Source organism: Cornus florida, unplaced genomic scaffold (genome assembly GCF_030987335.1).
Source record: "Cornus florida cultivar Cherokee Brave unplaced genomic scaffold, ASM3098733v1 CherokeeBrave_3.0.0_Hap2_Chr03, whole genome shotgun sequence".
In the NCBI taxonomy this organism is placed as follows: domain Eukaryota; kingdom Viridiplantae; phylum Streptophyta; class Magnoliopsida; order Cornales; family Cornaceae; genus Cornus; species Cornus florida.
In genome coordinates, this window is record NW_026775573.1 from 30,526,898 (window position 1) to 30,645,849 (window position 118,952).

General features: G+C 36.4%; 1 protein-coding gene across 2 annotated transcripts; it reads right to left on the bottom strand.

Annotated features, from left to right (window-relative positions):
* Positions 1-10,126: 10,126 nt before the first annotated feature.
* On the bottom strand, positions 10,127-91,189 carry LOC132300133 (serine/threonine-protein kinase TOR-like). Of its 2 annotated transcripts, none has more exons than XM_059797099.1 (57): positions 90,707-91,189; positions 87,339-87,677; positions 87,188-87,262; positions 86,342-86,514; positions 84,596-84,694; positions 83,132-83,291; positions 82,861-83,004; positions 82,551-82,720; positions 82,266-82,470; positions 81,995-82,189; positions 75,803-75,955; positions 72,927-73,048; positions 72,688-72,787; positions 72,520-72,615; positions 69,665-69,795; positions 67,326-67,428; positions 67,058-67,240; positions 66,898-66,990; positions 66,750-66,785; positions 66,240-66,338; positions 66,044-66,142; positions 65,755-65,917; positions 65,516-65,640; positions 65,360-65,412; positions 64,251-64,374; positions 63,968-64,153; positions 63,253-63,405; positions 63,028-63,180; positions 60,021-60,092; positions 59,779-59,913; positions 59,585-59,646; positions 59,309-59,406; positions 57,466-57,575; positions 57,218-57,391; positions 57,064-57,129; positions 49,921-49,989; positions 49,702-49,815; positions 36,628-36,768; positions 36,408-36,533; positions 36,134-36,293; positions 35,824-36,038; positions 21,005-21,211; positions 19,317-19,430; positions 19,008-19,211; positions 18,580-18,660; positions 17,639-17,713; positions 17,491-17,557; positions 17,232-17,392; positions 16,864-17,037; positions 16,650-16,778; positions 16,456-16,539; positions 15,705-15,766; positions 15,559-15,631; positions 15,316-15,450; positions 14,762-14,935; positions 14,424-14,686; positions 10,127-10,405 (listed from the first exon to the last, which is right to left on the bottom strand). In XM_059797099.1, exons 1-57 carry the CDS (start codon positions 90,821-90,823, stop codon positions 10,387-10,389), a joined length of 7,413 nt encoding a protein of 2,470 aa, XP_059653082.1. In that variant the 5' UTR covers positions 90,824-91,189; the 3' UTR covers positions 10,127-10,386. The 2 variants fall into 2 exon arrangements, with proteins under 2 accessions (XP_059653082.1, XP_059653080.1); XM_059797097.1 differs by having other exon boundaries at positions 72,688-72,790.
* Positions 91,190-118,952: the final 27,763 nt, after the last annotated feature.

A 118,952-nucleotide genomic window follows, 5' to 3' on the forward strand; every position in this document is an offset into this window, starting at 1 on the left:
AAAATTCCGCCCAAGATCTAGCATTTCCTGTGGAGGTGTTGTAAGCTAGCTCTTCTAGTTCGCAAATGTCTCATCGGTCATGGCCTTGCTGTTGAGGCTGTGTGCCCCCGTTGTGGTTTGGATAAGGAATCTATTGAGCATTTGTTTTTTCTGTGCCCCCAGTCCATTCAGATTTGGAAGGCTTCCCCATTTCGGTTTGTTTGGTTATTGATTGCCCTTTTTCCTATACTGCTTGGTGGTTAAGTTTGTTTCGTCAGTGGGGACGCCAGGAAAGGGGTGCGGATGTGTTGGGGTTTGTTACTTGCTGTTGTTGGTTTATTTGGAAGGCTCATGATAAGCTTTTTTTTAATGGAGAAGACTGGACTGCTCAACGGGTTGTTAATTTGACATGTTCTTATTTTTGGGAGTTCAAAGAGGCCTCAAGTTCTTTGCATTTGGGAATGCCTCATGGTTTGCTTGGGGCTAGCTCTAATTCATCGGTGTCTTCTTCCATGTCACGTTGGTTTCCTCCTTCACCAAGTATTGTTAAATGTAATGTAGACGCTTCCTTTTCTTTTTTGTTCCGTGTGGGGGGTAGGGGAGCGGTCTTTCGCGACTCTTGGGGAAAGATCTTGTAGGCGGTGGTTTTCAGTCCTTTCCCTGTATCCAGTGCGACATTGGTTGAAGCTATTTGTCTCCGTAAAGTTGTTTTGTGGGCTTTGTCTTTTCCTTTTGATCAAATTTGGTTTGAATGCGATTCTCTAGTTGTAGTTAAGGCTGTATCTGGAATTGATCCTGAGCCTATTGAAATTCATGGGATCTCTTTTGATATTAAAGTGGCGCTTCAGAGTTTTTCCTCATCTTCTTTTAGCCATGTTCATAGGCATGGCAATGAGGTTTTCCATGCTCTTGCAGCGCTGTCTCGAAGTCATATTCCAAAGGATGTTGCTCTTGTCCATATTCCGTTTGATATTTGTCGCTTAGCAGCCAAGGATTGTACGTCTTGATATGTTTGTGCTGCTTTGTTTGTTTATTTGCTAGGTTAAAATAAAAAAATAAAAAAAAATTAATCAATTTCATAAGAAATTTACTTGTACAAATAAAAAGTGCATGTGATTGAAAATTAAATGGATGATGCTACCATTCTCACTTATTTTTATAAGGATGGTGATGATAAATGATTTTATTTTTTCACCTTAACAAAGTATTGAATATTTATATTTTGACGGATCACATGTTCTTTTAATGAGAAAATTAAATTTTAGTGATTAAATCTAAATAATTTTTTTCTAAAATGACCACAAAATAAAGAAAATATGGATATTCACCAAATTTAAAATTTAAATGCCAACAAGTGACAATTTAATGGTTTATTAGGTAAATGTCCATTTAGTAATAAATTATTATATAGTTGGACAAATTCACCCAATACATTAAAGTACTAAATTAAACACTTGCTTCAAAATTACTTGTCATTTTTTTTTTTTTTTTTGGAGTGTTATTTGATTGTTTTCTACTTTCCTTAAATTTGATTTGATAGCTGTTTGATTAATCCTTTGTTAGAGCATCTGTAGCAGTTGTGTGTGTGTGTGTGTGTGTGTGTGTGTGTGTATATTTGTAAATCTCATGTGTCATAGTAGATTTACAGAAAAAAATAAAAAATAAAAAAAATTAAACTACTCATCTTTAGCTCCAGCCATTATTTTATATCTTTTATGTAAAAATGTATCTACAAATAACAACCAACCACGTGTCATGCGAGGACTCAAATAATTTTTACAAACTTACTTAATATATGGTTGATTTGTTAATGGAATGAGAAAAATGGAGGAAATATGTTGATGTGGCTATGTTAAAAAGTTGTATAAAATACACAACAATTTTATACATTGATGACGTGACAATATATCTTAACATATGCATGGAGATTAAAAAAAATAATACATTATACGTGGTAGAATATATTTTACACAAAAGAGTATTTTAACATACTGCTGGAGATGCTCTTATAACTAGGAGTGCCATGTACCCGTCACTTATTAGCATTTAAGTTTAAAATTTGGACTATTAATCTCTTTTCTTTATTTTGGGTCACTTTAGAGTGATTTTGTTTAGATTTGATCACTAAAATTTAAATTTTTCTAAAATATTTTGCTTAATCCATTAATTAGCACAAAAAATCACGTAAATAAGATCACAATGATTAAAAGAACCAAACGTAAAGGTATGCATTATTTTCTAATAAGTTTGAATCCATAAAGGGAAGAAGAAGAAGAAGAAAAAAAACTTTTACACACACACATAATTTTAAGAAAAATTGTTTACAAAATCTTACCTTTGCTAAATATATAATTGTCGAAAGAGGATTTACCTTTAAACAATAACATTCTATCTCAAAATTTGCAAGGCAAAAAGAGGACCTCAGCAGGTAGATTTCACCAAATAGAAAGAACAAATTAAAAGTGTAAATAAAATTTGAGCAAATTACGTTGACCTTTCTTGTGAGGTTTAGACAAATTACACATAGGTAGAGCGTTTGGCTTTTATTATTTTGACCTCTCTTAAGATTTGACTACTGTACTCAACGACACCCCCTATCACTAATTAAAATGCAAAAAATGACTTAGTTTCCCTTTTCGTGCGTTAAAAAACATCAATAACTATATATTTTGACATAAAATGACGAAAATATCAAAGTATCAATTTTTATACCAATTTTATATTATTAAATTTTACAAAAACAATTTTTTTGTTAATGACATTTCATTAGTTGTCTTTTTAGGATTTGATTAGTGTTTTTTCTTTAAAAACAAAACGTTAGGTAGGTAGGGTAGGGTAATATAGTGTAAGATGAAAAAAAAAAAGAAAAAAAAAAAAAAAGGTTAATAGAGTATTTTGTTTAACAGATTTTTGTTATTAAACTATATTAAACAAGATAAGGGTATTAAATATATTTCATGTTTTTAGGGGAGGTTTAAATAACAAAAGCCAAACGCTCTATCTGCGCATAACTTATCCAAATCTCGGGGGCTCAGCCTGTGAATTTACCCATAAGTTTTTAAGTGCTCACATTTTACATATTGCAGAGTACTTATTATCAGATTGTATAAAAATCTGAAACCTGATGAATTCAATGAATGATGGATGAATTATAAAAACGGTGAAATCAAAAGAAAAATTTGACTAAAATACACTAATACTATGTTTGGGAGCATCAAATTTGCAACTTGAATTTGGAATCCGAAAAAATTTAGTTAAAACTTTCAACTAAATTTTCTCAAATTCTAAATCCATGGCACCAATTCAGTACTCCCAAATGCAATGTAAAAAAAAAAACAAACAAACAAAAATAAAAAATAAAAAAAAAATAAGGGAAGGTTTATATTATAATCTAATCAAATTCAAACATCCCTTAAAAGAAATAAGGTTTTGAATTGCAATATGATGCACATCAACCAAATATGAACTCTTCTCCGAAAAGGTTCGAAGTTGTCCTTGAAATACAAAAAAAAAAAAAAAAAAAAAAAAAAAAAAAAAAAAAAATCCAACTGATATGAATTATGATGTTGAAATTATAAATATATACAAGAAATATGTAAAGATATGAGTGAGAGCGAGAGAGAGAGAGAGAGAATGCTATTTTTCTTTCTATTTCTATATATCTTCATCTGTACACAAATAAGCCTATTTATAAGCAAGGTTTCGTGGGCACCACGTACAAAAAGCAGCTTATACCATAAGCCTCAAAACTTTTCAATCTACGTCATTGCATGTGGACCCCACATATGAAGATATATATATAACACTCCCCTTTGGGGTCCACTGCACCTATACTAAGAATATGCCTCGTTAAAACCTTGTTAAAGAAAATCTAGTGGGACAAAATCTTAGCGAAGGAAAAAGAGTACAATATTCTTATGTATCTGAAAATGGAATTGCATAAATTAAAACTGCCTCATTAAAAACCTTGCCAGGAAAACCCAGTTGGACAAAACCTGGACGAAGAAAAAAGAGTACAGCATGCCAATACCTCTTTGATCAATTGCTCCCCCTCATTAGTTTAACCCTGAAGATCTTTTAGTTGACGCATTCCAATGTTGTGCACCAACTTCTTGAATGTTGCAGTTGGAAGCGTTTTAGTGAATAAATCTGCTAAATTTTTATATGAACATATCTTCTGAATATCAATATCACCCCTTTTCTGGAGTTCATGTGCATAAAAGAATTTTGGTGAGATGTGCTTGGTCTGTCACTTTTAATATACCCTTTTTTCATCTGTGCAATGCATGCCGCATTATCTTCATATAATACTATTAGGCTTTCTTTTATTGATGAGAGACCACATGTTATTTGAATATGTTGGATCATTGATCTCAACCAAATGCATTCCCTGCTTGCCTTATGAATTGCGAGTATCTCAGAATGATTTGAAGAAGTTACAATCATTGTTTGTTTCATAGATCGCCATGATATAACAGTGCCGCCACAGGTAAACACATATCCTGTTTGTGAATAAGCTTTATGTGGGTCAAAGAGATAGCCGGCATCGTGCTAATAAATTGACTGGAAAAATTATATCATGTCTTGTGCAATTTGCAAGATATAAAAGAGCACCAATCGCACTGAGATAGGGCACTTCAGGACCAAGGAGTTCTTCATCATCCTCTCAAGGACGAAAATGATCTTTCTTGATGTCAAGTGATCGGACAATCATTAGAGAGCTCAATGGATAGGCTTTGTCCATATAAAAACGTCTCAGAATCTTTTCTGTATATGTTGATTGATGGATGAGAATACCGCTCGAAATATGTTCAACCTGCAACCTAAGGCAAAATTTTGTCTTTCCGAGATCTTTCATTTCGAATTTTTTCTTTAAATAAGTGGCCGTCTTTTTGATCTCGTCTAATGTTCCCACAAGATTCAGATCATCAACATATACTGCAACAATAACAAAACCAGATTTTGATTTGTTAATAAAAATGCATGGACAAATATGATTGTTCACATACACTTCTTTGAGTAAGTAATCACTAAGGCGATTGTACCACATTCGTCCAGATTGTTTCAATCCATATAAAGATCGTTGTAATTTTATCGAGTACATACTACGTGGTTTTGTTTCAGGCATTTTAAATCCTTCTGGGATTTTCATATAAATATTACTATCTAGTGATCCATATAAATATGTTGTAACCACGTCCATTAAATGCATATGCAATCTTTCTGTGAGTGCCAAATGTATTATGAATCTAAATGTAGGTGCATTAATCACAAGGGAGTATTTTTCCTCATAATCAATACCAGGTCTCTGTGAGAGACCTTGAGCTACCAGTCGAGCTTTGTATATCACAATTTCATTTTTCTTATTATGCTTTCGTACAAACACCCATTTGTATCCAACAGGATTGACACCCTCAGGTGTCTGGACTACTGGTCCAAATACTTCACGTTTAGCTAATGAATTTAGCTCTGTTTGTATCGCTTCTTTCCATTTTGGCCAATCATTTCTTCGTCGACATTCTTCGACGTTTTGAGGTTCTGGATCCTCATTATCAATATCAAGAGTAACGACATATGAGAATATGTTGTCGACAACAATTTTATTTCTATTCCATCTCATTTCATAATTTAGTGAGATCTTATCATTTTTAAGTACCTTTGCCTCATCAACGGCATGTGCCTCATCAAATGCCATACTATCATTTGTTGCCTTTGCCTCATCAATATTTATTATTTCATCAATTTTAGGTACCTGAGACTTATCAAGAGCCTTTGCCTTATCAAAGGCTATTATCTCAGATTGATCAATAATATCTGTTGCTCCTCTTGTGGCCTCTTCAGGAGTGCCAGCTTTTTTGTGTGATTTCCTCTTACGAGGAACAATATCTTTTACACCGACTGGTCTATCACGCTTCAGGCGTGTTTTAGATGCATTTGCTGCATTATTGACAGAAGGTTCCTTAGGGACAGCAATTCATGCTAGAATATTTGCAACTGGTATATGGGTTTTTATTACTTTCTTTGTATCAGTAAATGCATCTGGTAATTGGTTTGCAACATTTTGCAAGTAAATGATCCTCTGAACTTCTCGTTCACATTGATTTGTGCGAGGATAAAAATGAAACAATTCCAAGGTATTCCAAGTAATATCATGTTGCTGCTGTTCCTTTTCTCCCCCTAATGGTGGGAAAATAGCCTCATCAAAATGACAGTCAGCAAATCGTGTTTTAAAGACATCACCTGTCAGGGGTTCAAGATATCTAATAATAAATGGAGAATCAAAACCAACATAAATTCCAAGTCTACGTTGAGGACCCATTTTAGTGCATTGGGGTGGTGCAATTGGAACATATACAGCACAACCAAAAACTCGTATGTGAGAAATATTTGGTTGTTGACCAAAAACAACTTGCAATGATGAGTACTTATGATAAGCAGTTGGTCGTATACGAACTAATGATGCAGCATGTAATATGGCGTGACCCCAAGCAGAAATAGGTAATTTTGTTCGCATAAGTAAATGACGACCAATTAACTGAAGTCTTTTAATAAAAGATTCAGCCATACCATTTTGAGTATGAGTGTGTGCAACAGGATGTTCAACATTAATTCCAACTGACATGCAATAATTATCAAAAGCTTGAGAAGTAAATTCAGCGGCATTATCAAAACGGATCGTCTTAATTGGGTAATCAGGGAAGTTTGCCCATAATTTGATGATTTGAGCAAGAAATCTAGCAAATGCAACATTACGAGTAGAAAGCAGACAAACATGTGACCATCGTGTTGAGGCATCAATTAATACCATAAAATAGCGAAATGGTCCACAATGTGGATGAATCGGCCTACATATATCCCCGTAAATTCGTTGTAAAAATGGGGGAGATTCAACAATGACTTTTGAAGGGGATGGTATGATAATCAACTTACCTTGTGAGAAGGCGGTGCATAGATGATTATTTGGTAAGATGATTTTTTGATCCTTTAGTGGGTGTCCATGTGACTTTTCAATAATTCAACGTATCATTGTACTCCCCGGGTGACCAAGTCGATCATCCCAAAACATAAAAAGTTTTGGGTCACAAGATTTTTTATGTATCACAACATTGGACTCAATTGTCCTAATGGTTGTATAGTATAATCCAGAAGAGAAAATAGGGAGTTTTTCTAATATCTATTTTTTGCATGAGGTAATGAAAGTAATGTAGAGATATTACACATTTCTTTCATTTGCGGTCTCAATATGATCCCCATTACGCGCAAGTCTTTAAAACTCAACAGACTTCTCCGAGATCTTGTAGAATATAAGGCATCATTGATTTGTAATCTTGTTCCATGTGGTAAAATGATGTTGGCTCGTCCGGAGCCTTCAATCAAGTCGGTGGGACTTGATATTGTACTGACAGTAGCATCTGTCAGAGTTAGGTAAGAAAAATAATTTTGATCTTGAAGGATTGTATGTGTTGTTCCACTATCTGCAAGACATATATCTTCACTATTTATTTTGGAACTAGTCAGATCCATTCCTATTTATGCAAATTTCTTTATCAGAAAAGAAACATTTATAACAAAAGAAACTTTAATACAAACTAGAAGATAAAAACTTTAATACAAAGAAAACAAAAACATAGTAGACAGAACATAAAAGAAAATAGGATTAATTGGTGTGGACATTTCTATCACCAATCAGGAAGTCTATCTTTCCATCACGGTCCTCAAAAAAATTTGATACATCCAGATTTGTGATGTCAACTGGCTCATCATGATTAATGAAATTCATTTCAAGATTTGTGATGTCAAATGGCTCATCATGATCAAGAAAATTCATTTTCTTTTGTTTCCCCTTTTCTTTCATTGAGGCTTGGTAAAGTTCAGCTAGATGCTTAGGTGTAGACAAAAGCTTTGCCAATGCCCTGTCATGCCACACCGATAACAAGTATTATCATTTGCCTTGGGAGGTTGAGCCACATCCTTCCCTTTTACTTGTTTCATTTCATTATAATCCCTCCTTTGGGGATATGGTGTGGATCTCTGATTGCGAAAATGTGAGGATTGATATCTTTCACGGTAATAAGAATGATTTCTACCACGATCATATTCATTATTGTGGTAGTTATTTTTATCACGACCATATTCATTATTATAGCCATTTCTACCACCCCATTTATGTCCACGTCCACGTCCACGACCACGGGATGAGGCAACATAGGTTTCAAGGATCGGTGTCGATCCAGTTGGACGAGACTGGTGGTTTCTTAACAAAAGCTCATTATTTTGCTCTGCCACAAATAAACATGATACCAGCTATAAATATTTTTAAATCTACGTTCTCGATATTGTTGTTGTAAGAGCACATTCGAGGCGTGAAATGTGGTGAATGTTTTTTCCAGCAAAAGTTCATCAGTAATAGTATCACCACATAATTTCAATGTAGAGCTGATTTTAAATAAGGCAGAGTTATATTCAGCCATAGTTTAAAAATCTTGCAACCGTAGTTGTTGCCAATCAGCCCGGGCCTTTGGGAGGATAACTGTTTTTTGATAATCATATCTTTCTTTCAAATTGTTCCACAAACACAGTGGATCTCTTTCAATGAGGTATTCAGTTTTTAGCTCCTCACTAATATGGCGCTGAAGGAAAATCATGGCCTTCGCTTTATCTTGTAATGATGCATCATTCTCTTCTTTAATTGTGTTTCCAATGCCCATGGCATCTAAATGGATCTGAGCATTCAGAATCCAAGATAAATAATTTTTGCCAGAAATATTCAAGGCCACGAATTCCAGTTTTGTCAAGTTTGACATTTTCATAATAACTAGATGTAACAATATAAAAATATAATTTAGAATAGTATATAAATAAATAAAATGGCATTAAATAAAATAATAACATAATATGAATTATTTAAATAACAAAAGTGGTAAAACCAGCCATGGTGGATAAATTATTAAGTAATAAAGGAGGTAAAACCGGCCATAAATTATTAAATAATAAAGGTGGTAGAACCGACCATAGTGTGAGCACATATATCATTTAAGTGAACAAATTTATTTTATCAATAATAATCCATAATTAAAATATTCTTACCCTTTGGAGTCAGAAATACTATTTTCTTCGATAAAGCAAACCAACCCAATAATCTATCAAAATTAATATCACAAAATAAATATATAATTGAGATAGAAAGGGAGAGAGAGTTTTTTCTTCAAATCTCATATGGATAGAGCTCGTGCTAATAACGTGATATGAATTATGATGTTGAAACTATAAATAGATACAAGAAATATGTAAAGATATGAGAGAGAGAGAGAGAGAGAGAGAAGGCTATTTTTTTTTTCTATTTCTATATGTCTTCATCTGTACACAAATAAGCCTATTTATAGGCAAGGTTTCGTGGGCACCAAATACAAAAAGCAGCTAATACCATAAGCCTCAAAACTTTTCAATATATATCATTGCATGTGAACCCCACATATGAAGATATATGTATAACACCAACAATTTTTGGGGGGTACAGAAATTTTTGCAAAGTGCGATAGAACCACTACCCCTCCTCAGTTCCAACGCATTCATCTATTTCCCTGGCCCACCCACACACACATTACTGCTTTTATTTTTTCATTGTTTTTTCCCCCTCAATGTCTTCACTCCGCCAAGTGATGCTTAAACATGCAGTGAACATGGTTTTTGGTCGGTTTTTGGTTCTATTGGCATTAATTTCTCCATTACCCTTACTCGGGAGGCTTGAGTTTTCTCCTAACTTTGCACATTTCTGCTGAAGCAAGTTTAATTACACCATATTTCCGTGTTAATTGTTATCAAGGGTGTGTTAATTGTTATCAAGGGTATATTCAGTTGCATTGAATTTGCATTGAATTGGACTCTTGGAATTAGAATTGGTATAATTTGATAAAAACAAATAAGAAAATTGAACCAAAATTTTCTCAAATTCTTCAAATTCCAATTCCCCAACTCCATGCAGCACAACACACCCTAAGACGTTTTTTGATTCGGAATTCTATTTCGTTTAACAAGTTTGCTCCCAAAAATATAGTGCTCAATTCTCCAAGCCTCTTATCTAAATTATTTTTGTTGCTTTCCTAACCAAAACTTTCAAAAACGAACAATACGTTTTGAAAATTAGAAAGCATGAACAGCTAATAAAAGCGGTGTAACATTAAGGCATTAATATGAAGCGTCTCTGTACAATTTCCTAAATATGTTTTGTGAGAATACACAATTTTTCCATTAATGTGAAGTGTCTCTGTACATAAATAAATTACATAAACAAAAAACAGAGGGCAAACCTAGCTACTATATAATAAGAACAACAATAACCAAAAAAAAAAAAAGACAAATACTTTGCTGATATGTACATGATATCTACAATCTGTGGTAGTTCCCAAATTACCAAAAAGGACACCACCTGAAAGGAAGGAAAAAAAAAATAGTAGTTAGTTAATCCCAATAATAAAGAAATATGAAAATAAAGAAATAAAAAAAAATTGAATAGCAAGTTAAACCTAAGTGTTAAAGCAGGTTTAATTTACACAACCAGGTTTTATATTGAATCGAGCACACAATGTTACTGATCTGGACTCTGTTTAAAAGCCATGACGATACAATGACATGATCTACAAATAAAAAACTTGATAGTAAAACTAAAACTGTTATTTGACCTAAGTGACCTGGTGGTTTTATTATTTAGTAGAAATAAAACGGTATTAAGTGAAAGTGATGATCAGCCTCGTGAACAAAACACATGGACATTTCAAATAAAAGCCATTACGAAACCAAGGAATCCGACCCTATACAATGAACAAAGTATTTTTCCCCTTCCACATCTGACAGTTACCTAGAACTCCGATTTTAAGGACATAAATGCCAGTTGTGTTTTTTGTTTGGAAGGTAAAACAATCACACACACACCCACGCCTCCATGGAGGATCGAACCCCCGACCTATGCTTTGGGGAGGGGCTTGTACCAGCTGGGCTATTGCCCATTTGGTATCACCATGTTTGTTATCATGTCTAATATCTATCAAATTTGATCCAAATGATTTATTCCGTGCGGAACACATGTCGAACACCAAATCTTCATTATTTTGGATATTAAAACCGACTCCACAACATGAGTCTTATATAACTCGTTTAAGAAAAATTGACACTGTACATATATTCACCACAGGTCATCAAGCCAAGTATGCAATGACACTTCCAATAGAAGAAAGGATATAACTGTAAAGTAGGAGAGTAGCCACTTATATAAAATAGGGGCAAAGTGCAAACCCCACCCACTCCTATCCCCAAAACTATTTTCAAGTAAAACAATTTCAACTACAACGTTTTGTTGCAAAACCCCCTGTTGTCATAGGGCCGCTAATAATTTAACAGTAATAATGCACAAACAAGTCATGGGACCTAAATTAATTGGTAAGTGCAAAAATTACGAGAGACTTTCCAAATCCCGGGGGGTATTTTGACAAGTGGTACCCCTCCCAATCAAAGCTATTTGTTTATCTTGAAACTCTCCACTTCTCCATTTACCAAAGAAAATAGCGAGCTTCAATTGAGAGTGGTACCACTTGTCAAAGCCCATGTGGGTTATGATCTCTAACCAATTTACGAAGAATCTGAAAAAGAAGACCTACCTAATCTTGGAATTTGCCCAGTCTCATGGTGATTAGCAAGGCAACTTATGGATGAAGGATTCACACTTCAAAGAGCCTGGTAATAAAGCCGATTAAGATAGTGTGACATCTATGATCGGCCTTTCCCAAACATTTTTCGGTAAAACCTTTTCGCAAAAGTCTTTTAACGATGTTTTCAATTGTAGAATTTCTATAAAATTACCCCACGTGACCTCTATGGTAATCCCAATACAAACGGGGTCAAAATAACCTGGATTCATCTTTACTTCTATTTTTGTCTTCTATCATCATTTTCATCATCATCTTTGCCCTTTTTCCAAATGAAGGGGTCGGTCATATGAATTCTCTTCTTCCATTCAATTCTATTACACCATGTCTCCTCTAATATTTAATTTTTGGAGTCATTTTTAATTACTTCATTCCATGTTAGTTTTGGACGACCTCCCTGTCTCTTACCCTGTGTGCATCAACGAGTCTATATTCTATGCATCCATACCACCTAATTCCATTTTATCTTATTTGTCACCAATAGGCGTTATTCCTAACATCTTCTTCACACTTCGATTAGTAAATCTATCTTTTCTATTTACTCCTATTATCCACAACAACATCTGCAAATCAATTATATGAATGCGTTGTTCTTGTTTCTTTTTCAACGCCAACACTCTGGTTCGTACTCTCCTTTCAAAAGGAAAAGTGAAGGATTGATTAAGGCATTCTTAAGAGTATTTTGAAAGTTCTTTGCCACATATGTTGTAGACTCTAGTCTTTGTATCCGCATATATTCTTAATAATATACAAAAGATTTAAAGTGACTATTTCTATGTAAAGCATATACCAAATTATATCCCCTGTAACTATCATATATGTGTTTTAAGTCTTATGAAAACCATGTGCAAATCTGATTGTTACTTTACATTCTTCTATCAATTGCCTAAATAAATAAATAAATGGCCTCCATAGTAAATCTCCCTGGCATAAATCCAAATTGGTTTTCGGACATTGTGGTTTCATTTTTTAATCTTTGTCCCAAAATCATTTCCCAATATTTCCCTGTATGACTCATTAATTTAATTCTTCAATAATCTATAAGAAATTTATATATCACCTTTACATTTATATATTGGGATGATCGTACATTTTCTCCATTCATTATGCATCGTTCCTTCTTTTAGAATTTTATTGAATAAGTTCGTTAGCCAGTCAATTCCAATGTTTCCCAGAGAGTTCTCCAAGCTTCTATTAGTATATCTCAAGTGCCAACGCTTTATTATAACCCATCATTTCTAGTGCAACCTCTATTTCTCAATTATTGATAATATTTATTATTCCAATATTATGTTTCTACCGCATGTAATTTTTTCTTTAGAATGTTCCACATTTAAGAATTGTTGAAAATATTCTTTTCATCTATCTAATATATCCATCTCTACTTTTTGCTAACTCATAAATATCTTATTCACCCTCGATACCCATTTCTCACTCTTGTTTTTTTGCATCTTTCTATGTGGAGCGAATTGTCACTTGCATCATCTCTAAGCTCACCACTCACAGTGTGAAGCAAACAGAAAAGAACAGAAGTCTTCTTACAATAGTAAGGAAGTCTGGAAAAACTCTAATCACCGTTGGAGCCTAGATTTCTAAAGGGTAATCTGGGAAAAGCCTGAAGAACTGTTTAAAATCTGATAATAACTCAAATTATATTGCTTATGACTTGATTACAACAGATATAGAAGACTGTCCCTTTTATAATACTACTAAAAATGACACTTCAATTCTCTAGACTGACTTTTAGACTACCCAGAGTATTAATGACAGCTTTTACCATTCCCATGATGTTTTCAGATTTCTCATACCATAAATTAAACCTTTAATAGACTTTGAATAGACACTTTTCAAGACACTATTGACTGACGCAATCCTGACTAGAAACACTATTAATTATTTGCATCACGGTGATGCCAACATTTTCTTCTAGTACCAGTTACTTGGTAAAGATCTCGATGCTTTGATATTGGTGACCAATGATGATGATCATGAGCACATGATGCATGAGTACAACCACTTGAATAGAGCTTTGGCGAAACCAGCAACGCTGAGGCTATCGTTGTTCTTGGTGAGTCCATTGCAATAGACTTTGATTTTGTCCGAAAGAGTTTATTCCCATGGCCTGGCCTGGTCAGTACCTAACCAGGCCCTTTTGAAACCAGCAACGCTGAGGCTATCGTTGTTCTTGGTGAGTCCTTTGCAATAGACTTTGATTTTGTCCGAAAGAGTTTATTCCCATGGCCTGGCCTGGTCAGTACCTAACCAGGCCCTTTTTCCATTTTTATATTATATAAATGAGGCAAAATTGGGTCGGAAGCAGTTCGTGTGCGCTTTTGATTCTAGACCAACCAAGTCGTCTATGTCGTTGTCGATGGTGGCGCAATCTCTGAACCATGTAGATTTCTTGTTCATTTTAGTATAGGGTTTATTGATCTCTCTAGGGGCCATTAATTGTGAAGTCATAACTACAAATTTTCCTGATCGGTAATTTTTAATGCCTAGCATTTACTGTTGCAATTGTCTGGCTCATCAGGAGAATTTTTTTTTTTGCAATTTACCCTACAATATAATAGTCAACTCGTAAAATTATTAAAGTGATGAAGTAACCCTACAAGAATAAATTCAAAATGGAAAATCGGTATTGGCAAGTTGCTTTGGCAACACTTGGAACAAAATATGAAGCGCTCACGTGAAATAAACTTAATAGAAGATAAGGAGGAAAAAAAATCTGTTGTAAAATCATACCCGACGTAATTTTGGCACAAATTTTCATGTGATCTAGCTTGCAGAATCAGTTTTTGAACTTGTAGTTTAACAGATGAACCGTGATCAACTTCGCGAGTATCTCCAGATATCAAGGTACTGTGGTCTATTGCATGTTGGATGGAGCTGGTTGGAACTGAAGAAGTCGAAAAGTCACGTCCTGTAAGTTTATTACTCATCCGAGCCATGACTACCACAGCACGTTCATTCAACACCTCATTAGCATCACCTAGTTGATTGACAGCCTACATAAACACACGGAAACTGTTTAGCACAATTAACCAGCACAAATGCAAAAGTTTTATATGAATCCACAATACCTGAAGAAGTTCCCTCTCACGAGCACCCCGCTGAGGTTGAAAAAACTCCCTATTTTGAGCAGATTCTTCACCGTTCACTACTGGTGGGACGTGGGTGCTTGCAAAAGTTGACATTTGAGGGACTTCATTGAAGTTGAAAAGGCGCCAGTTTATGAGAGGATCATGAACAAAAGCCTGAAACCAAGTGGAACTAAAATTAGCCATATTTTACAAGGATAAATAGTTGCTTGATAATTTAAAATGGTCTTATCAAGAATGATATTCCAACACTAGTTCTCATATCAACACCACCTAAAGATTTCAGGCGCGCACAGATATTTTAAGAGGACCTTTTGATTGTTAGTCCTTCTCATCAGACACTTTGTTGTGACATGAGAAGCAGAACAATTATCTTAAAGTAACTGTTCTATTTCCTCATAGTCATAGCTCAATAAAAAAGTAGAATTGGAGAAACTTATCAAAACAACCATGCCTCGTAAATTTTTTTTGAAGTTATCAGACTGACAATAGCTCAGTGAAATAGAGATACAACATAGAAACTTTGGTGTGCATACCTCCATCATAGCCATGACACTATCTTTATTTGTACGCAGAACATCCATCACATTTTCGCATGTTGAACGGAAATTGCCTTCAATACCACTGACCTCCATAGCTTTCACAAGCATTCTAGTCAAGCGGAAGGGAACCTATACCAAGACTTTTACATTAGAGGACCTAATAAATCTATTCCATAGAAAACATACAAAATGTAGAAGTTTGTTGCAGGGTAGTATTCAGTATTTGAAACAGCGCACCTTTTCAGGGAACTTCTCCCTGTTCATTGAAGCTTCAAAGCAGTCTCCAAAATCAATGTGCAGAATCTTTCCACTGTAAAACAACATAATTGATATGAACGCTTTCACAATCTTAACCAAAAATCAATCTTACCCCTATGAAGTACCTGGAACGATGCAGCATAAGGTTACTTGGGTGTCGATCACCTAAGCCAAGAAGGTAACCAACCTGAAACATGTGCCATTAATATTTAAACACAATAATGAAACAAGAAGAAACAAAAGGAAATTCAGAGGCATTTTAAGTGACCAGTAGCAAGGGATAGCTAACATTACCGAAAAAGATAAGTAGAATGTCCAAATATAAATGATCAACTTACTTAAACGCATCGGGCTTTGAATATTTAGCACACATTGAAGTATTCTTATACATTACACAAATAAGTATATTAACTATACTTCTTGCCCTAAAGTAACTTCAAATTTCTTATAAACATATAACATGATGGGATCTACGTGAGATATTTAGAGAGAAGATCTCATCATTCTTACTCTAAATTTATGGCCTCCCATTTTCTGACAGTATACACTACACCAAAATTTGGGGGCATAATCACCCAACCTGTTAACATAGGGCCCAAACAGGCACCAAAGATCCATGTAGCGGAATTGTCATAAAATGATTTCATTTAAGGTATACAAACGCAATGGTTAGAAAGCACATCTCAGTCGATCATTGGTCTAACAAGCTACTTGGGGACCCTCTAACCACAGAAAGATAAGTACACAGATGATACTGAAACATCAGAAGTGCAGAAGTCTCACAAATATGCATAACAGCTAAATGAAAGTTGATTTGCTGGACCCCACCAAGTTTTAAGGAAGAGGCCCAAATATATATGAGAGGAAAATATATACCATGCTCATAACTGCCAAACTTCTAGTGTAATTTGTCCTCCTGTAGAGCCAGACCTCAGAAGTGCGACTTTTTAACCAAAGGACCTACAAAGAGCCAATCTAAGCAACTAGAGAAACAAATTCTCAGGAGAGAGAGAGAGAGAGAGAGAGAGAGAGAGAGAGAGAGAGAATGCACTCGAGTTCTAGAAGAATACCCTTGCCAAGTCATTTCCTTCAGTATTTTGCAGAGCATACTCAAATACCTCCACTTTAGCTATAAGTGGCAAATGGTCATAATCTGGAGCAAAACTAAGCATATATTTATGTTCCTGATTGAGAGTGATCTACAAACCAGAAGCATGCGTAAGAATAAAGTGAAAACTCTAGAGGTAGAGAGAGAAAGAAGCGTAAAAGGAACTCAAAAGCAACCTTTCTGGCATCTCTGTACTCCCGAATGAGTTGGTGTAGGGTGTCACAATTTGGGACCCAGCCTATTAATCCACTGTTTGGAGATAATGGAATGACAGAATATCGTTCAATAGAAAGGTCCTTTTCTGCAGTATTTCTAGAATTCTCCAGCAGAGTATTCACCAAACCAAAGAGCTGACCAAATATGTAAAATCTGGTTTAAATCGTGCTTGAAAAAGTGTTGAAAACAATATTAAAGAAATCTTAAGAGCAATATTATCCGAGGCACCACAAGCAAAATATGTCTCAGAATGCTAGCAACCAGAACAACAGCATCAGGCACTAGCATGCAATATAAGACGAATAGCCAAGTACAAGAGAGTGAAAACCTGCATGACACGTTCATCTTGGCGTAAATCCTCATGTCCTTTCAGCAAAAAGGCGTAATCTTCTCCATTGCTCCCATGAATTGTTAATTTCCGAGGTCTCTGTTTAGATGTTATGACAACAAGCTGGTGCGCGAATGATGCAATTGTCACCACTGGTAAGCCTGTCATAAGAAAGTGGGTGCACATATTATTTTGTTATAAAAAAAGAAACTGAGATTTAACTTAGAATAGATTCTTTTCAAGCTATGAGCCAGTTTACCAGCTCGGTAAGTCCCAGGAACAGCGAGTTCCAAATCGTGGCACTTTAACAATTCTGGGGAAACAGACTGGCAAAGCAAATATTGTTACAGGTTAGCATCACAGCAGACAAAGGTGTAAATCCAATATAAAAACAAAATGCTTCTTGCCTCTAGGTCCAGAGTCGTGAGACTTTGAAGCTGCTTATCTATCCGCCTGAATACATGATAATAGAGATCCCAAGCCTGGTCAAAAAATAATAATAATAATATATTAATTCCAGTTCATGACATCAACAGGTCAAAACTGAACAGTCCAGGTACATGGACTGGGGTCCTCTGGCCATGCATGCAAGTTCAAACACAAAACATTGACAGGAAACTCTGTTGTGGCATATCTCAGGTACTACAAGTGAAATTAGCACCTGGTATTTGTTTTGATTCAAATATATACTTAAATGAGTAAAATAACAACTTAAAGCACTGTGTAAGAGAAGGGGGGAGGAGAAGAATCTGATGAGCAAAGGATGAAGAGCATCTATTTAAATAACAATTTTTTTTTTCTCTATAAAGGTGCACCAAACAACAATTGGAATACCTAACAAGAATTTCCTAGAATATTGTTTTGAAAAGAGCTAAAAATTAGACAAAATAAGACAAAATTTAAAGATGAAGCGAAGGCTCCAAAATCAAAGGAATTCACCTACAAGCAGGTCAACTCCAACCACATTATCTGTCCAAGTGAGTGAAGTTTTTTATTGGACCAGCAAAACCACCACAATAAATGTTAAGGAAAATAAGTGACAAAGGAGTAAACACACATAGAAATAGTTTTATTGGAGGGAAAACGGTAACAAAATAGAGACACAGAACAGGTTGCGTACAGGTAAATTCAGCCTTTACAATAATTTCTGCAAGGCTTAAGGAAGGGATCCTAATAAGGCTAACAGAGTTCAAATAACTGAACAACAATAATAATGATGATCATGACCAGTAATAAAAGAAGAAACAGTGAGAAAAATATTCCAATTTCTTTGTGAAAGGAAATCGGAATAATTCAATTAAGATGAAGAACTGAACATTTACTCTTCAAGTAGAAATATTTCTTGTACCTGAGTAAGTTCAGCATCTTTTCCTGTTCTCTTATATTTCATGCAACATTCATGGGCCTCCAATAATTCTTTGCGGTACGCCTGAAGTTAACACAAAGGTGAATTACTAACATTATATCAAAATTGATAAAATTTTCAAATGAAGAACTTGAAGATAGAAAGATTTCAGGATTTGTTGAAAGACAGAAATTCATGATTGGGTGTTTAAGGGTATATGACCGACTATGGGGCTAAAAAAGGCAGTCACAACAGAAATAACTTATAAGACTGAATGTTCAGCCCCAATGAATCTAAAAGTGAGATTTTATAAATTCAGACTAATGCAATCCAAAAATGAAAGACGAAGAATGCAGGGCTGTAAATTCTGTTTTCTCACATTTAATCATACAGGAAAATATCTAGGCTTTTTTAGGAAAATTAAAAAGTACCTCAATAAAGTGTTTCTCCTTTATGGTAGTGTTGACTCTCATGGCTCCTTCCTCAAGCATTTCATGCAAAGGCTCCAACACCTTTAGCATCCCTTCAATGTTATGTTCACCGAAATATAAACGACTGGCTTCTTCCAATGCCTCATGCCACATTTCATGCCAAAGTATCGCGACCCTGATTAACTCCTTCGATACAAGTTGTGCCTTCTCAAGCAAAAGAAAATAATTAGATCAGCAAGAATACTGCAAAACTAACCATTACTACTATCATCGTCGTCATCATCACAATCATTGTTATTATTATTTCACCTCGTCCACTAGCATGCCACTATGCTGCCGAACTTTGTCAACCACTTCTTGAGCTGCAGCTCTACGTAAATTGCTTATTGATTTACATGCCACGAGTAGAGGGTACATAAGAGCCTGTGTGGAAATTAGATTATATCAATATATGTAAATCTTGAGACAATATATTTGGAGCAACCATATTAAAACAACATGCAACAGTAGAGCGTGCATCAACCAATATGTGTTATATTGTGTACAAAGGCTAAAAATTATGAACACAAAAATCTTCCACAGCTTGATTTAATAAATTCAGTTAAATGGTGCTTAAACATGAGTTACAAATCATTCGGTAATTGTTCAATAAAGATCAAGTTGTACTATCCTTCTTGTTGTATATGTTGATGATTATGTTATTGGGAGTGAAGTGACATGCACCAATGATCTTTTTATCAATATTGTTATTATTTTTTATATCCTGGTAAGAATCTCTTATACCCACATGCCCCGGTGGGGACTTGAACCCTAGAAGGTGAGGAAGTAGCGCAGTGCTACAGCACTCGGTGACAGGAACCAATGATCTTGCCGTTAACTTGAGTTAGCATTTTTATAAGAAAGACCTCGGTAAGTTGGGCACTTTGGGAAATAGAGGTTAACATGATTTGCAGAGGGGATCTCCCTTTCCCAGAGACTCATCTGCTGTTTCTGATATTCTAGGAGACAGGCCTTTTGGTGGCAAAACTAGTTGACAATCCTATGTCCTTTATTTGCAGTAGGAGTTGTCAGTTTAAGCAGAGACCAAGGCAACACTCATGAAGCAGTATGTCGTATTTCAAAACTCCTCAAAGGAGAATGAAGAAAAAGGTCCAATATTGTGGTTAATAATTCCGTGACATTGTATGCAATTTTGATGCAGACTGGGTTGGCTATTGAATGGATAGGGAATCAATTTATTGGGTACTGCATATTTAATTGATGAAAATTATTTGGAAGAGTAAAAAGAAGTGTAGCGGCAATATGAGGTGCCAACACATTTGCTAAATGCGTATATTGAGTCTTTGATGATTGAGTTGGGTGAACTGCATACTAAAGCATTAGGGGACATCCATTTTTTTTTATCTTTCTTGTGAAGATATTTAACAAGCTGTGAATGATGGAAATCTATGCTCCAGAATGAGGGATAGTGTTGAGAGTACTACTTATATTAAGGGTTATTTATTTAATTTTAGTTCCTTCATCAAATAATAATGTAATCGAGCAGTCAGACCCAGTTATGGTCGTCCAATCTCATCGTTTTCCCAACCTCTCTATCATTCTCACGCTTCTGCAAATATCACAGAACAATAGGAATGTACTAAAAACAAGGAACATTACTTCCTTTAGTGATTGATATTGACGTACTTAGATACTCTAAAGCTCTAATGGAATAAAATCTTCTAAAACCAAAACATCATTGATTAGTTGATTAATTTGCTCAAGATAATGGTTAGCCCAGTGCACGAGGCTCCAGCCATTACGGGGCCTAAGGAGGCTTAGATGTACACAGCCTTACCTCCGCGTGCAGAGAGGCTGTTTCCCATTTTGAACGTGTGACCTCCAGGTCACAATGAAACAACCATACCATTGCGCCAAGGTCCGCCCTCACTAAATTGCTTAAGAAAGCACAGCAAAATAATGATTCTGGAAATTAAAAAGAACCAAGTAAAGCAAACCTGTGGATGATTCTGCCCAATTCGGACTAAAAGTGACTGTATCAACTCTCTAACAGCATGATCATTTGAATGTATCCTGGCAATTATCTGAGGCAAAACAACCAACCATGTGTCGATATTAACATGTGCAAATCCTTTCTGTAGTGCCATTTGAACCTCCGCAGTAGCTCCATGGTTGAACCACAAAGTGAGAAGACGAAGTATATCCTGCAAGCCAAAAGCATAACCCAGAAAAGAATTAATGAAGTCGTGCAAGCCAAAAGCATCACCCAGGAAAGAATTAAGAGTAAAGATCAATACGAAATTGGGGTTACAACCGCTAGACCCAAAAAAGAGCATATAATATTACAGTTACACGTGTGTAGTCTAAGCACGAACCTTAACCTCCAACTTAATCCTAGTCTTTGTGAATACAACTCATATTCCACTATTCCATAATTAGGGGCATGATTATTCCTTTCAAATTTTACATATTAAGTATTTACCCAGACACACAATAGGACTAGATACACTCCGTGCAGTACACTCACCTACCACCTTCCTTGCACTCACTCACCTACCACTTTCCTAACCTATATAAAGCACCTTATGTACTCGATTATGATTCAATTTGCATACAATATACAGTTTTATTGTTTTAAAAGTGTTATCAGAGTTTCAAGGTTAAAGTTAGAGACCTAAAGTAAGCTTTTCATACAATATACAGTCTTCTTTTTTTTTCTTTTTCTTCTTCTCAATTTTTTTCTTTCTTTTATTGTATAGTCAACGTCTCTACTTTTGTGTTCCTTTCTCTCTGTCATTTAGACAGAAATGACCGAGAACCTTAGGTTCAAAAAAAAAAAAGTCTTGTTCTCTATAATTATGAAAGAGGTGACCTAAAAAAAAGGTCTCATTCTTCTTGATTTCATGCTTGAAACTTAGTACTCTAATTATCTCGTCTCTACTATCATGGGTGACAAATCAAAAAACAAAAACTCTTTTTCGGTTTTGTAGCTACTCTTCATGACGTAGCCGAGGGGGTCGCGGTCCTTCAAACCCTAGCCGAAGTGTTTGTGGTGGAAGGACATGTACACACTATGGCCGTACTAACCATTCTGTTGATCATTGTTGGGAATTTTACGGCAAGCCTGCATGGGCAAATCAGGTTGTGGTTGAGGGGGAGAACACTAATCATGCTACTGAGGAACAGGTTCTTATCTCCAAGGCCAAGTATGATTCAATTGTCAAGAGTGCTAATCCTCCATCCACTTCCACAACCATTTTTGTTGATTCAGGTAATACTTGTCTTCATTCTTCATTCATTACACCTTGGATAATTGATAAGGTCACAATAACGAATGGTAACAAGTCTCTTGTTCTCGTACCTCTAGTCCAACCTTCCCTTATGTCTTGTATCTACACCAATTTCCCTGTAATTTGCTATCAATTCTTAAACTTAACTCTGCCAGTCTGCCTTAAATTGCTCAATAACATTCTATCATTCTCAATTGTGTCTTTGAGGATCTAAAAACGAAGAGGATAATTGGTGGGGGGCTTTGAGAAGGATGAGCTCAGTTAGAGAGTTTATTATTATTTCTTTTATGCATTAAGGACACCATTGTAATTATATCTTCTTGACATATAAATAGGGTGAGAGGTGTGGGAAACCCTATTACAAACTGCCCACCTTTTACAAACACCTCTTCTATTCTTCCTCTGCTTCTCCTATAACTACATCCTCAAATTTAACTTGGTATCAGAGCCAAAGGTCTTGACTTCAAATCTCATCAAAAATAAATTTGAAAACCCGTGTTGGACCAAAAGAAGGCCACACGTTAGGGGAAGTATTGAAAGATATAAATATTAAAGTTGTACCCTCTCTAACAAACTCTTCTTCTTCAAGTTGTCTTATTCAACTATTTCATCTGCACTCCATACCTCTAATTCTCCGTAATAGTGGCTCTATCGACTTGAGCTCCTTCGTCTAAGAGTCTTCGGCATTTAGTGCCTTCCTTACCAAGTTTTTCTAGTTCTAATTGTGAGACATGTGAACTTAGCAAGTATCACAAGGTTTCTTTTAAACTTAGGACTGATGGACCTAGTTTCTGACCTTTTGAACTTGTTCACTTTGATTTGTTTGTCTTATTCAACTATTTCATCTGCACTCCATACCTCTAATTCTCCGTAACAGTGGCTCTACCGACTTGGGCTCCTTCGTCTAAGAGTCTTCGGCATTTAGTTCCTTCCTTACCTAGTTTTTCTAGTTTTAATTGTGAGACGTGAACTTAGCAAGCATCACAAGGTTTCTTTTAAACTTAGGACTGAGGGACCTAGTTCCTGACCTTTTGAACTTGTTCACTTTGATTTGTGGGGTCCAACCCAAACTACTGGATTGGCTGGTGCCTGTCATTTTGTTTCCTTTCTTTATTGATGACTATTCCTGTTTGACTTGGTTATATGTTCTTAAAGATTGATCTCAATTTTATATGTGCATCTTTTTATGCTGAGATCTGCTAAGTTACATATTCTCTCTTTCAGCAATTTCTTGAGTTCAGAGGGGTTACCCGTCAAACTACTTGCGTTGATACTCCCCAACAAAATGGGATTGCTGAAGAAAGAATGGACCCACTGTTGCTATTGCCCAGGCTTTAAAAATTCAAATGAATGCACCTAAACATTTTTTGGAAGAAGCAATTCTTACTACAGCATATCTATTGAATAAAATTTCATCTCGTGTCCTTAAAGAAAATTCACCTTTTCAGTTTATGTTTTTAGATAAAGACCCTTTCTCTTCCTCCAAAAGCGTTTGGGTGCGTTGTTTTGTATATAATTTAAATCCAATGGGATAAACATGATCCTCCAACTCACAAATGCAAATTTTTGGGCTATCCTCGCACTCAGAAAGGATATATGTGCTACAGCCATTCAGTGAGAACATTTTGTGTGTGTTGATGTAACATTTTTTGTGCCTGTTCCGTATTATTCTAAGGGTAGTCAAATAAAGGAACCTATTTTTCAAGACACTGTCTTACCATCTCCGGTTATTAATATTCCTCCCACACCTAGAGTTTAAACTCGGCAACGTCACAAGAATACCTCTCCTACTCTTGCCACTGCCCAGGATGAACCTTTTGTGCCACCTGCCCCAACAGTTTAACGAGTAGAGCCTTCCTTGCCTCCTCCACAATCTTCCTTGATGCCTACAGATCCGGTTGTTCATCCTTATGAGTAATCTTGATCTTCCTCTTTGCATTTTGTAAAGGTAGAAGGGTTTGTACTAATCATCCCATATCTCATATTGTTTCTTCTAATCATCTGTCACCTTCTTTTCGAGCTCTCTCTTTATCTTTGTTATCTGTTACTGTTCCTAAGTTACTCCTTCCCACCCTGGCTGATGGAAAGCTATGGAAGAGGAAGTGTATGCCATACAATTCAATCATACTTCAGATATACTTCCAAAGTATGCAGGTGATCATGTAGTTGGTTGTCGTTGGGTTTTTACAGTGAAATCCCAATGGCAGTGTTGATCGTTTAAAGGCTCGCCTTGTTGTTAAGGGTTTCACTCAGACCAATGGTATTGACAACAGTGATATGGCTAAGCTGAACTCTATTCGCATAATTATCTTTTTTACTGCCAATCTTAACCGGCCTCTACATCAGCTAATGTCAAAAATGCTTTTCTACATGCCAATCTTAGCGAGACAGTTTACATGGCTCAACCTCCTGGGTTTTAGTCCAAAGGGGGATTGTGTTTGTCAACTTAAGAAGTCTATTTATGGACTCAAACAGTCACCTCGTGCATGGTTTGATAAATTTAGCAAGTTAGTGGTTGCTCATGGTGACTAGAAGTCAAGCCGATCATTCGGTTTTTTTAAAAAGACAAAGTGTGGCATTGTGATTTTGGTGGTTTACATGGCTGATATCATCATTACTGGGAGTGACAAGAAGGGGATTCAGACGTTGATTCATCATTTTGGTTCCAATTTCCTCACTAAATACTTAGGCAAGATCCATTATTTTCTTGGTATAAGGTTGCGAGATCAAAGAAAGGCATCTGTTTATCTCAGAGAAAATATACTCCTGATATCTTAAAGGATACGGGTTAACTTGGCTCTAAACCTGCAGCAACACCCATGGAGACTAATCTGAAGTTATTGCCTGATGTTAGTGACTTGGTTGACGATTTATAGATGTGCATATGACTTGTAGGCAAGCTGATTTACCGAACCACTACTTGTCCAAATATTGCCTACGCAGTCGGTGTTGTGAGTCAATTTATGGCCAACCCAAGAATCTCTCACATAGACGCAATTATACGGATTCTGAAGTATGTCAAAGGAGCTCCATGTCGTGATCTTCTCTATCAGCCATCTGGACATCTGCGTATCGAGGGTTACACCTGATGCTGATTTGGCAGGTTCTCCTTCAGGCACTGATTGGGCAGGTTCTCCTTCAGATAGACGACTGTTACTCTACATTTATAGGAGGCAATCTAGTAACTTGAAAAAGTAAGAAGCATCGCTTGTGGCGCAGTTCAGTGCAGAAGCATCGGTTGTGGCGCAGTTCAGTGCTGAAGCGAGTACCATGTAATAGCTCATACTTCTTCTTCTTGTGAGTTAACTTGGTTAAGAACTTTGTTACAAGAATTTGGGTTTTCAGTTCAAGACCCACCTCTTTGCTATTGTGATGGTCAGGCAGCTATTCACATTGCTAGTAATCTGGTTTTCCATGAGTAAACCAAACATATTGAGCTTGATTGTCATTTCAATCATTCTAAGCTGACCGCCAAAGAAATTGTGACTTTGTTCATATCATCTCGTAACCAGTTCGCAGATATCTTCACTAAGGTTCTTCCAAAGTATGCCATCGATTCTATGTGCAACAAGCTAGGAGTTGTTGACATTTATTGTCCAGCTTAAGGGGTAGTGCCGTGAGTACAACTCATAGTCTACTACTCCTTAATTAGAGGTATGATTATCGCTTTCATATTTTACACATGATAGATTTACCTAGACATACAATAGAACTAGATACCTTCCTTGCACTGCACTCACCTACCACCTTCCTTGCACTACACTCCCCTACAATCTTCTTACCGTATATAAAGCGCCTTATGTACTCAATTATGATTCAATTTGAATACAATATAAAGTTCTATTACTTTTCACTAGTCAATTTTGATTTTTAAAGGGGTTGGGAGCAGTGTTGTTAAAGGCGCGCCCAGGCTCGCGCCTAAGCTGGAGGCTTAGGTTTAGCACCTGTTGTCATCCCAGACACACTGATGTGTACTAGGCACGCGCCTCGGTTGCGCCTCGTCCTGTTTGTGAGGCACGCCTTACTGATATTTGTTTAAAAAAATACAATTGTTCTATTTCTTAAGCCAAAAAGGGTACTTTTGGCGACTTAATAAACAAAAAAGAAAGCCCAACCATACGATAGAAGGAACTTTTGTACAAAAGAATAAAAAATAAGAAAGCCCATGAGTCAAAGTGTTAACCGAACAGTGATAGAATGAGATTGTAAAACGAAGACGAAGCCCTAGTTGCAGAGATGAACGACGAAGCCACGTCAGTTCTTTCTTTTCTTCTTTTTTCTCGCATCTCCTCTAGATCTCCCCTCTTCTTATCTTTGTTTACATCTCTCTCTTCGTCTAGTTCTCTTCTCTCTCTGTCTTTTTTTTTTTTTTGGCACTGTTTTTTCTTTTTCTTTTTTTTCTTGTTAACAATTTTTTTTTTTTGTTAACATGTTTATTTCTTTTTGTGCTTCGATTTGCAATTAAAAAAACACATTTTGCTCTGCCTTTCAAGAAAACAAATTTGTGCTATGTTTTATGGTTGTTGGATGCTTGTATAGTTGATAGATTTACTTTTTTAGATTTGATATTAATTTTTAGAATATTGATGTCTTATGAGATATGAATGTTATTATGGTAGTTTAAATTTTCAATTGTGCGCCTCACTTCACTTAGGCGCGCGCCTCGCGCCTAGGCTCCAAAGGACCTCTAGCGCCTCGATGTGCCTTGGGCCTTTAATAACACTAGTTGGGAGTACGAGGTAAAAGTTCAATTAAAAACTTAAGGCCGAACTTAAACCATCACTTATCAATCCCAATTAAATCTAAATGGATGCAATATTTTTTTAGAGGTTGTACCACAAAATCAAACTTAACCCTAGTCAGGTTCTAATTAAATGGGTTGGGAGAATGGGATCGAGGGTAATTAACAAATGAAGGGCTGAAATTAAAGCTATTATTATCATCACCCAACTAGATTAACTAATAGATTACTACTTACTAATGGTGTCACACCTTAAGTCTTGGTTTTTTATTAACTATATTATGACTTGATGGTGATTGTCTCACTAAAGTAAGAGTGAGATAGCCTACAAAGCACCGACACGTCAGTGAAGGCCCTCGTACCGGTGTCGGACACATGTTCGACACTCCTTTGAGCATATCCTATATTTTTTTATTTTTTTAATACATTGGATACGGCGTGACACGGCAGGAGGACGCACCAGAGAGGAACAAGATGAAGAGGGTCGAAACGGAGGAAACGCTGGAGAGGAAGAAGATGAAGAGGGATACTGACGTGCGATGAAGATCTGTGTAACAGTTGATGTGGGTGTCATGCATATGTCGAAATCATACATATATGATTATATATATCAATTAAAAGAGAAAAGAATGAAAAGAAATAGTAGGGATGAGAGAAGACTAGCGAAAGAAGGGAGTAGAGGGACATGAACCAGTAAGATGAAGAGATAGCGGAAGGACTAAAGTGGCGTGATGCAGAGGCATGGAGATAGCATCTTATCAGTGGACATACCAAGGCCAAAGAAGACACGCTTCTTTAGGATCTGTTTGGCAAAAAACAATGTGTTTTGTTGAATATATTTGTATGTTAATGTAATTTAGGCTGCGAATCTTTAAAAATATATATAATATGCGTACTTGAACTAATTTAAATGTGTTTAATTTATTACAAATACATAAGAAATTGAGTAAAACTTAAGTCTTTTAAAGATAATAAAAAATTATTATTATTATTATTATATTGCCGTATCCTTGCCGTGTCCATGTCCTATTTTTTAAAAATTTGTCATATCGCCGTATCCGTGTCATATCGTACACGTATCTCGTGTCCGTGCTTCCTAAGTGAGAGCAGTTGACATAAGGAATTAAGAAAAGAATAATACTCGGGTCCTGCCCTATCAGGACCAAATTGGTCTGATAGGTGATATGGACTAATGAAAGTCTTGACACCTATTTAAAAGTTAAAAAACCTTAAAGTTGCATTATACCCATCTCCTATGGGTTAACCAAACAGATCTTATTTTCTCACTCCCATATGATATCTGAAGAAAAAAAGGATAAAGTAATCCCTTATTTCATTCATTCTGAAAACCATAGGGTACAAAGAATTTATAGGAGAAAAATACAACTAACCTATAATTAAATCTCCTTAATTCTAGCAGCTTATTACAGGAAAGAAAATCAAATCTGATAACTAACAGATTTGAAAAATATATATATATATATATTTCAAGTAACCAAATCTCCTACTTTCTATATTCACAAATTCAACTTAACTAAAATAAAAATCTCTTCCCCAGAAAATAAGGATCTAAATCCGGAATTCAACACTCCCCCTCAAGCTGATGAATAGATGTCAATCATTCCCAGCTTGGTGATTAAAGCATCAAAATTAGTTCTTGGAAGCGCTTTAGTAAGGATGTCGGCAATTTGATGGCATGTAGGAGTGTACACCATCTAGATTATTCCTTCCTCGATCTTCTCTTTGATGAAGTGGCGATCAATCTCCACGCGCTTGGTTCTGTCGTGGTGAAATGGATTCTTAGCAATCCTTATTGCTGCCTGATTGTCACAAAACATCTTCATTGTCTTCTCAGTTGGAACTTTTAATTCTTCAAGTAATCTTTCAGCCACATTCCTTCACATATACCGTGAGCCATAGCCCTGAATTCAGCCTCAGCACTGCTTCTTGCAACTACAGGCTGCTTTTTACTTCGCCATGTAACAAGATTTCCCCAAACATAAGTGCAACAACCAGAAGTACACCTTTGGTCAGTTAAAGAACCTGCCCAATCAGCATCTGAGAAAATCTCAACTGCCTTATTTGTTCATTTTCGAAAGTATAAGCCTTTGCCTGGTGTCATTTTTAGGTACCTGAGGATCCGATATACAGCATCAAGATGTTCGTCAGTAGGATTATTCATGAATTGACTTACCACACTAACCGAGAAGCCAATGTCAGGTCTTGTATGAGAAAGATATATGAGTTTCCCAACAAGTCTTTGATACCTTCCTTTGTCACTGGAGAGCTTCTTTCTTTCATTCCCACTTTACAAGTTGAATCCATGGGAGTATCAACAGGCTTGCATCCTAGCATTCTTGTTTCCTTTAGTAAGTTACGCTGACAACTTCTGGTTCGAGCTACTTCCATGCCAAGGAAGTATTTGAGTGCTCCCAGGTCCTTTATTTCGAACTCCTTAGCAAGAATTGTCTTTAACCTGCTTATGTCCTCTTCATAATCTCCAGTTAGGATGATGTCATCCACATACACAATAAGAATCGTAGTTTTCCCTTGAGGTGAATGTTTGGGATACAAAGTATGATCTGATTGCTCTTTGAGACTATCCATGCCTCTTGATTGCCTTCGTGAATCTATCAAACTACGCACAAGGAGACTGCTAGAGACCATACAACGACTTCCGCAGTTTACAGACTTTGTTGGCATTGTTCTTCGTTTCAAACCCCGGAGGAATTTCTATGTAGACTTCATCTTCCAAGTCACCATTGAGGAAGGCGTTTTTGACATCGAACTGGTGAAGGGGTCAATCTAAATTGGCTGCCAGTGACAATAGAACTCGGACTGTATTAAGTTTAGCTACAGGAGCAAACGTCTCCTGATAGTCAATCCCATATGTCTGAGTGAACCCTTTAGCAACCAGCCTAGCTTTATACCGATCTACATTTCCATCAGCCTTATATTTGATATTAAAGATCCATTTGCATCCCACAGGCTGTTCCCTTTTGGTAAATCTGAGAGCGCCCAAGTACCACTCTTTTCCAGGGCATGAATTTCATCTCTAATAATAGCTGCTCTCCATTCTGGTTTTTTAATAGCTTCTTAGATACTCATTGGAATTTCTATATTGGAAAGATTAGTAACAAATGCATGGTAACTTGGGGAAAATCCTTCATAAGACACAAAATTAGAAATTGGGTGTTGAGTGCATGATCTAACACCTTTTCTCAGGGCAATAGGAGTACAAAGGGAAGTAACAGAACAAGTATCATTAACTGTATTACCTAAAAGTGACTCAGGATTGTCTGAACTCGGGTTGGAATCCTGGTTCTGCTCGGGAAGTGTATGATGCTCTATCTCCTTTTGAATTTTCTGCCTCGTTGAATAAACATAAAAGTCTTTATTATTTGCACACTGTGTGCCATTTTGAGAGTTAGTGTTTTGTGTGGGTTCAAATTGGGTATTCTGGGAATCTGTGATTTGAGTGGACTCTGGCTGGGTATTGTGTGAAGAAGGAATGGGTGAAATGGGCAATGTAACTGGTGAATTAGGTCTGACAATATAATATCCTCATGAAACCAAAACTGATATTCTTGTGTGTTTGAGTTCTCCCCCTGAATATGAGTTTTGGGGTAGAAAGGTTGATTTTCGAAAAAGGTTACATCCATAGAATGATAAAATTTCCTAGTGGCAGAAGAATAGCATTTCTAAGCTTTCTAATTGGGAGAATAACCTAGAAATACACATTTTATGGCCCTAGGATCAAGCTTGCTTCTGTCATGTTGGTGAACGTGAACAAATGTTGAACAACCAAATACTTTTAATGGCAAGGAAGAAATGATTCTTGTTTGAGGATGGATTCGGGTGAGGGTTTGGCAAGGGGTTTGAAATTTTAGAACTCTAGATGGCATCCTATTGATGAGATAGGCAACTGTAAGAACTGCTTCTCCCCAGAGATGTTTTGGAACATGAGTTGTAAACGTGAGAGACCTTGCAACTTCTAGAAGGTGTCCATTTTTTCTTTCGGCGACTCCATTTTGTTGTGGGGTGTCCACACAAGAACTTTGGTGAATAATGCCATTACTTATTCGGTAATCCCTGAGAATAGAATGACAATATTCTCTACCATTGTCTGCTCGAAAGGCTTGGATTTTGGCTTGAAATTGTATTTGGATCATGGTGTTAAAGTCTTGAAGATTAAACCAACTTCTGATTTTTCTTTCATAAGAAATATCCCAGTAGTTCGAGTGTGGTTATAAACAAAGGATACAAACCATCTAGCCCATTGACCTTAGAAGGCCCCAAATATCACTGTGAATGGTTGAAAATGGATGAGATGCTTTATAAGGTTGACTTGGAATAACATTTCGAACATGTTTAGATAATTGACAAATCTCACACTGAAAAAACTTTGAATTTTTATTAATCAATAATAAAGGAAATAGTTTTTCAAGATAAGAGAAACTAGGACGTCCTAATCGATAATGCCATGACTGAATTGCACTATCATCACAAGAGCTAACACCTGAAAGAAAGGATACCCAATTTGCACTTTGAGTTTGTTCTTCAAAAGAGTCATCAATTCTAAGAAGGTAGAGTCCCGCACACCCCTTAGCATTGCCAATCGTCCTCCCCGAACCCAACTCCAGAAATTCACAGCGTGTAGGGAAAAATTTAGTAATACAGTTAAGATCCCTGGTAATTTTACTAATGGACAGTAGGTTACAAGTCAAATTTGGGACCAACAGAACAGATTTTAACATCAGATTCTTTAAAATAACAATAGAACCTGTACCAGCCACCGTGGATACGGACCGATAAGCAATGCGGACCTTATAGTTCTCAGAACAAGGGTTGTCAGTGAGAAATAAAGAGGCATCTCCAGTCATATGGTCTGAACCACCTGAGTCCATTATCCAAGAACATGGTTTCTCGTTTTTGACATTTAAAGCACTCAAAAAATTACCTTTCTGTGCTATAGAACCAGTTCCAATGACAGAATTTGATCGAGATTGGCTGAATGTCTTTTGAAGAAGGTCCATTTGCTATTTGCTGAAAAGAGGAGTTGTTGAGTATTCTTTCTTTTTTCTCAATACATAGTGGAGACATGGATTTATCCGTGTATAGCTGGCACCCTAATCTTAGGGTGTAAACGCTAGCTGATTGTTTTTCCTATTTAATTTTGATTTGATTCTGATTCTTTCCGTGTGTAGACTTTCCTAGTTTAATTCCTATTTATTTGTTGCTTGTTTTATTCCCATCAGTTTAGGAAATTGAGTAGCTGGTCTGTAGCCTCCAAATTTTCCTATTTATGTATTGTTTCTGTACAATTTCTAAATATGCAATAAGAGAATTTCTTCTTCTCTTTCTCTCAGAGTATTCACCTATCATCATTAGTTGTTTCTGCAGGCGATTGCTCGTCGGTAAAGGCTGTAAAACCGCGGCCTTCACATTCATGAGGCGGCTACCATTTGTTCTTCGGTTTCCAATCAGCGGGCTTGCCATGTATCTTCCAGCAGGTATATCTGGTGTGTCCTGTTTTATGACAGCAGTCACACCGTGGTCTGTTCTTGTTATTCCGGTTGTCATTACCAGTAGAGTTCACTCCACGAGAAACAAGAGCTGAACTCTCAGTTGGGGCAGCGATGTTTTGATTTACCATCATCACTTTCTTACAGCTCTCTTCTCTTCGAACCTCAGAGAAGGCTTCACGGATGGATGGCAGAGGCTTCAGTCTGAGAATTCTTCCTCTCACCTCATTTTTTATCAAGACCAAACAAAAACTTGAAAATTCTATCTTTCTCAACAATCTTTTTGTATTTGATGTTATCTCCAGGGCAGTCCCATTCTAGTGCTTCAAACATATCCAGTTGTTGCCAATAACGAGTGAGAGTGTTAAAGTATTGAGTGACCGACATTTCCCCTTGTCGAAGATCATGAAGAAGACACTTTATCTCGAAGAGTTCTGCCGTATTTTCATTGTCAAAGTAGGTCTCTCTTGCTGCATCCCATATTTCTTTCGCTGTCCCATAGAATAAGAAATCCTCACCAATCTCATTTTTCAAGGAATTGATTAACCATGACATCACCATATTGTTTTCAGATTTCCACACCTTGAACATTGCATCTTCCTTCGGTGGAGCCTTTGCAGTGCCTGTGAGATAATCGTCTATCCCTTTTCCGCAGATAAACATCATAACGGACTGAGACCATTGAAGATAGTTCTGTCCGTTCAGTTTATGGACCTGCAATGGGAACAATAGAGCTTTCTAATACACCACCTTCGTTGCCGGGAAGGACTGTCTCTGGTTGAGAGTTACCATCTGAGATGGTACTGTTTTTCTCGCTGGCCATACCGTATTTGACCAAAAAAAAATTTCTATCGATTCAGAGGGTGCTTTGATACCATGAAGAAAAAAAAGGGTAAAGTAATCCCTTATTTCATTCATTCTGAAAACCGTAGGGTACAAAGAATTTATAGGAGAAAAATACAACTAACCTATAATTAAATCTCCTTAATTCTAGCAGCTAATTACTAGAAAGAAGATCAAATCTAATAACTAACAGATTTTTAAAAAAATAAAAAATCAAGTAACCAAATCTCCTACTTTCTATATTCACAAATTCAACTTAACTAAAATAAAAATCTCTTCCCAAGAAAATAGGGATCTAAATCCGGAATTCAACAATATCGTATTCTCTCTCTCTCTCTCTCTCTCTCTCTCTCTCTCTCTCTCTCCATAGCTCAGCTACCCAACCTCCATCCAAAACCCTAACCTTCATCCTTCTCTTCCGCTACCTGAGCACCAACTCCGCTGCTCCCCACCTCTTCCATTCCCAAACCCGCAATGTCAAATCACGTGTATTGCAATTCACAACCCTAAGAGGGACATGTTTCTCATATCGTACTGAGAAAAATAAATATACACAAGTTTATATAACACAAATCACATGTTATTATGTCAGAGAAAGTTCTGATCTTGTTCACAGTTCTCCTCTGCAAAATCTAGAGGTATATATGTTCTTAGTCTGTGTCTCTTGAAGCCATACAGTCTACGATTCTATATCTTGTTGGGGACAGCAAAGGAGATTGTGATTTTGCAGGGGAGAGAGAAAAGGGATTGTGATTTTGCTGGGAATTAGAGAAAGACGTGATTTTTGAAATGAGTTGAAACATAAGACCCAGTTTACCAATTAAAAACGGGTTTGAGCCATTTCTTAAATCATTTTTTAGATTTTGGACAGGTGTCGAACTTTCACTTGTCCACGTCACCTATAAGGACCAAGTTGGTCATAGGGCAGGACCCAAAGTATTGTCCGAAAAGAAAATAGTAGTGTAGACTTCTTTACCTAATAGGTGTACAAGCGGCCAATGGTGAGCAAGACAAGTAGAAGTAATTATGCATGGTAATAAAAAATAAAAAAACATCAAAAATATTTAAGAAATGTTCTTTCTAAATTCATGAGTTATCTTCTTCTAAATCCTTAGGTAAGCTGTGTAGTGCTAAACCTGAACAGTTACTGTGCCTCTTCCTCTACCTCCCCAACAACCATAATCTGCTTCTTCTAAAGATATGGCTTAACTCATCTCCAAAATAGAAGGCCCTCTTCTTTCAACTTCATTAGACCAAAACAAATCCCTCAATTTTCATCTAAAAATCAAGCAAAATGATCAGATATTGGTCCTGACAAGCAAGCTCACTTTATTGTCCTTCAGAAATTGTACAGATTGTAAGGACTTATCCCATGACCTAGTTTTTTTTTTTTTTTTACCCTAGCAATAAGAGAACAGCCATACAGCATCGAGACAACACATCCATAAAGGACAGTACAGATACAACAAAGGCAAGCCATAAAAGGCATACAAATCATGAAGCAAAAATAAGAAAAATGAAGACCAGGCTCCAGATTTGCTGAGAAAAACAACGGAAACCACCAAGAGAGACGAGCAGCAATGGGAGTGACACACAGGTCAGGCCATCATCAAGGCAACAGCTCCAAAGCTACATCCACAAGGTGCCTCCGACAGGTGGAAAAACCACCCAAATCCAGGACAAGTCGGGGATCACAAAAACCGACATAGATTTGAGATCTAGCCGGAGAAAAAGCAACAAATTCGCCCAGTCTAGCCGGAAACAAGCCAAACAAGAGCAGATCTAGCAAAACAAAAGCAAAAACGGCGTGAAAACCACCCACAGAGCGTACCTAGTATTACACGCCGCTTTTATTTAGCCTATGGGAGGCAAGAACATCACCTCCCCACTCCCATGGAAGGGAGCAGGGAGAAAACGAGATGAGGAAGACGAAGTGTGAGGCGGCTGGAAGGGTGGGTCGGTGGAGGTTTCTAGAGAGAGAGAGTGGCGTCTTTGCAAAAAAAAAAGATTATCTCATGATCTCGTTACAAGATATAAATGCGAGCAAAAAAGTCAATAAACGGAGAAGAACTAGTTCCAATGCCATACAACAAGAAGCAAAGCATTTTCCCAACTGGCTGCAGCATGCCACAACTACATATTATGCCATTCATTTTACATATGACCAACTTTTCAAATCACACTCTAAATTACAAAACCGCCTGTTAAAGAAACATACAAACACTCTAGCAAACAAGTGCTTGACATAAAAGAAAAAGGTGTTCATGTAGCTTATATGGCTTTCTAGTAGGTATGTTGGAAATAAAGAAAAATGGACTAAACCAATGAATAATAAGACAAGTTAGTAGCAAGTTTCGTGTACATATAAACTGAATTTTATAACGCACCATGCTCTTATGTCAAAGGATGTGATTTACCTGTAGACTGTCATCCACTCCTTTAGCATGAGCCGCACATGCTATGGAGTGGAAATATCCAGTGACTGCTGCAACAACAAACTGTGCTGCAACAGTAGGAAAACCTCTTAAAGTATAATGTGACATCACTGCTGTGTTAAAAAGGGCCCATGTGTGCCACGCCTTTCCCCACTCTGGTGCATAATGAGTGGCATTGCTGAATGCGTCAAGGATTTCTAAAAAGATTGACAACCACTCATCAGAAAAATCAGTAACACATCAAAAGAAATCAAAGGCTAAAGAGATTACAAACACACAATAGGCTGATAACCTTTAACAGAATCATCATCAAATCCAGGATAAAGTGCCCGCTGCCAAGTTCCAAGTCTAAGATATACTCGGGCAATGAGTGGAGCACTGGAGACACCCGTTAAGCCAGTTGGTGTAGCCAATTGAAGATTCGGTGTGCATGAAAGCTCAATGGCAAGCTCCTAAAAAGTAAAAATAGCAGCCATAAAGTATATGCACCAGAATATGGATAAGGGCCAGTACAGTGTGGTACCCATTATGTGTTTCAAACCCTAAATGGAAAATTTAATGCGTACCTGGAGTCTAGAAAAGGCTTCCTTCCGCTTATGGTCCTCCCCGAGTGACCATTGGTATTTCAAGTAAGCCAGCATTACTTGAGGAGGTGCATGATACCGTATATTTTGAGATGTTTCTGGGTCAAACTGAACAAATAAAGTTATATAAACACACAAATAAGGGGAAAAAAAATAACACTAAATTTAGCAACTTATCCACTCAGATGGACAGGTATCTCACCTGTAACAATTTAACTAATGTAGATCTAGCCCGACTGATCCTGCCACTTTTTCGGCAAAGAGAAGCAAACTTGAGCCAAGTTTCAGTGTCTTCTGAAGGTGGCAGAACCAAGGCCCTGACTAACAAAAGTGCTTGCCAAACCTGTGCAATCAAATTTTCAAGCATTATTAACGGGGTAGAAGCATATGAAACCTATAGTACATGATGCAATGGAAGTGTAGGACGAAGCTGAAAAGCCTGAATCCAGCACTTCTTCACACACACAAAAAAAAAGGCCTAGTTCAACTGCACTTCTATGGAACAAAAACTCTAGGAATCACAATGCCTAAATGTACAATATTCTTATAGAAAATTAAGTGTGTTTATGTGGCTAGAGTCCTTGTACAGATGCATAATAGTCATTCAAAGCTAATTAATGGTGAACTATTTCCACTAGCATAATAGTTCTTGTACAATTGCTACCACTTCATCACTATGGATGGTTAACAAAGTATAATATCCTAACAGATTTACAAGAATTCCCCCATATAAAATCACGCACAAACATTTCCTATTCCTAACGATTATTTTGACACAGATATTCAGTGCTTCTGCATTACAAAGTTGTTTTCGTCAACTTTCAGACACAAATGAATTAATTAGGATAGAGGGTGACTAATGTTTCTACAAGTTGAATGTTAAAGGCCCTTGTAAGCCACAAATTCTCATTAGCCATGCTCCTAATTTATACAGACTGAATATTATATAAGTGGAAAGTAAATCAAATCAATGATCCTATGCCTCTAATATGCACATGATGCAAATAATATCATATAAAATAAAATTAAGATCAAATCAAATCCAATCCTTAAAGATACTCCCAATACAGATCAAATCCCTATATTTTCTCCCAATACTCCCCTTAAAGCTAGAGCGAAGATATCAACTAAGCCCAGCTTGCCAATACCAGAGTGAAGAGCAGATTGTCCTACTGACTTTGTCAACATATCGGCAAGCTGATTAGTAGAAGAAAAGAAGGAAGTATGGATAACTCCACAATGCACTTTCTCCATGAGAAAGTGAATATCAACCTCAATATGCTTTGTCCTCTCATGAAAAACTACGACAGATGCAAGCATAATAGCAAATCGGTTATAACAGAAGAGAGTTGATGAACTAAAACAAGGAATCCTAGCTCAATCAATAGGGAACGAAGCCAGAGGATCTCACAAGTGCCCTGAGCCATGCCACAGTACTCTGCCTCTGCAAAAGAACAAGACACAAAGCTTTGTTTCTTACTTTTCCAAGTAATTAAATTGCCCTCGAGAAAAGTACAGAAACCTGAAGTAGAGCGACGGTCAGTCAGAGATCCAGCATAACCAGCATCGGTGTAGCACGAGATAAGAGGTTGTGGTGTGGATTTGTAGAATAGACCAAGTCCTGGGCAGGACTTGAGGTACCGACTGTATACGGCATCTAAGTGTGAGGTCCGAGGAGCATGCATGAACTGACTCACAATACTAACCGCAAATGTGAGATCAGGTCTAATGTTTGTTAGATAAATTAAGTGGCCAACAAGGCGCTGATAAGCAAAGGGATCTAGAAGAAGGTCTCCAGACTCCGCATGAAGCCGATGCGTCGAATCCATAGGAGAGGAAGCAGGACAACACCCAAGCATACTAGTGTCCTGAGAAGGTCTAATGCATACTTCCACTGATAGAGCAAAATACGATGCCTAGAGCGTGCAACCTCAATACCAAGAAAAAATCGAAGAGGACCTAAGTCTTTAACCTCAAAAGCCTGCCCAAGGTCTATTTCCTGTGACGATTATGTCATCAACATATACTAAGATAATGGCACAATGATTTTCTGGACTACGGCAGAAGAAGTATGTGTGATCTGAGTGACATCGAGTGAAACCAATAGAAATAACTACATCACCGAATCGGTGAAACCTTGCCCGAGGTGACTGCTTCAGTCCATATAAGGATTTTAGAAGGCGACATACTTTCCCAGAATACTCCCCCGAAGCTGAAAACTAGGAGTAGAATCCATATAAATTTCTTCTATCAAATCCCCATGAAGAAAGGCATTTTTCATATTTAACTAGTGAAGAGGCCAAGAGTAGCAAGCCGCTAAGGAAATAAGAAGGCGGATAGTAGTCAGCTTGGAGACCAAAGCAAAAGTGGCACTAAAGTCCTTCCCCGGAGTTCGTGTAAAGCCCTTCGCGACCATCCTAGCTTTATAGCGATCACTTTATATTTGATTGTAAATACCCATTTACAGCCAGCAGTCCTCTCTCCTTGTGGTAAAGTAACAAGCTCCCATGTCCTATTTTTCTCAAAAGACATCCATCTCAGCAGCCATGGATGCTATCCAATGTAGGCTTGTATCTCAAGGGATGGAAATAGCCGAGGTGGGAGCAAGGTAGGACAGTAATTGTGTGAAAGTCCCTGATAAGAAAATACGTGATTAGTCACACAAGTCCTTTAACCTTTACGGAGAGTAATAGGCAAATCAGAATCAAGAGCAGGCGATGCAGGATCTACAGTAGAAGTAGGCAAGGTAGGATTTGCAGTAAAATTGGGAATAGCAGGGTTAGGATTACCTATACCACAAGAGGACAGTGGCAAGGTAGCATGAGGGGGAATCTCGTGGGCGACGAGAGTATACGCGAAGCTCGGGCAAGCCACGGGAGGAGATGTTGAGGATAGAACTGGTAGGGGCCAAGCCAGGGATGAGAAAGTATGGAGTAAAAGAAGACGGAACCTGCAAAAAATATGTGCCAAAGATGGGAACAACTTTGAAAAAAGAAGACGAGTACTAGGGTCATAACAACGGTACCATTTCGACATAGTCGAATAACCCAAAAAAACGCAACGAATAACTTTATCACCATGCTTTGTACGTGTAGGACGTCGGTCCTAAACAAAACATGTACATCAAAAACACGAGGCGTAATAGGGAAAAGGGTGTTGTCTGGTTGCAAAATATGTAATGGAACCTTACCCCTTAAAGTTCGACTAGGGGTTTGATAAATCAAAAAAGCTACAGTGAGAACTGTCATATTTGAATAAGACTGAGGAACCTACATACCACGTAAAAGACACCGAACAACACTCATGAGATGACGGTTTTTACGTTCCGCCACTCCATTCTGTTCCGGTGTATAAGGGCATGTCATCTGATGAAGAATCCCCAATTTATTAAGATGAGACCGAAAATCATTAGAGATATATTTTTTTTTGTGATAAGTAATAATTGAATAAAAAGGCGTTCAAAAGGGGAATTTCCCTTATACAAAAGTGGAACCGAGATCTAAGGCCCCAAAGAATCTAAAAAAATAATTAAATCATCGGAGGAGGAGCAAGAACTCCTCTTCACATAACTAAAAAGAGAACGAATAATATGAAGTTTCAGCATTGCCATGGACGACTCCGTCCTCTCGAACATTCTGCTATTCCTCTCCTTCCAAATACACCACCACACGCAATGTGGAACAATCCTCCAGTAATCGCGTACATCACTTCTTACACGACATCCTCTCCATGCATGAATCAAATCCTTAGAAGATCGGGGCATTACCCAAAGCATGCCAAACAAACTGAGTATAAGATTCCAGCAGTCGTACGCCATAAGACAGTGCATGAGGATATGATCAACTGACTCACCATCTCATTTGCACAGGCAACACCAATTAACGATACAATTACCACTCTTCCTCAAATTGTCAATCGTCAGGATCTTACCCCATACAGCAGTCCATACAAAGAATTTCACTCTAGTTGGAGCTACAGAACGCCATATGGTCTTCCCTGGAAAATCAAGGCTATCAAAATTAGATAGGCATAAGAACAAGGTTCGTACTTCAAAACAACCATGAGAAGAGGAGATCCACATAATATCATCATTACCTCTGCCAACTGCTTCCTACCGATACAACAGATCCAAAAGAACGCATACCTCGTCCATCTCCCAATCCTGAAAAGAACGCCTAAAGTGAACATCCGACGTAATCCCAATACTATCAAGCCGATTACAGTTAGCTACGCAAGCATGTCTATCAACTGCAATACTGTATAATCTGGGAAATGTATAAGATAATGGATGGTCACCACACCAGAGATCCTCCCAAAATTGAACACATCTGCCATCACGAACTTTGAATCTGATGTGGGAAGAGAAGACATCCCAACCATTCCGAATGGATTTCCACACACCAACTCCTCCCATTATAGAAACCGGACGAGTAAACCAGCTGCCACTCTCTTCCCCAAAACGACATGAAACTAGCCTTCGCCAAGGGCAATGCCTTTCCCTCCCAAATCTCCATAACCACTTACCCAAGAGAGCTTGATTAAAGGGAACCAACCTCCTGATACCCAGATTCATGGGCTTGCAAACTTGCTCCCATTTGACCAAGTGATACTTACACTCTTCGCCCCTACCGCCCCAAAGGAAATCCCTTTGGATTTTTTCGATCCTTTTGGCAACAGAGCATGGAATTTGGAACATAGATAAAAAATAAGTAGGAAGGCTCGATAAAGTGCTCTTTATAAGAGTAACTTTCCCTCCCTTGGACATCTATTGCTTATTCCTTCCTACCAATCTCTTCACATACCTGTCAATCAGAGGATCCCAACTCCCGACTCTCCTAGAGGAAACCCCTAGGGGCAAACCCAAGTAAGGAATGGGAAAAGAACTCACCCTACACCCAAAGACTACAGCTAAGGAGGAAATATCATGAACATCCCCTACCGGGACAAGCACGCTCTTAGCCACGTTGACCTAAAAACAAGCCAGAATGCACCTTAAGTATCTAAGTTGAGACACGTCAACATCAAAAAAACCAGGGTATCATCCGGAAATAGTAAACGAGAGATCTTCAACTGATGGACTACATCTCTGCCCATCCTAAAGCCCTGTATAAGACCGAGATCCTCTGCCCTCCTCGTAAGTCTGCTCAAACCCTCCATTACAATAAGAAAAAGGAAAGACGACAAGGGATCTCCTTGTCTTAAACCCCGAGAACACCTAAAGAAACCAGTAGGAGACCCATTCACAAGAACAAAGAACTTTACAGATGAAAGACATGTCTCTATCTATTTCCTCCATCTACTTCCAAACCCCATTCTCTGGAGTAAGTATAGCAAGAAATTCCAGTTCACATGATCATAAGCTTTTTCAATGTCAAGTTTGCATAAGACTCCAGGGACACCACTTCGCAATCTAGAATCCACACATTCGCCTGCAATAAGAACTCAATCAAGTATTTGCCGTCCTTCGACAAAAGCATTTTGGGAGTCCGAAATAATCCCATCCATGACACCCCTCATCCTAAGAGCAAGAACCTTAGCCATGAGCTTGTAAATGCAACCCACTAGGCCAACTGGTCTAAAATCTTTAATGTCAAAAGCACCACCCATCTTAGGAATAGGGGCAATGAATGAAGCATTTAGCGACTTCTCAAAGATGCTAGTAGAATGAAACTCCTGAAATGTACCCATCACCTCATTTCTCACCACCACCCAACTTTTCATCAGAAACCTCATAGTAAACCCATCAGGCCCCGGGGCTTTGTCCACATTACAACTTGATAAAGCCGTCAGAACTTCCTCTTCAAAAAAAGGAATCCCAAGCCCATCTCTATCCAACTCATAAATAACCTCAAAATGGAGACCGCCTGGGTGTTCAAGTTAACGGCTCGATGTAAAGCTTCTGATAGAAAGAAACGATCCCATTACGCACCTCTTCCTCCCTCCACAACTCCATACCATCCACCCGAATTCGCCCTATGTGATTACTCCTTCTGTAGGCATTAGTAAGTCTGTGAAAAAAATTTGTGTTACGATCTCCCTCTTTTAGCCAGAGAGCCCGTGATTTTTTTTTTTTTTGATAAGTAAAAATATATTAGAAAAACGTTCAAAAGGGGAACGCGTCCCTAATACAAGAATAAAAAAGGTTTAAGAACCAATAGAATCCAAGAGATCAAAGAAATCATCAATCGAGGAGCATGCACTTCCTCTTACATAACAGAACAAAGAACGAAGAATATGAATTTTTAAATTAGCTAAAGATGATTCTTTTCCTTCAAAGGATCTGTTATTCCTCTCAAGCCACAAACACCACCATACACAATGTGGAACAATCTTCCAATAATCACGAGCTTGTTCTTTGACACGACACCTTTTCCAAGCGTTAATCAATTGAGAAGACTGGTTAGGCATTACCCAAAAAACGCCAAACATGCTAAAAATAAAACTCCAACAATCATACGCCACAGGACAATGCAAAAGAATGTGATCCACGGATTCACTATCAGCTTTACATAAACACCACCAATTAACAATGATGTTGCCTCTCTTTCTCAAATTGTCCAATGTCAAAATCTTCCCCAATGTGGCAGTCCAAACGAAGGATGCGATTCGAAAAGGAGCTTTAGAGCGCCAAACAGACTTCCAAGGGAACTCAGGACCAACGAAATTGGACAAATAGAAGAACATAGAGCGGACACCATACCGACCATAAGCTAAAGGAACCCACAAAATATCATCACACCCTCCGCCAATATCCTTCTATCTATACAACGTATCCAAAAAAAACACAAACTTCCTCCATTTCCCAATCCTGAAAGGGCCGCCTAAACCACACATCCCACGTAACTCCATTGTTATCAAGTTGATAACAATCAATCACGTAAACATGTTTATTGGCTGCAAAACTATAAAGTCTAGGAAAGGAGTGAGACAGCAACTGATCGCCACACCAAAGGTCCTCCCAAAAACGAACATGTCTGCCATCACGAACTTTGAATCTAATATGTGTGGAGAAAACATCCCAACCCTTCCGAATGAATTTCCACACACCAACGCCTCCCGTAATAGTGACTGGAAAAGATGACCAGCCCCACTCACCTCACCAAAACGATACGAGACAACTCTTCTCCACTAACGATGGTGTTCCCTTCCAAATCTCCATAACCACTTTCCCAAGAGAACACGATTAAAAGGAACGATTTTTCGAATGCCTAACCTCAACTGTTGGTAGACTTGATCCCAATTAACAAGATGATACTTAAACTCCTCTCCCCTTCCACCCCAGAGAAAATCCCTCTGAATTTTTTCAATCCTTTCAGCAACAGAGCATGGAATTTGAAACAAAGATAAAAATAAAAAATAAAAAATAAAAGGTAGGAAGGGATGAGAGAGTACTCTTAATGAGTGTGACTCCCCCCCCCCCCCCCCCCCCCCCCCCCAAGAAAGATACTGCTTTTTCCATCCTGCTAATCTTTTCTCATATCTATTAATCACTGGATCCCAATTCCCAACTCGTGTAGAAGGAACTCCCAAAGGCAAACCTAAATAAGGAAGAGGAAAAGAACCAACTCCACACCCTAGGACAGCAGCTAAGGAGGAAATATCTGGAACATCCCCCACTGGGACAAGCACACTCTTTCCGACATTAATCTTTAACCCAGAAACCGCTTAGAAACAAGCGAGAGTGCACCTCAGATATCTGAGTTGAGAAACTTCAGCATCACAAAATACCAAAGTATCATCAGTGAATAATAAATGGAAAATCTGCATCTGATGTTCAACATCTCTGCCAACTCTAAACCCCCTGATGTAACCCAAATCTTCCACTTTTCTCATTAACCTACTCAGATCTTCCATGACAATGAGGAAAAGAAAAGACGATAATGGATCTCCTTGTCGCAGACCACGCGAGCTAGCAAAAAACAACCGCAGGTGAACCATTCACGAGTACAGAAAACATAACTGACAACATACAAGTTTCAATCCATTTTATCCACCTATCACCAAACCCCATCCTCCGAAGCAGATATAGAACAAACTTCCAATTAACATGATCATAAGCTTTCTCAATATCAAGCTTACACAAAACGCCAGGAACCCCACTTCTTAATCTAGAGTCAACACATTCCTCAGCAATAAGAACAGAATCTAAAATCTGCCTCCCACCAACAAAAGCATTCTGTGATTCTGAAATGAGACCATCCAAAACATTACTCATCCTGGAGACAAGAACCTTGGCAATAAGCTTATATAAACATCCAATTAAGCTAATTGGCAGAAAGTCCTTAATATCAGAGGCACCGCCCTTCTTGGGAATGGGAGCAATAAAAGATGCGTTCAGAGATTTCTCAAATGTGCCATGAGAATAAAAATCCTGAAAGGTGCCCATCACCTCAGCTCGCACCACCTCCCCAACTCTCCTTAGAGAGCCCGTGATTTTTGTTGCCACGAGATCTCCTCCATACAAGCAATCTCAGCAAAAACTACCTAACATGAGGCTCTCCTAGAACGTAGAGACTCCACATCCCCACCTGCCCTCTTCAAGACGATCAATCTCAGAAAAATCAGCAAGAACTCTATACTTCCTCCATTCAAGATTCCCGAATACATCCTTATTCCACTTCTTAAGCTCGAGTTTTGAGAGTCCTTAACTTCCTGGCTAACGTAAAAGTGGGCTAACCTATACCCATTGCTCCCTCCCACCAAGACCGAACTTTCCCTTGGAAGTCCTCCGCTCTCAGCCACATATTCTCAAATCCAAACGGGGAACATCGAGAACTCAAACCCCCAAAATCCAAAACTAAAGGAACATGATTAGAAGTGACCCTTGCTAAAACCGCCTGAACAGCATCTGGGAATTTCTCTTCCCACTCCCCAGAGATCAATAACCGATCCAGCCTTGATAAAGTGACTGAGTCCCTACCATAGAACCACGTATAGGCTGCATCTTCCATTGGTAAATGAATGAGAAAATGCTCATCAATAAAGTCAGAAAACTGAACCATATGTAAAGACCACCTTCCACCTGTAAACTTCTCTAACGGGGATCTAACATAATTGAAATCCCCACCCAAGCATCAAGGAAGAGACCACAGTCCTTGAACATGGCAAAGCTCCTCCCAAAAAAGAAGCCGATCACTATTAACAACCGGTCCGTAGACCCCAGAGAAAACCCATCTGAAATTGTCCTCTTCCATCTTAAACACACAGGACACAGAGAACCTCCCCATCCACACGTCCATCCTAAACAACCATCTGCAATCCCACATAACTAAAATTCCACCAGAAGTACCTGAAGCATTCAAGGACTCCCATTCCACAAACCTTCCTCCCCAGAGACTCCTAACAACCCCATTAGAAATGGATGCCAACTTGGATTCTTGCAGACAAACAACCTGGGCTCCCCACTTCCTGAAAGCTACCTTTACCACCCTCCTTTTGTCTGGATCGTTGAGACCACGAACATTCCAAGTAATGATTCGTAGGTTCATTAAGAACCAAATACGATTATCTCCCCTCCTCCCCTCCTTACGCTCTTACTTCTAGTCCTTCCCCTCTCCCTCACTGCCCCTCTCTTCCCTTCATAATTGACATAAGAGATAAGGTTCTTGACCTCCTGTTCCCCTTTCCAAGATGATAAAGGCTTCATGTTCACAACCTCATTCGTCACTGCAACCTCTCTTCCTTCCACAATTGCATGAAGAATGGATAATGCCTGATCGCTATTGCCCTCATATGAGACACCCAACAGCTCACTAGTAGCTCTTATATTTGCGACTACCCAATCCTTGCACATATCAGCAGCCATTTCAGGGCAACCAGGTCGCACAACAGCCAATGGTTCCTCCATTACCAAATTAGTATGGTCAGTCTCCAGCCATGGAACAAGCTCGTTAGAACAGACCTGTTGGATGGAAACCAGGTCATCAATCACCTCCTCTGCACTATCTCTTCCATTTACAGACAGTTCTGTCATCAAATCCATATCTATAACATAGTCACGCATTCCATGACTAAAGAATTTGATAGACTCATTCGCCTCTACCCCTACAGGTGGCAAACAATAAAAGCCTTTCAAAACTACACATAAACGAAGCTCTTTGAGCAGGGCCAAAGCCGAATCATTGGACAGCTGAAAATGAAGATCACGCCCCACACAGACCGTTACCCCCTCAAACAAGTCCTTAACTGCACAAGCAACTGGATCAATATGCCCAGGGATAACAGGACCACAGGCAATCTTACCTTCCGTAATCAAGCCAGGATCAAATTCAGGCACCGAAGGCACAACTGGTAACACACAACTCTTCTTCATCGCCTTCTCAACATCACTCCTCAACACCCCACAAGAAGGAGTACAAGAAGAAGGAGGAGAAGTAAGAAAGCTCCAAAGGTGATGAGCAGAGGACATACTTGGGTCGTTGATAGAAGAGGTGCGTATCCACTTCTACTTATCTTTTCTAGACCATCTATTACCGTGGCAAGGCATGTGAGAACCACGAGATGAAAATCTAAAAGGTCTTTCCTTCGACTGTGCAGGGATGGAAGGAAAAGACACTTCTGATGGATCAGCGCAGCACTAATTATGTCGAAAAACCTCCTCGTTCAAACGTAAACCAGCCTCGCCTTCACTAATTTTCATCCATCTCCTCTTCTCTAGCGAAGTCCACGATCTATTTACAGAAGAACCATAAAGAAGACACTGTGGAGGTTCTGTATTGCTGGGCTCTGTAATGAGATTTGGGTTGCGCTTGTTATTTAGAAAAGATATGGAAATCAGGTTATTGGGCCCCATGTAACCTTCCTCTTTAAATCATAAAACTCCTGCGGCCCATTACACAACGTAGTCCCAACCGTGGGCTTATCAAGCCCAATACACAGGTTAGGCCCAGCAATAGCTGAATGAAAGACGCCTGTTAACCTTCTTGCCCGTCCACGTGGTTGGCCTCCAACATTTCGTTCAAAATTAGAAGAGCTAGAATAGGAAAGGAGGGGGGCGTTACACGTGCAACTCGCAGTCTTCCTTCCCCCACTCGCGTACGGCACATTGAGGAGCACGTGTCGTTGTCCATGAGGGCCGAGATGAACCTGCAACTACCGTGAACAATGACTGTCCCAAAGATGTACAGTCCGTCCCTCTCATACCCCCTGCCAAAAATTCCCTTCGTAGCTAGGTCCTGAAAAACACAATGACCAGGAAAGAAAGTCACTGAGCAGGCCAAGGAACGAGTTAAGCAGCTAACAGATAATAAGTTAAGGGAAAGGTTAGGCGTATGAAGAACAAACTGTAAAGATAAATCAGGAGATAAAGGGCTAGTACCCTTACTAATGATCGGTGTAAAAGAATCATCAGCAAGGCGTACCTGCCCGAAGGATGCTTCCATATCCGAAAAATATCGAGACTCACCAGTCATGTGATCAGAAACACCAAAATCTATGACCCAAGTTGGAGGAACAATACCAGACAGAGAGGCATGGAATTCAGATGGACTTAAGTGAGCTGCAGTTGATGTAGCTGAAGGGATGGTACCTAAGTGAGTTGCAGCAGATGTAGCTGAAGGGAGAGATGCCTGTGATAATGATCTAAGATAATAGACCCAATTTATGTATGCAACTGATGCATATTAATACATCCAGGCGGAGGAGCAGGTGGTTCATGGGCACCAAAGGACTCAACAATAGTAGCAGTAGAAGAAGTTGTAGTGCTGCTAGATCTGAGGTATAGGTAGAGCTGGAAGCACCACCTATCCTTAGCATGACCAATTTTTCCACAATGTGCACATATGGTAGAACTTCCCTGTCCACGGTTGCTGCCACGGCCATGGTTGCGAGTACCAGATGGTCTAAAAGAAGCGACTAATGCCATCTGATCAGTGTCAGTTGCAGGAAGTGTAGCAAGAGCCATCGAAGGTGTAACCTGACGTCGACGATCATCCCCATCAATAATAGCAAAAGCCTTGAAAAGAGAGGGTAAAGGTGTAGTATTTAGAATTTGAGCACAAAGGGCCACAAATTCTAGACGGAGTCCCATAAGAAACTGATAAATCTGATGGCGCTCGTGTCTAACCTAAATAATCCCAGCAGCCTCTACTGAGACATCACCAAGGGACTCATAGTGAGCAAGTTCCTCCCAACGTGACTGAAGGAAGGCAAAGTAATTTGCAACTGACAGCTTCAAATCGTCTTAGGTAGCTCGTGAGATATCTCAATGCAACTCATAGATCCGGGCTTCATTACGAGCATGAGCATAAGTCTTAGTGAGAGCAATCCATCAGGTGTGCACAGTTTCATGATACATAAACATATAATAAATACACTACTCCATAGAATTGAATAACCACCCAAGAATGGTACAATTATCAATGTCCCATTGCGTAAACGTAGGTTCAATAGGTGCTGGTTTTTTAATAGTGCCCAATAAATATCTAGTTTTACCCCGACTCCCTAAATAAAGTCTCACTGATCTCGACCAAGATGGAAAATTTTTCCCATTTAATAAAACTGTAGTAATCCTTTGGGTTAGGGAACTATGCCGAACAGATTCCATTTCTCAGATTGTTATGATATAGAATCAAATCACAGATTCTTACCAAATTGCAAATTGTAAATACTGTTGTCTCCAAGTCACAAGGGCTGGAGAAGTCTTCCAAGTGAGCAGCTCTGTCTGCAAGAGTAAAACTCAGTCGGACGTACTAACCTTGCGGGAAGTCGTCAGAGAATGAAAAGAGGCTGGACGATTCGTCAACAGCACATAACGACCAAGCTGGTCATTGGTTTAGAGAGAGACCCCTCTACCACACGAAGCGATGGAGGGAAGAAGAAATACCCCAGAAGGGGTTTGGTTTGCTTGGGTGTGGTTTAGTGGTTGGTGACTGAAAAATTTAAAGAACACAAAACGAGGAGAGGATGAACCAAAAGAATATGAAGTAGAGATCAAGCAGTGAAGTGTGTGTCGTGTTCTTGGCTCTGATACCAAGTTGAATGTAAAAGGCTCTTGTAAGCCACAAATTCTCATTAGCCATGCTCCTAATTTATATTAGGACTGAATATTATATAAGTGGAAAGTAAATCAAATCACTGATCCTATGCCTCTAATAGGCACATGATGAAAATAATATCATATAAAATCAAATTAAGATCAGATCAAATCCAATCCCTAGATACTCCCTATACAGATCAAATAACTTATATTCTTGGAAAATAACATGTTAATTCCTAATAGTTACCGGTCATCTAATCAACAACAACAAAAAGCGAATTAAGCTTATAGTATATTTACCTCGACATTTCGTTTCGCACCTTTTATGCGTTCATTCCACATATTGCGAATGAGAGCCCGTCGCCCATCAGCTACAGGGTTTCCCAAAAGAGGAAGGGTACAGTAATCAATGACCTGTTGAGAGTAAATTTTCTCCATTTACTATGAGCTCAATGACGCATGCTTGTTTATAAGAATTTCAGTTAAAGCATAAAAGCAACTTTAGAAAATAAAATTAACCTCCTCTAATTCAGACAGCTGCTGAACACGAACCATATTGCTGTATGCACGTTCATAACTCTCTAGAACCTAAACAATAAAATACTTAAAATTAAGAACATTTAGGAACAAGAAATTCAATTAAAAAAATGCTATTTCTATGAAGTGGATGCTCTGTGGCAAGGTTTCAGGGTCAACTCAAACCGTCAGTATAACTGAAATATGCAAATAGTCATATAAGAATTAACAGCTAAACAAGAGTCTCAGAATCACCTGTATAACTGAAATATGCAGATAATCTTGCCACAATTAACATCTAAAGAAGAGTCCTCGAACACCCATTAATATAAGACAGCTAATATAAATGTCCAGCTATGTGTTCCAGAATATTTCAAACACTCGATACCTTAATTCTGCAGACTTTTCTATTAAATTGACTGCCCTACAAAATTACTTAAGTTTTTTTATTGTACTGGCTGCTTACATTACTCTTTTTTAATTTATTGTCACTATACTCATTGATTATAAGCTAGTTTCAACTTTATGGAAGGGTCTTTCATCCTTCTCCCTGTCACCCTTCCACAGATATTCTGGTCTCATATCATTTAAAAAAAATTAAATTAAATTTTCAGCCTCCAAAGTCTATATAAAGCACCCTGTGTTTTCAGAATGTATAACCAAGCAATTTAGCATATGAATGGTTAAGACCCTTTTTTTCTCTCTTTCAATCATCGTCAAAGTATTTAAATGGCAAGTGTTATTGAGTGTTGAATAATTACAACACAAGTGCATTAAGAAATCCAGCACAACCAACAAAAGGAATAGTAGATGAGATCAATTCACAAGTCAAAGAGCCAATCATGTTAAGAGCATATCTATATATTGAATACAACAGTGTCCAAGGAGGAACAACTGGCATGAGTCTCAATTTGAGGTAACTCTGGTGACGCTAATGTTTAGAACTGATATTTGGGTTGTAATTACTATTCGTCGATATTGGATTTGATATGTCTAAACTAGGTCTCATACTTTTTTCTCTACAGGGCTTTCCACGTAAAAATTGGTTGTCTTGTGCCGCATGCTTTTTATATTCACTGCATTCTTCTTATTTTTTACATGATTAATTAAGAAATTTGAAATTGAAAATTAATTTAGTTTCAAGGCCTATTCACACTGCCCCTAGTTCTACTTCTAGATTGAGTGTACCAAACTATTAAAGCTTAGGGTGCCAGCTCTAACCCTCACAATTACCAGCCTAAGGCCCAGAAAGAATGTTACAAAAACATTGAGTCTAAATCCGATGTGATTATTTCTGGAACACCATGCAAGGAACAACTTCCCTAAAGTAAAAGTTGTGATACTTGAAGTCTCCTAGTTTTCTTGCACCAAATTAAATCAATAGAACCCACTCCCCTTTTGTGTTCTACACTAGCCCAACAGAAATTAGATGCATATGCAAGCGTTCGGTAGGATGGAAGAAGAGGAAAGAGAGAAGGGATACATCATTGTTTGGTAGGGGGGAGAGGTTGAGGGAAGGATGGGAGGAGGGATGAGGCATCCCTCTAGGCCCATCATTTTGTTTCCGTCAAAAGTGAGCGCAAGAGGGGAGAGACAAAAATGATGATAGAAAATTACATTTTTAACCTCATTTAAATGTATTAATTTATATTTATATAGGTATACTGATAAAAATATACCATTATGCATTTATTTCCCTTCCAACCAGCCAAACAAAAGGAGGGCTCGACACTTTTCCTTCCCTTAAGTCACCACATCCATCCCCTCCCCCTTTCTCTTCCATCTATTTTTTCATCCCTCCTACCAAATGGAGCATACATCTTTCCATAGGCACTAGAACAGAGAATGGAGAATGAAAGCTGGTATTTTGAGCTCTTCCTTTAGAACACATTTGGCACTTATCTACTAATCTGTGCACATCACATCTCATCTTTGGTGGAAAGAGCTTCTACTCGATCAGCATAGTTCTTAACTTGTTCAAAATGTCCAACCAAACACCTCCATTCACATCAGAATAGTTTTCTACAGTAGAGAACAATCTTGCATGCACAGTTGATTGCCCTTCAGAAATGCATTACGTAGCACATATGCCCATCGCTGTCCCTGATTGAGACAAATGTGGATCAGTAAGATACAAATCTTTGAAAGAATCAAACCTCTCAATAGTTGTAGACAAGGCGTTCAGCAATATTGTTCTCTATTAAGTGCATTTACAACCTTATTGTTAGTTTCAAATTGTGCTCAATAAGAAGATGAATTTTTTTTTTTTTTCCCCGGTAAAATGGGCAAGTATTATAGACAAAAGATTAAAGGTACAGGAACTCAATAGAGCAAGCAAGGCCTATAGCCAGCAAGTTGCAATAGCAACTGAACAATTGCGATCATACTATACAAATAACAGCCCTAGGAAGAGGCAAACACAAAATAGCAAAAGCACAACCACAAAAAGGAGGAAGACATGGGAGATCCCAAAATAGAGAAGGAAGGGAGAGACATCATCATCAGAACAAGAGTCCAGCAACCATCTGCTCCCCCCAACAATACATGCTTCTTGCTGCAGAAGGCCAAGAAGGTCATCCGGAGAAGTAGCTTGCCTAAGAGTGGCAGCATTCACAAGCTTGAGAGAGGCAAGTTTACTTCTAAGTGCCCTTAGAATCATGGTTGAAACGTCGTCTGGAGGGGAAACCTATTGTCTGTAAGCCCTGTTGTTTCTTTCCATCCAAATGAAGTAGAGAGATGCAGTGAAAATTAGCTTACGTAGAAGGGAAGAACCTGTGGTACCAGTCCAATTAATAGAGCACCAAAAGACAGGGTTGGACCAGCTAGTAGTTGGAGAGAATCCGGCCTTATGAGCAAACATTAACCATGTGGGAGAAGTGAAACTGCACCGGAAGAACAGATGATCCATGGACTTAGCTGCTGATAAACATAAATAACATGCATTTGGTCAATGAAGGTTAGCCATAGCATGGCTGTCAAGTGTCCTCGTTCTATCTTTCAAAGCCAGCCATGTAATGAAGCTCCACCTGGGAACATGATATTTGAACCAAACAATGTGTGACCAAGCACAGGGGCAGAAGGAGAAAAAAATGACAAGGTGGTGGAGTTAGGAGAGGCAAACCAAAGGAGGGTATCAGTGGCTATGTTGGGAGGTGGGATGTAGACAAGTTGATCTGTGAATGCTGGAGTATGTATATTTAACTACTTTGACCACCTATATGCTTCGTAAGGCTTCATGATATGAGAACAAAACAAACTCACTTTGTACTAAACAATGCTCCTAGTGCATAGAGCTTAGAGGATTGCATAGAATTCTTAATCATTACTGACTTGTCATCACTGTGTATCATTCAATTTCTCATTATAGAAAGCTATCGGCCTTCTTACTTGACTTAGAATCCATAAACATCACATTATACCTCAAAGTTTTCCTCAAAGGCTAATAATTATATGATAGGTGCTGAATATCTCTCTTTAGTTTGTTGGAAGCTTTCTTCAGCTTGCTTTGACGGTTCAAACAATCCTTTCTTTGTACAATTAGGGCCTTTTAGTTAAGTTTACTGAAAAAAAAAATTTGTTCTTGGAGAACTTTCTGGAAATTGTTTTTGAAAACTAAGTTAGGAAAACAATCATGTTTTAAGATAAGTGTCTTTAATAGTTCTCAGAAAAAAGTTTTCTGTTTATTTAAGATACAAGCACCTGTTTTGTTCAATTTTCTGAGAACATCACGTTTGGTTGACAGTTTTTGAAATTGTTTAATGAAAACTCACTTAAAAATATTGAAACGTCTTGTTTGGTTCAGTATTCTGAGAACAGTTTTTTTTGCTTTCTGGGAACTGAAAATCGGAAATTTGTAAACAATTCTGTTTGGTAGAAAGTTTCCCAAAATTGTTTTCTGAGAACTCGGTTAAATGTTAGTTGTCACAGAACTGCCTTTTATAGTTCTCTCAAAACTGAGCCAAACATGCCCCTGTTTTCAAACAACAGCCTTCTATAGTTGTCTGAAAACAGTTTTCAGTTTTCTGAGTTGTTAACAACTGTTTTTTGAAATCTAAACCAAACAGGCCTTAGTTTCTAAAAGTAATTATAGTTATGACATTCTTGATAAAATGCATGTCAAATGTAGCTAAGCCATAATAATTGTGTACTTCACCAACATTATTTGCATTTAGCAACTTATGATGGTTTCAACTTTACTTTCATCCACTTCTATAACTCCACATAACCTGAAAGAAGTAAATGAATTAGTGACAATTGGCACTTTTTCAAGTTAGCATGAGGTTTATGCTATTGCAGGACTTCTAATTCGTCCCTATCATGCTACAGTTGATACTATTTGCTTGGACTGAGAGTCAAAACATCATCTGAATATACTACTAAAAACTTCAAAATAAATGGCTTCAAAACTTGATTCACCAAACGCGTGAAAGTTCTAGGTGTGTTAACAAACCAAAAGGCATCACTACCCAATTGTAAAGCCCATCTTTAGTTTTAAATGATGTCTTCCACTCATCACCTTTGCAAATTCTGATTTGATAATAACCACGTTCAAGATCAATTCTCAAAAACAATTTCCCCATTGCAAAAAATTCAACATATCATCCATACGGTACTTTATAGTCATCTTGTTGATAGCTCTATTACCAGGAACACACATTCTACGAGTTCCATCTTTTTAGATTTAAGAGGGGTCGAACTGCAAATGGACTCATGTATTCACAAGTAAATCCATTTTGCAGTAGCTCCTTGACTGGGCATCCAGTTGTTATGCCCCTTTGGACTATAATGAAGTGAGTTTGACAAGCTAGCTCTCAGTATTAAATCAATATGATGCTAAATACTCATTTTTGGAGGTAAAGGGAATTTTCCTAAATTCCCTTGTGATACCGTCATTCTACCAAGAATAACTTGTTTCTCCATTGTTTCATTGACCAAAAATGCATATCCAACTCCATGAGCCTGAAACTCCCTTTAAAATCTAGTAGTCAAATAAGCAATCCTCGTTCTCCTTTTCAGACTTGGAAAGATCTTCATCTTTCACTGGAGATGCAATCACCTTAACTCCATTCTCCTGAAAGAGCATCACTTTCACCAAGATGGACAGTCATGTTATCAAATTGTCATGGCATCTTCAGCAACAGATAATAATCTTACATATCCACCACATCACATGACTTTTTCTCAATTATTCCCAATAGATAAGGAACAAGACATTGCACCCATACATCTACATTACCACCCCCGTTGAACCAAGCCATTTGGTACAACTTTGGATGTGACTCCAGTTTGAGCTTTGTCACCATTGCTTTGGAAACTAAATTACCGCAACTACCTACATCACTATTGATATTGCAAAGTCGTCCTTGTCTAAAGAAGTTATTGCACCTCCAATCACCTTCTTGTTCTTTTATTGTCAACATGACTCCTCTGTGTTGTTTTTAACTACTCTACTTCAGCAACCAACAAGTTACTGACTGCTATTTAACAATGAGAGGAATTGTGATGTCCTTTACCAGGGCTACAAACGTTTTATTTTATTTCCTATGAACTGAAATCGTGCATTCCTACTCCCAAAGCAGTATTTGCCGCCTCATGTCCTTGGCCTTGACCACCACCAGGGCGTTAGGGTTATGTTACTTTTCTGCATGACATTTGATACTATTAGAAATGTATAACCGAAATCTTCTTGACCACCAACAACATCCAACTGAAGTTGTTCTTATAATTCGGTTTAGGCGATTGATAAACTGATTTTGTTGGACTTCAATTTTAATTCACAAAGGTACAGAACTGGCGAAAGTCAAGCAAGGTTGGAATAATATAATAAAATTGAATCATTTGATATACCTTTTAGGTTCATGTCCAATTAAAAGTGTCGGGCACATACCTCATACCCATGCCCAGGTATAGTGTGTCCAACACCGGTAATTCAACTACTTTTGAAGGGTCCGTGTAACATACTACAGCACAATTGATTAATTTGTTGCATGTTTCTCAGATCATATCTTGCAAAAAGGTTACCAATATTTACAGCTTGAGATGTCTCAGTGTTCTGGTATCTCATTAAAATAATTCCTATTCCGAATCATAGGTACGCAATAATCTAAAAACGAAAAAGAGGCTCTGATACAATACAACTTGACGCAAATTGGGATTGAGATCCACTTACACCTGTTACAACTAAGTACTAATTCAATCTCCAGTTGAACCCCGATTGATGAAGGGAAATATGAGAAAAGTCAAATAGTGTTCAACAACTAAATAACTGATAATATAATAAATTCGTAAAGACGAAGATTGTTAAGATGAAAAAAGTGTCACCTTTATAATACAACAACTAGTGATTCCTGATTATATTTTAAAATGAAATTTGGAGTTCCCACACCACATTAACACCACTTCCGTAAGCCATCACTTATCAATACCAAACTATAATCACTACTTCTAGAAGAACAGGTAGTGACTATTATTTCTTATTGAATTGCAAGACACCATTAAATGATCTGCATCAATATTGAAGAATGATTTATGGTAAAATCAGACCTGATTAAGCTGACATTATTTACCAAGGGGGAAAAAACTGACTAAGATGATATTTAGCATATTTGATTCACAAAACAGTACCCCATCACCTTTTGTATGGTGGTGTCTTTGGGAGGAGCGGATTAGCAGAATAGAAGCTCCTTTGATGGAGAGGAATCTTCTATTGGGGTTGTTAAATATCTTATTGTTAGCTCTCTTTTTTTTTTTTTTTTTAGTCTATTTTTAATTGGGTTATGGGGAGAAACTGTAAACCAATAGAGGAGATAGTCCACTTTTTGGGTTCCTTGCTTAGGGTCCTTTTTGGCCATGGCCTCTGTGTAGTTTCTGGGATGCGCTACCCTTTTGAACGCTTTCAAGTATATTATTACTTTTCAAAAAAATTAGTACCCCATCAAACCAATGTCATAATCTTACGTTCACAAATTATACATCCCTGTGGTCCTGTTGTCTTAGCAACAATAAGAAAAAACGAACTACCATTCAATGTGTCAATTGAGTAAACAATTAAATGGAAAAAAAAACAAGTATTTAATTCTAATGATTAACAAAGCCTTTCCATAGTATGATAAAATGTGATAATAAATGAGTGATTAAAGAAAGTACCAAAGCAGCAAGCTCGGTTGCTAAACACTTTCTAGCTCTCTCGACAAATTCACGCGCTTCATCATACTGGAGAGAAAACAATAAAACTGAGTAAATAATTAATTAATATTTAATATAATTCCAGTTAAAGTCAAATTTAGTATTAGAGGAATACCTTTCCGCGACGAACTAATAGAACAGCCCTGAAAAATGTACCATTGCTACTGCCGTCGCCGGTGGCAGCGGTGTTCCCTAAAACCCGAAGTTTGGTTTCATCACCATCATCCAGTCGAGAAACATATTCTGACATCTGATCCCACTCTCCCATGTTCCAGGCAGCACTGGCAGCCTGAGAAAACCATATCACATACTTGGGAAAAGAAGTAAGCATATATTTAACACACATAAAAATAAATAACAAACCATTGGTGCCATTTCCAGTCGAGCAGCTGGCTCAGCAGGGGCCCAGTATTCCTTGCACAGGTTGTTAAGCTCTTCCCACCGAGCCAATGCAGCAAGGCATCGCATCCGTCCTGAAAAAAAAAAACCAAAATGAAGGACAAGCCTTTAGCATTAACACAAGAAATATAATGCTTAAATGCTCTGAAACATTTGAACATACACAATTCATTACAACACAGCAATTGGGGTGACACGAGCATGGGTTGTGATATCACATACTGCTTTAAGACCTGATGCAGTATCTGTCAAACATTGCCTTTGCTTTCTCATGCAAGGATAGAGCGGCAACCATAAGCAAAGTCAATTTTCAATTCTAAGCAAAAGAAAAGGATAAAAATTCCTTAATCCTAGGTTAGTAAGTTGGTTATACAATCAGAATCACCAAGCGTTGACCAAAGATATATTAAAACTGGGAACACAAGTGACCCTTACACAACATCACTAGTACAATACTGGCCTTGCAAGCAATAGGAATGCTTATCCATACAATTGCCAAAAGAGCCGGGCTAATATTTTAAATCATAGTATCAGTTTATACAACTGTAACGACCCTCACCCTAGCCAGACACAATATTGTCCGCTTTTGGCCCCCCCAGACCATAGACTTCCTAGCGGGTCACCCATCCTGGTACTGCTCTAGGTTACGCACGCTTAACTCTGGAATTCCAGTGGGTTCAAGGCCATCACGACTTTTAAACGCGTTGTGTCATAGAAAGGTATTGAATCTACATATAGCACTTACCCCCTCCACACCCAAGCGATGTGGGATTGTGCACCTGTAACTCGCCCAATGTGGTAGCCTATTGGTACACCCGCCCACAAGGTCGCCACAATCACCCCCCCCCCCCCCCCCCCGGCGTTTCTCTTTTTGGGCCTAACGTCCTCATTGGCCACACTTCCGGCTGGGTCAGGCTCTGATACCATTTGTAATGACCCTCACCTTAGCCAGACACAATATTGTCCGTTTTTAGCTCCCCCAGACCAGACTTCCTAAGGGCATCCTAGTACTACTCCAAGTTAAGCACGCTTAACTCTAGAATTCTGGTGGGTTCACGGCCATCACGGCTTTAAAACGCGTTGTGTCATAGAAGGGTGTTAAATCTACACACAGCACTTGCCCCCTCCAGACCCACGCGATGTGGGATTGTGCACCTGTAGCTCACCCAGTGTGGTAGCCTACTAGTGTCACCTGCACACGCTTACACACACCCGCCCACAAGGTCAACACAGTAACGGTCAAGGTGCAGTGCAATCACAAAGGGGGCATTAGAGAATGCTTAATTAGTTCAGTTTTGGGGGTTATATATATATATAAGAATTCAAGAGCGATCAAAAGGGGAATGCACCCACATACAACAACACAAAGACCAAAAAAATCACAAATCTCTCAGACTGTCCACAAAATTGACAAAGTCCTTCAGAGATTTACAATGACACCTTTTACCAAAAAAATTAGAGAACTCAATATGGAATGTTTTTGCACTCAAATGGGAGCTTCCTCTACATTAAAGGATCTCCTATTCCACTCCCACCACAAACCCTACCACAACGAAGGGGGTCACTCTCCAAGCCTCTCGGACTTGACTGCCCACTCTCCAAAATAGTGATACATTTACCCTCTCAACTGGCATTATTATTCTGAAGAGTAAGTTCCAATGCATAAAATCTTGCAAAGTGAACAAACTTTTGGGAAAATGTTTTCCTTTCATTTGGATCTATGGAAACAGAAATTGTGAATAAGAACATAAAAGCATTAAACAACACAATAGCAACCAAATATTGTACGCCTTAATTTAATACAAACCTAATGTAGCATCCAATACAAGATGCGGACTCGATGATTGAGAGGCTTTGGCAGTGTATGCCTTGAGGGCGTCATCCCACCGCTGCAATTTCTCATACCTTGAAAGTGCAAGCAAATGTGAGTACTTCAACAGACAAAAATATGGGGAAGACAATGCACGAAATTAGCAATCCATAAAAATGTGTATTAAAACTAAGGTGATTCAACTAATTCCTCGGAAACATATAAAGGAGCAGCAAGCATAAATGACTGTAATAACTTAATGTTCAACAATACCATGACTCCTTCAGTTGAACATCCAAATTTTGTTGGGCATAGGTCAATATTCCAACTGCAGCCTAAGAAAACATACACCAAAGTTGCAAGACCGGGTTTAATTGAAATATGACAAGGATCAAAGTGAGCATTATGAAGTAATAGCAAAGCTGAACTCAGAAGAAATTATCTTCTCTATGGAGATGAATAAACACCTCGTGTTGATGTAATTGGCTGTTTATATGTATGAGTGCTTCAACTACAGCAACAGGGTTTGCATCCATCTTCTTGGAGCATGCACCTTCAAATTCCATCTCTTTATAGTGTAAAGCCTTTGCAAATGCTCGACACTGGAATGAACAGTTGACAAGTAAAAGACGTTATCATTGATGCACAGAAAAAGGTAATGTAGGTACAAGACATCAATACCCTAAAACTCCTTTCAGAAGAAGCAGACCTTTTCTGCAAGAGCTCCAAGGAGACGGATGTCTATAGGAAGAGGTCTCTCATCATGTTCCATGAATTCCGCCTGAAAAGCTCAATTAATAAACAGATCACTGAAAATGAACAACAGAGTAAATTTACTTTTTTTATTTTGTCCATGCAACCTTTTCCATTCTAAGTTGCTTGACAACGAACCACAGATAAAGAGTTTAGCAAGAAACATTGTGAGTTCAACTCATGTTAAGAGGAAACCATAACGTATGACGTCAAGGATCATGGAAAGTGTCACACATGAAAGTCAAGTTGCAGAGTAAATTTACTTCTTTTATTTTGTCCTTGCAACCTTTCCCATTCTAAGTTTCTTGACAGCCAACCGTAGATTAAAGTATCCAATTCATCTTGTAAATCAATTAGCAAGATACATTGGGAGTTCAACTCATGTCAAGAGGAAAACATAACGTAAGGCGTCGGGGATCTTGGAAAATGTAATGATTGCATTTCAGTCGAACTCAGCACATTTAGTTTCTATAGAATTTAGTCCTTTGCAGGCATGTGTCCATAGATACGCTTAAATTACAAGGACCATTACCGTTATTTCACAAACCCAAAAGGGTTCATACACCCAACCTTAGATGGTGACAACCTATGTTGAGTTTAGTAGAGAATAAATAGCATTTAACCTGAAAACATGTCGGTATTTATTGAAGACAAAAGTACAATGAAACCATACAAAGTTTTATCATGATTCAATTGTATTTAATGAGCAAATACAGACTTTAACGAGACCCCGGTCAACTCTTACTTTTACAATTCTAATTCCTAGATTTCTGACAAAGAAAATGGGTACACAAGTCGAGTCACCACTTCGTTCAGACGGATCGCAAAAGCAATGGTGATGAAGGCTGAGAAGCACGATTGAAGAAAACTCGAGTCCCACTAGATTTAGCACTTCCGTGAGCACATGTGACTGAGTCGCCTGTCCTCAGCACAAGAAACAATCCTTATACTAAACATAAAAATGGCATCTGGAAAGGGTGGGATGTCTTTTCCAAACATATTCGTTTTTGAGTGAGGTGTGGAAAAAGGGTCGGTTTCTGGAAGGATTTGTGGGGTGGGATCGCTCGCTAGAGACCATCTATCTGCGTCTTTATAGGACAGTTGTGGATAAGGAGGTACTGGTGGCCAGCTGCTATCATCTTGACGGTGGGAGGTTGTTTTGGGACATTCAGTCCGTGGGACCCTTCCAGGATTGGGAGTTGGAAGCCTTGGGTGAGCTTCTGGCTGTGTTGTATCGTCAGGAGGCGGTGGTGGTGGTGGGGGTAGTCAAGGGTTTTTCGAGGTGCATTCTTTTACAGGAGCATGACGGATACTTGAGGACCTTCCTACCCTTGGAAGTCAGTTTGGCGCACCAAGGCTCCTCTCAAGGTAGCCTTTTGTTGGACGGTGGTTCTAGGGACGATTTTGACTATTAACAAATCTGAGGAGGGGCTTATAGTCAATTGGTGTTGTATGTGCAAGGAAGATGAAGGATCAGTCATCGTATCTTGCATTGCCAGGTAGCTCGAGATTGTTGGGCTATGCTTTTAGCCCTTTTTAGTGTTTTGTGGTTCATGCTGGAGTCCCCGTGGAGCATGCTTGAGGCTTGGCCGGGGTGTGCAGTAAGGAGGCAAGTCCAAGATGCTTGAAGGGTGGTGCCCCTTTGTTTATTGTGGGGGCTCTGGCGTGAGCAAAACAGGCAGTCCTTTGATGGGGTTGAGGTTCCAGCAGGGGTGCTCAAGTTCTCTATTCTTTATACCTTATACTTTCGGGTTCAGTGTCGGAATTGTAATTCAGTGGGGGATATAGTGGCTTTTGTGGATACATTGCTTGTATAGTGACCTTCCTGGTCTAGCTTTTGTTATTGGGCTGCGCTCCCATTTCGTGTGTTCATGGTTCTCAATAAACTTACCAGCACCAAGTTGAACATAATACCCAAGAGACAAGTCAAAAATTAGTTTGGAAACATCACAAGAGTGATCATTTTAAAAGCAAGAGACTTTATTCAATGTGTAAGAGTAGAATAAGCTCCCATTCATCATATAGAACTACACTACAGGCAATTATTTGGGCGGGTAAAGTGCAACAAAAAAACCCTGCTATAAAAAAAATGTGTAAAAACACCCTGCTATTTAGTATGTGCATAAAAATCCCTATAGTTTGAAATTTTGTAGCAAATTGCCCCATGATCATCAATTTTGACCAATTCTTTTTATAAAAACCCCAAAAAAGAATTTCTAAAAATTTTGAAATCAGTATTTTCTTTTTAAAATTTTGTCTCAAGGGTATTTTAGGTATTTAAGTCTTCAAATTGAAGGATTGTCCTTATTTACTCAATTTGAAAAATGTTGGGCGCTTTTTGAACACCAAGGGGGTATCTGCACATTCTGTATATAGCAAGGGAGTTTTTGCAATTTACCCTTCTTTGGGATATTTTGAAGCCAAAGCCGAAAGTTAAGAAGGAACTTCAATTCACGCATTGATTCCATTAAAAATGTTTTCCAATACTCAAAATTTCTCTCCATCCAATCCACCAAAAAAGCAAGAAAAAAACCTGAACTCCAAGAATATTTCACTCATTTAGTACCAAGTCACCCTTATAGGTCAATAAGAGAAGCAACAAACATAAAACTAAGACTGCATAAACATTTTTCAGTTCCTGAGTAGTACATAAGAAACATCTATTCTCGTTTTTGTAAGAAAGTATTCAAAAAAGAAAAAACGAAAACCTCCATTTTGTCTAATTTCATTAAAAGGATTTCTCAAATCAAGTAACTAATGTGCATAACAAAATACAATAAAACGACACTCTTAAATTTATATAATCAATATTTTTCAGAATGCATGGTCCAATTATAAACAAAACCTCACTCTTGACCCTTTCATTCTATACTAATAGCAGAAACATCAATTTTTCAAAAGACGTGCGTAGTTTAGAAATAAAAGAAAATATTCCACAGGCAAAGGAGGAAAAATGAACATACCAAGTTCAGAAGTGTTGCAAGAATTTCAGGAGGAATATTTGGAGAAGAAAATGCCATTTCTAGACTTCGTACTAGCTGTCTTTGACTTGTCTCATTTAGCTGTGACCAACAGCTAACAAAACCAGCTGCAAACAACTCCCGCCCAACAAAAGGCTGCAAAAAAAAGGTCAATGCTGATTTCAAATGAAGAAAGGTACATGTAAAAAGCAGAAAAGTCGGTAACACCTGCAACTGTGCAAGCCTCGCACAGGTTCGTAAAGCTGGAGAAGGTGATTCTTTCAGAAGTTCAATGCTAAAATGCCTCATCCATTCTGCCCAATCTTCTTTTGTACTGCGTTGAGAAGCCTCCCCAGCAGTGCGTAGTCGACCATCATTAACCTGTATGACACTTGTAGAGGTCAAAGAATATGTCCACCATCTTCAATAAGTAAAAAAGATACACGAGCCAATAAAATAATTTTGTCATTTGACACATCAAAGGCTCAAATTTCAACACCCATGTCCATAGAATTGGGGTGCTCAGAAATTGCAACCTAACACCTTGGAGATGCCACATCAAAGGAACAAATCTCAACACCCATATCCTTACATTTGGGTTGCTCATATACTTCACACCTAACTCCTTGGAGGTGTCCAACCGAAGCATTGACCAAAAACATTATTATTACACAATAAAGTCCCTGAGCAAATAACTATTATCTTCTTCTTTAAGAATGTCCATAGAAGAACACTGCCTGTGGCCTGATGTTTGTTTGTTACTTTTTGCATTTTTTTTTTTTTTTTAGAATACAGACAATGGTAAGAATCAATGATGGGACCTTTGCGCCTCGTCTCGCACTTAGGCTCCAGGTCACCTTTGCACATTAGTGGGCTTCGGGCCTTTAATAGCCATACAGGGAAACCACAAAATACTGTGCACCACATCAGAATTTAAATATACCTGATGACTTCTAAGTTGTCTGTGCACATCAGTCCCATCTTCATAACAATCATTCTCAACATCATTTAGAGGGTCACTTATAACCTCAACAGGAAGTCGTCGACTTAATCTTTGAGCAGCTGCGCTCCCAAGGATTAGTGGTTCACGTTTTTGCAAGCGTCCTTCAATTTCTTCAAATTCCTTGTGCTGAGAGTAAATTTATGTTAACAATCAAAATCTTTAGAAGAAGATATTTAACCAAATTATACAGATAACAAAAACAACCAGGAAGGAAAAAAAATACCCGCAGGCGATGCTTCAACAGAAGTTTTTGAATCGATGGGATGAAGATAGTAAAGTCCTCCCCAAGAGCATGAGCAAGACAACAAAGCGCATCAACAGCATCCTTCCTCAGCTCGTCATTTTTCCTGTAAATTAAAAGTGTAAGCAGTTAAAGCAACAAAAAAAAAATATTAATAAATGTCGGGGGGAGAGAGAACATATGTGAAAAACTTATGAAAATAAATCTGCAAATAGTCTAACCCAGATATATTTTTATATATATATATATATCAAAGTGGAAACTTGAGAGAAACCAAAACTGGTAGCCAACTGATATTAAGAGAACCATAAAACAAACCATTAAAACCAAATGGAAGCAATCAACAGAATCAAAGACAGATCAATGCAAATAGATTTTCAAATTATTAATGCAAGGGCTTTTAGGTTTTTACAAGAAGAAATACTTGAAGTTTAAATAATAGCCAAAGCAATATCATCAACTCTTACCATCCATCGTGAAAAAACTATATCAAGGTCCATATCACCAACTCTAACCATCCTTCATGAAAAAGCTATATCAAGGTCTACTAGGACTTCCCCCACCCTCTCAAAAAAAATAAAAAAGACTAGATATGACTGGAACTGGCAGCAAATCCGGCAAGTGGACAAATTCAAACAATGGTTTGGTTTCAGTCCACAGCTAAGAATCATTGACTCTTAAACCATAATACAATGTATCACAAGTCACCCAAAAAATCAGGCATTGGTTCACTACAGAAAATTTTGCATCAGCCATTTAAAATTTTAAAATAAGTAAGTGAGTCAACATTATAATTCAGCAGACAACTAAAAATGTTTCAACTTGATGAAGTACAAAAACCATATTTTCATTAACAACACATAAAGGGACTAGAAGACAGACATGTGCAATCATAAAAAGAAAATGTAAATATAGATAGCATGCATTTGTGTCTTTTTTTTCCCCCACTCCAGTAATCTTTTCTGTTTCCTACTTGCATGAGAATGGAACATTTAATTGGATTCTAGAAGAGCAGAGAAGTTCAAAAAAACTGAGAAGGAACTGGTGAATTTTCATGTTTCTATATAAATCAAGAGGACACGGAAACAGACCCATCCAAAACTAGCTTCAAGTGATGCACGAGAGCTGATATGTGACCAGTAACCTGATGAGGAAGAAGTAAAAAAGCAAAAACCAAGGTGAAAACTGTTAATACAACTTTCAAATACATTACGCAGTTTATAAAGCGAGCAAGCATCGGTGCTTACCTGAACACAAGGGATCAATCTTGTCAGAGTTTTGATTGACGCGCGTCTTGTCTCCACAGAAGCATCCACTTTAAACAATCGAATAAGTGCAGGAAGCAGTAGATGCATGTGCTCATCCAATGTCCCTATAGTGTGAACTTGGATGAGAGTTTCCATAAAGGTTGGATATTTTCCAATGAAATGAATAAATATAAAATAAAAAAATGCACAAAATATCACAAAACCAAAGAGGGACTGACCTCCAAACACTTCAAGGGTGTGGAGAATATCACGGACGTAAGTGTAGTCATTAAACCGCTCCGCGTCACTCAGGACTTGTATACAGCATGGAAGAATGACAGGGAGATGTGTTCTGAATTCATCATTGAGCGCCAAGCAAAGTTGTTCCACTAGATGCAGAAGCTAAGATAGAAGTCCCAATGTATGAAAATTAATGAAGACAATAGGAAGCCCAAATAAAATATTGTATATGACATGCAGGTAATTGTGTCTGCAGGTAATTGTGTCCAAAAAACAAGGCATACATACCGGTGATCCATGCATGGGACGATTAGCAGCTGGTAAACTGAAGGATGACCATAACTCAGATATTAGAAGGAGCAACTCCGGTAGATATTTCCTAATATGCTGCACATGCACACCAAAATTCCATAAACAATCTCCAAAAGATTGCAAAGATTATTATTTGTGGGAGAAAAAGAAGTTCCATGACAGCTAAATATACCTGACGAACAATAGACACCAGTGTTCCAAGCTTCCATGTTATAAATTCTTTTAGACCCTCTTCACAGGTACGAACAGTGTGAAAGAGATCAGGCAAAACCTACAGACAGAAGAGGGTAGTATAGAACCCACATTTTGTTCAACCATAATACAATCAGTCTAGAACACTACACCTGCACCACGATTATCATCATAAAAAGTAATACTCAGAAATAACTTTAGGATATCATAGTTTACACCGCACTCTGAGATAGCGTGACGTTCAAACATTACAGTAGTTCTTTTATTACATCCTTAATTTACTCATCAACGATGAGGACTGATACACACAACATATGCATAATTTCAATGTGATAAGAAATGAATTTTCATTGCATGACTTCAACAGGAGATCCCATTCCATACCATGATAAAGCACCTTAACAAGAAATATTGTTCCTTCAAGTTAATGATCTAAATGTACAAAACAGAATAAGATGGAATCCAACATCAATTGCAAGAACAAACTAACCTTTGGCAAGTAGTGGATGCAACCAAGACCCATGGACTAGTCTCGCAAAAAAAGAAAATGAACAAATGAATAAAATTAAAGGTTATAATATAACATAGTGATGACATTTTCAGAGAAACAAAATTATAATCCATGACATAAAACGAACCTTGAATATAAACATGAGAGAACCAACTACTTTCTGGTGGTAACTAGATAGTGAAGGATCTCTAAGAATCCGCATAAGGGAATTGATAGCAACCTGAAGTAATAGATGTATTAGTGAAACCAACATTGACAGGTGTCATATTTCAGTTTTGAACTTTTACCGTGGAATAATAATCTTCTGGTGTAGCAAAAGATGGCCAAAGATCTGTAGGCAATTCATCCAAAGAGCGAATGTGTTGACCTGTATCGCTAGCAGCACGTGTAACTTCACCATGTGATCCTGGTAAGCTTAGCTGATTGCGCTTATGTACATGGGGATCCAACGCACCCATAATGCCAAGAACCTGGAATAGAGAAACCCAACATAGTTTCAGCATAAAACAATATCCAAAAGAAAATCTACAGCAATCTAAATTGGTCTAGAAATACCTTTAAAACTTCTCGTCTAGTAGACCATGCTAGCTCACCATTTAATAACTTCAGGAGTAAGCCAAGCAACTGTGGATATGCATTATAAGGAGTTATGACATACCTGAAAAGATTGTTCAACCGAAAATTTGGTAAAATTTATATATTTGGGGTGCAATACAGGCATAAAACTAAAAATTTGATAGCATTTTGACAAAAGCGTGTCCTAAAATGAAGTTCAAACATTCTATCAGAAGCATTTTCTTTTAACAAATCACATTTTTTGTCATTTATAAAAGCCAGCTAGCATTCTAGATTGCTATTACGAAACAGCAAGATACATAATTTTCCCCTCCCTTGATGCTTAATTATCAATTTGCCCAATTTCTAACAAATACCACAAGACCAACTATTTCTCTCTACCTCAGTATATATTCCTCATGTAACCTCGTCATGGGGCTATTCACCTGGCTGCAAAACCCACATGGAATTCAGGGTGTAAATTCTATACTCCCTTTGGTACTCCATTTCACTAGATTCTGAAAGTAAAGAATTTGAGGAAAAGGCAAGTGTTTTCATTTCAAATCAAAGGCGGTAAATAATTCTCCTTGCTTATCTAGCAGCCACACAAAAATCACTAATTTATATCTACAACGAACCTCAAATGAGATCATTGCTTAATGCACTGGTATACCCGGGCTCTAAAGCGGGTGAAAGCAGGTTCAAATCCTGAGAACAGAAACTTAGTATAAATAATGCCATGGTGAAAAAAAAAAAAAAAAAAGAGTATAAATAATGCCAAAGGTTAGATCGTATCTGGTCTACCCCTCCCAACACCCTCGATCAACAGGGTCAAGGACTAGATATGACTCTTTGACTGGACTTCAAATAAAAAAGGTAGACACTAAAATTTTAATATGGACATAAAGTAACTTTCATTGGCTTCCATCTACAGTTGTCCTTTGAGAGCTCTCACAAAGGTTCTCTTTTCAACTACACTTCCTTCTGGTAGGCCACCAGAATTGCATCAGTTTTATTGTTAACAAGATTAGCATCTACACCCACCCAACCCCCCCTCCCTCCTCCAAAAAAAAAAATGGATATTGATCCTCAACATAGAAATCAACACCTGATCATTTTGTATCAAAAAGATTGTGTCCAACCTGCTCAACTCTAACTGTGAATCAAATTTACAACATAATTGAGTTCGTGGATATACATATTTGTTGGTATCCCATAGACAAAGCCACCGATAAGGATCAAATACCAAATATCCCCCTTTGCCCACCATCCATCTAATCGAATCCTCCACCTCTCCACATACACTAATCCCTAAAGTAAATCCAACAAAGCAGTCACTAGGGATCAGGTTCCCCTCCCCTTATCTTCCTTTATAATCAATATTTATTTAATTACAATAACAAAAGGTTGCCTAGATATTTTTATCCCTGAATAAAAAAAAATTCTCAAAGAATTCCAATAACAAAGGTAATAAAGTAGCGCAAAAGTACATAAATGTCTATATATATATATATATGTGCATTTGTATCTATGTATATTTGTACATATACGCATATTTATTGTTACGGAGCACAGATTAAAATGATTGGTAAGTAGTACTTTATAATGGCTAAATGGGTCTTCGGAACTTAAAAGGAGTCTCATTACCAAGGGATGTGTTCTCTGCTTCTTATGCACAAAAACTTAGAACTTCACATTTTGTGCATTGCATGATCAATCTACACTTGATATATTCCAAAATAAAACAAAACCATGCTTATATATATAGTGAACGATTTTTCTGAACTCTTTGTTCAAACTCAAGTTATGTTTGAAGCTATTAATTTAATTAGCAAAAAAGAACACGGGAAGTTCACAAATCTCTTTTTCCATCTTTGATCAATGTTATTGCAGTGGGGGTCAGCACTTTTACATAGATATAAACTGTTATTTCATGGAAGAGATAGTGCATCCAAATTGCTTCCACAAGCGGAATGAAAAATATTCTAAAAGTGAAAAAAATTACAAAAATGTCACAACAATTTACTAAAAGCCCAACTTATAGAAAGCACCAAGAAGTAGTTTCTTGAGGACCCTCAACAACCAATCGATATAATTAAATGGCCAGTAAGGAAAATTAAAGGGAGGCCCGCAGGAGGGGGGTGAAGAAGCTCCATTATCAAAGTGATAAACCTACTTGGTAATATTGGAACATCAACCTCATCCAAATCAGGAAAAAATGAAGAAGTGATCTAATTCATTGAATACATTTATAATCCCATCCCCAACAACAACTGACAAACACAAAAATGGAAAAATCATGGAAAAGATTCTAAACATAGATAGAAGGCATCTAATACCCTGTACTCTGTACAACTTGACCAAGAGTTGCAACGGCCACTTCACGTTTTGCAGCAGCAGCTCCATCCAATAGAGCTTCGACAATCAACGGCATAAGTTCGGGAATGTATTGCCTCATTGCAAAACCACCCTGAACAGGAAAGGGGACGAAAAAAAAATATACGTCACAATTAGTTTGACTGGCCAACAAGTTATGACATTCATCCAGAAAGTTGTTAAAAGAACGTCATGAAATAACTTATCATAACATAATCCACCACAAAACCAATCTTACAAGCTCATAAACCATATATAAGACAATAAGTTTTTAAAGAACAAAGAATGCAGAAAAAAGAAGAGAAAATATAGTGTAAACACCAAATTCTGTACAGTAAATAAAAAGAAAAAAATAAAAACAAACAATTAATGAGTAAGGGCAAAATTAAACAACCCTATGATAGTATGATCCTCCAAATAAAGAGAATTTGCATTACTAATCAGAATAACACCAACTACCAAAGCCTCTGCTAAAAGAATCGGCTTACAAAATACATTGCATAAATACCATTCTTCTGCCTCCTATAGACTATAAGCATGGGTAATATGTTAGCGTTGACTCACTCCCAAGCCATAACAAAAGAGAACAAACTACATCATCTGATAACCATCTCAAGTGACAATGCCAATGCCAATGCCAATGCCAATGCCAATCCCCCAATTATAAAATAAAAAATAAAAAGTGTATGACCCAGTATATGTCGCAGCAACATGGGGCTCAAGTACAATTACTTTGTGCCCAAGTCTAACAACACATCCTCAAACAAATACAACTCCAAGCTCAAACCAATAAGAATTTGAGAAATACATAACAGATAGTGTTGAGTTAAGGATTCAATTCTAATGTTGAACAATAATACTAAATAAGGGAGCAAAGGACAAAACTGATAGATCCTTCTATAATCTTTTCTGCTTTTGTTCATATTTAGGGCTCACACTCAAAAGACTTTTTATAAGATGTGTGGAACCATAAAAACAAGTCAGAACATTCCAAATAGAAATCCACAGTTTATAGTGTCAACATAATAAAACCAAATATCATTCCAAAGAACACTTTTATGTCCAAAGTAAGACAACGGCGCAATTTCCATCAAAAACTTGTATAAAAAGAACAAAAAATAACCCCCAGCTTCCATCTATTTGTGGTCCAAAGGAAATAGCATCCAAGGATTTCTAAATAAAGTTAATAAACTGTTTCTACCAAGTTGCATCCATTACCACTTGTTGGAAAAAAACTCAATCATCAGTTATTTGACTAGTGTAGATGGATAAGAACTTAAATATCGTCATAATAATTTCATTGGACCTTCAAATCTAATATGCAGCCCAAATTGATATAGCCATGTCTAAAAATTCGAAGAAGGTCCCATCAATTTGCTATTCCGCTATATCTAGGACCATAAATTTGAATTTAGCACCAAAGCTTATTAATCTCAACTGCACTACATAGTTCATCAAACACATAGAAGACACAACCCTTTCGACCAAACTAAGAAGAAGAAGAAGAAGAGTTTATGGTGCACGTGCAAAGTATATGTAATATATATATATATATATATATATATATGAGAGAGAGAGAGAGAGAGAGAGAGAACGGTGAAAGCTTCTTTAATAGTTTATTCAAATTTCTTTAGTAAAATCCAACCTTTCACCTTTAAGGACAATTTAAATGCATTGTGAAATCGTTACAACAAATGAGAAACATCCAAAAACTCATCCTAACCAATACATTAACATATTGGACCCACATACCATCCTTAAAATTATCACAACTTTGGAAACGAAAGCAATATATGTATTAGAAGAAAAGAAAAAATATAGTTTATGAAATGAAATCTGCATGACAAGTCATCCATCTGCAGGTCCACATAAAATAACCTTCCAGGACTTTGAATGCAAAGGGCACCAAATTATTTCAAAGTTGCACTACAGCTACAATATAGTCTTACAATATAAAAATATGTATGCCTATAAACAGCTGAGAAAATCAAGATCAAATCATTAAGGATTTATTAAGTGAATTGTCAGTGGCCCTATTTGGGATTCAATGGGTCATGTCAAGATCAGCGATAGATACGTGTAGACTTCGGCAAAAGCAAGGATTCTCAAGGAACATTTGAAATGACTCTCGAGGAGAAATGTTGAGTCCTTATGTTAAAGAAGGCTATGTTTAGTTCATTACAAATGACTCTCGAGGCACATTTTCTTTGTACTTTTTTTTTTTTTCCCTATACACTTTTAGGGAATGAGTTGTAGGTAAGGGGTTAGGCCTCCCTCTCATATACTGCACATGTACTTGACTGGCACCATCCTAGACACTCTTCCGTGATACTTTTTTATTTGTGTGTGTGTGTGTGTGTGTGAGAGAGAGAGAGAGAGAGAAACCAATGGATAGATGCGTCGAGACAGTCCGTAGATGGTACAATTCTATAAATATTCTCATATTATTGAAAATGGGATCAATAAATGTCATTTGGTTTCACAATTGTAAAAATGCAATTTAAAAAACCAAAGAATCACTTATATTATAAGATATAAAAGTTGGGTAAACCTTGATTTCCTATTACTAGAAATCCCAATGGTGAGAATGTGTGTATGAGTCAGTGAGCCATTTGTGCAAGGTCAATATCCTGCCTGCTTATCCCAGGACCAACACGAAGTAATGGGAGAAAGCCCAACGATGATTGGCACTAGACAAATTGCAAGTTGCAACACATCTTATATGCTAAAAAACAACCATATAGAACACATTGAGCACATCCAAACACCCAGAAAGAAGCACTGCATGTGGATACAAATAGAAAAGAATTTCACCCACCACTCTGGCAAGATCCCCAACAGTCACAAGAACCCCACTAATTATGGCACTATTAGCGTTCACCCCAGTTCCCTCATTAAGCTTTGCCACGAGTGCCTGAAATAAAAGATACACTATATGAATGATGGTAAATTAGTAAGCTAATTAAATTTAAAAAGAATAATTAACCTTGTGTATTGGAGCAATATAAGGAAGTATTAGTCGTTCACAATTGCGAATTAAGCAGCCCAGCAACTTAGCACTATCTTCTCTGCATTTGCTGTCTGCACTGCTGACAAGTAAAGATAAGTCAATATCTGAAGCGTTAAAGACATTAAAAGGAATAAGATCTCAGCAATATAATATCCTATTATTAGTATGTAAAAACTGTCCAGTAGATATCATTAGCTAGAACCCTTTAACCCTACCTTTGTTTTAGATATGTTAACAACTGAATAAGATGGCGACGAAGAGCTGGAAGAACATATGCAGGATTCTTTTCAGATAATCTTCCAGCAACTGAAATTGCATACTCCCTAACTTCAAAATCCTATAAGAAGAGAGCACAAGGCAATGGAGAAAGTGAGCGCATTGGAAAAATGAACTTTTCATGATTTAGCAAAATCTTAATGTTATGTAGGGATGATCACATGATGCAATGGCATAATAGCTACTTCAGACATACTAGAGCTGAAATGCATGTCTGTTTACCCAATCTAACCCTTGCACCAGGAATTGACACCCAGATTGACAAGACGATCACTAGGTAATTTCTTTTTTTATATTCAACAAGTGCAATGCATTGGAGTAACAAAATTGGATAAAGAATCAAGTGCTTTAACACTTCCTCCTACGGCGACAAAAGTGTGAATTTCACAAAACAGGGATGTAAATATTTACTGACACCCAATAGGAACATACAAAACCCATTTGTGAGAAAGCTATTCCAATAAGCTATGCAAATTCCACACATCAACAAAATATCCACATATTAATTCAAACATAACATTAAAAGGAACAAATATATATACACGCACACTCCATTCGCTGAAGTGTGTATCATTCCCTGCAAAAAGACATAATAGAAGCGGCTTCGTGAGTAACAACTATAGCACAATACTGAACAAGTCTTTCTTCACCTGGGCAATTGTGCTGGAAATGCAATCAAGCAATTGTTATTTTCTCTTTTATAAATAAGCAAAACAAATATTAAAAAAAATTAATAATAGACAATCAAAAAGCATCAAGAATTACTAAATGTGATACTAAATTAAAGACCAGCATTTAGACTTTTATATTGAGGTAACCAGCTAAAACATGTATTGAAAGCCTAAGTCATAAAGGTCCGTTAATCGAGGGTGTCAAACGGGGTGGACGACTATATACAGATCTAACTGCCATTATTTGTACAAAGTGGCTTCTCTCAAGACTCAAAACCATGTTATCATGCTTGACAGATCGAGCATTTAACAAGTGAAACAAGCAATGACCCCAATAATATCAACTTTTATATTGAGGTAACCAGCTAAAACTTGTATCGCCTCTCAAAGAAAGACACAAAGGTCCCCAAAAAACACAAGATGCCTTCTTCAATTACTTCTACAACTTTGAGAAAATTTCGAAAGGTTCTCATTGTTATTATTTCTCCCAAACAACTACATGGCCTCTCTTTCCCTCAAATCCAGTACCTCCCCTTCTTCCCCACCACCCAAAAAAAGAAGAAGGAAAAAAAAAATGATGTTTATAAAAAGATCTTGCCTTTGTGTGGGAATTTAAAAGAACAAACAGCAGTTACAATTTTTACCACACGCCAAATTGGTTACAAACAAAAAACATGCTACCTCTGTCCCATATTAGTAGTCCATCTTTCCCATTTAGGATGTCCCAAATTAGTTGTCCCCTTAGAAAAGTCAAAGCAAATAAATGTTATCTTACCATCATTTCCCTTGGGTTTTCAAAAAATTTCCAACTTGGTAATATACATATTTAAACTAAAAAGATAAGGTTGGTAATTTTAAAAGGGGGCAATGCATTACTTGCCTATCTAATGCATTGTCCCCTTAAAAATTCTAATTCTAAACATGGACATCTAATATGGGACGGAGGGAGTACTCTTGTTTCTCAACACATATTTCAAAAACAATCTGCTATCTAATACTTTAATTTAGTTAGAAGGATTCTCCTGAGAAAACTTTTAGAGAATACCAAATTTAAGTGTACTTTTAAGAGAGAGTCTTTACCAAATACCATTTTTCATTCCCATATCATCTTGATTACCACAATAGGTGTATTGGTTCCCTGACTAAACATTCCTCCCCCTAAACAAGCCTTCGCACAAAATAATAAATGGCAAATCACATCATGCTCAATTCTTCATTTTTCATAACAATAAATTAATCAGATTCAATGGAATAATAACATAATCAAATTCAACTAACTCTGTCTTTACAAAAAATATAAAAATATATATATAGAAGCCATGGCTTGATGCAATGGTAAAAACTCAGGTTGTCAGGATTGAGAACTCAAGTTCCAGCATGACGCACTGAGACACATTACGCTAAAGTTTAGGTGACATAGATCCGAACAGAAATGAACTATAAGAATTTATAATGGAAATAAACAATATCAATTTATATAAGGAATATCAACACAGCATTTGCCGTGCACTACAGAAACATTATTGGACTAAATAATATTATTAGTAAAACTGACTCTCAAAAAAGTGAATATTCTATACTAATACATATAGCATTCATGAATTACCTAGAGGTGTCTATATCTATGGAGAATTCTATAAATTTGATGTGGCATAGCAAAGGACAAGGTAGTAACTGCATCGTCACTCTCACTGCAGGCATTGGCAGTGGCAAAGATAATGGTGTTGCTAAGCAGTGACAATGGTGGCAGTTACAGGTGCATTGACTCCAGTTGTGATTGTCCAGAACATACTTAACTTTGCACATTGCGGATAGCAATGAGTTTTACACACTTCAAACTTGTCATTTACACTTCTTCTCCAATCCTTTTCAACTGAAGTTGGGAAAATTCATTGCTAACCCAACTCTTGAAAGAAAGATCAATTATACAATCAGAATTGCAATCAATGGAGTTATGAAAACCCATCCTTGGTTTTTGTTACAAGAACTTTGTTCTTTTTCTCACCAAACCTCATCCCTATTCCCTCGGCCCCGACAATCATCAGACCCCAAGTGTTCAAAACGGTTTCAAATATTTGATTAGGAATAAAAATGATCAATTATTAATTCATGTACTCATTTTCTATATCACGACAAATTCGCACCTCATCATTCAAAGCAGCAAATATTGCACTCAAACTATCAGCCTGTGCAAGAAAATTATCAAAGCCTCCATTCCCATGCAGAGAAGAAAAGATTGAATGTCGAACAGTAACATCAGCATCTGCCACAGCTGCAATAAGAAGCTTTTCCACAATCTGCACGAAGAGCAAAATCAGTGAAAAATCTACCTACCATATATAAACATCAATGAAAAATCTGACACACTGCAATTTCCATAGATTTAGAAACACATCATCACCCTTGTTTAAATTTAAAGCAGCTTGATCTAAGCCTCGCAAACCATCAAACAAAGCAGTAAAAATATGGAGAGCACATTTTACATGCAATGTCAGCAAGCACAAAAAAACACAAAAAAAAAAAAAACAAAAGAAGAAAGAAAAAATCACTTGCCGACAAGGATAGATAAAGACCAGAAAGAATACAGACAAAATCACTGAAAGAAACAAGGAGGACCGAAAGTGAATGACAATCCATATTGTTATCAGGGGCTTATTTGCTATTACTTATATAATGTTGGGGCTTATATGTAATTTCTGAAACTTGTCATCATAAATAGAATGTGGTGGAAGGATGAAAGTATTCATTCATTCTCTCTATCTTTCCCCATCTCTCTCTCTCTCTTTCTCTCATCCGCTTTCTTCTCTTTTTCTTCTTCTTTATCACCTACTCTTGATTTGATTATATTTTAAAGTCAACATGATATCAGAGGATGGTTTTTAAAGCTCTAGGTGTGTAGTTGAAACCCTAGGGCAAGTTTGTGAAAACCCTAGTGGGTGTGAAGGGTTTTGAAGAGATTCCAAGATGGGATTTATTTGCAAGGAAGTAGTGTTAATCACATCCACACATACTGTCGAAAAAAATATTTTGGACCTGTTTTTTATCTATTGCAGTCTCGATTGGTGTTTTTTTTGTGTTCACGGGGTTCCGCAACATAGGCTATTTCTTCATCCTTCGCGATTCTGGTATGGTCTACTTTGTTGCTTTCTAGGGTTTGTGTGGTGACTGGTGACTTTGTGGTCGCTTTTTATGCATCTCAGAAGACGGTAATCTTTCTAGTTGAATTATGTGTGTTAGAGAGGTGGTTCTCTGCATATTTTGTTGCTGCTTTTGTTTCTGAGGATTATATACCCAGAAACTGTTTATTAAAATGTCTAGCTCAGAGGTGACTTCAAACGAAGCTAGGTCTTCTCCTAGTCTGACTCCAATGTAGTAATCACCATCCAGACCTTTGTACTACGACTGTTAGGCTAGATGAGACGAACTATATGGAGTGGGCTCAATCTGCTCGTATGCATATCACTGGTCATAGGATGATCGATCGTATCAAAGGGACTGTCACGTATCTCCCCAAGAGCGATCCTGAATTCAAAGAATGGAGTGCAAATAATGCACTAGTTATGAGGTGGTTGTTGCAGTCAATGCTGCCACATATCAGCAAAGGGTTTCTGTTTGTGAAAACAACTAAAGAGCTATGGACGGCTATGTCTAGTCCTCCTAACACTAATGATTTGCAGCAAGGAAAGCAACAATTGTCTACACTAGGAAGACAAAACAAGTTATTGACTCAACCCAGGACCAAGAAGTCTCCCTCGATCCAGGTAATTCCTTAGTTGACATTGATACTCCTGATTCTTTTCCCAATAGCATTCATGTTGATCTTGATGTCCCTATTGCCTATCATAAGGGTGTTCGTAGTTGTACAAAACATCCCATATCTCAGTTTGTATCCTATGATGCCTTATCTCCAACATATCGTGCTTTCACTTCATATATCTCCTCTGTATCCATTCCTTCTAGTGTTTCAGATGCTCTCAGTCAAACTCCATGGAAGAAAGCTATGCTTGAAGAAATGAAGGCCCGAGAAGAATGGTACTTGGGAGATTGTTCCATTACCTAAGGGTAAGAAACAAGTAGGCTGCAAATGGGTCTACACAATAAAGCATCATGCAGACGGGACAATTGAGAGATATAAAGCTCGGTTAGTTGCAAAGGGCTTCACTCAGACCTATGGAATTGATTATCTGGAAACATTTGCTCCAGTTGCCAAGATGAACTCTATGTGTCTTCTTTCTTTGGCAACTAATTTGAATTGGCCCTTACATCAGCTCGATGTAAAGAATGCTTTGGAGGAAGAGGTGTATATGACTATGCCACCAGGGTTTAAGCTGGCCAATGGTCAGAATTTAGTGTGCAAGCTAAATAAAGCATTGTATGGGTTAAAATAGTCGCCACGTGCTTGGTTTGAGAGGTTCAGCACTGCTGTGAAAAGAGTAAGGTACACACAGAGTCAGGCAGATCATACTCTCTTCATCAAGAAGCACCAGGGTTGCGCCACTGCCCTTATTGTATATGTTGATGATATTGTTATCACTGAAAATGATCCAGAAGAGATTCGTCGAATGAAGTCATTCTTGGGGACCGAGTTTGAGGTTAAAGACCTCGGATCATTGAGAAACTTTCTTGGCATTGAGGTGTGCAGATCAAAGAAAGGAGTGTTCATTTCTCAATGAAAGTATGTGTTAGATTTGTTGCTTGAAATAGGCATACTTGGAGCTAGACCTATTAATATTCCCATTGAGTAGAACCATAGGCTTAATGATGTAGATAGAGACCCATTAAATGATGTGGCAAGATTTCAGCGATTGGTTGGTAGACTGATTTACTTATCTCTCACGCGCCCAGATATTGCCTACGTTATTAGCGTGATTAGTCAGTTTATGTATGTTACACGTACACCTCACCTTGAGGCAGCTCATCATGTTCTTCGCTACCTCAAGGGTTCACCTGGTAAGGGGATATTGTTTGGCAGTCATGGTCACTTGTGTGTTGAAGTATAGATGCTGATTGGGCAGGGTTTGTAACAGATCGACGATCTACTTCAGGATATTACACATTTGTTGGAGATAATCTTATTTCATGGCGAAGCAAGAAACAATCTGTAATAGCTAGATCTAGTGCAGAGGCCGAGTTCAGATCCATGGCACATTAAGTTTGAGAGTTGTTATGGCTACATACGATGTTAGGTGAGTTGGGTTATCCTGTTCGTTAGGCAATGAAGTTGTATTGTGACAAGAAGACTGCTATTAGCATTGCCCACAATCCAGTTCAACATGACAGGACAAAGCATATTGAAGTCGATCAACACTTCATCAAGAAAAAACTTCGTCTTGGGCTGATTTGTACTCCATACGTCAACACACATGATTAGGTTGCTGATGTTTTGACTAAGGGTGTGAGCAAGACCTGCTTGCAAAATATGTTAGTCAAGCTGGACATGATAGATATCTTTGCACAAGCTTGAGGGGGAGTGTTGTCAGGGCCTTATTTGTTATTACTTATATAATGTTGGGGTTTATGTGTAATTTCTGAAACTTGTTATTATAAATAGAATGTGGTGGAAGGATGAAAGTATTCTTTCATTCTTTCTCTCTTTCCCCATCTCTCTCTCACTTTTTCTCTCATCAGCTTTCTTCTCTTTTTCTTCTTCTTCATCACTTACTTTTGATTTGATTATATCTTAAAGTCAACATATATACCAGAAGAAAATCCATAAATCTAAAAAATATTCAAATGTTATTGAAGCTAGAAAGCAACCATTCCCAGTTAATAGTATTAACAGCATTTTGAAATAAGCCAATACCTAAAACTCAAGAACAACCTATGGATTTAAACAATGATTCACATGTTGATAGCAATATGCAACAAAATAACACTTAGAGAAAATTATGAGTCCAAAGACAAGCAATTGGCTTGTTCCAGAATTTGACAAGAAAGTCTAGAAAAAGTGGTGGGAAGAGACTTAACCCCGCCACTTATCCATCTAGAATTTAAATTTAATGGATCACTAAAAAGAGGTTATATAATCATCCCATTGTTGCAATCTAAACTACAAAGGGAATGATGATTCTTACCATTCTCATGGTTTGGATCCCAACAATTTTCTTGAAGACACAACCATACCACCTAAATCTACTTTCTCTTGTTTTATAGCTAATGGACGCCACTCCTAGTTTTCCCCACATGTTGATTATTAATCCTATCTTTTCCCGTCATTCCAATCATCCAATTTAACATTCTCATTAACGCCCGATATTCCGCTCCATATAATATAGTCAGTCAATAACCGTCCTGTAAAATTTTCCTTTTAACTAATTAGGTAATTGTTCTCACATCATCAATGGAGATTTTGGAAAGAGTTGCATAATCCTGCCACCTAAACAAGAGTGATCCTTTTTCCACTTGGCGAGTCTTGTTGAAACCTTCTCAAACATGGGCACCAAGTAGATCACAAAAAGAAGATTTCCCCGAGTACAAGACCAAAATACTTCATGGCCACTCACTGGTGCAAAGCACAATAACATTAATTTATGCATGATCAACAAAGATGTTGACAACAAAAAATTTATGCCTATAAATTCTAGAACACCCATTCTATCAAATATTTCTACGATTCTATTGAAATTATGGTTTTTAGAAATGTTCAAACTAAAATAAAACATTATCCTAAAAAAAAGACACTTTATTTCATTCCCTATTCATCCCTCAACAGAAGAAGACTCACCCCCCCCCCCCCCCCCCCCCCCCAAAAAAAAAAAAATGCACAACTACGCAAGTCAAAAAAAAATTAATCCTAACCATTAATTAAGAATTTTTCAGTGAAGGATAAAGAACTGTTTATCAATATCTCCAAAACCTTTCCTATCAATCAAATAATGCAAAAATAAATCAAATAAAAAACCCCAAATGACCATATGCCTTCTCAATGTATACCTTGAGCACCACACCTTCGTTATTGTGGTTCTTGTAATCTTCTACCACTTCATTATCAATGACCAAAACCCAAATTTGTCTACAACTAACAAAGGCCAAATAGCCAAGGAGATAGTTTCATCAAGGTCATCTTTAACAAATAAGAAGGGACCTTAGAAATGATTCCGCCATTAATGGATATGATACCTTTAGTACTCATCAAACTATATCCATTGGAACTAAAGCAATTAAACTAAAACTAATGGCTCCACTTATGGTTCCTTTCGCATGAAACTCCCAAAAAACCCTCGAAAATCCTCTCACACAGTCTTCCAACAATCTTCAGAAAAACAATGGCAAAGTTGTCAGAACCATACATGCTCAAACCTTCAGAAGCTACATAATAGGCACATTGGGAGCATTTGTGTAATGATTCCAACATTTACAACGAGTAAAATAAAAATATAAATACAAAATTTAACTAAAAAGGCAATTGTAGAAGTTCCATTTCCTTAATATTGTTTTGACTCATGGGGATCCTTTAGAACCTAAAGTTGAAAGCAGAAAACGCATTCTCCTCTTGACAATGAAAGAGTGATAACGCAGTTCAGTACTTCATTCTGAATAAATTAACTGATTATCCAATTAAGTGCAGTTGATGAGCAATTTAGATATCACTTAATAGAATAAAGTCCACTTAGAATGAGTTGATGTCTTAAGTAATAGAGACTTCACTTATCACTGAACACTTAAAATTCAAACAAGTATCAAGGAAGTTCTCAAATTACAATTAGCATTTTAAATGCAGATTTTAGACAGTGTGATACTCCCTTTGGAACCCAATCCTAGTGCATTTTTTAAGTTAAAATCCAGACATGAGCCCCATTAACGTCTCCAATCTGAACCAACCCAAATTCAAATCTCATAGTAATTCCCATTGATCAGCGTGATTTATGTGGAGAGGGGGGGGAGAGGTTTGATTACAGATATTCAAAGTAAAAGCTACAATAGCATAAACTACAAGGATTGGCTCAAGTGGATAAGAACTTGGCCATGATGCCTCGTGAAGCATTAGGTCCAAGGTTCGACTCCTCTTGGGTGCAAACAATTCCTTTGGGGGGGGGGGGGTGGGGTGTACCAACTAGGGGAAAAAAAAAAAGGCTACAATAGCATAAAACACAAAAAAGTTGATCTTCATGTAGTTAAGAATAATTGATTTAGAGAGATTTTACAACAAGCCAGAAGTAACTACTTTGTGCGAAATAGAACTAGGTGCATAGTTTGCGTCAAAAAAAGATATATAAAGGCTATAAAGCTACATTTATTTGACGCTGCAAATGAAAAAGGAGTCGATAAAAGCCAGAAGAAAAAACAAACAAACAAATATGTGACAGAAGTTGGATCAATTTTTTAATAAAGAAAACCTCCTCAACAAGACGTCGGCGCTTTCCCCTAGTTCGATTGGACCTACTAGAAGTAAACTGTGTGCATGCCACACCAGAGAAGGAATTTGCAATCAATCTGCAGCAACACAGGGCAGCATCTTTTCGTGTAGCTCCATCCTCATCCTCCAAATATACTACAACTGATTCCCTTGCAAACTCGAGTAGATCGTGGCCCTAAAAGAAATAATAGCTTAGCATTGAAATGAGAATGAAAACTAAGAAACAAACTAAACTGTAGAACTAAACAAACCTTGAAATTAAATCGTGCAAGAGTTTGCAAAGCAAGTTGCACTAAAGCAGAACCACTAAGTTCTGAGACTTGCTGGATGGAACTCGCCATATTTCCTCGACTCGCGGCAATAGATGGCCTTGCCTGGGCATAATGGGATCTTGAAAGAACCAATGAAATGCATTCAAGCAACCGCTCTTGAATAGTTGGCAGCAAAGATGGAATACTGAAATATTAACAATTATTATAAGTCAAAATCTCACAGAAACGTGTTTGATAGAAGTGTTCGTGTATGCTCTATTATACCTAGCGGTTATTTGCTCAAGGGATTCTACTAGTGTAGAGGAAAGGCCAGTAGAGAACATAGCATCCAAAAGACTGCGAACATGAGGTTCCATAGGAGGCCCCATGGCTTTCGCAATGCTTCCAACACAAGCCAAAGCTTCAAGCGAGGGTTTAGCTCTACGAGGAGCAATCTACAAATCAAAAACACGCCATGTTTATTAGATGGATTGCCACGAGTCAACTAAATATCTAAACCACAAAAATGCATCAGGGAGAAAAGCAGAAACTGTGGAAAGAACACCAGTCCTAGCTGATAGCCTAGATAACATACTGCATCACGTAAGTGAGATGTTATTGTCGGCAAATAGTTGATAAGTTCACCATCCAAAGCACCAGCCATCTCTCCAAGAGCAATGAACCCACTGGCACGTTCGGCATGTATTTTAAGAACCGCAAGAATATGATTCATGCATATCTGTAAAATAGAAATCATTTTGTAAGCACGATATAGGGCAACCAGCAGTGAAGATAAGTGATCTTTTATCAGACACATTCTCTAATGAGATACAATTGCCTATAAAAGAGAAAGGAAAGATCAAAACCTCTAAGTAGTTTGTAACAAAGCGATCCCGCAAGAAATGAGCAATGCGAGGTAGAAGCGTAGTTATGCTAAGACGAACAAGCCGGTCCCGGTGCTCTAGGTATCTGAGAACAATTTCTGCAACTTCTCTGTACCTTGACATCATAAACTCACCTGTATTCCTGCCAGTTGAAACTCAAATGAGAACTAATTATGAAGCAAAGGAGCAGCAGATAGAGGGCAGTGTTAATATTTAAAAGATGCACAACAAAATAGAATATTCTAATCAACTATGTTACCATCGTGCCGTGGTCCATACTATTATTGTTGACAATACATTAAAAGGACATAATTTAGCATAAAACCAAGCTGGAAAGGCACACATGTAATTCCATCATCATATGGTATTTCTGTGATGGCTTCGTCCAACATGTTGAGGATGATGACTTATCAACAAAAAATAATTGGTTAGAGTATGATGCATGGAAGACATGGAATCCATAAGAGCATCTCATAATATGAAGGGTACTCTGGTGGTAAAATAAAACCTCTACTAGAGAAACCCATTAGCAGTGACTTGTTTTAGTCTTTCCAAGAAAATAAGTGATACAAATGAAAGTCTGAAGGCATCCTAAAAAATTCCATGAACTTGGTGCTTGGAGAAAACCATCAAAATTTTCACAAGCAGAACCTATTATCATATAGCTCAACCCCGATCACAATTTAATCCCATGGCATCCAAGCTTCCACTAAATATTTGCATCAGATGGCCAATAAAAAAGCTCAACGGAAGATGAAGCATTCACAGATACATTGTTATGGTCTAAACTTCATAAAAAAGATCTTTCTTGTAAAACTAGAATGTAATCAGGATAAGTTCAGAACCTACCCCAGAATATCAGGAAAGCAACCAATAAATAATCACCCAACTGATGGACTAGTTCCTCTTACTTCGTTATCATAATACTTCTTTGACTCGCTTTTTATTGACTGCTACAAAATTCTAAAATAAAACTCCCTCCTTCCCAATTAAACGTCTCTTTTCGGGAATCTAAATTTTTAAGAGGATGGATTTTAATATTTTTTTATTGTATTGGTAGTGAATGAATTACCAAATATGTCCATAGTAGATCCACAGGATGTGATGGTTTACCTTTTATAAGTTCAATGCAAGAAGGTAAAATTGGTAATGTTACAAAAAATAGTACTTTGACTTTTCAAATGGGACATTTAATTTGGGACAGCCAAAATGGAAAGGTGGACATTTAATTTGGGATAGAGGGAGTATATATGTGAGGAGTTGAAAGCTTGTCGCCATGTAACTTGGAAAAAAGACCTAAAATTATTCATCATACGAGTTGCTAAAAGTTTGTTCCCAAAAACACTAGTAAGCAAGAAATATAAAATAGAAAAAACCAAGGTAGGAAACCAAAGAATATGCCATTTCAGAGTCCCCTAATAATCGCAAAACCAACTTTCATCCAACCTTAAAAGCTCTCCAACTGCAAGTAGAGAACCATGTATGCTGTGAACAGGAGCATTTCTACCCAATCCATCTTGTGTAGCCTCAAACATCCGGTAATACCTGTCAAAAGGACAATAAAAAAATAAATGATCCCTAATGTACCAACTAAAAGCATAAAATGCATCACAATAAGCATTAAGAAATTTTAACTGCAATAGTCAACTAGACTTTCTCTAAAGCAAAACCATAACAGATAAATAAATAAATAAATAAAGCATCAGTAGAAGAGTACCAGAACGTAAATTTGGTTTTTTTATTGGAATTAGCAAGGAATTAAAATTTTACGTGACTTAGCTGATAGAAATGGACTCACAGCTGCAACCGCAACTGACTAGGTCAGATATCAAGGTGACTAAGATAGTGGCATGGCTCGGATGAAACAGCCGCGATGGCAATGTTTCAGCCACCACAGCTATATTGATCTGCTTATTTCCCAATTTTTCACATTTCTCTCAACCTCCAAACAGCCTCTAAACACATCAAATAACTTGAATCTATGAATCCAAAAGTACAAGATTCGGCTGTAGATTTACATAAAAGCCTTCTGATTTTCCAAATAATCGGTATATGTAATCTTTTGTTTCTTTTTTCCAAAAATGGCACACAGCATGACCCATCCATCTCTAGTTCATACAAAACCTCAGCCCTCTTGCACATATAACACCAATTGACAATTATCTGCCGCCTCCTCCTCATTGTTTGGATTGTGATAATTATATTAGAATATCTACAAGGTGATTGGGTGGTAAACTCCAAAGGAAGAGATAGGTATCTACCTCGCCTTCAACAACATCGGAAGTTCAGCAACATATGTCAAGAAAAAAATTTATACCAGCGTTTATATAACGGTTTCTTATTTTCATACCACGTGAGAGGAGAGAGAGAGACAAAAAAAAAAAAAAAAAAAAAAAAGTCTTCTATATATTAGAAAAGTACTAAAAACATTATTTAGATACATGGACAAGTACTAAAAAAGTTCGCTACATGCAAAAAAAAAAAAAAATGAACCTCGGAGCTAAACAATGAGTAAACAAAACCATTAAACGGAAGGGCTTCCTGAATGCTTCATACATTGGAAGTTATATTTATCCCCTTCCCAGAACAAATTCTCTCCAAGTCCATAAACTGGAACACCAAAACCCACCATTACCAGCCAAAATACACAATTATCAATTTCATGTAGTAGTGTGTTAAAAGTTGTATCCGAACACGAAAATTGATCATAATTTATATAATCACAATTTGAGTGACAACAAGGGAAAGTAAATGCCGAACGTGGAGATTGGTTTCTATATTATTACCTACCTTACTTGGAATTGAGTATGTGTGCCGGATGCAGCTGTGTCTAAGAGTCTATTGTGTCAAATCCCAAATAGAAGGATATAAGAACACTGCTAAATATTCATATTGTTTAATATTTTTCTTTTAATTTCTAGAGTAACAAAAAATTCTGTAACTTCGAGTTCTAAAAAGGAAGTTACCTCATTTTGAACCAATAATTTTAATAAAATTGAATTATAGGATATTCTTTTCAGGTAAATGTCCAACCAAATGTGCCAGACACATATCTCATACCCCTCTCCGAATATAGTGTCTCCAACACGTCCAACCAAATCATGGCATTTTTCAGGCCAGAAAACTTCAAAGAAACTCTAGATGTCATTTTTTACTATCACCAAATCCAAAAATTTAAACATATCGACTAACCATTGGACACGCCAACGCGTCTCACGCTTTTCAATAACACGAAGGCAAGCACGCAATGCCTCTACAGCCTGCTCTCTAACAGCAAGTGTTGGATCCCTCAGTGCAACCCAGATAGCATCCACAAATTCAGGTACATGAACATTGAAGACAGTAGAAGCATTCTCAGCCATTTCCTAAACAAAGACGAATAAACAAATTATATATAATGGAAATCTGAATTAGGTACACTTCATAAATGAACCAAAGCTAATTGAGCAATGCCATAATACATGGCGAAAGTTTAGGCCAACTAAACAATGACTCTAGTAAACGACTAATAAGTATCTTCGTGTGGGGTCCACATGATGTCATATCTACAATGCACATTGGTTCCTATCATTCACATTAATTAATCAGTTAAGCTTTTCACTTTGAAAAGATTTTTCCAATTTAATTAGGTAAACAAGTAGTCTTTGAGTTCGAAGTTTAATAGGTATTCCACCTAAAAAAACCCAAACAGTAGAATGCATTATTGAAAAACAATTTGTAGAAGAAGCAATTACCTATTCTTTATTACATTGCAAATATGTTGAAAGCCGCATGCACAAAATAATATAACAAGTAAAGCAAAGATGATCAAAAGGTAATCTGTACTTGGCTTCAACCATTAATTAACTGTTAATACACTGTACGCAGTCAAGTGCCACGAAACAGTGGCAGAAATTGATCAGAAGGCAAGAATGTGCAAATTAGAACACTATGGACTTGGTATAACCCAGTAGTGTGTAATGCTAAATGGCTACCAAAATCTCAAATCTTTGACAAACTATATGTTAGTAATTGTCCAAAGAAATTTGTAGCACTTACTTTCAAGATCAAGACAGCAGCAAAACGGCGATACTCAACCCTCTCAGAATTAAGCCATTCCAGTGCATTTTTTACCTAGGGAAACAATAGATATCAGGTAATCTTATATCCCAGACTTACATGCAATTAAGAGAGCAACGATGCAACAAACCTGGCGTTCCACTTCATCTGCAGTCATTGCCCCACCCTTCCTGGCTAGGTGGCCAAGAACTTTACTGGCAAGAATTAGAATATCACGATCGCGCTTTACTTCAAATACAGTTCGCATGTAATTAGAGAACTTTGAAACCTTTGATGCACTCTCTCCAAGTGTCACATCTATCAACTCATCAATAGCCCGTAACGCTCCCAAATTTTCAGCAACATCATTACTTTCCAGTAGACCAGTAATACGATCATATAAAAGATCCATAAAACGGGAAAAAGCTTCCCCGCTAAGATCACGAGCTTCTTCCTCCACATGTTTCCTTAAAGCCAATGCAGCCCCATCCTGTGTAACAGAGGAATAAAACCCAAAAATTGCCAGAAATAATAACAATAAATAATTAATTAATTAATGAATTGAAACAAAAAGTACTGAAGAATAGAACAAACCAAAAATAAATATAAGCACTTTATCTTAGGATCTGAGCAACCACCTTTATATTAAACAGAAACCACACACAAAGATGAAAAAATATTGAAGGATGAGGAGGCTTAAAGAAATAAGGGAAATGAAAATCTTATAGTAATTAATACTACAGAATGTTCATTTCCTTTTCTTCACTAGTTGAATGGCCAGCTATCCATCCCACTGTGATATCTCAAGGGGGGTAATTGACCAGATCTTTCACGTAACTTGCCCATCCCCATCCCTAATAATGGTTGTAAATGAACCAAATTATTCATGAACAATACCAGCTCAAATAGATAAGAAACCACGTCAAACTCATACACTAATTAATATTTATATGAACTAAGCTTTAACACATGTTCCAAGAGTCGTTAGTTGTTTAACCTAGCTCCACTCGTTCAGGCATACAAACATTTCATGTTGATGTTACAAACTTGAACTAATGCAATTCATATTAAACTTACATGGATAAAACATGGTACAAGAATACAAAGTTATTAAGTTATGAGAAATATAAAAGCAAGAAGTTTTTAAGTATGTACTCTCCCCCTCATGGTCCCAAAACAAATGTCCCTTTTTGGTGACCCCAACCTTGTGCATTTAGAAAAACTTTAAAACTTAAGGATGATCTAGGAGATATACAAATTTTTATGTTGAAATTCCTAAAGGAGAGTAATTTTAGGACATCTAAAAATAGAAACAGGGATATGTTCTTTGGGGGAGAGGGAATAATAAATTTGTAATAGTACTAATCAAAAAAAAATTGTAAACATTTGTTGAAGGATTTAAATATTTAAGTTACACCCTCTCTAATAACTTAAACTTTTGGAGTAGATGGTTGTTAACATGGCATCAAAGCAGGTAAGGTCCTGTGTTCAAACCTCACCGTCACCCTGATTTAAAATCGATACACATGTTGGACCAAAAGAAGGCCACACGTGAGGGGGCGTGTTGAAGGATTTGAATATTTAACTTACACCCACTCTAACAGCTTAAGCTTTTGGAGTAGATGGTTGTTTACAACATTAATGTGCAATGGTCATGTTAAAAGCTAAGTCACACAAAAAGAGGGCAAGAATGAGAGTGTGAAAGAGTTAAAACTCCAAAATTTCTTAGATTGGGAGCATTTTCAGAATGCCTCTATGTTTTGTTTGTTTGCATGTATCCACGCAGTGTACATCCATTTGTACCAATTATAATTAATTGTACTATTGTTTTTGGAGCGTCTATACAAGTATGTGAAAATATTTATACTGCATTGTTTGTTAGACAGTAAATAAAATAAATTAGAGACACAATCCCACAAAAACGTAGTGACTTTGTTGGCAATGGCATATGTTTTTCTTGAAAATGTTACCAGTTTGAATCTTGGTTCTGTCACATATTTTTAAATCCAACACAGCAAATACGCATACCCGTGCAGAGAGGGACCAGCGTCCCTTAAGTAGCAGTGACCAAGTTAGTGTACTGACAATTGCAAATTACCAGTGTCCAAGCCAAGGATTGGAAATTGCAATCCAAGTCCAATCCACAAATTCAAGAAATTCAGCACGCATATTTGTGGTGCTTTCGCTCTCAAAACATTGATGCGCATTAGGAGCGATACAGCACCTACTAATTTAGTTGAATTGTGTAACTCTGGTTAGAATTGCTAGACTTCAACATAAATTCAATTTTACATAGGTATATACAACATGCTAAATAGAACTGCTGCCAAAACACGAGTTCGGGTATTATAAATGAACCAATCTCGGGCACTCTATTTAACATCTGGTTAGAGCTCAGGCTTCACTTAAATTATTCCAAATTTAACTGAATCAAAACCCAATACTCGACCATCTGGGTTCATTTGCAACCTGTCACTGCTGGACAAATCTGGTACACCTCTAAATGCAGCAGGGAAGGACACAGGTTTACTCAAATTGCCCTATATTGATTCAGTGCGTGGTAAGGTTTTACTAAGTGTCTTTATTGGATACTTGACTACTTAGAAAAGTTACAAATGTTATCATCTGCAATCCAATCAGGAGTTTGTTTGCATGGATGTCATGTTTCAAGAATCAGAGGAATTTTTGATCCGTCGACCATCTCTTCAAGGGAGAAGTGTACATATAGAGGAAGAAATGTTTTTCCAACGGCATTCAGTCCCGCCTGAAGTCCATGCTCATAACCAAAGGGAGGGTTCTAGAGCTTATAATAAGGAGGAGAGAAAAGGAGACCATTATCCACGATGAACAGAATACTTCTATTAGATTGGATAGGTAGGATCTATAAAGTTATGCCCGTAGACCTAGGTGCCCCAGTGCCCCATGAAGCATATCACCACTAATGTGCCCCCTCAATCATATGTAAAAAGGTGTTCTTAGGCTCCAAAAATCCCCAAGCTCGTCAAGGCTTAGTAAAGGGCATCAACTTATTACATATCAAAACCTTCAGTCAGGTTCTCATCTAGTCATATTCCTTGGACCATATATTTGATTGAATTCAGAATATGTTAGCAACACTAGTTTACCACCACAGTTTTGCATGTCCAAGCTAACAAACTCCGTTTGCAATTTTGAGGATTCTTGGCCAAAACAAATTTAAACTGTAAAATTACAATTTCAACAAGTAAGCACAGAATTGAAAAACTTGCAGGGAATCAAACTTCAGTTTAACCGCCTTCATAACCAAAATCAAAACAAACAATTCGAGGTATAAGTTCTCAACATTTACACTCCGCCCAGTTGCCTATAAATCATAAGCAACTTCAAAACAAATAGAATGAAAACCTTCACGGCTGAGCTGGAGATATGTAATTCAATTTTCATTCATTTTTTACTCAAATTTCCCAGAAACTAGAGGAAACAACTCAAAATTTAAGTTTCTGATCAATTGAACCAATACTTAGGGGGAGTCAAACTAACCTTTGGAGGGCCTCTGGTGCATAGATCAGCAAGGACACGGTTCAGCGCATCTACGTTACCGGCGCCAGTAGCAGTGGCCGGACCACCGAATCGGATTGACTGCGATGAGGTCGCCATGTTGATCGATAAAAACCTAACACAAACTTGCAAGCATCGAATATTTGTGTGTGTGTGTATCACATATAGATATAGATGTGATGAGACTGCTTATGAGGAGTGAGAAAGTAGTCTTCTTCTTCTTCGGTAATTAGGAACTTAATGATAAACGATACAGCAAAAGCTGCAAAACCCTCTCTCTCTACACTGTGTTTGGCAGCAAAGAAATGAAGAGAAAGTAATAAGGGAAGACATGCGTGGATCGGCGGAATAATTCTCACTCATTTGGGAATTTTCTCGTAGGTATAGAGAAGAAGGAGAATATGAGGAAAAGAGTCTTTGGCGTCTGTGTTCTCTCCAAAGTGAAACGCGAAAAAATGTGAAAGGAAGAAACTGATCTGATTATATTAATCACTCGTCTTCCGGTTTTTTTTTTTTTTTTTTTAATACTCCGTTAATCTGTTTTTTTTTTTTTTTTTTACTATGAATTTATTATATTTTTAATAACATCATAAGCAAGTTCACAAAAAAATGATTAGCAGGGATGTCGTATTTTTCTACCCTTGTCACTCTCTCCTTTTTAGTATAAAATTTCGTAATCTTATTTTAACATATCACGTCAACATTGAAGCTCATTAAAATAACCTTCTTTTACATCTGAGTTAGACAATTGTCAACTAATTTAGTTTATAGGTGCCTTAATTTTTTTTAGTGAATTATCCATAACCCCAAGTATTAACTATGCTAAAGAAATACAAAAAAATAATTCTAAATTTTTGAATTATAGTTTCAGATTAATACATAAAAATTATTTTAAGATGCTTCAATTATCTCTATCGTTAATTATTCATAGCTTCAATGTATAAATATATATACTACATAGGGAAAAATCACATAAGCCCCCTCTATTATTATTTTCGTCCAAAAAAATTCCATTAAAATTACATGCCTCCTAAGCTAAAGTTATGCCATCAAGTTATGGCATTCTCGCGACCCACTCATTTATTAGGTTGTGAAATGACAAAATAACTAAAGAAATGCTAAAGTTACCAAGTCGTCACCCATTTATTAGATTATAAAATGACAAAATTAACCTTATGATTTGATATTAAATTTAAAACTAATATATATTATTATAAAATTACAAAAATACCCATCTTTTTCTTCCTCTTCCTCTCCCACTTTTAAACCCCCCCCCCCCCCCACCAACTCTCTCTCTCTAAAATCAGTCTCTCCCTAGCAATGGAATCAGGCCTCCATTTTTCCTTATCTTACTCTCTCTCCTCCCACTCTCTCACTCCTCTTCTCTCTCTCTCCTCACACCACTGCCATCTCTTCACATCTTATCGTGGACTCTCGAAACATCATTGTGAAAGCATTAATTGCTTGATCTGAAATACCAAATATCATCTCATTCAGAATACAGGCGGCTGTGCTAGCTTAATTGGCGCACTAATTGACCTGAACCAATTCTATGATACCAAGACTGCCAGCTTTCCTTATTGTACGTATTCCTTCATCCGGACCTCAGAAATCAATTTACGGAAGCAACCCAATGGAATATCGGTGATAACATGCAGAAAAGGATGCTTCAGTTCTTGAGTCTGTTTACAAGCAAAAACATGAGGCCGGTTTGGCATAAGTTAAGCGCACTACAAAATAACTATATTTAAACAAATATGTTGGATTCCAAGAGCAGAAACAACCTGACATTAAAGATAAACCAACAAGTCTAATAATTCCAGCAAGAGTCTGGTATAGTTCTTAATCATGTGATGTGAATTGTGAAGTTATGTGGCCCCTCAATGCACGTAACAATTTGGGGCGGCAGAGGGTGATTTGGTGGGGGAAATGGCGGTGGTGTGAGGAGAGAGAGTAAGATAAGGAAAAATGGAGGCCCTGGTTCCATTGCTAGAGATGGACTGATTTTAGAGAGAGTGGGGGTAGAAGTTCTAGAGAGAGAGGGGAGGAGGAAGGAGAAAATGGGTATTTTTGTAATTTCATAATAATAAATATTAATTTTTAATTTAATATTAAATCATAAGGTTAATTACACTGCATTTAAACAAAAATCTAGAACTAAGCGACTATGGTTGGTACCAAATTCGCTTCCAAAAGGAAATTTGAATGAGGAATTTTCTTTTCGGCTCTTAAAAGGAAAATTAATTATGTCACGTATTATTAGTGATAAAATCATGAAAAATACTTCGTAATGTCTGTCATTTTCCAAATATATATATATAGTAATGATCCCTTGCTCCATGTGGAATAAGAAAATTCTTCCACACTTTCTAAAAATGACATTAAATTAAATCTAACGGTTGCATTCTAAGGACTAAATTTAATATTTATCAATAACACTAATTACAACAATAAAAGGTAAGTATTAAACAAATAAATATATAAATTGTTTCCCCTCTCGTTTAAAAAAAATTATAAGGGTTAGAAAATTGCATCCATGACTTGATACTAAAGTTGACATTGTCTATTTATTTTAGTGTAAAAAAATAAATAAATAAATAAATTTAAAATTACACTATTGCCATACAAACATGGACTAAAAAAAATAAAAAACTAAAAATAAAATCTCTATTCTTTTATCTACTTGATCAACTTAAAGTAACCTGTGATTTGCACAATACTACACTCATAAAAAATTTAATAGTTTAAATTGTTATATACCACCCTAACTGCAAGCTATTTAAAAATTAAAAATTCAATCTATTTTTATCTAACCCTAATTGTCTCACATTTCTTGTTAATTTTGTTTTATTTTTTTCCAGATTCTAACTAATTGCAAACACAATATCTTTTTTCTAGTTTTATTATAATAACAAAAATTTATTGACGTAATAAGGAGATTTAGGACAAAAAATATTATTATTCTATCAAATTTCAGATTTCTTTTGTAAATTAGTTATTTTTCTTAGTATTTTCTTTAATACTGCTATTTATATACTATCATTATAATTTTTTTTTCAGTACTATAACTTTTTTTTTGGTAAGTAAAATAGGTATAAAAGGCAACTAATATATAAAGTAACAACAAAGACATAAAAAAAAAAACAAAAATTCCTATTAGTTCAAGAGGTGAAGCAATTTCTATTTTATTTGTTTAGTACTTACCTTTTATTGTTGTAATTAGTGGTATTAGTAAATATTAAATTTAGAAACTATAAATAATTATAGTAGTTTTGTATTAAAAGGAAATCATATAGGTGGGTTTGGAATGTGACCATTACACATCTAATGGTCAGAAAATGCAGAAGAATTTTCTTGAGGAACAATAGGTCATTACTATATATATATATATATATATATATATATATATATATATATAAATGTAACCCATGAGTTTGACATATTAAAAGGTTAGTCTATAAAATCTTAGTTCTAGCTTGACCACGTATTCTTTTAGTTTGGTTTGTATTTCGTAAAAATAATTAGGTCGATGTTTCATTTAAATTAATATTAATTTATTTATCTCTGTAAAAATTTAAAAAAGAGAAAAATAAAAATTCTCCATTGTATAAAATAAAAGAAAAAATTAAAACAAAAATGAGTAATTAAACATTTATCTTGACTAATAAAGTAAAAATAAAGAACAATAATTTCATCCTTACCTACAAGGAGAAAACTACTCTTTACTTTTGATAGCATGTCATGATATTATCACATATATTTTTATTAATATTAATAAATAAAAGTAGTAAGAGACATTTCATTTATTTCTTTTGTCTTGCTGATGATTGAATAATTTCCGTACTTTTCTTTCTAAAATTTTAAAATTATTACTCTTTATTTTATCTTGATGTGATGTTGAAGTTTTTTATGTCGAAGTTTTTTTTTTCCAACACCAATGGTGAATCTAGATGTCATGGATGAGCTTGTGCTCGAAAACATGACATGCTATGTGTCTCTCGTTTAATTTTTATGTAAAAAATAAAAAAATTGGTTGGAATGGCTAAAAGAAGCGATGAATGAGAAATTCCTAAATAAAATATTGTATTAGTTTTAATTACAAAATGACCTATAATTTAAAAAAGTTTTCAAAATACCCCTCTAAAATAATTTTTTTTCTAGAAAATGGCCATTAATTTTTATTACACATAGGCGAATAATTTATAAAAAAGTATTGCAAATAGGCCTATAATTTATAAAATTTTACAAAAATGCCTACTAAAATAATTATTTTAAAAAAATTTCTTTAATTTTTCCTTTCTTTTCATTCTTACTCCTCCTCCACCTCCTCCACATCATCATCTTCTTCTTCTTCTTCTTTATTTATTTATTTATTTATTTTTTATATTCTCTTTAAAAAAAAAGTTGCATTCCTTTATTCAAACTAATTTATTTTTTTTCTCTTCAAAGTTTGGTAATTAAATTTGTTGCTAAAAGGACTCTTTAAGGTCGATATTTTATGTTTCCATTTTCTTTAAATAATTATTTTTTAAATTATTAAATACTATTATTCCACCATCATTACAGTTCTATTTTTTGACTTATTGTCTTATATCACTATTCACTTGAAAAAAATATAATTTATCATCTTTAATACAGCGCCCCCCGAAACAAATTTCTGGCCTCGCCCCTGGGTGAGATGAAAGAGAAAATAATAAATTATTTTTACCATTAAACAATCACTATACTATTAGATTTTACAGCTTATAATATAAAGGGATAATTCCATAAAAATGGAGTTTTGTGAGTTAAAAGACAAAAGAATGGAGTTCAAATTAAGTTTTCTAAATTAATGAAATTTTCTCAAAGTACGAGGTGGACATGGAAATTTAATTTATATCATTTTTTTATTTCTAAAATACCCTTCTATTACTGTCATGGGTCTCTGCCTCTGCATCGCCTGTGCTTGAATGCCTCGAGTTTTTTTCTTTTCTTTGGATGAAAGGCCCTCTCTCCATGTAGTGGAATAACTTTTAATGGTGACCAAAGGCCCGCAAGACTAGAAGTCTCAATTGTTCCAGAGCAACATAAAAAAAAAAAAAAAAAACAAAACAAAACCTATTTCATTATCAATCTCTCTCACACCCCTAAACAAGCCCCTTCTGAATGTGTTCATCTGTAATGGCAAAAACAATTCTTTATTTTTGATTGGTCATCTATTTCTTTCACCCACCTAACTAGCAAACCCATTTAAAAAAAAAAAAAAAAATAGCAAATCCATTTAGTCATTAGAAAAGTGCAAATGATTAGAAGTTTTGGATGAATTCCTCAGGTTTGTTGGTTGTTCATCTGGGAAGAAGGGCTGATATATATGGGTTTCTCTCTCTAGATATGAGGGGTAGTAATATAATTTCATAACAACAATAGAAGGGTATTTTGGAAATAAATATGTAATTGACATTAAATTTCCATGTCCAGATTTTGAAAAAATTCCATTAATATAGAAATTTTAATTTTGACTCCATTCTTTTGTCTTTTGACCTCCAAAGTTCAATTTTTATAGAATTATCCCTAATATAAAATTGTAAAGCTTTTTTCTTACTTCTAAACATTTTTCATCTTTTTAAATCAAAATATAAAATTTGAAAGAAAATTTTATAGGTAATTTAAAAATAGTACCCCAAATGAACTTCCCAATTTTACTTTTAAAGACGTATTTAATTACCTTGTCAAATTCTATCAACCATTGCAATTTTAGTTTTTTTTTTTTTTTTTTTTTTTTTTTTCATCTAAAGGTAATTATGATAAAAAGAACAAAATTACCCTTGTGATTTGTTTTTGATCCTTCGTGATTTTTTAATATAAGAAGTCAATTCACGTGCCGCTGGTTTTACTATTGTGTGTGTATATGTATCAATGGTGTTCAACTTCATGATGAGCAAGGAGCTGCATAATAATTTTTAATTATAGTCTTAATTGTTGGGATTTATATGCCCTAGCATAGCAAATTCCTATCTGGATTATAGTGACATATGTTCCTGACATATTTGAAATATTTATGATTTATATAATTGGTGAATTCAATGTATTATGTTTCGATTCACTATGAAATTGATAGTGTCCATGTAATTACAAGAAATATTTATATATATGTATGTGATGGCAATCAATGCATGATATATAAATAGTAATTATAAATTGTTCATAGTCGGTAATTATGGATGGACTCATAATTAATTAAGACTTGAACTGGATCCGCGTTAGGTTGAGATATATTGCGAGAGCCGTCGTATGCAATTACTCCCTATCACCGTCATGGCATTTGACTCCTAAGCATGAGAAAAGTATAGACTCTTTTATTAATTAATAATTACTTTGATTTGTTCGGCGGATTCTTCGGGATCCTTAGACCGACACTTTGGGTAGTTATGTAATTAATAGTTAAAGGGTTATATTTTCAATATTTGCATCATTGCTACTTGTATTTATTTTGTATTGATTATGGTTGATCACAAAGTAAATTCGAAGGCCTTCGTGTGTTTTTAGACAAAATGATTTATTATATATTTATTTATTTAAATTATTATTTTTGTCAAACAAATGTTTTATTGTGATCGAGCCAAAAATAATCAGAGTTACCAAAATAGATATATTAATTAAGTAGTCAGATTGATGGCTTTATTTATCCGATAACTAATTATGCATAGAGGGGTCAAAGTGCAATATTGACTTAGAGGTTATTTATTATTTAATTGGAGTTCAATTAATTTCTTTTAGTGGAGTAGAAATTAATTTATGAATTAATTTAATTGGGTCCATGGACCGGGCCAATCATTAATTCATTGTAGCCAATAAAATAATAGGCCCAATGGATTCTCACTCATAGCCCAACTTGATATTGGAATCATATTAGATTTGAGACATGTGAATTAGAGATTAAGAAGGATTAGTTGTTTCCTTTTCTTTACCTTTATGTTGCCTATAAATATACATGGTCTATGTATATTTTAGGGGTGATTTTGCTGAGAAGAAAAAATGAATAAATTTTCTCTCTCTAGAAAATTAGGGTTTATGTTCTCATCTAATGGAGGCTCCCACAAGCCTAGTTTTCCAAGGTCATTCATGGGGGCATATGAGTGATTCCTAAAGGCAAAACAATTACCAAGAAGATGGAGATCCAAGGAGAATGCATCTTGCTAAGGGATCTACAATAAGTGAGAACATTCACTTTAGAGGAGAGATCTAAGGTTCACTCAAACCTTGATGTAAGTATTTAATCTTTTAATTGAATGATACATCATGTTTTATTTTTGCATGAAACTTGTCTCTATGTAATGAATCAAGATCTATGAATTTAAATCCCTCGAAAAGTTTTTAAAACTTGCAAGTTTCCCAACAGTGGTATTATAGGTAATTTAAAAATAGTACCCCAAATGAACTTCCCAATTTTACTTTTAAAGACGTATTTAATTACCTTGTCAAATTCTATCAACCATTGCAATTTTAGTTTTTTTTTTTTTTTTTTTTTTCCTTTTCATCATCTAAAGGTAATTATGATAAAAAGAACAAAATTACCCTTGTGATTTGTTTTTGATCCTTCGTGATTTTTTAATATAAGAAGTCAATTCACGTGCCGCTGGTTTTACTATTGTGTGTGTATATGTATCAATGGTGTTCAACTTCATGATGAGCAGGGAGCTGCATAATAATTTTTAATTATAGTCTTAATATCTAATCATACAATTAATGAAACATTTATATTATTTTTAGAAATTGGTATTATTTGAATTAATCATTAATTAAAATCCAGATAAAATAACTATAATGAACTATAATGGACAGTTTCATTAAAGAAAAAAAAATTAATTTTTTTAATATAGCCTTTCAATATATTGTCGTAGTAGTTTTCGAAGTCATATCTCTTAAAAATAATATCCAAAACTTTTTGATAGATAAAAAGTATATAAAGAGTATAATAACACAAAACGTTTTTAGGGATTTGCTAATGTGGACACCCAAAATTGGCAAGCCACTCTGGCTTCAGCAATGATAAATAAGTGACTCGACATCAAATGAGTAAAACAAGGAGCTTGATTTATTATGTGAGTTTGGTGATAATTATTTATAGATAAAAAAAAAAAAACTTGTATGAATAACAAATAAGGTTTACTTGTTGTAAACAAATTGAGAAATTGATAATGGGTTATCTTAAATGACCTATATATGATGAGATGACGTGTCTTGTTTGGATACACCTGAGAGAAAATGAAGGAAATTATAACATTATTTATGAGATAAAAGAAAGGAAATAAAATGGTAGCAATAATTTATATTTATGTTTAAATTGATTGGAGAGAAAATAATAGAAAATATAGTATTATTGTTTGGATAAAACATATGAGAGAAAATAAAAGAAATGATAATAAATAAATTACTATGATACCCTTGCAAAGATGCATTAGTTTACTTATTTTTGTTATACTGTTGGTTTGCAACCATTAATATACCCTTAATGGTACATTAATTTTTGTCCTAGAATTGGAAGCTGTAATGGATACTAAGCCGCTCAACTACAGTTTAGCAATTTTATGGCATGACGAATTGCACTTTATTCTTGAAATTTCAAAAGCTTCTAAATTTTGGAAAAACTACATCAATATGTATGTCACATTTTCATTAACTTTACATCATATTCTCCCCGTTAATTTTCCAAAGCCTTAGTTACAATACCAACAGAAACTTTATGAAAGAACAGATCTCATGATGACATGTTAATATATATATATATATATATATATATATATATATATATTTATATTTATATTTATATGTCTAATGTACAATGTATTACGTATCTCAAATGAGTTTTTAATTTGGACAACTGCAACAGTTTTTCACTACTACTTAATTAATTTATTTGATTGTATTAAAACAAAAAAATATACATAGAGAAAGTGGAATGTGAACATTACAAAAAATGAATCAATTACTAACTGATACAACAATAATTATTTGCTTAAGCACATGAATTAAATCTGGACATGAAATTAGTTCACGAACGATCACATAGCACTAGCATGTCTGGGCATGGTATCACTAAATATATGTGGACATGAAACATATTCAATGAACCATGAAAAATAAAATACGTCAAATAGTAAACATTCGACAAAAGAAAACACATTATAATGTCTCAAGACAAACATTGAAATGACACAAATACCTTGTCCCAAAGTTTACATCCCAAAAGCTCCATAACCGAAAAAAAAAAAAAACACATAATATAACATAACATAACATAACAAAAATTTAATGATCAACATAAGTGATTTAACATATACTAAGGTGTTGTTTGATAAAACTGAAAATTATGCACTGAAAATTTTATGTACTGAATTTTAAACGCTAAAATTTTAAGTGTCGAATGTATTAATTTGAAAATCCGTTTGATAATGTTTTAATTTTAAGTACTGAATTCATTAAGATTGTTTATTATATACAAAAACTAAAGTCTGAAAATTGTATAAATTACATTTTTGCCCTCAATATATGGTACTCATAACAATTTTATATTTATAATATAAAAGTATTAATAAAATAACCACATTAATTCACTCAATGAAATATATCAATTTAACAATAAATAATAATGGTCAAATAATCATAAAAAAATAAAATTCTTAATTAGAAATATAATTATATTATATAAATAGTTGAATTCTATTATATAAATAAGTGATAGAAAATTTAAAATATATAGGCTTTGGATTATATAATATTTATGTACGGTATTGAAAAGGATGTTAAAAATATTAAAGAAAGTAGGTGAAAAATAATTCTAATATAGAAATATAATTTTGTTATATAAATATTGGTGTTAAGTCAATTTGAATAGGTAATCAAAGAGACTTGTTAATAATATTATACGTAGAATTATTATTATTATTATTATTTTGGGAATTTGGTAAAATTATATATTTTTTAAAGAATTTGTTCTATAATGTAAAAGTAAAAAAGAAAAAGAAAACAAAAAAGAAAAAAGAAGTAACAACCAACCAAATATATATAGAAGAGTTTTTCAATTTGAGAACTCACTCTATTTCCAGATGTAGAAAGAAATCGCAAAGAGAAGTTTAAAGAAATTGGAAAGAGAAGTCTAAAAGAAATTGTGTGATTATTTGAGGGTAGAGTAGTCATTAAAAAAATAGTTTTAAAACTTATTCACTTACCGTCTTCTGCGATAAGCGATAAACAACCTTCTCCTCGCTTCAAATTTTAGCCTCTTTTAAGCGGTACTTATCATATTAAACGGTATTCTAAAATTTTATCAAACACACTTATTTTTAAAAATCACTTACCGTCTTCTGCATTCAGCGCTAAAATTGAAAATCAAACAGGGCCTAACTATTTTACATATGGTAAATACTAAAAATACTGATTAACTACAGGTAAATAGTATCTCATATTTTCATAAACATCATAATATTGTGAGCATCTGTGATACCCCCGGATTTCCGAATGCGGATTGGCCAAGCCTATGCACAAATATCCGGAGATATAAAAAACAAATCGGCAATAAACGAATACAGAATACGAAAAGATAAATAAGAATAGATATGATGCTGAAAAGAAAATTAAAATGATAATCCAAAATAAAAAATCCTCAGAATATATTTTCATTAAATAATAAATCTTCTGATATATCTAATCCTCCAAAATATAATTCGAGAATCCATATTGTGGGGACCCTAGAAAATCCCAAAATCTGATAATCAACAGTAGCAACTGTTTACATCTAAAAATTGAAATATAAAATAATATTCTATGTAGAAGATCCGGAAGAATGATGATGATTGGTCTCTGCTCTGCATGATCAAAATCTACATATACCTAAAAAATAAATAATGGGTCAGGCCCACAAACAAGTTCTTTCTACTACATCTAGCAGAGACCTAAGGAACGAATACATCTTAGTGAAATCATGCAATAACTAAGTAGTTCATATATATATAGATACACACTAAATGAACCTCACTAGACTATAGGGTTGTCTCAACCCGAATAGTGGGCAACATGCAAAACGCACATATAGTGAGCATGAGTACCTAGACCTACCATGGTACACAATTACACTATATCTAGCTACACATTCCTGATCCTGAGACTCAAGTTCATATCATGGCATATAACTATATATATATAATCCGTCCTATCTAAACATAAAAGTAAACCGTGGTATGTCATCCAACTATGATGTTGACCTGACACGAATATAAGTAGGAGTTAACATTTTAGTTAATTCATTCCCTTATGCATGAATAGGTATGACTTAACGTTTTTAGTTAATCCGTCCCTGATATGCCACTATCCTATACTGGTGCATATAATGCATACAATCCATAAATGATACTACAGTTATAATATCACATCAAATAAATCCATACATAGTCTAATATAAATCATATAGATATTCCTTTGCATTTAATTAAGCAAAATGTAACAATTCTAAGTAGCATGCATTGAATTTATCTCATAAAAATTTACATGCATCTCAAATAATTGTACTCCTCCACAATCTAATCAAATTTATTTAAAACCAAATAATTGATTAAAATAGTTTAATCCAACCATATGTAATTAAATACATATAACATTATCCCAAAAATGATTTACAATTTATTAATCCAATTACGTATTTTAAAATAAATCCTACGTTACTACCAATTTAAACATTATCTTTATTTTTCACTAAAGTGGTAACACCAACCAATCACTAACTAGTGTCCAAAGGTTATATTAATTAACCACATAACACGTTATATTAATATTCATGCTAAAGTTCCAACATCTAACCAATACATCATTATCCTATTGGTTCACTAACTAGTGTCTAAAAATGGTTATATTAATTAACCACATAACACGTTATAGTTATTATCCTATTGGTTATAATAGTTTTAGGATAAAATATGTATCAACAAAATTAATATAATGTACGTATATTTTACAAATACGTAACAATGTCAGTTATCCAAATACCAATAACCACTTAACCCAAAATATCACTTACAGTGTTAAAACAAACCAAATACAAATAACAAAATACGCTGCCTTAATAGGGAATTTTAGTCGACCGATTCGATCCCTAATTTGGTCGGCCGAAACACCAATATCGGTCGACCGATACATTTCATCGGTCGGTTAAAACACTTACATCGGTTGATTGAAACAGGTCATCTTCTTCCTCGTGACGGCTGTTCTAGACCTGTAACTCCATTTCGGGTCCTAAATTATTGTATTGATGTCTAATATGATTATCAATGTTACATATCACAAAAATACACCAGCCCCATAATTAAAACAAATAATTATGCATGAATTTACAAAATCATATAAAATTAAGAACACAATATACACAAAATTAATTCTTGTTTTAATCCGATTAAAGCATACATATAGATTCATTAATCTTATTTAATCAACCTAAAGCAGTCCTAAACATGCATTGAACCACACATCAAATAAGAGGAGTAGAACAAAGAACTTGCCTTAAAGAGTTTTGAATTAAAAACCCAACTCCTTTATTCTCCGGCCAATCCCTCAACGCCGGCAGCCTCTGGTTGCCATCGTACTCCTCCGTAGAACTGATCTACACACACGAACAGCCCTTACCTCCTTCTTCCTTGGTTCAGCCTTCTTCTTGGCCGAGACCTCTCTTCCTTCCTCACATTTTTCCCTTCTTTTCCCTCTCTGTAACCCTTTGCTCTCTATGTAGTATATATATATATATATATATATATATATATATATATATATATATATATATTACGTAATTATAATTCCAGCCTCCTCATATATAATGTGTGTGTATATATATATACACTACACCAAAAACCCTAATCCTTATACTACTCTAAGTCTGCTTAAGAAGGGAAAATAAAGAAAATAGAAAATATGTAATTAATGCTAAATCTCTACGCGATATACATATATATAAATATACCATATAATTTATAACCACACACACACACATATATATAAACTGACTATCCTAATAGTAGTTCTATTACTATTAATTAAAACAATATTATTTATAATAATAAAATACTATCTTTATATACATATCTACCCATATATATATATATATATACAACAATCCATGGGTAACTTCTGTACCCATTACACCTCCTATCTAATTAGCCCATGCGACCCAATTGGTTGGTCCATTACTACCATCCAAATCCATCCTTTAAAATAAAAATAATTAAATAAATAACACAAATAATTAAACATTTACATAGCACATAATTTCAAACAAATACTCAAATAAATCACATCATTTACGCACACAATTTAATTAAACAAAAAATACAAATAACATGATGAGCACTGAAAAGTGCGCATTTAAACCCGTCAAGCTTAAGCATTCTAGTACCTTTATCTATCTTACTTTGCCGTTTTAGACTTATTACGTGTTATTTATATTTTCAGGCACTAATCCCAAAATTGAGCTAACTCAGCCAAATAAGAGCTTAATTGAAGCAATCCTGAGATAAACCAAAGGAGGGAGCAAAGTGGAGAAAGAAAGAAGCAAAAAGGAATCAAAGTTGTGCAGCTGAAAAGTTCGATCGATCCAACTTAGAGTTTGATCGATCGAACATCTATGATCGATCACAGTACTTCTCGATAGATCCAACCTTGGCCTTTGCTGAAATTCCAAGTTCGATCGATTCAACATTACCTTCGATCGATCGAACCCTATTTTGTCCTATTCAAATGATTGATCTTATCCACAGCAGTACGCCTACCAACCACTTTTGTCCTTTTCCCCATAAATATCTTCGAAATATCTCAGCCTTGTCCTTATCTGGAGGAGTCAGACCACTTCGATCGATCCAAGATGCAGTTCGATCGATCGAACCCATCTTCGATCGAACCCATCTTCGATCGATCCAAGTTAAGGTTCGATTGATCGAACTTCCTCCAGCGAGAAAAAGTTAAAGTCCAGCTCATTTATTCCGTCCTTCACCCAATCATTGGAGAATATGCCTTGCACGACCACAGCTCATCATAGGGTGTATTTGACCTACCTATATAAGGAATATGATACACTTTTTGGAGAGGAGTCTAGAGTCTCTTGTCACACATTGAAAATCATTTTTGGAGGCTATTATTGGAGAGGAAGAAGGGAGGAAGCTAGAGCAACCATTGGAGGAGATCTTTACCAACAAGGAGCAGCCATGGAGTTAGCCCTTGAGGGTTGGATCATCACTACCATGAGTGGCTAGACATCTTCTTGGGGCTAGAGTTAGCCCCAAGCATGCTTTCTATACTCTAATCTTGTGTATTATTGAGGGATTAGTGTTGTATGATACATCTTGATATTCATGTATATATAAATCTTGATTATTTCATGGTTTGTATGGTTTAATGCTTCCAATTGACTATTCTATTCTACCCATATGTCTATGTATGCTAGAGTAGGATATTCATGTGCTTATCTCTAGATTTAGTGTTTTTGATGCATGTCTATGTGTATTGATGCTATAGATCTAGAGATTATCAAGATGATATGCTTAATGAATGCTATTTTGGTTCATTTGATGGTTTATGCCTATTCTTGATGGTTTGTGCCTCTCCTCTAGTCTAGATAGCTTTATTTTCATGCTAGTAGTGTAGATTTAGTGTAGTGGTAGTATAATGTTAGATGGGAGGACAATCTACTCTTGATGTTTGATGTTCCATGCTTGTGAGTCCAAATGGCATATTCCTCTAATATTGTGTTGTATGTGGATTGTGAGCTTAATGAAGGATTAATGACTTGTTTTGATCTATTGTGCTATCCCCATGTTGTCTAGACAATATATGCTCTATTATTTAGATATATTGTGCTCTTCACATGATGTTTAGACAATACTTGCTTGATTTGTCATCCTTGCCAATTGAATCAACCTAATGCACACACACCCTTATCATATTGCAACACATCCATTACCCTCAATTGATCACTTGTTAGTAGTATAGAAAAGTATTGTTTGGTGGTGATCTCTACACCCCAAGACCTCTCTCTCTCTTGTTTACCTCATATTATTTTATTTAGTTGGATTCAATTTAGCTTAATTAACCAACCAACCAATTGTGTGATCACTCGACCTACTAATCCTAATTACCATAGTTTCACAATTCGATACACCATCAAATCCCTTGGGACGATCCCTACTCGCCCTATCTATATTTTATATAGAGAAAGGTAGTAGTGGCTTTCTATAAATGTAAAACTTGGTCACCTCCTAAATTCACACACAACTCTTCAAGCTTGACTTGGTATCGCGACCCTTGTAAAAGAGGACACCCGGTCATAACATATAGACAAATAGCCAATTAATTAAGTAATACTGAAATCAATTAAATACATAAGCAATTAGCCAAATAACCAATTAAATAATTAAAATTACAATTAAAACAAATAAATAAATACCAAAACTATCATTTTAAAATCAGGGGTATTACAACATCCATATAATGCATGCTGATAAGGATAATTTAAATAAGATGGTCCAAACAGATTGGATAAGGTAGTTCAACCGTAGTTGACTAGTTTAAAATTAAAGGGAGGCAGTTGAGCTGATAACAAGTAGATCACAACAGTGCAAATTCAAAAGGAAGAGTCTCCTCAAATATCTCCTCAAATCCCAACAAGTTGCAACAACTATACCAGAACATCGTTATAAATATGACATATCACCAACCAAAGAGGTATGCAACAATTAATACATTAAATTCTTGCTTTTACTTCAAAGCTCCAGTAATTGATTTCGTCATCAGAGAGCTCTTGGCAGGCACCACAAAGGTATCAATTAAGGTTCACCTCTTGTTGCAGGGAAACGATGTCGTTCAGAATCTTGCAGAATCATGCCTCAACAGTTGGCGCCATTTGTGGGAACGTATAGTGATTTCCCAATGAAATTAAGGTTATGTCGCGATCCGATCTGAATGTCGGGGAAAATCTTAAGTATTGAGCCTCGCACTTGTAAGACTCACCCAAATCAAACCTTGCGTTAGCAAGGTCACCCACATTAAACTTCTAACAAGGGCTCATCCATATTAAGCCTAGTAATGGTAAGGCTTATTCACATTAAGCTTTTGGCGATGGCACACCATATCAAGCCTCGCACTGGCAAGGCTCACCAACATCAAATTTTTGACAAAACTCACCTACATCGAGCCTCTGATAAAGGCTCACTCAAATTGAGCCTCGCACTGGCAAGGCTCACCTACATCAGCAAGGGTTTACCCAAGCCTCATATTGGCAAGACTTACCCACATCAAATTCTTGATAAAGCACACCCACATCGAGCCTCTAATAAGGGCTCACTCAAATCGAGCCTTGTACTAGCAAGGCTCACATGTATCAGTAAGGGTTTACCCAAACCTCGAATTAAAAAGAAGGTCTCATACGAATGATAGGCAGATCTCGCACCTATGTAATGCAAGTCTTCCACTAAGGCAGGGCTAACTAGGTATTCTACCATGATAAGCAGGTCTCTCACCATTGCCAGGTAAGTATCCCACCAAGGCTATGAAGTCTCGTACCAAGGCTAGGCAGGTCTACCATTATGACAAAACCAGAAGGTCTCGCACCAATGTCAAGAAAATCTCCAACTAAGACAGGGTCAGGTAGATCTCCCACCAAAACAGGACCAAGTCTCCTACCAAGAAAGGGCAGACAAGTCTCCCAAGGTAAGGTCAGACAAGTCTCCCACCAATCCAAAGTCCAGGCCTGGCAGGTTTACAACTAGGATAAAGCCAGGAGGTCTTGCACCAATGTCAGGAAAGTCTCCAAATAAGGCAGGGCAAGTGGGACCAAGGTAGGACTAAGTCTCCTACTAAGACATGGGCCAGATAGGTCTCCCACCAAAGTAAGGTTAGACAGGTCTCTAACCAAAGTAAGGCCAGGTAGGATCTCCCATGAAGGCCAAGTAGGTCTCTTACCAACGTAAGCCCAGGAATGGTCGCCTAGTAGCGCAAGATAGGTCCCCCAACAGGGCTAGGCAAGTCTCAGACCAAAGCAGAGGTTAGGTCAGGTAGGTCTACCATTAGGGCAAGGCCAGGAGGTCTGGCACCAATGTCAAGAAGGTCTTCAATTAAGGCAAGGCCAGGTAGGTCTCCCACAAAAGTCAGACATGTCGCACTAAAACTAGTTTGGTCTTGACCACTAAAATCAGGCAGGTCTACCACTAGGGCAAGGCTAGGAGGTCTCGCACCAATGTCAAGAAGGTCTTCAACTAAGGCAGGGCCAGGTAGGTCTCCCACCAAAGTCAAGTATGTCCCACTAAGACCAGTATGGTCTCGACCACTAAAATCAGGTAGGTCTCTCATCAAGACTAGGTAGGTCCCTCAGCCACCAAGACTCGGTAGGTCTCAACCACCAAGACCAAGTAGGTCTCTCATAAAGATTAAGTAGATATTGAACAATAAGACCAGGTAAGTCTCACAGTAAGACAAGGTAAGTCTCTCACCCAAATCATTTAGGCCTCTACCACCATGACCAGGTAGGTCTCTCTCTGAGACCATATAAGTCTCAACCACCAAAATTATTTAGGTATTGACTTTCAAGATAAGGTAAGTCTAAACTTCTAATACCAGAAAGGAATTGACTATATTTTGAGAGAAATATGCTAAAGTATTATTGGAAATCATGCAGAGGTAGGTCACTAGCATACAAGGCCATCCAGTAAGGATGTTTTTTTTGAAGAACGAACATATATGGTGATCTAATCCAAGGAAGATGATATAGATTATCATTCAATAATTTACAGGTCTACCATTAGGGTAAGGCCAAGAGGTATCGCACCAATGTCAGATTGGTATTTAACTAAGGGATCTACCAAGGCAGATAAGAGTTTTCTACCACGACAGAGCCAAGTAGGTTTCTAACCAAAGGAAGACCATATGTGGTTTTCCACCTAGGCAGGGCAAGTTCTTCCACTAAGGCAAGGCATGGTCTCCCACCAAAGGCAGACATGTCCCACCAAGACCAGAGGTAGGTCGCTAGTATACAAGGTTATCCAGTAAGGATGTTTTTTAAAAACAAACATAATTGGTCATCTAATCCAAGGAAGATGACAGAGACTATAATTCAATAATTTACAGGTCGTATCACAAAGGCATCCTTAAACAAGACTACTCCATTTTCTAAAGGGAGAGCTGGGTTAAGCCCCTTTAATTTCCTCAATTATTAAAATGATGAACTTATGAAGTTTGAGGAAACCTAATTCCTTACTAAGGACAAATCATTAAGCTCAGCATAATGCGAAACTCGAAAAATTCATTCTTTTATTGAAAGGTGAACTCACGAAGCTCGAGAAAGCCTACTCCGTTATTAAAGCGAGCTCATGAAGCTCGGTGAAATACACTTCCCTTTTAAAAGGGTGAGCTGAGTGAAGCTCGTAAAATATACTTTCCTTATTAAAGGGCGAGCTGAGTGAAGCTCGTAAAAAAATTACTTTTATTATTAAAAAAGTGAGCTAGGTGAAGCTCGACAAATTCTACTTCCTTTATTAAAAGGATGAGCAGCGCAAAGCTTGGAATACCTACTATTTATTAAAGGATTAGCTAAGTATAATAACTTCATTGTTAAAGGGACAAGATGAAAACAACAATACATGCTTAGCTCGGATTGAAAATAGCTCGACCCGAAAAAAAGAAGAAAAACAGTGTCTGGCATTCCCGATGCTTGACGAGCAAGCTCGGGAATGGGGGGCAACTGATAAGAATAATTTAAATAAGATAGTCCAAACAGATTGGATAAGGTAGTTCAACCGTAGTTGATTAGTTTGAAATTAAAAAGAGGCAGTTGAACTGAGAACAAGTAGATCACAACAGTTTAAATTCAAAAGGAAGAGTCTCCTCGAATATCTCCTTAAATCCCAACAATTTGCAACAGTTGTCCCAGAGTATCGTTATAAATATGACCTCTCACCAACCAAAGAGGTCTGCGGCAATTAATACATTAAATTCTTGTTTTTACTTCAGAACCCCAGTAACTAATTTCATCGTCGGAGAGCTCTTGGCAAGCACCACACCAGTGAAGATCAAGGTTCACCTCTTTGTTGCAGGGAAACGATGTCGTTCGGAATCGTGTAAAATCATGCCTCAACACATGCCAAAATACAAGACCAACCAATATTGCAAAAATTTGTTAAATAATTTGAAAATAAGATCCTTAAATCGGTAAACACATTAAATCCTAATCCAAAATTTCAGATAAAACAATTAATAATCAAACTAAGTAGAAGATCCTAAATCCATGAAAACCAAAATTGCACAATTAAAAAAGAAACAACCTTATTCACATAAACAAAGAAGTATTATAAAGAAAACATGTTTTCTTTTGCTTCCATGGCAGAGAACCATCCCCAAATCACGCTCTGAGTTGAACTTTGTTTGGGAGACAAACAATAAAACCCCACATGTGTTCGAGAGAAGCCCAGCAGCAAATAACAAATTAGTGATAAAATTAGTATTATTTATAAACAAACATTATATAAAGTCAAACAAAGCTCTGTTTAAATAAAATAAAAACAAATAAGAGACAATAAACAATCAAGAGCTCGTGTGTGCGAAATTTACAAAGAGAATGAGAGAGAAAGATGAGATGGGTTGTGGATGCATAGAGGATGATGGGTTAAGTTACAAGAAGTACAAATTGCATATTTCAGTGTTTAAACAATACATAACTTACCTCTGAAAGTTCAAAATATAAAACAAAACGTAAGAAATTGACTGCAAGAAAACTTACCTCCGATCGTTAATGCTAAATAGCGAGAGTAAACCGGATCTGGAGAAAAGAAAGAGAGCTGCAAGTTCATTGCTTTCTTTTATTGCTGCACCAAATGTGACAATGTGAGAAATTAAGTTGTCCTGTATTATGTTATAAGGATTTGAATGGAATAACAAATTTCCGTATGTAGTTTTGGAGGTTAGTTTTGACATTATAAAAGTATTAGTAAACCAACTTTCCTTTTCCCTTTAATTCCCTCCCTGTCCTTTATTTTCTCCTCATTAAAAGGTCATCCAAACATAACATACCTTATCATTTCATTTATTTCCTTATCTCTTTAAATCCTTCCATCAAACGAAGCCTAAAGGATTCTATAAAATTTCTCAATAAAGAATAAGTGGGCACGTGACATATGAATGTATACGGGCTCATTAAAAAGGAAATTAATCAAGGAATCAAGAAACTCATATAATATATTTTTTTTATCTTTCGTGATTTTCTTAATTATAGTCATATAAGGAGGGTAGTTTATGTGCATCGCACGTACTTTTACTAATATGTGTGTGTGTGTATCAGTGGTGTTCAATTGCTTCATGATGAGTAGGGAGTTGTATAATCATATTTTACTATGGCTAATGGAACTTTTACATCACGTGCATTGTACGTGCTACATCATTTGTAGAAATTTGTATTATTTGAATTAGTCATTAATTACAACTTAGATAAAGTGATGATAATGGCCAATTTCATTAAATGAAAAGATAATTTTTTTTTTTTAATATTACCTTTCAAAATTTGGTTGGAGTATCTCATTAACCTTGAATTTCGGCCTCATAACTCTTAAATATAATATCCACAACTTTTTTTACAGATAAAAAGTGTAGAAAAGGGATAATATATATTTTTATTTTTTATTTTTTATTTTTTTGGGTGGAGGTGGGGTGTTAATGTTGACACTCAAAATTGGCAAACCACTTTGGCTTTAGTATGGATAAACAAGTGGAACCACATCAAATGAGTAAAACATGGAGTTTGGTTTCTCGCGTGAGTTCGGTGATAATTATCAATAGATTAAAACAAAAGCTTACTTGTTAGGATATGCGTGAAGTAGAGGAATCGAGAGACTTATATTTTTTATTTATTAATTTTCTTAAGGGTTAAATGCAAAAACCCCCCCTTAACTATTGCCATATTGCAACAAACCCCCCTGAACTACAAAAAACCCCCCTGAACTATTGATATGTTTCATTTCAGTCCTTTCCGGCAAGTAACTTGGTCGGAAAAATGAAAAGACACATTTACCCTCAATTAAAACTACGTAGTTTTGAGAGTTACCCATTGAGCTTGGTGACATGGCAACTAGTAATTTAAAAACCAACAAAAAAAAAAAGAGAAACAAAGTCAGCCAAAAATAAAAATAAATAACAAAAATGATTAAAAAAATTTAATAGGTTGTAAAACTCATTTGCGTTACATCTGCGGCGACGTTTTCCTTGCCCACCATGTTCGACGGCCAAATCCACCTGATTGCGGTATAGAGATTGAAGAACTCGAAGTTACGTCGACATCGCTGGACAGAGACGAAGAATCAGAACCGGTGTCACCGTCCGTAATCAGTTTTTTTTTGTGATCACAAAATTGAGATCTTAATATGGAAGAAGGATTGTTAGCCATGGAAATATGATTTTGCCAAAAGTTAATCGAATTTAAGGAATCAAGATTTTGCCGTACATGGGAAAAGGTCGTCGAACATGGTTTAGGGTCTGATCAAATAAGGGTAACGGAAAATAGATATCCTAATAACTGCCAGTTCGTTCTTCTTCAGCGAGGAAGTGTTTGCCATCATCTACAGCAATGGAGGAACGGCGGTGAGCTTGGCTGGTTTGGATGATGGTGGCCGTTATGGAGTGACGGCAGAGAGAAGAGTCCGCGAGGAAACGGTGGCTACGGTGGTGGAGAGATGGGCTGACTTGCGGCGGCTAAGATATATATATATATATATATATATATATATATATATATATATCTATCACATACACATACACATATATACAAGGTATATATCTGAAATCTATTGGGGGAAATTCGTGTATGGAAGTGATGGTGCTGCGGCGGCGACGGCGACGTGTATGAAGGTGATGATGCTGCAGCTACGGCGACGGCCACGACGCTCTTTCTCACCGGTAAGACGGTCCTCGCACTCACCTCTATACTGTTTAATAAAGCTCCAATCATACTCACCGCCTGAGATTCCGAGGGCAAAATCATAATTTTATCACCGGAGAACAATCCGTTCTTCGTCAAGTACCCACTTTTCACAAGGGGCGTATCGATTACCTCCGCCGTTTGAATTTGCTTTAATGTTCTTCACAAAATCCGATGATTGTGACTTCTTAATCGAGAAGTCACCGAACTGAGGCTTAAAGTGAATAAAGAAGCTAGGGTTTTGGTTGCTAATCAGATTGAACTTAGCGCTCATAGTCACGAAGCTCGAAATCAGCGACCCGAAGTGACCAGTTCCGGTTTTGAATATGAGACTAAAGGGATTGAGTGAATCATTGGGACGATAGGTAATCTTCAGAGAAAGGGACCTGAATCGAAGAAAGTGCCGAGATCGGAAGTCGTACCGTTGAGGGGTGTTTGGCTGTGATTATAACCTATTAGTTACTTGTTTGGTTATAACCTTAACAATTAAGGGTTTTTTTTTTTGTCTTTTCATGTGTATAAGGGCACTATGGTCATTTATTTTCAACTTATGCTGTAATAACCCGGTCATTTTCTTTCCTTTCATTTTCTCAGATTTTCACGGATATTTTTTTTCCGTTGATCTTTTCCTTTCTGAATTCGGTTTCTCGTCACTTAGTGTCATCTTGAGTACTCGGGAATGGTTTCTGAGACACTTTTTCATGGATTGATGACTTCTTTTGAGGACCGAGTCATTTTTACATTTTCACTTTGTGACACTATTCACATTTCGTCTTTTTATCGGTTGTCACTTTTTAGCATAACCTCACTTTTCGTGCTCGGATTTGATTATGGTTTTGCATGCATCCACAATATTTAAATTCCATACTATGTGCATTATCACTTTTGTAAAAAAGCATGCTAAGTGCTTACTTTTCTTGTAAAGGGTATAGATGCATGACCTTTTTGTAATTTTCCTAACTTTAGGGGTTTTGTGTAATTACTGTAAAGTAATTATTTTTCGTCTTAGGGACCATTTTGCAATTTAATTTGGAAGATATTTTCAAAAAGGACCTTTTTGCAATTTCCGAAAAGTGTGACAAGTGTCACACTCTCATTGGTCCACTTGTTGACATGTGTATGGAAACACTTTGAGGCCTTGGATGAGGACATATGGAGGGTGGAGATTTAACCACTTGTTGACCTAGGATTGGTGCACTTGTTGGCTTGGATGGTTGACAAGTGCAGGCTTGAGATTTAACCTAGGATGGAGCCTTAGATTTGTGACAAGTGTAAGCTCACAATTTGATCTTGCATTAGTGTGTGTGAGAGAGGTAGTGTAAGAGCACATAGTGAGTGGAGGATCTCTATCCCCTCCACTCATATTTCATCTTCATCATTTTTTATTTCCTTCCTCTCTTGTAAAGAAAACCTAGCCTCCATGGATGGAGCCTAAAACCTTTAGCTTTGACCTTGATTTTTGAAAGCCTTCTATTGATTTCCAAGCTTGAACTTGGGAATACGTTTTGTTCCCCTCATCTTCCTCTTCATAACCCTAGAAGGGTTTGCCATTTTATGTTGATTTTGCTTGGATTCTAGAGAGACACTTCTCTAGTGAGGTAGGGAATGTTATAGGGTTATATGTTTGTTATTTTGCATGTTTTTGATGCTTATACAACTTGTATGCATGTATTGTATTAATTTGATAAATTATGATTTATGGTTGTTGCTTATAACTCATTTTAGACTTGGTAAATGGCATGGCCATGAGTTGATCTTTGATATATATATTAATTTGAGATGATTTAGATGAGTTTTCAAATCTAGAGATTAAATGGATTTAATTTGATTTAAATTCTAGTAAATTGTGTTTTGCTTGTAATCCATCTTAGACTTGATATATGGTATGACCATGACTTAGTACTTGATATATATTAATTTGAGATTATTTGGACAACTTTTGAAATATAGAGACTTAATTAAAATTGAATTAATTAAATTCTATATAAAGGTATCTTGCTCATTTTGTACTTTTGACTTGATATGTAATGAGCATGCTATGTTGTTTAACATAGATTAAATTGAGGTTATTTGGAATAGATTTGAAATCTAGAGAATTTAATTATTTTGATTAATTAAATTCTATCTAATGGCTCTATGGATCTATTGGTATTTTAGAAGTTGTTTCCATATTCAAATGATGGACTTGAATTTGTTATGTATTCACTTTGTTGTGTTTTGAGCATTGGATGACTTTGTTGTTATGTTTATATTCATGAGAACATGTTTTCTTTATGGAATATATTGATGCCATGTGTAGTAAATTGCACACTTTGTAATTGACATTATGTATGTCATTTTAGAATTGAAACTCTAAGGCATGGATTGTGTGGTTTCAACCTATTTGTGCATGGAAGGTGTTTTCATGCATTATATAAGTTATGTATAAGTTGTGAACTTATTTGGTTTAATTTTGGAATCTTGGAACATTGTTGAGTTGAGATGGCTAGGGTTTGACTCTAGTACGGGGACGTGAGTCCTCTAAGTCATTGAGATAGTGCGCATTTTGGGTGGTCTTTCTTGCGGGTTAGTGCTCGGAATAACCATTGAGGTCTCGGCAGAATTCCGAGCTTAGATGTCTAAGACTTCCACTATTTGTTTTCGCTTTCAATTCCAAGTTAACAATCATGTTTATATTGTAACTTATGGTTTTGGTTATTGGCGATTTTGATGTTGTTAAGTACATCCATGTTTATGATTTTAATGAATCATTTTGATGTTGTTAAGTACATCTATGTTTTTATGATTTTTGTTAATCATTTTGATGTTGTAAAGTACATCCATACTAAATTGTTATATTTAGTTGATTACACACTTTTAGATTCTAGTTGATAACCTAGAGAACCTATGTCTTGATGTGTAGTATTAAATATTCTAATTATGCTAAATTGTTATATTTAGTTGATGTTGCATTTTAGACTTCAAGTTGATTACTTTGAGAATCTATATGTTGTTGCTTTGTGTAAGCATGCTCATATGTTGTTGCTTTGTGTAAGCATGCTCATATATTGTTGCTTTGTGTAAGCATGCTCCTATGTTGTTGCTTTGTGTAAGCATGACCCTATGTTGCTAAAATTGCATGAATGAGGTGATTGATGCTAGAAATGATTCTAGGTAGTTAGGATGCTCCTTGAGTCTCACATTTGACATAGACGTTAGGTGGAATGAACCACAATAATTAAATCATGCAAATTTGTAAAACGTAGGTCGATGCATTCTAATTTCCTACGAGTAGCTTTATGGGGCATATTTCAGGTACAAGAATCAAGGTTGCGATTCTCGTCATGCTTGGATGATTGGTGGACTTGAAGATTTTCATTTCTTGTAAAGGTTGGCTTGAAAAGCCATTTGTAGCCTTATATGTCAAAATATGTATATTTGAATTTAAACATGTAATGTGTACATGCGTACATGAGTACACTCCTTAAAATGTATTTGACATGTATGAGATGAGGCCGGAGGCCAATGACATGTATTTGTATTCTATGTAGTTTTGACTTCATGAAATATTATGAAAATATTGAAAAATGTTAAGTTATTATCTCACTATGTTTGCATCGGGTGTGGGAATTCCGTTTTGATTCTTCCGTAGGATCTAATTAATCATGCATGAAGTGTGGCCAAGGGCTAAATGGTTATTTCCAATCATTTGCTAATTTTGTTTTTTCAAAATACCCATTTCAAAATCATTTTCGCCTTTTTGGCCGTTGGGGGGTCGAATTTTAACTCGACCATTTTCGGGAGCCGCGGACCATTCCCGCGTGCTCAAAATCACTTATTACGTTTGCGTGCATATTCGTTTCAGCCTAGAAGTGCAATTGGGGTCAAATGTAGGTTTGGTGCAAATTTACATTTTTTTGCCGTTTTGAGCCTAAACTGAGCATAAGGGCATTTTGGGGTTTTTACTTGAAAAATAAAGTTTTCTTTTGGCATGGTTAGTTAGAAAACATGATTTTGAGGGTAGTTTCTTCTTTGTGTTTTTCTCAAAAAGGTCCAAAAAGTCCTCAAAATTGCATTTCAAGTTGGCATTTTCAGGTGCAGCTACAGTAGTTCAAGCGCTCTAAAGGGGGGGTTCGAGGGCTTTAACTTTGGGCAGAATTCTTAGGGCAATTTTTGAGCGCTCGAACTCCTTGTTCGAGCGCTTGAGGTACTGTTCACGGGTGTGTTTGTGTCTTAGTTCTGCACTGCACCTCCGACTTCAAATTATCATATCTTCTTCGTTTTAACTCCGAATTGGTTCGTTCTTGAGTCTAAATTGATCACGTCGAAATAAGCTTTCCAATGGTACTAATTAGAGCTTCATATTATTTTTGTGGATTAAGTTATTCAAGTTTTAGTAAGGTAGTGTCTGTTTTTGGTTCGAATCGGGATAGGGTTTCCCTTCCTTCAACTTCAAAACTTGACATTTTTGCCGTCCGGACTCCGAATCAAGTGATTCTTGAGTCTATCTTTATTAATTTTTCATTGTCTTTCCAATGGTGTGCACGGTGGCACCCATTTCAGTGTAGAATGACCATTTTGCGCCTAGGTTCATTCTTATCCGTTTTTGAAACGTCGCTTCCGCATTTTCTTCCTTTGGGTTTCATGACCTCGTTGAGGGTCACATTGGGGTCTTAGAGGAGTGTTGTATCTCTAGAGACCATTGTTCTATCTTTTGCTTCTGCATTTTGGATCCGTTTTGGGTCATCACAGGACACACTGGGTTGAAAAATCCAGGGTCATCACATATGCATTGTTACGGCCAAGACTTGCCAGAGATTTGCCGGATGGGGTCATCTACAACAAAATTGCATAGTTCAGGGGGTTAGGTGCATTTTTTGTAGTTCAGGGGGGTTTGTTGCTAAAATGACAATAGTTCAGGGTTTTTTTTTGCATTTAACCCTTTTCTTAATTACAATCATATAAAGAGTAATACGAATAATGTTTTACACGACATATTTAACATGACACATTTCATAGCAGTTAAAATGAACAAACCATTATTCCAAACACATTATGTCTCTAAAAATAGTCCAACTACTCGTTCGATCACTGTGACAATCAATTATAAGGGAGTATGATCCATCCTTTTTCAATATAAAGAGGTAAAGGAATAAGATATGCATAAAGTAATGCATTTGTTTATAAGAAAATTTATATACTCGATGTATACTATTGAATTTATTAAAGTTACTTATAATCTCAACAACCTTGACGTAGATGATGAAAACCTAAATCAAGAAACGCTGATTAGGTGAGTAAATATTAAATTACTAGGGAATATTCAAGTGATCAGGGAAATCCCAAGTACAAAAAACAAAAAGGATAAGTGGTCAATGCTTGAAGACCTATTCAGACATGTATTAAATTGATTGCACGACCTAGCAAACTGATTTTGGCCATATGCTTATACGGAGTATCAATATTGTTAATATTTTATTCAGTTAAATATAATAAAGTAATTTTAATTACACCACTCTCTATTGTTAGTTTTGTATCTCATTTATTAAAATTTGAATTGAGTATTATGTTTTATTCTGGTAATATAGGTGACATTTTTCAACACTTAATAATTGCATTTGTCACATAAATAATAATTGAATTTTTAAAACAAATAATATTAATTTTTTCTTTTATTTTTCTCTTTGGTACGTTTTAATGTTGTTAAAATTGACTAGGATGATTAAATGTAACGATGTAACATATATTCAAGTAATGTAATGTCTCATTGTCACTATGATTTATACCATATGATTAAATTCGTTCGCCATGAACGAACTAAATATGCATGTTTGGGAATTCAACATGTCTACCTTAAACCTTGTATCCAAATAACAATATCACACAAAACTCTTTTAGGATTATAATTATTATGACAATTAAAATTATTTTTGTGTATCAAACTACCATTATTAACTATTGTTATAAAGGGAAATCTTTGATAAATTATTGGGGTGTTTTTCATATATATCTTTTAGAGATATTTTATTTTGGGGGTTTTTAAGAAAATATCTTTTGGAAGATATTTTCATTCTGGGCAGTTTTGCAGTTATCCCTTTTTGTAGGGGCGTTATGCAATTAACGAAAGTTATTTCAAAATACCTCGTTTTAAGCCTGGATCCTCGTACGAGATTCATTTTCACATTTCGTCGAGTTGTGTACTCTTAGAATTGTCTTGTGGTCGAACCCTACAGTTTTTGGGTTTTCAGCCCCTGTTAGCGCCAAACTTGTTTGGGGTATATC

Bases quoted from the DNA above. Each gene is read 5' to 3' on its own strand.
- LOC132300133 (XM_059797097.1), bottom strand. From the start codon at position 90,823: ATGGCGACCTCATCGCAGTCAATCCGATTCGGTGGTCCGGCCACTGCT. The intron at 57,130-57,217 runs GTATTCCTCTAA...TTTTCTCTCCAG, and splicing joins TATTAGTTCGTCGCGGAAAG to TATGATGAAGCGCGTGAATT. The intron at 15,767-16,455 runs GTATATATTTTC...CACATGTTTCAG, and splicing joins GTTTGGCAGTTATGAGCATG to GTTGGTTACCTTCTTGGCTT.